We start from the raw sequence: 144,179 nt of genomic DNA, 5'->3' as shown, positions 1-144,179 counted from the left end.
CGGCTTCATCGTGGAAGCCTCTTTCCCGCTGGGCTGGCGGGCGGTCTGAAGGCGACCGCCCGCCAGCCCAGCGGGAAAGTCAGAATTACCGCCGCGGTCTTTCGACCGCGGAACGGTAACCTGACGGCGGGACTTTGGCGGGCGGCCTCCGCCGCCCGCCAAGGTCAGAATGAGGGCCTATATGTCCTACCTTAACCATACAGTGCACCCTGCCCTTTGGGCTACCTAGGACCTACCTTACGGGTGCCTTACATATAAGAAAAGGGAAGGTTTAGGCCCGGCAAGTGGGTACACTTGCCAAGTCGAATATACAGTTAACAACTGCACACACAGACACTGCAGTGGCAAGTCTGAGACATGATTACAGAGCTACTAATGTGGGTGGCACAACCAGTGCTGCAGGCCCACTGGTAGCATTTGATTTACAGGCCATGGGCACCTCTAGTGCACTGTACTAGGGACTTACTAATCAATCAAATATACCAATCAGTGATAAGTCAATTGCATACACATTTTGTAAAGGAGTACTTGCACTTTTGTGCTGGTTAGCAGTGGTAAAGTCCCCAGAGTAACAAAAAACAGCAAAATCAGAGTCCAGCACACATCAGCAACCTGGGAAACAGAGGCAAAAAGTTAAGGGAGACCACGCCAAGGATGAGAAGTCTAAAATTGCCGATTATTGATATTCTGTATTGATTATTGATCTTCATGTACTGGATCTATGGTAAGAACATCTTAAATGCGAGTCAAAAGGGTCATCAACCTATTTGAGTCCCTTGTAAGTTTACTTATTAAGGTCAAATGCGCTAACAGTACCCTAATGATCAGCCCAATTAATTCAATGGCAATCCTCCACTTCAGCTGCTAAACTGGGGCTTTACTCCACCATTAGGAAGATTGACTAACAAAACAAAGTAAGATAGAGAAAGTTATGTCCCAAGTACAAGGAGACAGGGAACACAAACTCAATGTAGAATGTTTTCATTGGAAACTATATCAGGGACTGGAAACTCCAGATGTAAGGCTGAAGGTCCTCAGGCATTAGTATAATGATGCTCAGATGCTCAAGAACACAAAAGGCTTGTGCATTTGGAAGGACCCAAGGCACATTGGCCCTATGCAACAACACTCCCGTGGTTGACATAAATTTACTCCAAGGGTTCAAGATCCAAATGAGCATTAAAGTAGGATATGGAAGCATCCCACTACACACTCGAAATGGTTAGATTGAAACATTAAAATACCCACACCCAACAAAGACCTCACCCACACAAATGTGGTTGTGAACAAAACCCCAGAGTGGAGAATCTTTATGAGATGAAGCCTAACAGCTGGCAGCTATTTTCACAAAGCACCCAGAGACATACATACTCTACTTTACAAATACCCATAACATAACGTTTTGTGAAATGCTGGGTGGAGGGATGTGGGGGGAGGGGAATGTTGTAGGAAGTAGCTACTTAAAAGAAATAACACTAAGGAGGTTTAAATTCCAATAATCTCACCTTTCAAAAACCTGAAATTTAAGTTTGATTTTTCATTTAAAATGTTTACTTCTGATGTATTTATACGCTTTTCGGTTCTCTGTTTTGACACAGAGCAGACCAAAATTATTGAAATAGGTTTGTTTCACAGTACCTTCAACCCCCTTCTACTATTTGAAAGCGGTATAAAACAGAATCAATCTGTGTTATTATAGTAAGTATTTTGTGCAATGGACTATCTTCCTACATTCAGTGTCATTGACTACAGCTCGGATATTCTTAAAAGATATTCTGAATGATAATGTAATTAATTTTGTAGCGTTAAAAGCATAGGTTCTGTTCATTGGGCTTCTTTTTCTTTTTTTTTGTGTGAAAACCCATAAACATTGGACTTGTGAAATGATGGAGACTTTATGATGAAGAGTTAGCTCTCAAATTCTAAAAGTTGATTGTTATCTCTCATATCCTATAAAATGTATTTCCAGTAGTCCAAGGCAAAGCATTTCCAGTCAGAAAAGAATGAAACTCCTAATTTGATGATTGGATGTCTGCTTACTGAAGGCCATGGACTACTTAGCAGAATGGCTTTTGACGAACAAATGTAACCACTATGCAATTGCTGCAAGGGACCCACGTGTTTTTTTTTGTTTAATAATTATTTCCAATAGTCACCCATTCTCTGCCATCTGAAGCCTTTACAGGCAGACGGCAAAATATCGAAAATTACACCAGCATTAATCAATTTACATTACGAGGAACCATCTGAGCTTGGAACCTTCTGTTTGGCGCTAAGAGGAGTACGGGCAGCCGGGGCAGCTTTCAGCAGGACAGGAGAAATAGAAGCTAAGAGCTGTGTCACCACCTGCACAAATATCAGGAAAGACAAACAAAGTTCAAATGGTAAACTATGGCTTAGGCCCACAACGCATATCCACGTAAAAATCTGATGTTTGCTGGAAACATTATACCATATGCATACTTATCTAATGGTTGATTCATAAAGAGCAAAATATGTGATCGGGGGTCCATACCCTACACATTCAGGTGACAATTTTACACGCTTAGGTTTCAGTAATTCATACCAGGGTCAGAGGCGTGGTCAGATAAATGCAGTCCAAGATTGGTGAACTAAGCAAGTGGGTATTCACAAACAGTTTGCAATGAATCTCTCCAATTTAACTTCAAAGCTAACTTGCACATGAATGGTCAAGACATAAGTGCTATAGTAAATGTGGAACTGTGCACAAAATTGTGTGCAAAATGCAGCTTTTAGAAGGGTAGACAATTAAGGGGAAATGTTTTAAGGGAAAAAGGCAAAAAAAAGGAAAGTTGCACAAGCTCCTCATCCTTAGACATGCATACCTAATTCACACACAGTTTTAGAAAACCTAGTGAAGATTATTATTCTTCGAGATTCCCTCAATATTATACAGATAATTTGCAATTTGTGTAAAAAAAAGGCGCATTTAATTAGGACTTTTTTGAGTTAGTTAAACATTTCTACATTTTGACTAAGCACGTGTGAATAATAAGTTGTTCTGTGCACGTGTGTGCGCATCAGGGCCTGTGCTTTGTGTAGAAAGTGTAGTGGCTGCTTGCAAATAAAGGAAACAGAAGGCAAGAGCATTGATTTACTGTCATATATTCATATTTACTATCAGTGATGATAAGGATGCACTCACAAAAATATTTTAAGATTATCCTGTTAGCCTTTATTGTTGATTTCTCTAGAGAAGGCTTAAAAAGGTAGGAGGGAGTATTTTCTCTTTCAATGGCACTGAGTTGGGACAAACAGAGTGCTGCTGGTGTCAGCTGTGGTGTGGCTCGTATTGATTTTAAGATTAGCCCTGATGTATTGCACGTTGTCATGCTCCTGATCTTACCATCTTACTTCCACCTCGGGTATAGCGCACCTTTCCATCACCTTCACCGTGGGGTCAGGGTCTAGGAGAGTAGAAAGTCATCACAGGAAACTCTGCTGATTTCGATGGGTTGCGCTAAGCATGCGTCTCTATCCGCTTTTGCTATGATAGACTTTTAGAGGCCAAGTCTTGATGGGAATGGCATTGAATTCACATCAATGAGATGCTCATTTGTGTAGAGGGCCTCCAGTCCTACTTTAGTGAGAAAGGATGATGTGATGCTCCATAAAAAGCATCTAGTGGATGACATTATGCAATCACTTGAACTATAAGGAGTCTCACTGATTGGCCTTGATCCCTCCAATTGGCATTCTTACCCCATAATGCACCTTAAGGGGCATATTTATGATGCTCCAAGCACCACCTTCCACCACATTTGCGTATTTTTTTTCTCGCAAATGTGGCGTTAAGTTGGCATTTCCCACGTGCCATATTTGCAAAGTAGTGCAATGCTTGGATTGCATCACTTTATAACCCTTGAGCCAAATTATACATGTGTCAGGCATAATGTTTGTAAGGGGGTGGCGTTCCCACATAGGGAAGCCCAGAAAATGGTGCAGTGAAATTTACTAGGTTTCACTGCACTACTTCTAGTATCATTAATAGCGCCTGCCTAAGGCAGGCGTTAAGATTATGCTCCCATTGAAAACAATGAGCCTCCCTGTGCTTGCTGCATTCTAATCCAGCAAAGCGCTACATTAGCGCCACAAATTATGATGCTAATGTGGACACAAGGCCATGGTGCACCATATTGTAAATATGGTGTGCACATGGATCTGCTAGGGGGACACAATGGGGCTATAGAAAAGTGGTGCATCATGAATGATGAACCACTTTTCCAAAAATATGCCCTTAAGTGTGGAATTTTTCGTTATGGCCTCCTTAGTTAGTTTGTTAAATTAAGTGACATGTATACTCAATTTTCCCATCTGAAATGTAGGGTCTTTAAATTTTAACCTAGGATATAAGCAGATGAAAATCATGTGGATCTCACATGGTGCCAGGTCACAAATAATGAGACTACCATGTTGATGCTTTGCATGTTGGGACAGGTGCTTAAGCAAAAAACTGTTTTAATAGGTAAATGCAACTTCTAGATAGTGGGCTCAGTGTGTTTTCTCCATTAAATTTAAAACATTTTGTAAATGACATTCAGAACATTTGACTTTAAATGGTCTGAAGGTTCCCAGATTATTTCAAACAAGCTTTCACAAAAGGAATAGGCAGAAGAGTGAGCATTATCCTTAATGACTTGTCCTTCAGAGTTTTAAAACAGAGGAAGGTAAGAAGGAAGCTGTATAGAAGAATATTTAGGTAAGTCTGTGGAACATGTCGTGACAATTTTCGCTCAATTTCAGTGAACTTGGGAGATAAAAGTATAGCTTTTGCCCCAGATGGAGGGGCACTTTAACTTTTAATATGGTCCCAATGGCTCAGCCAGAGTAGGCAGGAACATAAGGATCAAGGCAAGTCTATTTTAAAATAGTAGGTTTTCCCACAAAGATATTGAAATCACCTCACAGTTTTGTTGCTTGACTGAGGGGCATAAATCCTATGTTTCTAAAGCTCCCCCTGTGAAAACATTCTGGCATTGAGCATTGGAGGATGAGCAATAAAACAACACACAAACTGCATAACATGTGCATGCAGAGCCAGGTGGTCATGACATAATTGAGGTTCTAGGTCATTACAGGCATCTGTGTTTGTCCTCATGGTGACAGCGGTGAATCTTTGTGCCTCAACTCAGCCTTTCACCCTCCTGAGGGTTTAATAAATGAGTACAATCGCTTGTATAGCACCACACAAATCTAGGGTGAACATGTGTTTTATAAACAGATGATATGATGTGCAGGCTGCCGTGAATTACCAGCATTCTTCTGCTTCTGAACAGTAATGATGTGAATGTTATTTCCTAATGATGTTTCACAAGAGAGTGCCACAATTAAACGTGCTGCAAATGAGGCAGCTACATTGCTGAATCCTTTGGAAGGCTTATATAAATGTGACAGCTGGGTCAGTGAGTTGATCCGAGTCACAAAAACGTAATAGAACGGCCACTCAAAGTTTGGCTTTTCTTGTGGGATCGCCAAAGTGTAAAAAATAATGGAGTTGAATTAGCAATAGTTTTTGCAACCTAAACGTTCAGTCAATTTGATTTTCAAGTGAGAGAACATCGTTTTCTCTGTGTGTATAACATATTGGCTGTCCTAGTGACAGGTCAAGTAGATGGTGTTCCTCCCTAGAGGTGTGGCATTCCATTCCAGAGTAGAATCTCACACAAAAGTGCTCATGTGCGGCCAGGTAAAATATAGAAAATATTAATGATCAATCGTGATGGACCTGTATCCCACCAGTTTCTTCAAATTATTGTTAGAACACAAGTCACCTCTGAAGGAGTGCTAGGTTTACCCTATATACTATATATTCCTCATATTGATAAAGGCACGCTTGTCCAGGTCTGAAAGAAGTCTGCCCAAGTACAAATGCAAGTTTTCATTAATATCCAAGTACGAATGTCTGTATAACCATCGTACTAGAAATTTCCCCTTGTAAATGTGCCAGTTTCTACAGGGAATGAGTACACTTTTGCCTAGTACAAAAGTCATTTGTCAAAAGTATAATTTCAAGTTTTCCTACATTTGTGTGCTAACTGAACTAGGAACAGGTATCACGTTTTCCAATCGTGACTACCAGTTTACTCAGGTATGGCAGGTGTGAGAAGGCCATTCTCCATGCTGATTTTCTACGTGTTTTAATGAACGTTTTCAAAAGAAAGTGTTTTAATATTCAAAGGTGTGAGTGCCAATATTCCAAGGTCCGAGAGTCAGTTTTCACATGTGTGATTGGTGGTTGTATCAGATCATACTTGACTGCCACTTTGCATATGTATAGGTGTTAGACTTGGCATCCTTGGCGTGGTCTCTGCTAACTTTTTGCTGCTGCTTCCAAGGTTGTTGATGTGTGCTAGACTCTGTTTTGTAGTTTTTGTGATACTCTGGGCACTTAACCACTGCTAACCGGTGCAAAAGGGCAAGTGCTCCTATGTAAAATGTATGTGTAATTGGCTTATCCATGATTGGCATATTTGATTTCCTAGTAAGCCCCTAATGAAGTGCAGTAGGGGTGCCCAGGGCCTCTAAAATAAATTCTACTAGTGGGCCTTCAGCACTGGTTGTGCCATCCACCTTAGTAGCCCTGTAAACATGGCTCAGGTCTGTGTCTGCAGTGTCTGTGTGTGCGGTTTTAAACTGCCAATTCGACTTGGCAAGTGTACCTGTTTCCCAGGCCTAAACCTTCCCTTTTTATACATATAAGGCACCCATATGGTAGGACCTAGGTATCCCCATAGGCAGGGTGCAGTGTATGTTAAAAGTGGGACATGTACTGATGTGTGTTACATGTCCTAACAGTTAAATACTGCTAAATTCAGTCTTCACTCTTGCAAGGCCTATCTCTCTCATAGATTAACATGAGGGCTGCCTTTAAATATTATGAAAGTACAAATTCCCTTTGAGAGCAGATAAAAAAATATGGAGTTTGAGGTATCTAAACTCACAATTTAACAATACATATTTTAGGTGAAGTTGGGTTTTAGATTGTTAGTTTGAAAACGTCACTTTTAGAAAGTAGGCATTTTCTTGCTTAAACCATTCTGTGACTCTTCCTGTGTGTGGATTGCCTGTATGGGTCCGTTTGACCGTTGGGCTATTTGTGAATCCCCCCTAGATAGTGAGACAAAGGGAGCTGGGCTGTAGCCTGCATATCCCGATGAGCCATCTGTGCTAGAGTGGAGGTAGGAGTGGTCACTTACACATGAATGGGTTGTGCCTTTCCTCTCACAATGCAGTCTCCAACCCCTTGGTGTGTGTCTTGGGCCTGGCCTGGGCAAGGCAGGATCCTGTGAACAACAGAGACTTTCCTGTAAAGTATGCCTACTTCAAAAGCAGAAAAGGGTATACATATTGGACCCAAAACCCCTGAAAATTAGATCACCTCTGGAACCAAGAGGAACTTCTGCCAAGGAGAAGAGCTGAAGAGGTGAGGGGAAGTGCTGCCCCTGCCTATGACTGTGCTTTGTTGGGCTATCCTGCAATTGCTGCTTCTGCCTGTGAAAGGAGACAAAGGGGGTCATTCCGACCCCGGCGGTCAAGGCCCGCCGGGGCCGGGGTTGGCGGGAGCACCGCCAACAGGCTGGCGGTGCCCCGCAGGGCATTCTGACCGCGGCGGTTTGGCCGCGGTCAGCACAGGAAAACCGGCGGTGTCCCGCCGGTTTTCCGCCATGGCGGCGCAGCTTGCTGCGCCGCCATGGGGGATTCCGACCCCCTCACCGCCGTCACAGGATGGCGGTGAGGGGTGTCGTGGGTCCCCTGATGGCCCCTGCAGTGCCCATGCCAATGGCATGGGCACTGCAGGGGCCCCCGTAAGAGGGCCCCACTTTGTATTTCAGTGTCTGCTTTGCAGACACTGAAATACGTGACGCGTGCCACTGCACCCGTCGCACATCCTCCACTCCGCCGGCTCCATTTGGAGCCGGCATCCTCATGGAGGGGTGTTTCCCACTGGGCTGGCGGGCGGCCTTCTGGCGGTCGCCCGCCAGCCCAGTGGGAAACCCAGAATACCCGCGGCGGTCTTTTGACCGCGCAGCGGTATTCTGGCGGTTCCCTCCAGGCGGGCGGCTCCCGCCGCCCGCCGGGGTCAGAATGACCCCAAAAGTCTGGACCTTGTTCTGCATTCCTGCTTGAGAAGACTCTTCAAGGGCTTGAACTCAGCTCGCCTCCTGTTTCGAAGTCTCAGGGATATCAAAGACGTCCTCTGCGAACATCTGGACACTCAGCTGAGACTCCTGCCATGCCAGGTGGTGTCCTATCCAGTCCCTCAACCCTTGAAAGGTGAAGTTGGCAGAAAAGAGCTGAAAATCCATGCACAGAACGCCGTGCTGGGGAATTTTTTGATGCATCATCTGTGATAAATGTGGCTGCTGATAAATGACGCGCCATCTGTTTTGCGGCTAAAAACTACGCTCCAAGTGCATCGCGCTGGGAGTTTGATGCAATGCAGCTGGAGAAATAGTGCACAACACCCACTTGCGGCTGCTGATAACAACGCAAACCCCATGCAGTTCAGTTTTCTAACACCGTACAACATGATTTTCCATGTATCGTCCGTGGGCGTCAAAGTCAGCCCAATCCGAGGTGACCCATCCAGAAATCTATGCATCCCTCTCTTGCAAGGGAGAAAAATGACTCATCGCCAACCTGACCGGTTGAAGAAACTACGCACGGCCTCTCTTGGGAGGAAGGAATTAACACGTGGCTGCCTTTTCTGACACACGCTCACCTGTGCGGCTTTATTTTTTATGCTAACCATGTACTTTGGGCAAAATCAACGTTTCAATTGTTTTCTATGGAGTAAGACTCTTAGGGCCTGATTACAACTTTGGAGGACGGTGTTAAACCGTCCCAAAAGTGGAGGATATACCACCTACCGTATTACGAGTCCATTATATCCTATGGAACTCGTAATACGGTAGGTGGTATATCCGCCACTTTTGGGACGGTTTAACACCGTCCTCCAAAGTTGTAATCAGGCCCTTATTCTTTTGAAAATTCACATTTTAACGTTTGTATGTTGGATTTTTGTAATTTTGGTCTTGTTTGATTTAAATAAATATTACCTATTTTTCTAAACTGGTGTGGTATCCATTTTGTAGTGTTTTCACTGTATTACTCTGTATGTTGGTACAAATACTTTACACATTGCTTCTGAGATGAGCCTGACTGATTGTGCCAAGCTGGTAATCAGGGGTTATCGAAGTGTGTTTCTCCATTACCCTGACTAGAGTGAGGGTCCTCGCTTGGACAGAGCGGTAACCTGACTTCCAACCAAAGACCCCATTTCTAACAATAGGGTTGTACTATCCATGCACTATCTAAGCATGAAGGTTATGTGAAAATATAGGAGGGTGTATGGGTAGAACTGAGTGGCAGGTTTCTTTGTTTAAGCCACATTTTGCTTTGTATGTATTCTTACACATCGAGATATATGCATGTTTTTGAGGTGAGGGTGCCAGCTGCAGAGATATTAAAGTCTGCAGGTCACCAGTTAGGAATAGAGGGGGAGTTTTTCCATGAATGATTGCTCATTTGACACCAAAGATTTCCATTTGTAAATGCTTTACTGACAATTTACACACAGAAGAGTGCCATCTTTCCATACATGCAAACTTTTTTTTTTTTTTTCTCCCCTGGCAGCAACACAGATGGGAGGAGAGCAGTCATTAACCCATATGGAGTTTTAAGTCTGGCTTGCTGGGCAACTTTCACCTGACCTTTTAACCTATACTAACATTATTTTACAGCTTTTTGCTTCTAAACAAATGCATATTCATTTCCATGCTATTCACTTGTGATGCTTCACATTACTATGCAACATTCTTTTAAATGCCTATTTATTTAATGGCACCACTTTGTTGGTTCCCGGTTCTGGAACAAGCATTCAGACTTCAAATTAGGGCTCTACAGGTTCACACATTTGGGCTACACTGCGGTAGGAGGACATCTAAGTTTTTTGAATACCCAGTAGTGGTGGTACTTTATTTATAGTTTGAGGGTGGATAGATGCACCCGGGGAAGTTGCACACAGATCTCCACATGAGGTCTGGGGGCATGGGAGAGATGATGGCCTTTGCATATTTAGTATTTGGATAAATGCAATAATTGCAAATATTATGGACAACGCAGATGTTGTGCCATTCATGGACATTATCATGCTTGTGTACCATAAAGACCAGAAAACGTTACTGTTAATGTGAAATTAGGGCCACCCATCATTATCACGTGTGCAATGCAGGGAGCATGGCAACAAAAGGGTAGGAGATCTCTGATAAACATCCAGAATCAGTCCAGGCGGTTGGGGTTGAGAGGACTGGGATTGGATAGAGGAGGTTGGAGGGGGAGGCTTGAAACAGGGACAATGGCTGTCATCCGGGAGGAGGCCAGAGCCTGGATTGATCTCTGTTGGGCCGCCATGCCAGAGTGAATGCCCTCCAGGAATACATTTGTTTGTTGCAAATGGGCTGCCAGCCCCTGGATGGCATTCACAATGGTTGACTCCCCAACAGAGATGGATCGCAGGAGGTCAATAGCCTCCTCACTCAGGGCAGCAGGGCTAACTGGGGTAGGGCCTGAGGTGCCTGGTGCAAAGGAGATGCCCACCGTCCTGGGTGAGCGGGCATGAGAGACCTGGGTGAGCGGGCATGAGAAACATGCTGGGGGCTGCTGGCAGGGTAGTGCTGGTACAGGGGTGGCGGCTGCACCTGTAGTTAAGGTGGGCACAGAGGTGTCCGCCACCACCAGGGAGCTTCCATCTGAGTAGGTATTACTGTCAGAACTGTCCCCTCCAGTGTCAGCTGTGGTGCTCCCCTCACCCTCCGTCCCACTGGTGCCCTCACCGTCGGTGGATTCTCCCTCCTGGGCACTGTGGGATGCAGCTCTCCCTGTCACCGGTGCATCTGCTTCTCCGCCAGGTGATGCTAATGCATATAAGGACAGGGTGACAAAACAAAAAGGGGGGGATGAGACAAAGGAAACCCTTGGTTAATGGCGGCAAAAACACCACCGTTGGCGTACACAACACACTCACACACAGGGAACAGCCCTACGCACTAGGCAATGCACTACCAGTCACAATGCTAGTCACCAGCCCATGGACAGGGATACCTAACGCCAGTTGCAGCATACCTGAGACCCACTGACCCCTGCCCAGTAGTGGAGGCCATCTAGCTTGTTTGGATGCGGTTGACATCAGACCCTGCCCAACATGGGCCTTACCCTGCACTGGCTGGCATGGCCTAGGGGCACCCACAGGCCCACATCCCCCACCCGGATGCCACCCCACCACGCGCAAGTAGCATATTGGGCCACTGTACTCAACCCCTTGTGGCTGCTGTGATGCCCCCAAGTGCCCATCCAGCTCCGGATAGGCCACCGCCAGTATGCGGGCCACCAGGGGGGTCAGGGTTCGGCAGGCACCCCTTCCTCGTTGGGAGGCCATCCCCAGCTGGGCCTCCACCGTCTTCCATTCCCAGCGTCTCAGGTCCTCCCACCCTTTGTGACAGTTGGTGCTTTGCCTGTCGTAGACCCCCAGGGTCCGCATGTCCTTGGTGATGGCACGTATACCCTTTTTTTGATGGGTGCTGACCTGCAGAGAAATACACATAGGAAAAGGTATCAGTCAGACCACCTTGCCTGTTACACTCATGGTCCACCATAGCCCTCACATCCCCTTATGCACAGATATTGCTCACCATACATGCAGCACACTTCCCAGGGCTCTTACCCCAACCCCACCTACAAGATGCCCTCACACACAGCACTCCATGCATTCATGCCCCATTCATCGTGCTGACAGTTTACTCACCCGTTGGTCTGGTGGCCCATACATTATTCGGTACTGGGGTAGGACCCCATCCACCAGTCTCTCCAACTCCGCAGCCGGGAAGGCAGGGGCCCTTTCCCCAGTGACACGAGCCATGGTCGGTTCCAGACACAGGTCACAGCAGCACCTGCAGTGTAGGTCCTCTCCTGTTGAAGGTGAGGCAGCAAGTAGGTGAACAGATAGAAAATGGCGGTCACGTCCACAGCGGTGCGTACCATCACTGCCGGCATAAGTCACCATTGGCCACTGTAACCCATAGGGCCTAAGGGGATCCAATAAGGATTTGCACAGCGGTTTTCGACCGCCTCCCACAACGGCGCACAATGTCAGAGGAATTATCTCATTTCCACCTGTCCCTCCATAGAGGACAGGCGGACGCCATTTCAGGGGGTGGGGCAGAACATGGCACCTAACTGCGTCACAGTACACATAGGCATCATTTGGGCCTATACAACAATATTGTGTTACAGTCACAACATGCAATGCAGTGTGGTGTTTGGAAATATTGAATACTTACCAGATACTCACCGTTTGCCCCCTAGATTGCAACCGCTGCAGATGAATTGGAGATGGAGACATTTTCCCCATGTACAGGCCCCTGGTGGACTTGGCAACAATGGAGGACAGGCACATTATCCTGGACTGGACAGGGCCACAATCACAGACCTGTGTGCCCAATTGGAACCTGACATGATATCTGCTATCCGTCAGCCCACCGGGATCCCCCCTCTTGTGGAAGTCCTATCTGTGCTCCATTTCCTGGCAAGCGGCTCCTTCCAAGTGACAGTGGGCTTGGCAGCAGGAATGTCTCAGCCAATGTTCTCAATAGTGCTGACCACAGTAGCGTCTGCCCTGATTAAACACATGCACAGCTACATCATTTTCCCCCAGATGAAGCAACGATGTAGCATCAGTGGAACACAGTAATAATTTTGCCACATTCTTCTTACAGAAGATTGAGGAAATCTATAAGAACTTCCCAGGGGAAGAGGTGACAATGTCTGATCAGATCAGTGAGAGTAAGGAGTGCTCTGCCAGTTTACAGTGTTTCTCTCCTATTTCGGAAGAAAGCACTGCTTTGCTTCTTAGTAAACTGAAATCGGATTCTCCTCTAGATCCTGCGCCTCCTCACATACTTACTCTGGGAGGATCTGCCACAATATCTGTTATAACGGGGCTTTTGAATAGCTCCTTACAAAGTGGCATTGTCCCTAAATCATGGAAGCATGAAGTGGTTAAACCTCTGCTAAAAAAACCTAACCTAAATGGAGCCGAATTTAAGAACTATAGGCCGATTTCACTTCTTCCAACTATGGCAAAACTAATTGACCAACATGTCAATACGCACATTTCTAGCTTTCTTGAGGATCATAACATCCTGCATCCCACGCAAATGGGCTTTAGACCAGCCCACAGCACTGAATCAGCTATGATAGCTGTTACAGAAGAAGCTAGAAAACGGAGGGATCAGGGTCTGGTAACAGCCGTCATAATGCTTGACTTAAGTGCTGCATTTGATATGGTTAATCATGGTCTATTGATCCAAAGAATGGAAAAAGCTGGAATTAAAGGCCAGGCTCTTAAATGGATGAGATCTTTTCTCCTAAATAGATCCTTTCAGGTTTTAGATCGTTCTTTTTTATCGGAACAGTTTAGATTTCATTGTGGGGTACCCCAGGGCTCGTCATTGAGTCTGCCTCTTTTTAATATTTATATGGCCTCCCTAGCAGACTCAGTGGAACCTTTTGGTTTGTCCCTGATATCCTATGCCGACGACACGCAGTTGGTTGTCTCTTTTTCTTCGGTCAAGGCCGTAGATAATTCGGCGTTGCCAGCTTGCCTGCAAGCTGTTTCGAGTTGGATGACTGATAGCAGGCTCCAACTCAACGAAGAAACGACAGACATAGCGGCGGTCATTCTGAGTTTCCCGCTGGGCTGGCGGGCGACCGCCAGAAGGCCGCCCACCCGCCCAGCAGGAAACCCCCTTCCACGAGGATGCCGGCTCCGAATGGAGCCGGCGGAGTGGAAAGGGTGCGACGGGTGCAGTTGCACCCGTCGCGATTTTCAGTGTCTGCTATGCAGACACTGAAAATCTTTGTGGGGCACTGTTAGGGGGCCCCTGCAGTGCCCATGCCATTGGCATGGGCACTGCAGGGGCCCCCAGGGGCCCCACGACACCCGTTCCCGCCAGCAAGGTTCTGGCGGTCAAAACCGCCAGAACCAGGCTGGCGGGAAGGGGGTCGGAATCCCCATGGCGGCGCTGCCTGCAGCACCACCATGGAGGATTCCTCAGGCCAGGGGAAAACCGGCGGGAAACCGCCGGTTTCCCTTTTCTGACCGCGGCTTTACCGCCGCGGTCAGAATTGGCCTGGATGCACCGCCAGCCTGTTGGCGGTGCATCCGCGGTCCCCGGCCCTGGCGGTCTATGACCGCCAGGGTCGGAATGACCCCCAATGTTCCTTGCAAAGCTTATCAGCCCGGCGAAGAATATTCTGCTGGCTATACAGCTGGAACATTTACCCCCTCCGAAGGATCCCATTAAAGCCCTAGGAATTTGGCTAGATTCTAAACTTACTCTAGAGCACCAAGCCAGGATACTCTCCTCCTCCTGTTTTGGATTATTGAGGTTGCTTCGAAAGGTTATTAGTTTGCTTCCTCCCCTGGCCAAAAGACTTATGGTACAGGCCCTTATTCTATCTAGGCTGGACTATGGTAATAGTCTTTTTTGGGGTTCACCGAAGTATGTGATCAAGAAATTACAAACAGTACAAAATGTGGCTGCTCGGTTACTGTTTAACATGCCTAAGTATACATCGGCCAAGCAAGCTTTGACCACTTTGCACTGGCTTCCAGTAGGGAAAAGAATCAAGTTTAAGTCTTTATGTGTTTTTCATAGAGCTCTATATATATTTGAGGTCCACATCAACTGAAAACCTTAGTCTCATTTTATGCCCCTACGAGAGATCTAAGATCATCTTCCAAAGCCTTAGTCATGCTCCCCAAAGTAAAAAAAGCAAGTTGGGGTGGCAGATCGTTGAAATATCAGGGAGACAAACTGTGGAACTCGCTTCCCCTCAACATCCGTGTGATTACACAGGAGTTGGAATTTCGGAAGGCCATTATAACGTGTCTTTTGTAATTCTAATTTAGTATTTATTTCCATCTATTATTTTGACGTTCCATTATTTCCCCAGCTTGTTATAGTGCCAGGGTCCTTCTTAGTGCTACGAAGCCTCCGGGTAGTATGGCGCTATATAAAACACATTAACATAACATAACATAACATGGAGGATTTGCCACAGTGAACGCTAATTTCTATGCTATGGGACATATCCCCAACATTATTGGGGCTATTGATGATACACATACTGCATTTGTCCCCTCCACACCCAGGAGAAATGAACAGGTGTTCAGAAATCGAAAGAGCTTTCACTCCATGAATGTGCAGATAGTGTGCCTGGTGGACCAGTACATCTCCCATGTCAATGCAAAGTATCCTGGGTCTGTGCATGATGCCTTTATCCTGAGGAATAGCAGCATCCCGTATGTGATGGCTCAACTCCAGAGGCAACGGGTGTGGCTAATAGGTGAGCCCTGGTTCCCACCCAGGGGTTGTTGGTGTATGGGTATGGTGTGGGCCCTAAAGGTTAGTGTGTGTCTAACAGTTGCCCCTTGATATTTTCTGGTGAATTTGGTTACCCCAACCTCTCATAGCTACTGACCCCTGTGAGGAATGCCAGGACAAGGGCAGAGAAACATTACAATGAGACACATGGGCAAACAAGAAGAATAATAGGAAGGACATTTGGCTTCCTGAAGGCCAGGTTTCGTTGCCTCCATCTAACAAGTGGATCCCTGTACTACTCATTCAAGAAGGTGTGGCAGATCATCATGGCATGCTGTACGTTGCACAACCTTGCCTTACATCGCCAGGTGCCTTTTCTGCAGGAGGATGAGGCTGGAGATGGGCGTGTGGCACCAGTGGACCCGGTGGACAGTAAAGATGAAGAGGCAGAAGATGAGGACAACAGAAGTGATATAATACTACAGTACTTTCAATGACACACAGGTAAGACACTGTAATTACACTTTACATGAACAGTTTTGTATGTGACATTGTCACTGGCAGGCTAATTTTCCCACTTCTAGGGCCCCCTACTGTACCCTTTGGCAGCTCTATTTTCAGATATTTGTGCCCCACTATCGCTCCTGGAGTGTAGACTACAGCCAACTACAGGTCATTCCTCTTTATACATTACTGTGCAATTATATTGCAGTGCTTGTTGAACGAATACATGGTTAAATGATTTGACAGACTCCATACTTGTATTTAATAAAATGCTGTTTTTGTAAGTGCTAATGATGAGAGGGGTGCAATGGGCTGGGGTGATGATGGAGGAATATCCAGGATAGAGTCCAGTATATTTGTATCACAGGTGCATTGTCCAAGGGGGCATAGGAAGGGGAACAATAGCAGTTCAAGGTGGACATGGTGACACAGTGGGGCACAAGGGTGACATTCAGGAGAGTCTTATTTCCTGGAGGGGGTCTTGGCAATGTTCTCTGGCTTCTGCCTAGATTGCAGGGACCATTTTCAGGGTGGTTCTCCTTCTGCGGGGGTTGGGGTGCTGGTGGCCTGTTGTTTCTGTGGCAGGGCCTCCTGTCCACTAGTGGCAGCGGATGTGGAAGGCTGTTCATCGGTTTGGCTAGTATCAGGAGCCCGCTGGTGTGCCACTGCCTCCCTCATGGTGTTGGACATGTCTGCCAGCACCCTTGCAATGGAAACCAGGGTGGTGTTGATGTCCTTCAACTCCTCCCTGATCCCCAGGTACTGCCCCTCCTGCAGCCGCTGGGTCTCCTGCAACTTGTCCAGTATCTGGCCCATCATCTCCTGGGAATGGTGGTATGCTCACAGGATGTTGGTGAGTGCCTCGTGGAGAGTCAGTTCTCTGGTCCTGTCCTCCCCCTGTCTCACAGCAGTCCTCCCAGCTTCCCTGTTGTCCTGTGCCTCTGTCCCCTGAACTGTGTGCCCACTGCCATTGGCCCCAGGTCCCTGATCATCCTGTGTTTGTGGGGTGGCCTGGGGTCCATGTAGTGGTGGACACACTGCTGATTGACGTGCCCTGGGGACAGAGGATTGGGCCTACTGGGTGGGTACTGTGCTGGTGTTTCCTGACAGGAGAGGACTGTGGTAGTATGGGACTGTGCCCGGGTGGCCGACTGTCGGGAGATCCCTGAAGGGCCAGGTTGGTCATCCAGATCAAGGCGTCCAGAGCTGCTGTCACCACTGTGGGCCTCTTCTAGGGGTGGACTGGAAGTTGCTGGCACCTCCTATCCGGTGACGTTGGGTGGGGGACCTGTGGGGATTTAAATGCAGTGCTATTGTTTCTGTGTATGTCATCTTGTGCATGGGTGTGTTGCCCTGTATAGTCGTTATTGCCCTGCCAGCTTTGCCTTGTGTGAGTAGTGATTTTGTGGGCTAGGTGATTCTCTCTAATGTGCATGCTTTAGTGATGGGTGTCCCTGCAGGTCTGTGAGGGGTGTCCATGCAGTGGTGTTGCATGCAGGGCTTGGTATTGGGATGAGTGGGTTGTGATGGTGGGGTATATGAGAGGTGGTGAAGTGATGGAACTGAGGGTAAGGCTGGGGGTTTGTGATGGCATGCAGGTAGGGGGGTGATAGTAATAGACATTTGACTTGCCGGAGTCCAGTCCTCCTCCTACTCCTGCCAGGCCCTCAGGATGCATGATTGCCAAGACTTGCTCCTCCCATGTTGTTAGTTGTGGGAGAGGAGGTGGGGGTCCACCGCCAGTCCTCTGTACAGCTAGTTGGTGTCTTGCTGCTGTGGAATGTACCTTCCCCTGTAGGTCGTTCCACCTCTTCCTGATGTCATCCCTTGTTCTGGGGTGCTGTCCCATGGCGTTGACCTTGTCCACGATTCTCCGGCATAGCTCCGTCTTCCTAGCAATGGACGTCTGCTGCACCTGTGATCCGAATAGCTGTGGCTGTACCTGGATGATTTCCTCCACCATGACCCTTAGCTTCTCCGCAGAGAACTTGGGGTGTTGCTGCGGTGCCATGGGTGTATTGTGTGTGGTGTGGGTAAGAGTGTGTGGGGTGCTGTGTTGGGGTGTGTGATGTAGGGTGCATGGATGGTGTATAGGTGATGGTGGTGTGTGTCTGTGGTCTTGTCTGTGGTCTTGCTATCTCTCTTGTGGCACTTGTTTGTAATGGTAAAGGGTTGTGGATAATGTGGGTGTGTGTTTTATAGTGGTGTGGGTGTCGGTGTGGTGTGTGTAAGTGTGTCAGGTATGTGTAGTTTGAATTGTCCAATGTGGTGTATTTTTGTTTGGGTATTTTGAGCGCGGCGGTATGTACCGCCAATGGTTTAGTGCCATTGAATGTCCGCTGTGGTGATTCGTGGGTCATAATGCTGTGGGAGTAGTTCTGTTGACATAACAGTGTTGGTTTTGCTACCGCCAGTTTATCACTGACCTTTGTGCTGGCGGACTTGTGTGTGTGGCTGTATAGTGATGGATTGCTATGTGTGTGTGGGTCATTATATGGGTGGCAGTAATCTGCTTTGGCGGTGGTATGTTGGCAGCATGGAGGTAAGTGAGGTTTACCACCAATGTCATAATGAGGGCCATAGTAATGTGTTTTAAATATCCTAACAGTGAAATATTGCTAAATTCATTTTTTACTGTTGCAAGGCCTGTCCCTCTCATAGGTTAACATGGGGGTTACCTTTAAATATGATTAAAGTGTAGATTCCCTTTGGGAGCGGATAGACATGTGGAGTTTGGGGTCTCTGAGCTCACAATTTAAAAATACATCTTTTAATAAACTTGATTTTAAGATTGTGTGTTTAAAAATGCCACGTTTAGAAAGTGAGCATTTTCTTGCTTAAACCATTTCTGTGACTCTGCCTGTTTGTGAATTCCCTGTCTGGGTCAGTTTGACAGTTGGGCTGGTTGCACCTCTCATTAGACAGTGACAAAAAGGGAGCTGGGGTGTAGTCTGCATTTCCTGATGAGCAATCTGTGCTAGGAGGGAGGGGAGGAGTGGTCATTCACACCTGAAAGGGCTGTGCCTACCCTCACACAGTGCAGTCTCCAACCCCCTGGTGTGTGTCTGGGGCCTTGCCTAGGCAAAGCAAGATTTCACAAACAAGAGAGACTTTGCTTTGAAGTAGGCCTACTTCAAAGGGCAAAATGGGTATAAGAAGGGTACCCAAATCCACAAACTTTAGAACACTTATGGAAACCAAAAGGAACCTCTGCCTGGAGAAGAGCTGAAGAGCTGAGGAAGATGAGCTGCCCTGCCTGTGATTGTACTTTGTGGAGCTATCCTGCAGTTGCTGCTTCTGCCTGTGCTAGAGGACAAAGACTGGACATTGTGTTGCCTTTCTTCTTGTGAAGATCTCCAAGGGCTTGATTTAGAGCTTGCCTCCTGTTGTTTGAAGTCTCAGGGACAGCAAAGACTTCCCTCTGCCAGCACCTGGAGTATCTGGAGAGACTCCTACTCTGCCAAGTGGTGCCCATCCAGTTCCTGGGATCCTGAAAGGAGAAGCTGGCAGTCCAAGAGTAAGAAATCCACTCACAGAATGCCATGCGGGGAAAAGATCGATGTGACTCCGTTCTGCGGATGAAAAATCGACGCACCGCCTGCAACGCCACCCGAAGATCGATGCCCCGGGCTGGAGAAACGATGCACAGCATTGGTGACAGAGGCTGGTGAGATCGCATCCCGTGCTGAGTGGTTTTCGGATCATCGTGCGGCTGGATTTTCTACGCAAACACCGCTGGGTATGAAAAAACAACGCAAGCCTGCCCGGACCCCAGAGTGCTGACCGGATCAACACATCGCTCTCCTGCGGAGAGAAGAAACGATGCACACCAACCCAACTAAAGGAGAAATGACGCAATGTCTCGCTCGTGAGTGAAATCAACGCATCACAAGCCCTTTTTGATGCACACTTACCCGTGCAGGGTTATTTTTGATGCATTCAAGGTACATTTTCACGCTAACAGTGTTATTGTGTGTTTAAAATTACATGAAGCTCTTTGCATTTTTTGTGATTACTTGACTCGTGTATTGTGGATTTTTGTCGTTTTGGTCTTATTTTGTTTAGATGAATATTTTCTACTTTTCTAGACCTGTGTTGTGTCATTTTGTAGTGTTTTCATTGAGTTACTGTGTGTGTTGGTACAAATACTTTACACCTAGCACTCTGAAGTTAAGCCTATTGCTCATGCCAAGCTACCAAGCAGGGGTTAGCTGAGGGTGATTCTCTTTTACCCTGACTAGAGTGAGGGTCCTTGCTTGGACGGGGGTAACCTGATTGCCAACCAAAGTCCCCATTTCTAACATTGGTGATCAGCAGATGGGATTGGACTTGTATTTATACTTGACATAAAGTAATTAAGTGTACACTACTGTTTGAGTTCAGACCACTACGTGACCATATATTACTTGGCTTGTGGTTTTTGCTTTTCTCTGTGGGACTTCTTTTTGTTCTTGCTGATCCCTTGATTGACTTTTTTTAAAACTTGATTTGGGAACTTGTTTTTTCTTTTTTTCTTCCTTTGGAACTTTGCACTTGTTTCAAATCTTCATCATGCTCAATCTGGAGATGCATCAGCTGGAGTTGCCTTTGACATAGAGAAAGTGGAGAGCTACACAGTAGCTCAGTAGAAGCAATTCTGCAAGGATTTTCCCTGTCCCATTAAGAGCTCAACCAAGAAGGAGGAGCTGCTAAAGGGGATGAGGGCCTGAGTGCCAGCCAAGCAAGCTGAGGGGCACACAGAAGTTGAGCAGGAAGGAGAGGAAAAGGTGCAAGTCACTCACAATGATGTAGTGGGTGGGCCTGGTCTGTCTAGGGAGAGAGTCTCTAATGCAGGTAGCAGTGTGTCCTCCAAGGGTCTGACACCTAAAGAGTTGCAGGACAGACAGGCAGAAAGAGAGAACCAATTGGAGCTGAAGAAGCTCAATCTAGAGATGGAAGAGAGAAGGATGGCCATTGAGGAAAGGAAGATACTGCTGGTTGATGAGCTTAGCTTGAAGGAGTTAGATCATAGCAGCCAGTCCAGTAGAGATGGTGGCAGCAACAGTATAGTGCAGCCTGAAAGAATGGTACACATCCCAAAAGAGCTAGTGACGGATTACAAGAGGGAGGATGACATATACTTGTGGTTCAAGGGTTATGAGTTGGATCTCCACATAAATCCTATCCCTGAAGCTTGTTGGGGGGCGGGTCTGTGGAAGCACTTTGAGGTAGAGGGGAGGGATACACTGACCGCCTTAGGGGATGCTCAGAATCTCACCTACACTGTCATGAAGGATGCCCTACTCACAAGATATGGTCTCACCCCTGAGCAGTATAAGGATACGTTTAGGTCATATAAGAAGAAGGAACCCCAAACATGGTTAGAATGTGTTGATTCTTATTGCAGGTCACTGGATGGTTGGGTGAAGGGCAGTAAGGTAACTATGTATGAGGGGCTTTACAATCTGACTGCTTGGGAGCACTTGTACAGTTTGTTTTCCAGAGCTGCGCCAGCACCTGATTGACAGCAAGCTGACTGATCCCAGGAAGCTTGCGCAGGAAGCGGACCGCTGGGAGAGCACCAGAGTCCAAAAGAGGTATGGGGGAGACCGCGCCAAGGGTGGGCAGGGTCCCTCTCAGAAGAAGGGGGGGAAACGGTAAACAGGGGGAGTTCTCTTAAGGGCCCCAAACTGATTCCTAGGGCAAGGATTCCCAAACCCCCAGTGAGATGAAGCCATGGCTCTCCAAAGGCAAGCCAGTGGCAGGTGATCTCCCACATAAGTGTAATGCATGTGCCCAGCTGGATCATGTGAGGGAGGACCACAAATGCCCCAAAAGTACACCGGCACCCACTGGTGCACCATCCCAGGGTTTAGCCAGTGTAGCGATTGGGGAGGAGTTGGTTCCAGGTGGGTAGGAGCCAGCTGAGATGACCTTTGTCTCACTAGGGGACAATGAGATGGTCCAGAGAAACCTTCATGCCTGAGAATACTAAGAAGTAAAGGCAGTGGGTGACCGTCAATGGGCAGAGGGTGGATGCTCTGAGAGACACAGGAGCCAGTGTGACTACAGTGAGGAGTCAGCTGGTGTCTGAAGAGCAGATTGATCCCCGGGTACTTCACCAAGTAGTTGCAGTGGACAACTCAGAGTACCTGTACAGAGTGGTGCAGCTTCCCTTTGAAAGGTGGGGGGGGTCTTAGGTTCCTTGAAGGTAGCTGTGAGTCCAACCATGCCTGTAGATTGTTTGCTAGGCAATGACCTGGAGGATTCCCCTTAGAAGGAGGTGGAACACAGGTCCCACTTGGAGATGTTGGGTCTGCCTAGGTGGGTATGCGTATCCACCTGGTCAATGGCAGCCCGTCAGGGTGGTCAAGAGCCACTGGAGCCTGAAACAGTGGCCCAGGGGACCACCAAGAAAAGGAAGGGCAGGGTGCACGAGAAAACGGCCCCAGAAGTTCCCATGGTCCAGGAGGAGGTGGAGCCTGAGGCTGATGCCCCGGAACCTACAGGGGAACAGGTGGCTGAACTCGGGGAGGTCCCTGATCTGTTGCAGTGGCAGAAGGAAGGGGGACCCACCAGGGAGACATTCTGTGAAGCACAGAAAACTTCTCCTCCTCTAGAGGGACTGCGGCAGCAGGCTGCAGCCCAGGCGGCTGGCGAGGAGCCCAGTACTCACCTGATCTTTTGGGAGGATGGCCTCCTGCACATTGAGCCTAAGGTTCATGAGCCTGGGTCAGCTCGTATGCTGATGGTACCCCAGTGCTTCAGGGCCTTCATACTGGGGTTGTCTCATGATGTGCCTTTGGCAGGACATCTGGGGCAGGCGAAGACCTATAAGAGGCTTGTCTCCCACTTCTATTGGCCCCAGATGCACAAGCATTCTGCTGCACACTGTAGGCCTTGCCCAACTTGCCAGGCAAGTGGCAAGAGTCAGAGGAAATGTAAGGCTCACCTCCAACCTACTTGTTAGTACTCCCTTGGAAAGGGTAGGTATTGACATTGTGGGGCCTCTGGATCCCAAGACAGCCATGGGCAACAGGTTCATCCTGGTCTTGGTGTACCATGCCACCCAGTACCCAGAAGCCATTCCTCTGAGGTCAGTCACTTCCCCTGTGGTGGGTCGTGCACTGATGTTTTTTTTTACCCACATGGGGTTCCCCAAGGAAGTGGTATCTGATAGGGGTACCAACTTCATATCAACATATATGAAGTCTCTGTGGAAGGTGTGTGGGGTAACCTACAAGTTCCCCACCCCTTACCACCCCCAAAGTAATGGTCTGGCTGAGAGATTCAACCAAACCTTGAAAGGCATGATCATGGGCCTGTCAGAGCCCTTGAGGCGGAAGTGGGACATCCTCTTGCCATGCACTCTGTTCGCCGACAGGGAGGAGCTTCAAAAGGAACTTGGGTTTAGTCCCTTTGAGCTCTATCTATGGCCCCCCTGTGAGGGGACCTTTAAGTCTGGTCAAGAAGGCTTTGGAGAAAGCTCCTAGTAAACCCCCCCCCCCCAGGATGTATTTAGCTACATGCTGGCTTTGAGAAACCAGACTGCCCGCTTCAGGAGTCTCGCACAGGAGAACCTGGAAGCAAGCCAGGAGGACATGAAACACTGGTATGACCAGAATGCCACTGTGGTCAAGTTTCAACTTGGACAAAAAGTGTAGGTGATAGCACCAGTGGAGCCTAGGGCACTCCAGGATAAGCGGACTGGGCCATTTGAGGTGGTGGAGCACAAGAGTGAAATCACCCTCCTGGTGGACTTGCAGTCTCCAAGGAACCCTTTAAGGGTCCTGCATGTCAACCGCCTCAAGCCGCACTTTGAGCGGACTGAACTGTCCACACTCCTTGCGACAGATGATGGGGTGGAGGAGGAGAGTGAGCCTCTTCCTGACCTCTTTTCTGCAGGAGAAAAAGATGGGTCTGTGGAGGGAGTGATCCTCTCCCTCTCACTGACTGAAGAGCAGTAGGGTGACTGTTGCCACGTGTTCGGACAGTTTGCCTCACTGTTTTCCCTGATCCCAGAAGTCACACACTTGTGCACACATGATGTGCAGTACACTCATTAAACAGAAGGTTTTCAGGGTGACTGACAGGGTCAGGGCTCGCATTAAGGATGAAGGGCCAGATGTAGAAAGCTGTTTGCATAGTGCAAACTGTGAAAATCGCAGTTTGCGCCATGCAAAAAGCCTTTTGCGATGCACATTCACAATTTGCGAGTCGGTACCGACTCGCAAATTGTGAATGCGACTCGCCAATAGGAAGGGGTGTTCCCTTCCTATTTGCAACTCGCATCGCAATGCATAATTGCTTTGTGACCGTGAATGCGGTCGCAAAGCAATTCGCAGTTACCACCAGTGTCACACTGGTGATAATCCATTCACAAAGGGGAAGGGATCCCAATGGGACCCCTTCCCCTTTGTGAATGTTGCCAAAAAGGGTTTTTCAGAGCAGGCAGTGGTCAAATGGACCACTGCCTACTCTGAAAAACCGAAACCAAATGGTTTCGTTATTTTTTTAATTTTGCAACTCGTTTTAGTTTAAGAAAAACGGGCTGCAAAATAAATTTTAAAAAACTGCTTTATTTAAAGAGAAGTCATAGACATGGAGGTCTGCTGACTTCAGCAGGCCACCATCCCTGTGAGTGCCTTGACTCGCTATGGGGTCGCAAAATGCGACCCACCTCATTACTATTAACGAGGTGGGTCTTTGCGACCCCATAGCGAGTCGCAGACGGTGTCTGAGACACCGTTCTGCATCAGGATTTGCGATTCTGAAATTGCGAGTTGCATGACTCGCAATTTCAGAATCGCAAATTCTGACATTGCTACATCTGGCCCGAAGTACCCAAAATGTTAACTCTAGGGGTTATTGAGCACTACAGCAGTCCTTGAGCCAGCCCAGTGGTATTGGTCCCAAAGGCTGCTGCACCTGGTGCCACTCCAGAACTCAGGTTCTGTGTGGACTACCGGGGACTCAATACAGTCAGCAAGACTGACGCACACCCCATTCCCCGAGCTGATGAGCTCATTGACCGGTTGGGAGCTGCTAAGTACCTCTGTACATTTGACTTAACATCTGGGTACTGGCAGATTGCCTTAACTGAGGGGGACAAGGAGAGGTCAGCATTCTCTACCCTAAATGGACACTTTCAATTTAAAGTCATGCCATTTGGGATTCTAGAATGCCCTTGCCATCTTTCAGAGGTTGGTCAACAAGGTGTTGGCTGTATGAGTTCCGTGCCGCCTACCTGGATGACATTGCTGTGTTCAGTTCCACATGGGAGGAACACCTGCAACACCTCTGGAGAGTGTTGGAGGCCCTGCAGAAGCCAGGCCTCACTATTAAGGCAAGCAAGTGCCAAATAGGGCAGCGGTCTGTGGTGTACTTGGGACACAAGGTAGGGAGTGGCCAGGTGGCACCCCTACAGCCACAAATTGACACCATTCTGTCTTGGGAGCCTCCCAAGACACAGACTGAAGTGAGAGCCTTCTTAGGTCTCACAGGATACCACAGGAGGTTTGTCAAGGGGTATGGTACCATTGTTACCCCCTTGACTGAGTTGACTTCTAAAAAGCAACCCAGGAAGGTGATCTGGACAGAGGCTTGCCAGAACGCTTTTGATGCCCTGAAGGTTGCCATGTGCACAGAACCTGTGCTGAAGGCACCTGACTACTCTTAAGGGTTTGTTGTGCAAACAGATGCATGAGAGCATGGTATTGGAGCAGTACTCTCACAACTTAATGAAGATGGCATAGATCAACCTGTAGCCTTCATTAGCAGGAGGTTACTTCCCTGGGAACGTAGGTGGAGTGCCATGGAACATGAAGCATTTGCTGTGGTGTGGGTGCTGAAAAAGCTAAGGCCCTACTTGTTTGGGGCTCACTTCCGGGTTCAGACCAACCGCAGGCCCCTCAGATGGTTAATGCAGATGAGGGGTGAGAATCCAAAACTGTTGAGGTGGTCCATTTCCCAACAGGGGATGGACGTTAGGGTGTAACACCATCCTGGTACAGAACACGCCAATGGTGATGGTCTGTCCAGGTTCTTCCGCCTTAGTGATGAGAACTCCCATGAGGTTGGGTAGTTGCTCCCCACTTTCAGCTGGGCGGGACACGTGTTAGACTTTTCATCTTTGCCATGGTCTCCCTTAACTTTTTGCCTCTGTTTCCCAGGTTGTTGATGTGTGCTGGACTCTGTTTTTGCTGTTTTTGTTACTCTGGGCACTTTACCACTGCTAACCAGTGCTAAAGTTAAGTGCTCCTTTACAAAATGTGTATGTAATTGGCTTAAACATGATTGGCATATTTGATTTACTAGTAAGTCCCTAGTAAAGTGCACTAGAGGTACCCAGGGCCTATAAATCAAATGCTACTAGTGGGCCTGCAGCACTGGTTGTGCCATCCACATAATTAGCTCTGTAATCATGTCTCAGACCTGCCACTGCAGTGTCTGTGTGTGCAGTTTTAACTGTCAATCAATCAAAAAAATTTAGAGAGCGCGCTACTCACCCGTGAGGGTCTCAAGGCGCTTGTGGGGGCGGGAGAGGGGGGTTACTGTTCGAACAGCCATGTCTTGAGGTTTTTTCTGAAGAGTAGGAGGTCTTTGGTTTTGCGGAGGTTGTTGGGGAGGGAGTTCCAGGTTCTGGGGGCGAGGTAAGAGAAGGCCCTGCCTCCTGTGCTGGTCCATTCAATGCTGGGGACTGTAGCTAGTGCGAGGTCGGCTGATCGGAGGTTGTGGGTGGGAGTGTGGAAGTTCACTCTTTTGTTGAGGCAGGTCGGGCCAGTGTTGTGGAGGGATTTGTGTGCGTGGATGAGGATCTTGAAAGTGATTCTCTTGTCTATGGGGAGCCAGTGAAGGGATTTGAGGTGTGGTGAGATTCGTTCGTAGCGGGGGAGGCCAAGGACGAGGCACGCGGCTGTGCTCGACTGTAAATTCGACTTGGCAAGTGTACCCACTTGCCAGGCCTAAAGATTCCATTTTCTTACATGTAAGACACCCCTAAAGTAGGCCCTAGGTATCTCCAAGTGTGGGGTGCAGTGTATGGTTAAGGTAGGACATATAGGCCCTCATTCTGACCCTGGCGGTTTGAAACCGCCAGGGCAGAGGGCAGAGGAAGCACCGCCAACAGGCTGGCGGTGCTTCTTGGGCCATTCTGGCCGCGGCGGTAAAGCCGCGGTCAGAAAAGGGGAACCGGCGGTTTCCCGCCGGTTTACCCCTGGCCCAGGGAATACTCCATGGCGGCGCTGCTTGCAGCGCCGCCATGGGGATTCCGACCCCCTTCCCGCCATCCTGTCAGGAAAAGGATGGTGGGAACGGGTGTCGTGGGGCCCCTGGGGGCCTCTGCACTGCCCATGCCACTGGCATGGGCAGTGCAGGGGCCCCCTAACAGGGCCCGATAATGATTTTCAGTGTCTGCTTTGCAGACACTGAAAATCGCGATGGGTGCCACTGCACCCGTCGCACCCCTACAACTCCGCCGGCTCCATTCGGAGCCGGCTTCATTGTTGAGGGGGGTTTCCTGCTGGGCCGGCTGGCAGCCTTCTGGCGGTCGCCCGCCGGCCCAGCGGGAAAGCCAGAATGGCCGCCGCGGTCTTTTGACCGCGGTGCGGTCATTCGGCGGTTCCCTCCAGGCGGGCGGCTCCCGCCGCCCGCCGGGGTCAGAATGACCCCCATAGTAATGTGTTTTATATGTCCTGGCAGTGAAATATTACTAAATTCATTTTTTACTGTTGCAAGGCCTGTCCCTCTCATAGGTTAACATGGGGGCTACCTTTAAATATGATCAAAGTGTAGATTCCATTTGGGAGCGGATAGACATGTGGAGTTTGGGGTCTCTGAGCTCACAATTTAAAACTACGTCTTTTAATAAACTTGATTTTAAGATTGTGTGTTTGAAAATGCCACGTTTAGAAAGTGAGCATTTTCTTGCTTAAACCATTTCTGTGACTCTGCCTGTTTGTGGATTCCCTGCCTGGGTCAGTTTGACAGTTGGGCTGGTTGCACCTCTCATTAGACAGTGACAAAAAGGGAGCTGGGGTGTAGTCTGCATTTCCTGATGAGCAATCTGTGCTAGGAGTGACGGGAGGAGTGGTCACTTACACCTGAAGGGGCTGTGCCTACCTTCACACAATGCAGTCTCCAACCCCCTGGTGTGTGTCTGCGGCCTGGCCTGGGCAAAGCAAGATTTCACAAACAAGAGAGACTTTGCTTTGAAGTAGGCCTACTTCAAATGGCAAAATGGGTATAAGAAGGGCACCCAAAACCACAGACTTTAAAACACTTCTAGAAACCAAGAGGAACCTCTGCCTGGAGAAGAGCTTAAGAGCTGAGGAAGATGAGCTGCCTTGCCTATGACTGTGCTTTGTGGAGCTATCCTGCAGTTGCCGTTTCTGCCTGTGCTAGAGGACAAAGACTGGACTTTGTGTTGCCTTCCTTCTTGTGAGGATCTCCAAGGGCTTGATTTAGAGCTTGCCTCCTGTTGTTTGAAGTGTCAGAGATAGCAAAGGCTTTCCTCTGCCAGCACCTGGAGTCTCTGGAGAGACTCCTACTCTGCCAAGCTTTGCCCATCCAGTTCCTGGGACCCTGAAAGGAGAAGCTGGCAGCCTAAGAGTAAGAAATCCACATACAGAACGCCGTGCGGGGAAAAGATTGACGGTGTTCCGATCTGCAGCTGAAAAATCGACACACGCCGGCTTCACTGCTGAAAATCGATGCTCGCCTGCAACGCAACCCGAAGATCGATGCCCGGGACTGGAGAAACGATGCACAGCATCGCTGACCGAGGCTGGTGAGATTGCAACCCGTGCTGCGTGGTTTTCGGATCATTGTGTGGCTGGATTTCCGATGCAAATACCACTGGGTGTGTAATAACAATGCAAGGCCTGCCCAGACCACAGAGTGCTGACCGGATGGACGCATTGCTCTCCTGCGGAGAGAAGAAACGATGCACGCTGACCCGACTAAAGGAGAAACAACGCAAGGTCTCACTCGTGAGTGAAATTGATGTATCACAAACCCTTTTTGATGCACATTCGCCCGTGCAGGTTTATTTTTGAAACACCCAAGGTACATTTTCACTCTAACAGCTTTAGTGTGTGTTTAAAATTAGATGAAGACTCTTTTTTAATTTTTTAGTGATAACTTCACTTGTGTATTGTGGATTTTTGTCATTTTGGTCTTGTTTTGTTTGGATAAATATTTTCTATTTTTCTAAACCTGTGTTGTGTCATTTTGTAGTGTTTTCATTGAGTTACTGTGTGTGTTGTTACAAATACTTGACACCTAGCACTCTGAAGTTAAGCCTTCTGTTCGTGCCAAGCTACCAAGTGGGGTAAGCAGGGGTTAGATGAGGGTGATTCTCTTTTACCATGACTAGAGTGAGAGTCCTTGCTTGGACAGGGGTAAACTGACTGCCAACCAAAGACCCCATTTCTAACACAGTCCCACACACTGCCTAGCCTACAGAGCTTCTTAGCTCGTTTCTCCATGTGCCTGCCAGCAACCAGTTGCAGCCTAACCCCAGTGCCAGTCGAGTGGCCACAGAGGAGTCCCATGTAAGGCTCATTCTACAGGTACCTGCCCCAGCTTTTACTAAGTGGCAAGACATTTTTTTCTTTGCTCTGGGGTTAAGTCATCCTGACAGTGGTGCGCTGCGCTACTCCTCACACGTCTGCTTGGCACACTCACTACCAGTACCATGGCAGGCATTCCAGCCTAGACCCATTCACCATCACCGGCGCCCCGCCCACCCAGGCTGCAAGATGGAAAGCATGGCTGGAATGCATCGAAACCTACTTCGAGGCCCTCGAAGTAAAAGAGGAATGAAAGAGGCCCCTACTTCTCCAGTTGGGCAGGGCAGACATCCACAAGATTTCCACGAGGCGAAACCACACACATACATCACGCTAAAGGAGGCAATCACTGTGCACTTTGAACCATATGCCAACCCGGACTATGAATGTTTCTTGCTACGCCAGGTGTGCCAAACCGCCGACGAATCAGTAGACGTGTTCTATGCGCACCGAAGAGAGCTAGCCAGCAAGTGCACATTGCCTGATGACGAAGACGAAATAAGAACTCAATTCATCCAGGGCTGTTCATCGTCGAAAGTTCGGGAGTGCATCCCACAGGAACCGAACATGCGGATGAGAGACATCCTCACACTAGGCCTCTCACAGGAGTTATCCAAAACAAGAGTGGTGCACATGGAGCAGATGCCAGGTGTCCAGGTGAAGACGGAACCTGTCAATGCAGTAACTGCAGACACATCAAATAGCAAGAGTGACACCCCAAGAGGAAAACCCAGAGGCAAGGTCTGCAGATGGTGCAGGATCCTACTACCACATCCGGCAGGCTTCCCAGTCTGAGGAAAAACTTGCAGCGTGTGTGGCAAGCTCAATCACTTCGCAAAAGTCTGCCGCTCCACACCAAAGACACCTACTACCAAAAAGGCCGTCCGAGCTGTAACTGCCTCTCCCACCACTGCATCCGACAGTGACATGGATGATGACCAATAGGTAGTTCATGTCATACACACCGTCGGCAACCGACGACTGCCCACGTCTCAAGTGGTGCTGCACCACCAGCGCATTTCAGCTCTAGTCGACACCGGAGCGTCGATTAACCTCATGGCCGAAGACGTACACTAAAAACTCACAGACCCACCACCGCTAAGACCCACCTTAGCACAAGTCCATGCTTTCGGAGGCAGATGCCCGCTTGACGTAGCCGGCATCTTTATAATCGATGATGCCCACAAAGACTCGGAGATCACAACCAAGATCCATGTATCACGGCAAGGAACTGGGTTCCTGCTTGCCTGCTGCGCCACTCAGAGCCTCAACCTGCTACAGTTCGCATTCAGCACTCACGCCAATGGTCTAGAAAACCCAATAAGAGACTTTAGCCCACTGTTCAAGGGCATCGGATGCCTAAAGTGCCCACACCTCAAACTCCATATAGATGAGTCAATAGCCCCTGTTGCCCTTAGGCACAGGCAGGTAGCATTCCATCTATGGCCCAAAGTCGAAAATGAATTCCTCGTACTGGAACAAGCGGCATAACCAAAAAGGTGTCAGGGCCCACTCCGTAGGTATCTCCCATCGTTGTTGTAAAATAACCTAAGCAACTGAATGGTGTCAGGTTCTGTGTGGACATACACCTCCCCAAACAAGCCATCAGAGGGAGAGGCATCTAACCCCAACCATCGACGACATCATGGGAGAACTCTCAGGATCCGAGTGGTTCTCCAAACTGGACCTTTGGTCGGGGTACCACCAGATTGCCCTGCACCCCGCCTCACGCCCGATCACCACCTTCTCCACCCATACAGGCCTCTGGAGGTACACCCGCCTACATTTCGGCATCTTCAGCGCTGCCGTGGTGTTCCAGCACACGATCAAGGAGGTCCTGAGAGGACTCGTTGGGGTTCTCAATGTAAACGATGATATCCTAGTTCATGCCCCCACTCTGGAGGACCACCTGGCAAGGGTCCGAGCATTATTTGTAAGACTGCAAGAGCGAGGCCTAATGCTCTACAAAGAAAAGTGCAAGTTCCTCAAGAAGGACATAAGCTTCTTTGGCTATCGCTTCTCTGAACATGGCATCTGTCCAGACAACCTCAAAGTCAAAGACATCCAGGAAAACTCAGCGCCCTCATCTGCCTCCGGAGTCCAGAGCTTCCTTGGGATGGTCACATACTGTAGCCGGTTCATAAAGAATCTGTCAGACCTAACTGGCCGGCTATGAGTGCTGACCCGAGCCGACCACCCATTGGTCTGGAATGCCGAGCAGGAGAAGGCTTTTGAGGACACTAAGAAAGCTCTGTCCACAGAAACCACACTCCCATTCTTTGACCCGAGGCGAGAGTCACAGCTGGTTGTAGATGCCAGCCCCACCGGACTAGGCCCAATCCTGATGCAGAAACAGGACTGCGGAGACTGGGCACCCATCTCGGTCACCAGCCAGACTCCAACAGAACAACAGTACTCTCAGATAGAGCGGGAGGCCATTGCCATCCACTGGGGGTGTCACCACTTCCACCTCTATCTCTGCGGCAAAGCCTTCACTGTAATCATGGAAAGCAGGCCGCTACTACCACTTTTCAAAGGGTCATCCTCGAAGCCTCCGCCATGTATTGAGAAGTGGTTACTTCCGCTGCAGGAGTATGGCTTCAGCGTAGCGTATCGACCAGGCACCCGAAACTCAGCTGATTTCCTATCTCATCATGCTCTCCCAGCAACCCCGCAGGAAGTAGAAGAAGCACAGGAAACAGAGGAGTACGACCGGCTGGTAGTTGACCATGCCCACCCACTGCCCATACCTCTCAAGGAAGTGGTGAAAGCTACCAACCAGGATGGCTGTCTGCAAATAGCCATACAAGCTGCCAAATCAGGAGACTGTAGCCCGCTGCAACACCTGGCGGCCTCTTTCACTGCAGACGCCCAAGCCAAGCTCCAGGCACTCTTCAATGTCAGGCACGAACTGTCAGTGAGTGAAGAAGGGTGCCTGTTATGAGGGTTCTGCCTCGTACTGCATACCTGCCTGACATCTAGAGCCGTGTTCCTAGTGCATGGGGCCACCAGAGCATTGTCAAGTCAAAAAACAGACTCAGGAGTAAAGTCTGGTTCCCTGGCCTAGATCAGCAAGTGGAGGAAGTAGTCAAGGGGTGTGCAGTCTGCTAGGCCAGTGGGCCACCTGATCCCCCAGCACTAGTCATCACAGAAGAAGGCCGTACAGCCCCTTGGGAGAGAGTCAGTGCAGATTTTGGGAGCCTACCTGACAGATCCCACATGCTGGTGGTGGTGGATGATTACTCGTGCTACCCCAAAGTGGAGTTTGTGCAGTCCACTTTGGCTACGGCAGTTATCCCGAAGATGGAGAAACTGATGGCCATGCACGGCCTATTCGGCAAAGTCCGCACTGACAATGGGCCCCCCTTCAACAGCCGGGAGTGGGCTGAATTCCTAAGGTTACGGAACACCAGACACCTCCGCGCCACACCCAGGTGGCCACAGGCAAACAGTGAAGTGGAGTGGTTTGAGAAAACCTTAACCAAGGTGATCCAGATTGCAGTAGCCGAGTCGCAGAAGGTCGAAAGCTCCATCTACACGTTCCTCTGAGAATACCGGGTCACACCCCATGCCACCACCCTGGTTGCCCCAAGCCAACTCTGTTTTGGCCGTATTGTGAGTGATGTCATATGACACCATCCAGCGTGGACAAAGCAACCAAAACCCCAGAGCCACTCAGCCCAGCGGAGATCACGCACCAACGAGTATGCCTCGCGAAGGCCTGGTATCGGTCCAAATCGGGGACACCACCCTAGTCAAAGACCATCACCCAGGAGGGGAGTTCCGGTTCGAAGCCGACCCGTGGGTGGTGACAGCAGTTTAGGGGACCATGGTAACTGCGACAAAGGGACCAGAGACTGTGACCCGAAAAGTATTTCATTTCAAACGCTTCTCGACAGCCACCCAGTTGGGGTGAAACAGTGAAGGCACCACTGCACTTGAGGAGCCCAATGATCCATATGCTACTTAAACTCACCCTGGCACGCCCTATTCGGCAGAGCACCCGGCGGCGGTGACAGCGGCTATCGACCCACATGGAGCACCATGTTCCCCGCAGCCAGAGCCACTGAGCACCAGCGGGGAACCCCAACAGCCAGCTGGGAGGCACGGTCATGGTCGATATCACCTGAGGCAAAAACCCAACCCCTCTAGACGCTATGCTGATTTTGTATCAAACTGATGCCACCGGCCCCCGTATATTCAGAACTAGTGCGCATAGGGTGCACATGGGGTGTGTGTGTCCCGGCTCCTACAGCTGTGTCCTTTTTCTTTCCTCCACCATGTATGTTTATGTGTTATTCTGGGTTTTGTTTGTTCCTCTCCAGTTGGGGAGGAGTGTACCATCAGCCCTTTTTGTTGGGCCAGCCCACCCAGCACTGTTATGCAGGGATGTCACCCTAAGACATCCCTCATGCATGGGCCTAATGCTAGCGCCCAGGCATGACATATCCAAGGTGATATAAGTTGAGTGCGGAGGTACAAAAGGTAATTTTTCAGAGATACTGTGATTGCGATTAATAAAGAGCGTTCTCAAACAGTCTGCGGCCCAGCTTCTTCTTTACCGCTGTTCCAGCCGACCCTACAGCTTTCAGAATCATTTTCTTTACTTTTAATATAAAGTCTTCATTATTTTTTGCGACATTCACAAACAAATTTGTCACAATGATGGTCAGTATCCAAAGTTGTCACAGAGCCCATTATGACACATTACGACACATGTTCTTGTTTCTGTTGTTTCATCGATATAATGGTCCAGTATCAAAGGTACCTACAGATTTTTTTTTAAATGAAGGGAACAAAAGAACAGAAGTAATGAAACAAATAGAAAAGATTCCTCTCTTTTCTAAACAGGAACCTACTAGAATTAGATAGTTTTATATACACAGGGGCAGATATTCTAATGGCTTGTGTTGCCTTTGTGTCATGCAAGGCGACGCAGGGCAATGGAAGCCTTAACTCAGATTTACTAAGCTTTAGTAAAATCCAAGCTAACGCAAAGCAGCAAATTTCACTGTGTTGTCTTACCTTGCGGCAGGGATGTGTTCCATGGGTGAAATGTGTGAGTTTCCATGCATCCACCCATGGATTTTGGCACATTCTCAGATTCACAAAGAGTTGTAAACCTGGAAATGCACCAAAGTGGTATGATTCCCAGACCCAGGTGCAACACAGAGAAATATCTTCATTTCTCCTTGTTACTTCCTTTTTCTGTGCACGATGCAATCTACATCACACATGGAAAAAGGAGGACTATGTTTGTGCAGGAAGGAGTACCTTTCTGCACAAAAACAAACATGTTCATAACACAGACAACCTTGCACCATGGTGCAAGGGTGCCTCAATTGGCTCTAGAAAGCATAAGGTGTGTCAATGCAAGAAGCAGCAGAAATCTACCATATCTTTGTAAATATGGTGCATTTTTGATGACTCAACTCCAGGGGCGGCTCCTTCACTATGACGAAGGACCGTCACCCCACTGGCTGTGCCAGAAGCAGAAAAATAAAAAGATAGTTTACTATTGTTTTATTTTTATACTTCTACAACAGGAAGCAGTGCAGGGTGGGGCTGGGCCAAAAGAGGCGGGAGGGGGCAGGAGCGGAGAGTGCACCTAAGTGCTCATGTGTGTTTGGCTGACTGTCTGAGGCCAGCCAAACACACATGGCTGTGTTTAACAGCCGGGCTGGAGAAACTGCACTGACCCCAGGGCTGTGTCTGAGCAGCCAATCCTGGCACTGCTTACATGCAAGGTTTGCTGGGGAGCCTGTGCTGGTGTCCCAGCGATGAATGCTGGGACACCTGAAGAAGAGGAGCAGGAGGCAGCAGGACGAGGCAGGGATGGAGGCAAGGTAAGTGTTTTTTAAAAATTAGCTTTACCTTGTCTCCGTCCCCTCCCACCCCTTGAGTTATGCAGCAGCCGTCGCTTCCCAAATCCAGGCAACGGAGAGCAGCAAGTTGTTTGCTGTTCTGCATTGCATAAAATGGTAATAAATATGCCCCTGAGAGTTTTGACCAGCCGAGGCGGTTCATATTCATTTTTTTGCATGATAGGGCATGTACAGTTATTCTTGTGATGCAACTGCGGGTGTAAATTCTAAGAAAGTATTGAACATGTTACTGATTTTCACAATGGCATCTTACTTTGTCCTTTGCCGGGTCTACAGTGGAGTATTGTTATTCTGTCTACTACTCTTTATATGTGGAGTTATTTAATCTTTTCCAGTGTCGCCATATACAGATTTCGTTTAGCATAAGCGAGTTGAGCATCCATCAGTGCCAGGAATAAGGCTTGTCTTTGTTTTCTCATAAATCTTATTAAATAGGCAGTTTCATGGATGGTGTAAAGTGTATTAGACTATTACCTCTCAGTGTGCCCCATATCTCCGTCTAGTAAGGTAAAATTATTTGACATACCCAGAGTTTATGACACAAAGTCCCCTTGTCTTGACTGCATCAGCAATGATCACACATCTAATTCCAGATTTAATCAGTCATTATGCTGTCCCATACCACTCATGGAGTATTCTGAAGTATCTGAACTTCAGCCATGACTCTCACATTCCCTTATCATGTCGCTCCATCAATGCAGACCCGTAATTATCTGTATATGTCATTGAGAGGTTGGTTTGCCATTTAGTGGATGTAGAATATAGCTCAGGGATAATGGTGTGATAAAGGCCTGTTGCAGCTCTGCACCATGTATTAATGTTTGTATGTATAGGTAATGAACTTAGAGGATGTGGCTGGGTTCTTAGTAATTGTGTGAAGAAGTGTTACAGTTGCTGTATCTCCATTTCTGTCTCTCACCAGGTCCTATTTTTATGAAAACACCTCCAATGTGAGACTTGAGAAGTCTTTAAGTGTATAATTGAACTTTAGGACCCCCTCTGTCCTCTAATTCCTTCTACTGATTTGCTGAGCCACTTTTTTACACAGGTGTTGTTCCAAAGTGTTGCCTCTAAATGCAAATAGGGATCTATCTATATTACCTCTTGTGTTTAGGCAATCAGCCACATTAGTAGCAAAGGACGTGTTATTGGTCAAGTCCCTTCAGCGAGGTAAAGCCATAGTATGTAGATCAGTTGTCTCATGGCATTCTTTTATCATGGAAAACTCTAGTCAGAGTCATTTGTGTTGATGTAAAAGATTTTGATATGTAGCCCACAATAAGCACTGAGGGGGTCATTCTGACCCTGGCGGTAAAAACTGCCAGGGCCAACGACCGCGGGAGCACCGCCAACAGGCTGGCGGTGCTCCCATGGGCATTCTGACCGCGGAGAAGAGATAGAGAGAAAGATGATCGTCACGTCTACCTCAGTCCGCTGTCTCTGAAAATCAGTCCACTCCTTGTTGTCTTGAATGCTAGAACATAAACAACTGTCTAAGGTTTATACAACACAATGATTTTCAACATCATTGAATTTAGGATACAGTTTTTGGATACAATATTGTTTTGTATAACGCATTAATTATTCACATTACTGTATTTCCCCATACTGCTTTGCTTACTATCATCTGGCAACAATATTGCTACATTGTTCCTGATACACGAAACGCATTAGTAGTCTACATTTCAATATTCAGGCATACGGACATTGCCAGTTAAGGTATTCAACAAATATGCAATATTGTTATTGTACTTGGAGAGTCTCGTTGACTGATACAAATATTTCTGGTTCAATGGGCCAAAGGTTAACTTTAATGAGCAAATACTGAAGGCTCCTTCACAGCACGATAACCATAACAATGCCAAATGTAGCCGTTTAATCTGCGAATTACCGCCTTGTCTGTAGCAGAGGCTTCCAATACCAAATGCAGACTTTTTGTCTTCGTGCACTGCACGTTACCACCTTGTCCGTAGTCAGGGCCTCTGATATCCCTCAGAATGAGAATCTGTCAGCTGTGTGCCGCGCCGAACAGCAAGCAGAGATTCAGTGCAGGACGCGGTTTAAATACCAAGAGAAGGCACACCCCTTGGACCTCGAAATTGGAATCTCGCGTTGATCCAGGTGTCTTGCTTGAGTAACTCCTACATGCCCAAAATAATTATGTTCAGTGTCAATACAATTCACGTTTTTTTCACAAATATAGCTTATTTTAAATGCGACAAGATAAATGTTATTCCATTCATTTGGCAAAAGATGTTTGCATGTTTTCAACATTCCTTTAGTCTAATTTAGTGATAGATATGGGAACGGACAGCCCGCAGGCCCAACAAATATGTTTCTGTGTGTAGGAGACTTCGTGTGTGCATGTAGTTTTACAAGTTTAACCCTAGGCCTGTCTCCATTACAAATGAAAAGCTTAATGTCATGATCAATTTGTTACACTGTTTCCAAGTGAATCGTAATAGGAAGTATACTCAGACATAATTGACGTGTGGGGCAGTCATCAATTTGATTATATATACTTGACCCCAGAACAATATGTTTAGTGCCTTCTATCTTTGAAAGTGAAATTTCCTTTGATGGTCTAAGGGGGACAGATTATTGATTTCCATATCCTTATGACCGTTGTTCGAAAGGATCCCCAAGTATATAAGGTTATGTGTAACTTATCTACAGTTGTTTAATGTAACTGCCTCTTTTGTGGTGGGACATAGGGATAGATTCTCACTTATTCCAGTTGACTTTATAGCCAGAAAAGAAGAAGAATGTCTCTATTAGAGACATAAGAGAAGGCCATGAGGTCTCAGGGTTGGTCAATCTCAGCATAACATCATCTGCATAAAGCAGAGCTTTAACCTCACTTTTTGGCGTTCTGAATTCCTGCTATACTAGATGTCTATCTTAGAGCAATCAACTAATGGATCTAGTGCAGTAAGGAACAGCAAGGGTCATAGGTGGCAGCCTTGTCCAGTGCCTCTCTTTATCAGGAATTAGTCTGATAAGAACCTACCACAGGTCACTTTTGCTTTAGGGGTGTTGTAAAGCCATTTAAATTTTGATAATGTCAGGTCCTATATAAAACCATTTAAGTATTCTAAATAGATATTGTTAAAGATGGGGTCTCTAGTTGGTAGAGGTATGCACTCTGCCTAGTAGGGATCACAATCCTATTAATGGTAAATCACAATACAATCTAAATTATCCTATGCTCACCCTTCAGTAGCCTGGCACAAAGCAGGCAGACTTAACTCAGAAGGCAACGTGTAAAGTTTTTGTGCAATAACCCATATAGTAATACATTGAAAACACAACAAAAGTACTCCACACCATTTTAGAAAAATAGATAATATTTATCTGAATAAAACCAGACCAAAGGTCCAAAATACACAGGTCAAAATATCAATTTTTAGAGGTTTAAGTAAGTCTCAAACCATAGGAATCAATGGATGTATCTTTCTAGGGTGAAGTACCTGGGGTGCGTCAAAACCAAAGATGATGAGGGAAGCAGAGGAGGTGAGGCGCCGGAAAGCAAAGCAATGCATCGATTCCTTACTGCGCAAAGGATGTGATGAGTCGATTGTTTACTCACAGGAAATGTGATGACTTGATTTTCAGACACGCAGTCTTGGTTCCTTTCCTCAATGTGGGGTTGATGACAAATTGATGCCCAGGGATGATATGTGGAAAATCTAGATGTGCTGTGATGATGGAACCATGGTGAAACAAGCGCTGTATCGATTCTGCAGGCACTGCATTGATTTTTCAGCAACGAGACAGGCAATGAATAGATTCTGCAAGTGCTGCATTGCTTTTTCTAGCCACAACGCATTGAGGTGTTGTTTTTCTCTTTTAGGTGAAGTCTTTGATAGCCCTGAGACTTCTTAATAGGAGGCAAGCTGACCAGCCCTTGGAGATCACTTGTGGTGCAAAGGCAAAATCCTTCCAGCAAAGTCAGGTAGCCACAGGCAGCTGCGCAAAAAGCAGAAGAGCAGTCCTTCCAGAAAGCAGTCCAGTTGAGTGCAAGAGGCTGACTTGACTTATAGTGGGTACCTTGTGGTACTTACACCTTGTGCCAAGTCCAGTTATCCCTTATTAGTAGAATAGAGGTGTTTGTAGCAGCTTAGGCTGATAGAGGTAGCTATGGCAAAGCAGCTTAGGCTGAACTAGGAGACATGCAAAGCTCCTACTATACCACTTTTATCATATAGTACAATATCATAAGGAAACACAATACCCAGAGTTACTAAAAATAAAGGTACTTTATTTTAGTGACCATATGCCAAAAGTATCTCAGAGGATACCCTCACTTAGGAGGTAAGTAATATACACAAATTATATGTACACAAACCCAAAACAGGTAAGTAACAGTAAGAAAAGTAGTGTAAACAATGTAGAATCACAATAGGATGCAATAGGTAGACATAGGTCTAGGGGCAACACAAACCATATACTCCAAAAGTGGAATGCGAATCACAAATGGACCCCAGACCTATGGGAGGTTGTAGAGGGTCGCTGGGACTGTGAAAAAACAGTAAGGGTGTCCAAGATACCCCACCCCAAGACCCTGAAAAGTAGGAGTAAAGTTACCCTACTACCCAAGAAAGACAGTATAGTCGAGATAGGGGATTCTGCAAGAAACACAAACACCAGTAAAACACTGAAGATGGATTCCTGGGCCTAAGGACCAGTAAAGGAAGGGGACCAAGTCCAAGAGTCACGCAAGTGTCCGGGGGGGCAGGAGCCCACTAAACCCCGTCTGAAGGTGCAAAAGGGCTGCCTCTGGGTGGAAGAAGCCAAAGATTCTGCAACAGAAGATGCCAGGACCTTCCCATTTGGTGAGAAGATATCCCACAGTATGCTGGAGGTTGCAGAAGTATTTCCATGCAGAAAGACCACAAACAAGCCTTGCTAACTGCAAGAGTCATGGTTGAGAAATTTGGGTGCTGCTGGGGACCAGGAAGGACCAGGGTGTCACCCCTTGGAGGAGGAGACAGAGGGGGCGCTCTGCAACTCAGAGAGCCCCCGCAGAAGCAGCCAGCAACCACAGAAGTACCAGAACAGGCACTTAGAAGATCTGAGGACAGCGGTCAACTCAGTGTCACAAAGGAGGGTCCCACGACGTCGGAGTCCAACTCAGTGAGTTGGACAATGCAGGACAGAGTGTTGGGGACCCAGGCTAGGCTGTGCACAAAGGAATCCTTGGAAAAGTGCACCAAAGCCAGAGCACCTGCAGATCATGCAGTACACAGGATTACTGTCTGGCGTGGGGATGCAAGGACTTACCTCCACCAAATTTGGACAGAAGGGCCACTGGACTGTGGGAGACACTTGAACCCAGCTCCTGTGTCCCAGGGACCACGCTCGTCAGGATGAGAGGGGACCCAGAGGACCAGTGATGCAGAAGTTTGGTGCCTGCGTTGGCAGGTGGAAGATTCTGTCGACCCACAGGGGAGTTCTTCTTGGCTTCCAGTGCAGGGTGAAGGCAGACAGCCCTCAGAGCATGCACCACCAGGAAACAGTCGAGAAAGCCGGCAGGATGAGGTGCTACACTGTTGCTGGTAGTTGTCTTGCTACTTTGTTGCGGTTTTGCAGGCGTACTGGAGCAGTCAGCGGTCGATCCTTGGCAGAAGTTGAAGAGGGAAGTGCAGAGGAACTCTGATGAGCTCTTGCATTCGTTATCTGAGGAATAGCCCAGAGGAGAGACCCTAAATAGCCAGAAAAGGAGGTTTGGCTACTGAGAAAGGAGGCTTGGCTACTGAAAGAGGTAAGCACCTATCAGGAGGGGTCTCTGACGTCACCTGCTGGCACAGGCAACTCAGAGCAGTCCATTGTGCCCCAACACCTCTGAATGGCAGAGGTCTGAGACACAGTGGAGGAGCTCTGGGCACTCCCCTTTCCTTTGTCCAGTTTCGCGCCAGAGCAGGGCTGGGGGATCCCTGAACCGGTGTAGACTGGCTTACGCAGAGATGGGCACCATCTGTGCCCATCAAAACATTTCCAGAGGCTGGGGGAGGCTACTCCTCCCAGCCCTTCACACCTATTTCCAAAGGGAGATGGTGTTACACCCTCTCTCAGAGGAAGTGCTTTGTTATGCCTTCCTGGGACTGGGCTGCCCAGACCCCAAGGGGGAAGAAACCTGTCTGAGGGGTTGGCAGCAGCTGCAGTGGAGACCCCGGAAAGGCAGTTTGGCAGTACCCGGGTTCTGCGCTAGAGACCCGGGGATGCATGGAATTGTCCCCCCAATTCCAGAATGGTATTGGGCTGACAATTCCATGATCCTAGACATGTTACATGGCCATGTTCAGAGTTACCATTGTGACGCTACATATAGGTAGTGATCTGTATGTAGTGGAAGCATGTAATGGTGTCCCTGCACTCACAAATTCCGGGGAATTTGCCCTGAACAATGCCAGTGCCAGGGAGCCCACACACTAAGTAACTTGGCACCTAACCTTCACCAAATGAGGGTTAAACATATAGGTGACTTATAAGTTACTTATGTGCAGTGAAAATGGTTGTGAAATAACGTAGACGTTATTTCACTCAGGCTGCAGTGGCAGTCCTGTGTAAGAATTGTCTGAGCTCCGTATGGGTGGCAAAATAAATGCTGCAGCCCATAGGGATCTCCTGGAACCCCAATACCCTGGGTAACTAGATACCATATACTGTACAAGGGAATTTTAAGGGGGTTCCAGTGGGCCAATGAGAATTGGTAAAATTAGTCACTAGCCAGCAGTGACAATTTTAAAAGCAGAGAGAGCATAAACACTGAGGTTCTGGTTAGCAGAGCCTCAGTGATACAGTTAGGCACCACACAGGGAACACATACAGGGCATACATTATGAGCACTGGGGTCCTGCCTGGCAGAATCCCAGTGACACATGGGCAAAAACAAACATACATACAGTGAAAATGGGGGTAACATGCCAGGCAAGATGGTACTTTCCTACATTGAGTCATTTGGGCATCATTGCAGTCTTTCTGACAGAGTCCAGTTGTAGGCCCAGAAGTGTCTGATTTTAGGGGGTGGCAGGCCCAGTGTAGATACACCCAAATGTGTCTTTGAAGTGGAGGAGACTTCAAAGAGTGGTTTTGAAGTGCACCAGTTCAGCTTTCAACTGAGTTCTGTCTGCCAGGAAATCTGTGGAGGGTTATCAGTCCTTTGTGTGAGATCAAGCCACTACCCTTTGAAATGTAAGTGAGAGCCCCTCCTGCCCAGGAAGACCCATCAGTCTACAGATGAATGCAGATGCAGCTGAGTGTCCTGTGTTTCTGGATGTCTGGGTGAAATGCACAAGGGGAGCTGTCAACGAGCACATAACAGGTGGATTGGAGACAGGCTGTAAGGCACAGAAAGCAGTAACAAAGTAGAAAAGGCTACTTTCTAAAGATGGCATTTCTAAAATAGTAGTGTTAAATTCAACTTCATCAGTAAGCAGGATTTCACACTCCCACTCCAGCCATACAAAACGTGACAATGTCACTCTTTTCAGATCAAAGATTACCATTTAAAAGAACATAACGAAAATACAATGCTGGCCTATGAGAGGAGCAGGCTTCACAATAGTAAAAGAGGACTTTGGGAGTTTGTCACTACCAGGACATGTAAAGCTTACAAGTACAGGTCCTGAATTTTACTTACATAGTAGACTGCCCTATGGGCTACCTATGGCCTAACTTAGGGGTTACTTACATATAATAAAAAGCGGGGGCATTGCTTGGAAAGTAGTTTTAAATGCCAAGTTGAAGTGGCAGTGAAGCCCCTTAACCATGTCTCAGGCCTTGCAATGACAGGCCTGAGATATGGTTAAGGGGCTACTTATGTGGGTGGCACAATCAGTGCTGCAGACCCACTAGCAGCATTTAATTTACAGGCCCTGGGCACATACAGTGCACTTTACTAGGGACTTACAGATAAATTAAATATTCCAGTTGTGTAGGAGCCAAAGTTACCATGTTTAGAAGAGAGAGCAAAAGCACTTTAGCACTGGTCAGCAGTGGTAAAGTGCACAGAGTCCTAAAACCAGCCAAAACAAGATCAGAAAAATGGAGGAAAGCAGGCAAAAAGTTGGGGGAAGACCACTCTAAGGCTGTCAGGTCTAAACGATATCCCCACTTCCCTCTATCAAAGGCTTTCCCTGCTTTAAGGGAGAATGCTATTCTTGGATGTAAAGAATTGTTTATCTTTCCTAACAAATGACTGAGCGTTCTGAGTTGGTGTCTCGAATGTTTACCTGGGGCAAAGCCTACATGGGAATCATGAATCAGTGTGGGAATGGCTTAATGTAATCGATTTGCCAAAATATTGGCCACTATCTTTATGTCAACCTTGATTTGCGAATATAGGACAATAGTTAGTGGGTTGCACTAGTGAGCCAGACTGCACCTTTTTGATACTTGAATCAAGATGTGATACTTTGGAAACATTCCAATTTCAAGATTGACTGGCAATTTGAGCTATATTGTGTCTTCAATCCAAGTTTGTTTGATGTTCATGTGGTTATACAAAATGGAGATTTATTTGGAATGAGATATTTTGTTTAAGTTAATAATGACATGCTTGATCTAGAATAGTTGTCTAAGCCCTGTGCAGAAATAAGGTCTAATTGCTGAAAAAAGGGTGATGTTGTGAATAAGTACTCTCGCCAAACGAGATATTAATGCTGTTATACGGAATAACATTGCTTCACCGAATTGAAACTGGAAAGCTAATTAAAATCTTATGAACTTTTTAGGCTGTGTTCCTGAGTTTGTTGTGAATTTGGAAAACCGAATGTTGTTGTGAATGTTATCAAGTAAGCAGAAGTGTAATTTCCAAATAAAAATGTTCACACTTTTTCAAATTAATGTACAAGAAATGCTTAAGATTTAAACTGATGGATACAATATTTGCTAATCAGATTCTGAAATTGGTCAAAGTATGATATAATCATATACTCTATGTTGGTTTGAATCATGTATGTATTTCTGATTAGCTCAAAATAAATAATTGCAAATAGGAGAGAGAAGAATATATTGTTAAAATAATTTAATTTATGTCTTTGACAGCAACCTTCAGTAAAATATACAACAACCATTGTGTAGCCCTGATAGTGATCCTAAATTATTTGTAAAATGGACCAAAACTTCAACCATTCTACACATCCGAGGGGTTCAATAGTTTGGGGAATATTATTCCCTATTTTTCCCCTTTGAACATTCTATGGAAAACCTTACAACTGGGTCCTCTCGATGGGACTATCTCTTCCCTGCTTTATGTTTTGTATGTGCATTTGATATATGTTTGATTAATGTAGTGTTTGGTAGAGCTGAAGGGTGGGGTCAAGAATAAGGTTGCAGAATTTATATGGAATATCGATGGCTCATTTTTGTAATATATTTTCAAACTTTCCTTTCCATATATACTCTCTATGCAAGATTGATTTTCAATATATACCTGATTTATACATTGAAATGCTCATGTACATAACCAAGCTTCCCTGCTCAAGGGGAGAGTTCATTGTTTAACTTTATACTGTTACCGCAGCCCCTTCTGTATATCAGAGGATAGACCCCTCGTTGTTACTGCAATTTAGTGAGGAGGCAGTCAAAGAGCTCTCTAAAAGTCAGGTGCATGTACTATCCAGTGAACAACACATTATTTTCTAACTTGATCTTGGCAAATGTGTATTGTCCATGTAGGTCATCACACATTTGAATAATTTAAGGTCTAATCATTTGGGGGAAAGGATTGCAATGCCACCGAATGTTTATGTGTTAGATGTGCTTGATTTGGGTACCATTTCATGGTCAGGCTAGCTGCTTTCAATTACCAGATCCCCTTCAATTACCAGGTTCCTCTTTAGTGTATCTGTTTCCAGTGGTGATTTCTTGTATGGACACAATAACAGTATGCTATGTAGCCAAATACTTTATTATTTTTTGTTGCTTTATCCAATGCAAAACTAGGCCTGAGCAAACTTTTAAGTTACATAAAATTACACCATTATGCCCCTTTTTGTAATTAGGCAAAAGCAAATTACCCACATTTCTCACACCCACTATGCTAAACGCGGGTCACATTAAATGATACGATCTTTAAGGGCTTAGTTTGTTGTGCCATGGGTATTATGAAGAAAACCAGTGGTTGTACTAATTGTAGTGTATGTTATGATCATACTTGAGTTATGGTGTAGTGCTTGTTGTGGTTTTGAGGATGCTATCTGTCTGGCCTAGGTAGAACATGGTTCCAGGTAGGGCTGAAGAGTTTGTCAGTCTCCAAAATCTTCAAGGGCCACTAACCCTCCAGTCCTTGGCACACTCATGTGGGAACAAGGGATATCTCAGTTAACTATATGGAGGTAGAGCATGTAAAGGATAAGGAGGTGGGGAAGTGGGTGTTTGTAGGTGACCACAGTGGGGTGACACAAGATCTGGGGAGAAAATGATTATGGTCAGTGGTTGCATAAGTACTTGAGAAGCAATGAGCATGTAAGCATTTCCGCCTTCAGCCCCCAGTTCTCCTCTAGGGTTCTACTGGCACTAAAAAATCGAAGTATAAAACTTTGTAATTTATTGTGCATGACAGATGGGGGTGGGAGTGATCAACGACAAAGTGGTAAATATGGTCATGATTAGAACCTGCGATGGTGCAGCAGGTATTGGAAAGTCGTATTTATCTGGGTTCATTAATGGCTTTAGAGGCGACCTTGACTTATCTCTCCCTCTTTTTTCCGTACGTCCACAAGACATTGGAGGACCTCTTTGTCTGATATTATGCTGGTGTGTCAGTGGTGTCTTCCCAGTTCCTACTGTCTAGTAGGTGGCCCATTTCCATCTATTAACCAATTAAAGTCTTCGGAGGTCTGTTGTCAAAGTCATTTGTTGCTGATGACTCCAGACATTGTTCCAGGTCATCTGGTTCTGTGAACTCTATTGTTGTTCCTTCTGCTGTGACGATCCTTAGGGCCAGGTCTAGTGAGCCATATTTCATCTCTATTTTACACAAACGAATCTTAAAGAAAGAAACCTTTTCCTTTTTAGATTGGTGTTCACTGAGAAATCTGCAAATATGTAGGTTTTGTGGCCTCAGAGGCATAGAATCCATTATTTTTCGTCACCTGCAGAACTTACTGTGCCTGTTGATGGTACAGGAAGCACGCTATAAAGGGTCATGGACGATTAAAAGGTAATTGAAATTACAGTATATGTGAAAGGTCTATCTGTAACACATGGGGCAGAAATGTCTCTGGACTGTTTCCAATTAGTGTTCCAATGTGATGACTGTCTCCTGACAGCAGTTATTCCCTTGAAGATGTTTTCTAGTTTTATTTCCTGTTTCTTTGTCTGTTCTAATGTGATTGTGAGGGTTTTTACCCTTGCTACCTGTTCTGCAAAAAACAATTGTCTAGAAATCTTGTGATTTACTATTTGAGTTGTTATTGTGGTGTAATCACTACAAAGTGGCACTTGTGTTCAGGGAAACTTTTATGGGTCACGCTATTGCAGTACATCACTATGAAGGCACAGTGTTCTGTGCTCAAAGTCTTTGTAATTGGTATTTCCACTTGTTTTGTTGGTTCTCCTTTTGTACACATTTGTGGATGAATTATTGCTACAAGCCATCACCCAACCACAGTACAATGTCTTGTGCATGATTTTTGTTGCCCATAACTGTTCGGCAATATCTTAATGCTGTTTCTTCATTTCTGTTCTTCATGAATTTTCATGGCAGGAACATTCACCCTCAAAAGAATCCGGCTCCACATGAGCATAGGAAATGAGTAAAAATGAGTATGACAGTTTGTTGTTCAATGTTCTGCCATAAGCTTCCATTGTCATATCTGCTCTCCTGTGTGTCGTAAGTGCCCGTCCGTTCGGTTTGCACATATTCCACCAATGGGAGACTTTCCCTCATAGCAGTTCCCCTTGACAACTCTTGCCCAGTGCAGGCTCGCCTTACTCACTATGGGCTCTGATGAAGCTTGGGGCTCATATTCTTGCTTCTCCTCTTCTGATAGCCCTATTAAGGAGTCTCAAGGGTAAATGGTAGTTAAAATCAACACTTTAAATCAACTAACAGTGTAACCTATTTGGTCATATATTAAATCCCAGAGACGGAAAATAAAGTTGAAAAGTTTATTACAAGTTAAGGAGCAAAATTATGTAAATGAATCTCAAAAGCATGCTGTATAAGTACAGGATCACCAGAGGTGAAGTAAAGCTTTGAATGAGGTTAAATTGTAAAAACATAAGGCATGCAAGAATTTCAGTTGCAGCGATACAAAAGATCAAGATTAAGAGCTGGTGATCAAAATATAAACTGAGGTCCTCTTGTCTAATCATTGGAGAACCTAAATTAATCAAAGTACGCTAAACTAAGCAAAGAAAATCCTAAATAAGTCTCAGGAAGATATTGGAAAGTGTCAGCATAACAGAAACCTTAATAGATGTTCTAATATAGAGAGGTGCTGTGTAGCATAAAGCCACACAAAGGGTTAAAGAGTAGAGAGGTCTGTACTCTCTTGAGTTTAGTCCCTAATGCCTATGCCCAGAACTTGGAAGATCCGCACAGCAGATTTTTGGAGGTCTTCAGCTGAGAAGTTAGTATCAATAGGGTTGTGAATTGTAGTGGTTCATGCTTAGCTTGAGGTGCTTTGTGGAGTTTGGATGGTGTTTAGGTGAGAAATTTTTTTATGTTGTGTGAGTGTGGTATTTAATTAATTAAGTTGAAGTTGTTATTGGGTCTGATGTGGCCTAAGATCCCGGCATAGTGTTAAAACATTTAGAAGACACTATATTGTAATTGTCTGCTAAGTTTGGCGGTGCTTGTCGTGTGATGTCAACAACGGTACAACTGAGGTAGAGACATTCTTTGTGTGAATGTGAGGTGGTTGGTATATTGGATTCTAATGTGCAGGGTGAATTTTATTGATCTAAATGATACCCTGCGGGTTGAGGTTTCGTTCAAAGTGTTTGTTGATTCTTGGGTGACTGAATCCGATCAATTCTTTTGTATTGTATTTTGTTACATGTGTTTGATGCGGAGGAAAGTGAGTATGTGCAGATTGTAAAGGAGGGTGAGCCACTGCAAGGAGCGAGATTGACGTCACGGTGTGCCATGCTTTTATTGGCCACTTGGTGTAGTGCTACGCCGGTATTAATTGTCTACGTCACAAAGGGTTGTGCTATGATTGATCGTTGTTGCTGTTAAACAAGAATTGTGACCATAGAGTTATTTCCTATATTGGAACAAATTCTTTCTGTGATTATTTATATTTGATTGAACAATTAATTGTTTTGAGATCATACAAGATTTGTTTAGAGGAGACGTGCCTATGCCTAGTAGAAAGGGAGTAGAGACACCTCCTGAAGATTCCCCAAGTCATTATATGGCAATAAATGTAGAGCTCCGTACATGTATTTTGCCTAGCCAATGGCATAAGTTCACGGAAAAGGAAGACGCTTTGAGGTTTTCACGTTATGTCACATTTAATTTAAGACTTATTAAAACATTGAGAAGGGTACTATACAAGATGAAACCACCTCCTAGACCTGCGCAATAAGAGGCACTTAACGCTTGTGTACGTGCTGCTCATGCTAGAGGGAAACAAAAGTGTCAGGGAAGAGCTCAAAAAGCAGAGCACACATATGCTGATGCTAGATGGGATGCTGAACAAAAAAGAAGGAGAACTGACATGATAGAGGGAGTTAGATTATATCCAGCCTAAACAAGCAAAGCATTTAAGAGAGAGATAGAAAAGAAAAAGGACAAGAACGCAAAGGATGGAAAGCAAAAAGAGGCAGTTGATATTAGTGAGATCAGGGAAAGTGATTTTGGCAATAGCTTTTTGATATATTACAGTCAGAATGTCCAGCTTCATATAATGAGACTCGAGTAGAGGGAGGAGATATTACACATGGTGGTGAAAATATTGGATCATCTGCTGCCCCAATTAATGTGAATCCTGGTTTGGTGAGGGTTGATTAGGGGAATGTGCATCATAAAGCGATGGAAGAAGGTTCAGGAATTTGGATTCCTGCTAACCCCATTATTCCAAATGCTGCTGATGCTCTTACTGTCCCAGCTACTATTGGTCCTGTGGTCCCATGTACAAGCCTGATTTCCAAGAAAAACAACGTATAATTTGTCTGTTTCCAGTGCCATACTTCAGGTAATGTTACCGTGAGTCCAGATAAAAGAGAACAAATTCTCCTAGTCCCAACTAACACAAGCTCTCCGTCTATAGCGAGTGCTGACTTAACTTTGATTAGTGCAGTTCCATGAGTACACCTCAGCGAATGTACACTTGTATGGGAGCTGCTTTTAATTTCCAGTGGCAGTGCCCATGGAGGTGAGAATATGTGCAAGGTCCCTGAATTGTCATGGAGTCTTAATGTTCTGCAAATAGATGAGTGGTTAAAGACTTTCAATACTAATACTCTTTCAAGTGATAGTGGAAGTTCTGAGCTGAGTCAGGAAGGGATTAAGTTACCGCTGAGAGAGAACCTGGTGGATATGGCTAAACTGAAGTTAGAAATGGATGAAATGATTAGCGGGAACCTTGCAATGGCTTGTTTAAACTCTTATCAAAGAAAATGAGCTTGTATTTATGTGTAAGGATGTTACCAGATGTGCGGAACAAGTTTATGACAAACTGACTGAGTGGGCTCAAAAAATGAGATAGAGGTGAATAAGACCAAAACATTGCAAAAGTGTATTCGGGTATGTTCTAATGAGGAAGGCATAGCTTCCATGAGAAGCTCAGGGTTGAAGATACAAATTAGAGAGCTAATACAAAATATTCAAAAATGAAATGAGCTAGATAACTGTGAAATTCAATGGGTGAGAAAGAAAAAACTGAACAAACAAACAGGAGAACAACCCTTCTTGGTGGATGCATCAAAGGCCGGTGCATTAAATGTCCCATTAAGAAAAGAGCCTGGTGGTGGTTACATCATATACCTTGGAATAGGAGTGATCTTGAATCATTCACTAATGACTTTCCAAAGCTGAGGGAGAAGCCAGTGGGCTGGTACAAGCAAGTAGAGAGATTTGTGAAGATTTCACAAGTGTTGTGGGCCGATTTGAATACTATGTTCGATATTGTAGTTCTGAGTGACTTGTAGGCTGATGAACCGCCAAGGAGCCTAGTGGCGAAAGGCCCTTTGCCATTGGTGATGAAAAGGTATCAACAGATGATGACATTCTTAAAGTCAAAGGTGTTGCCTAAAGATATTGATTGGATTAAATTTGACAGAATAACCCAGCAACCCAAAGAGTTGATTCATGCTTATAATGAGAGACTGTTGCTGGTGTTCTACAGTGTAGTGGAATTGAGACACTTGAACCAAAGGTTATGGGTCAGAGCTTGCGACAGGACTGAGACCTGAGTTTAGCGTAATGATCCAGCATCATTTGATTTGTTTGCAGAATACATGAGCTGATGAGATTTTGAATTATTCAAAGTACGGTAGTGATGAAATAGAGATGAAACAGAAGAAGCTGAAGCAGAAGATAATGGTTGCCCAGATGGAGGCTGCTCAGAGAACTAGTCAGGTCCAGCCATTTGCAGGGATTTCTGGTCCTGTGCAAAGTGTGTATCAACAAGGGACCAATATGATGGAGGGTAGAGGGTGAGGTGTCCCGATTGATCCCAATACAGGGATGGATGTGAGTAGTCTGAAGGAGATGACCCCTTGTAATTTTTACAAGTTGGGGTATTGGAAGTGGGAATGTCATCTTAATCCAGCTACTCAACTTCCGAATTCAGGATTTGTATAGTCCCAGAATAGCAACACTATGCAGATGCAAAAAGTGCAGAGGCAGAGGGGACAGAATTTGAATGTACCTCAAGCTCCTGTGATGCAGGTTCCACAACCCCAATGCTACAGCAAAATGTGATTGGCACACAGATCAAATCTTAACCAAGAACCACATATGAATTCAAATGCATTTTAAGACAATAATCCCTTCCATCAGTTTCCTATGTTTGAGACATTCAATAAGTATGCTCCGGTCAGTCAACCTGACTGTGCCTGGGGAGGGAGGGGGGATTGCATACTTGGCGCAATCTAGGAGGTAGACCAGAGTGGTCCATTCATGGATGGTGAAGTGAACGGCCATCCTGTGTCACTTATATTTGACACTGGTGCTATTCATTCTACTCTGTGAACACAATAATCAGGTGACAGCGCAAGAAACAACAGAGGTCCCTGTGAAAATAGGGTTGTTTGAGGAGAATCACTGATTTGTAGTGTATGATTCTAGTCCAGTGAGCCCCTTTGGAAGAGATCTCCTTTGCAAACTTAACTGTGTCATCTATTGTACCATGAAAGGCATAGAGATGTAGACCCATGATGAGGATGTCACCTTCCAGATAGCGAGTGATGGTTCTTAAACTGCACTTTTTACCATGTTGACCACTGATGACTTGCCATCCAACCTTAAAGACGCAGTCAAGTCTGAGGTTTGGCATTTTTCAGGAAAGGATATCTTGTTGGTCAAAGGTGTTAAACCTGTGCGAATCATGGTGAAACTAAATGCTGAATACCCTAGAACACCCCAATCAAAACTATTGCTGGGATTACTCCAGTAATTGAGTCTATGATCCAACCAGGGATCCTGAAGAAGATTATGGGGAGTCAATGCAATTCACCCATTGTGGGCTTACAGAAGCCAAATGGGAAATATTGCATAGCCCAGGACTTGCGAAAAATTTACAATATTGTTGTCCCCTGTTGTCCTGTGGTATCGAATCCAGCTGTGGCTTTGTTTCAGATTCTATGTGATGTTGAGTGGTTCATGGTTATCGATTTGTGTCAGGCTTCTCTATACCATTGCATCAGGACATTCCTTTCCTCTTTGCATTTTGGTTCGCAATCATGTTTTGACATGGTGCGAGTCCCACAGGGGTATACCTAGAGTCCTTCTATTTTTAATCAGATTCTCAAGAAGAATCTGCAGTCCTTGGTTCTGCCTTGTAACCCAGTCCTGGTCCAATACAGCGACAACCTGCAGGTGGCAATGAACACTCCAGAAGCTTGTAAGCAAGATAGTATTGCATTGTTGAACCACCTGGCTGAGAATGGACATAAAGGGCCAGGTTTGCAAGGCCCTAGCTCCACCGAAGTGTCACTTTTAGTGATGCTCCAGTGGCACTTTGCAGTGCACCACATTTACCAGGTGGTGCTTAGCATGGCACAACAAGGAGGAATAATTTTACTCCTCCTCGTTTTTTTGCTTTTTTTCATTTTGCAATCTACTGCACACATAAAAAGAGCAAAAGGCCATGAATTGTTGTTTATGTGCAGGAAGTTGTCTCTTCCTGCACATAAACAGTCATTCAATAATGACGATTTAAAAACTGCAAACTTCGCACTTGTATAGCGCACTACTCACCTACTGTTAGGGTCTCAAGGCACTGTACACATACCGCTGTGGAACCCCTCCTGGCTTTTCCTTGTGAGGCACCCACTCCTGGACAATCCCCAGGGTGAAGCCAGGCATCCAATCACTGTCAGGGCCATTGTGGAGATTAACCAAGCTATTGCCCCGAGTTACAGAGTGGGAACCATTAATTAGATTAGGCACTGAGGTGAGAATTATCTGGTCCAAGGGGATTGAGCCCAAGACCTGCCAAGGCAGGAATTGAACCCTGGTCCCGGGACAGATATCTGCATCAGGGTCTGCCGCTCTTACCATTGTTCCACACTTCTCCACCCTTGCATTCTGCAGCACACATAGAAGTGCCAAATCACCATTGTAGATTGTTTATGTGTAGCAAGGGACACCTTCCTACACATAAACAATCTCTCCTCTCAACGCAGACACCTAATTTAGCACTGATGCAGGGTGGAACGCAGGGGTGCACCGTATTCTTGTAAAAATGGCGCAACCCTGCATTTCAAAACTGGCACAGCACTGCTATTTTTGGAGCAGCACCACGCTGTACCAGTTTCTGGTAGATCTTGCCCAAAGTGTCCACAGGCAGGATGCAATATTGTCAGAAAGATGTTCAGTATCTTCGATATCAGATTGAGAAAGGTAGGTGTCATAAGAGAGGATTTCCTCAATTGTGAAAATGAATCTCCCAACTACCCAGAGAGAAGTCAGGATGCTTTTGGGAATGGTGGGCTGCTGTTGCCAGCGGATACCCAATTTTTTCCTAGTGGCCAAGTCTTTGCAGAGGACAACACACAAGGATGTGTCTGATCCTGTACTCTGGGATAACGGTTGCTTGATTGCCTTCCTAGAGCTGAGAGAAAGTGTCTGTCATTTCCACAGCACTGGGAATGCCTGATTACAATAAGTAATTCTTACTTTTCTGCAGTGAGATGGAGTGTTGCGCTCTCTCAGTGCTTACACAATTGCCTGGAAATGCTAGAAGGCCTGTGGCCTAGTTCTCTGCTACTCTTGATTCAGTAGCTTCTGTGCTGCCAGGTTACCTTAAAACAGTGGCGGTCGTGAGTGTCAGCATTGAGAGGTGTGAAAACATAGTAATGGGTCATCAATTAACTGTTTTTGTTCCGCATTTGGTTGAGCTTTTGTTGACAAGGACTTGAACCAAGCATTTAATAAGGAGCTGCCTTACTAAGTGTGAGCAAATCACACTTGCAGCAGAAACTGTGACTGTCAAGTTCTGTGCTGTTCTGAATCCTGCTACACTGTTGCCTGTACCAGATGATGAAAATGATGAATATGAAATGGAGCATGACTGTCTCTATGTCACTGAACTATGCACCAAGTCGAGACCAGATACACGAGATAAGCCACTTCCTGAGCCTGATTTTGAGTTATATATGGATGGCTCATGTTTACAAGGCAATGGAGGAAGGTTGAGAGCTGCCTTTCCAGGCTGCACAAATGCAGGAGTTATTGAAGCTTCCTGGCTTCTAGGAATATTTCGTGCAAGTGGCTTAATTACTCTAACTAGAGTATGCTGTGTTTCAGACCAGCTGAAAGTGACAATTTTTACCGATAGTCAGTATGACTTTGGTGTTGTGAATGACTGCAGACAGTTATGGTCCTAGAGGGGGTTTATGACTTCATCCAAATCCCCAATCCGGAATGGTGAACAAGTGAAATATCTCCTTAATACGTTACAGTTGCCTGTACAGGTTGCAGTGGTCAAGTGCCCTGCACACCGTAGTGGAAATGATCATGTAACATTGGGAAAAAATATGCTGATGAGATTGCAAAGTACTGTGCTCACAATGTATGTGCCTCTAATTGAGAGCATACCATTGAGGGAATAGATTAGACCAATTACAACCTTTTGTTAACAACTGCAGACACATGGGAAAAGGTAAAAAGCCTTCAGGGAGAAATATCAGAGGAAGAACAGGAGAGTCGGGTCAGAGCAGGTTGTGTCAAGAGAGGAGATGATGATATTTGGGTTACAATGGATGGAACACTTGTGCTGGCAAATAGTCTGTTGCCTCCAATGGAATGTTGGTAGAGATGCAATGGTGTCATTGTTTCAGCAAGTGTGGTTTAACCCCAAGTTCAGGTTGATGGCTTAAGCATTGTGTCATAGATGTGTTGTGTGCCAGCAGAATAATGTTGGAAAGAGATTGACAGTAAAGTCTAAGGGCCAGATGTAGCAACTTCCGCATTTGCGATTCGGAAATTGCGAGCCTGTGCGACTCGCAATTTCCGAATCGCAACTGCGGATGCAGAACGGTGTCTCAGACACCATCTGCGACTCGCTATGGGATCGCAAAGACCCACCTCATAAATATTAATGAGGTGGGAGCATTTTGCGACCCCATAGCAAGTCCCTGCACTCACAGGGATGGTGGCCTGCTGAAGTCAGCAGACCTCCATGCCTGTGACTGCTTTTTAAATAAAGCAGTTTTTATTTTTTATTTTGCAGCCCGTTTTCCTTAAAGGAAAACGAGTTGCAAAATAAAAAAATTAACAAAACCATTTGGTTTCGTTTTTTCAGAGTAGGCAGTGGTCCATTGGACCACTGCCTGCTCTGAAAATACCTTTTGGGCAACATTGACAAAGGGGAAGGGGGTCCCATTGCGTTGAGTTGAAGATTAACCGACCAGAGAAATGACAGTCATATGGTTGCAAAACTGTTCCTATGAGAACTGATGCCAAAGTTTGGCTTTCCAACTTCTCTGGAATCAGATTGAGGGACTCATTTAATAATGAGGATCTGCCCTTGTCTAACTGGGTGAATACTAAGAAAACCTACAGAACCTTCAAGACGCCTACATCATCAACACCAATATTTTTCCATCTTCCTTGCACTGTTGAAGTTAGTAACTCCTATGAAGTCCTCTTCCCACAAGTCAAACATCAGGACGACCTTGATTGCATCTAGGAGCAGGGTACACAAACAAGGGTCTTTTCTTGTTAGTGCTCCTTCGCCCTTACCAAAGTAGCCTCCCATATCTCACTATCTCAAATACACAAAATTTATTTTATTACCTGCAGGAGCAGAGGAATGCACCTGTAAATAAAGAATATTGCAATGTGAGCAAAACTCAGCATTAAAGGTTAGATACATGAAGTCAACATTTTAGGCCTTTTGGTTTTGCTAACTTAATATGACATTTCAATACACATTTGAAATACATGATAATAAATTAATCTCACAATTATAAACAAAACAAGAATTATAAATGAGATGTGATTACATGCAGTTACAACATAATACCATACTCAGAATGCACAAGTATAAATGTGCACACGTATTAAAATTCAATATGTTAAATGCAAGCATTAGAACACATGTGTATGAATTAATACTGTTCTACATGGATACACCTTCAGTAATATGATTTAAATGGTGCACTTTACATTAGTAATGTTAAGGCACACAATATAAGTACTGTTGGCTATATGATGATATCACTTCCGTTAACACATGATGGTGCAACCAAAATTATGTGTTCCCAGCTCTAATTTTAGTCTCTGACACAGCTGCTGCCAGGAAGGTGGTCTAGTCCCAAGAGCTGCCCAGCCTCAAAACATTTGGGGCTACAGAAATGAGTTTTGGTTGCTCTACCCTACATCTGCTACTGAGTCTCGCTTCTTAGCAGTCTTATGAGTGGTGTTTCCATTTGTCTCTGTGTTTCACCTTGTGCCCTTCGTATTCAGGGGACATTATTGTTGTGGACTGTTTCGGAATCCCAGTGCGATACTTTGGTACTTCATGTGTGAGACGCGTTACCTTTATCCAGTAAAGTATTGCACTAGTCTTGTCTCGAGTACTGTTTTTCCACGTGTCCCTCAAAATTTTTCTACCTACATATCTTCTCAAGGATCACTTTGCATGTGGACGGGAAACATGAAGAAGAATGTCTGGAGCAGCTATTCTCGCTTCATTCACTAGGACTCAATATACTCAGCTCTACAGCCTTTCACAAGCTCCCAATGATGTAACTGCCTACCTCCAAGTTTTCAGTTTCTTTAAGTAGTCTTGCAGGTATGCTGCCAATGCAAGCCTATATTTTTGCTCATGGAAGTCACTGACAACAGCTCATGGTCTATGCAGGCTCATCTTGCTCGCTCTGGGTTCCAACCGCTGGCTCAAACTGAGCTGCTGCTGCTTAGGTGGTGCTGTCCTGAGAGAATGAACAACACCAATGAAGTTGGGACCACAAAGGTGGGTGGTTGCTGCTCTACACCATCTGTGCTACAGAAACTATCTTCGTAGCAGTCATATTTGATGCCCTGATTTCCTGTAATGAGTCACAGAGTAGCGGCTTGCCATCTTGCCAATTGGTCATGTTCCACCTTCAAAATCATTTTCATTGTAGTCTATCACACCTACAGATTCCTTCATAGCGCTGGCCAGGCCCTAATATTTAAAAACCAACAGTTTTTTAGCTCCCCTAGGGTATTATCATCCTCGACCACAGTCTCAAAGCACAGAACAAGGAAGTCTATCAGATGGACTAATTATATTTATTTTTACAAAAATTTCCCATGATTGTACCAGTGTAGTGCTGCCAGTGGCCTCCGGTCTGGAGAATGCAATTGAGGTTTTTAGTGTGATAAATATTGTCTGTAAAAGTTTAATTGTTACCACTACTACTGTGCTTTGTAGATAGACGTACTTTAGTCTTAGCACTAACTGTTACTGCTAACTTAATCCTGCACTATGTTGTCTCCATCTATTAATGTGAAGGATCTAGTGCTGATCTTCTACTGCACTTGTTTGTTATATCTTCACTTAATCTGCCAATTGTCCTAACCCAAATCCTAACTATCATAATATGTTAAACCCGCTCCTTAACCAAACTACGACAGTTACCCATTTTTACCACCAACCCTTACACCAACCCAATCCATAACACCTTTAGACATATCTTGACTCAGTCTACCCCTAATTTAAAACCCTGCAAGTAAAATAACCCACATCCAATCCCTTACCTTATTCTTAACTATTACACTAATCCTAAACCTAACGCAACTCTAATCCTGACCCGTACACCTTGCCTTGCTACATCTCTCTCACCACACTTTAACCCTTTTCATCTACATAAACTAAACTCACTCTTATTTTTTCCTTAACTTCCTCCCAAATCCATGCCTTCTTCACTATCTTTTTTTTAACCTTTTCTGTTGTCTGCTTTCTGCAGTCCGTCTTTTCTTTTCTACCTTTTTTGTACCAAGTTTCTACTCTACTTTTTTTCTCTACACTATTACTGAAAACTGTTACATATGAGTTGATGCTCATGTATTTACTTGGATGTGCCCAACAATGTGAACAAATATTCGTATTTATAATTGCCACTTTGGTCAAGGCATGAGTGCCTGCTTTCCCTTATATGAGTGCTGATTGTCAATATATACGTGCTAATGTGCCAGGATTTAAGTTCACGTTTGCTAAGAAATGGAAACTCGTTGCTTGAGCTGAAATGTTAGTGTGCCCAAATGTGATTGGTACTTTTTTCACGTAGGAGACCTATTTCCCAGACATGAGTACCAGTTTGCCCAGGAATGATTGGCATTCTGGAGAGATATGATTGCGAGTTTGCCAGTCTATGAGTGTCAGTTCTTCACTAGATGTGTAGGTTACCTAGATATGATTCAGGTTTTGCTAGACCATACTTTCCAGTGTGTCCAGATATGAGTGCCTGCCTGACCAGATGTAAATGCCAGTATGTAAAGGTATGAATGTAAGTGAACCCATTTAAAACTGTGGCTGGGATATGAAAGCCAGTTGCTAGGTTATGAGTGACTGGTTGCATGTATAAGATTGCTAGCTTCCCTGAGAGTGAATGCAAGCATGTCCTTGCATAGTTCCTTTCTCGAGAATGAATGGCACTAAGTGCACGTAGTAGTGCATTTTACTCAGATCTGAAAGTATATGTGTTCGACAGGTATATAAATGAAAGCATAAAACAGAATATTCGTGAATATTTACTGCATAGAATCTAGGGCTTCTCATCCATTGCGGGAAGATAACTTAGCCGATCAGATTCTTAATTTTGTGAATGTTGGTGGATACCAGAGAGAAAGAAAAATCTGTGTGTTTAAACACATAAAAAAACAACTCAAATTGTAGAACGCGTAATACATTTGTCCACGCGCCGTAGAAAGAAATCTATTAAAAATATACAACGTTTGGGAAAAACTCCTGAGGTGGTTGTTATGCCTGAGAATGTCTGCAGAGGTGAAAGGCTGGGGAGGGAAGCTGCAGTCAGTGGCCTCCCCGAGGACAATGTTGAACACAGGCGATGATGCGGTTTCCCACAGATGCGTAATCGCTAACAAGATTAGAACAAATTGAGATTCTAAAGATGCAGCTATGTGGCGGAGTATTCACTTGCGGTGTATGTTTCCACAATTCACGTCTGTGAAAACTGATAGCAGCGGCAATGTTAACGCTCTGTCTTCTGGACAAAACTGGACCTACAATTTGGCAGGAAATACCAAATAACCAAGTGCAGTCGACAGAACGAAGCATGTTAGAAACGTGGATGGAATAAAGACAGAAGGAAGAAAGCTAGAAATGTGGATGAAATAAAATAATAGCAAATAATTGGTTAAATCAATTGTATTTACTCTTGTCACCCTAGACGCCTGCCTCCTGCAGTTACTTGACTGAGTGCATGCTGAATACCTTGCTCAGTGAATTTGAGTGATTGGTTCAGCAGTTCTAGCCTGATTCAAGCGTCTTCATTGGGTATTTCCTTGTAGTACATGATGTGTTTGAAAGTTAAAGTGTATGCAACTCGACAGGGGGATTTCGTTTTTATTTACTAAAATAATTGTGGGTGGATTCCAATGCTACTGCTTCACTCAAGCTGTTTCATTGGATAATTCTATTCTGATTGCATGACTGAAGCAGCATGATAGGTTGATACCATGCCTTCTCCTTTAGTCAAATAATTGTATTCACTGAGCATATGCTTGCTTCCGACTCAAGCAGGTATATTTCGCAGGTGTTGTTGACAATAGTTTTTCAGTACTGAAGAGCCAAAGACATCACAGCTGAAATAATTGAAATGTTAGTAAATTGAACAACAAATTTACAATTGAATAAGGCTTATTCATTTCAACAAAGCATTCCCATTGGTTTGCCAATGTTCACTGTTCCTTATTTCTGCTGCACACAATCAAAGTAATGTTTGTTTATTTCAGAATTATGTTCTTGAAGATTTTTTTTTTATTGAGCACAGTAATGTTTCAACTGCTCAAGGTCTTCTGCTAGCTCGCTGCACTGCATTCATTCACAATAGCTCACCGTTTTTTGTATCTGGTTTGTCCTGCCATCCTCGCATGACATTGGAACAGAGTGGGCTCAATCAATATTCATGTAGTGGGATAGAACTCTAATGGTAAGCAAATATGACATTTAGTAATTCTGTGCTCTGATTTGGCAAAATTGTCTTTCTTTTGTTCATACCATGATGAATGTCTAGTTTTAGTACAGCCTTGGGGGGGGGGGGGGGCACATGTGGTCCTCTTGACCTTTACATTCAGCACTAGGCAGTTGTTTACTTTACAAAGCACTGACATTTGTAAAGACATTCGGGGCCATATTTATACTCTGTTTGCGCCGGATTTGCGTCGTTTTTTTAACGCAAATTCGACGCAAAACAAACTCCATATTTATACTTTGCCGTTAGACGCATCTAGCGCCAAAGTTCATGGAGTTTGCGTAATTTTTTAGCGTGGACACCTTCCTTGCGTTAATGATATGCAAGGTAGGCGTTCCCATCTAAAAAATGACTCCGAGGCATGTGCCCCGTATTTATACTCCCGGGCAAAACTGACGCCCGGAAGTGGGCAGGTCAAAACAAATGACGTCCAGCCACTTTTGCGTCATTTATTAGCGCCTGGTCAGGGCAGGGGTTAAGGGACCTGTGGGCTCGGAAGGAGCCCAGAGGTGCCCTCCAATGCCCCCAGGGACACCCCCTGCCACCCTTGCCCACCCCAGGAGGACGCCCAAGGATGGAGGGACCCACCCCTGGGACATTAAGGTAAGTGCTGGTAAGTAATTCTTTTTTTTTATTTTTTTGGCATAGGGGGGCCTGATTTGTGCCCCCCTACATGCCACAATGCCCAATGGCCATGCCCAGGGGACATAAGTCCTCTGGGCATGGCCATTGGGCAAGGGGGCATGACTCCTGTCTTTGCTAAAACAGGAGTCATTTCAATGGGGGTTGGGAGTCTAAAGAAATGGCGCAAATCGTGTTGAGGCCAAAATTTTGCCTCAGCCTGACTTGCCCCATTTTTTAACGCCCAAGCTCCATTTTCCCCTACGCCGGCGCTGCCTGGTGTAATTCTTTTTTTTTCACGCACACCAGGCAGCTCCGCCGGCTAACGCCGGCTAACGTCATTGAATAAATACGCCGCCCGCATGGCGCTTCAGAATGGCGTTAGTCGGCGTTAACTTTTTTGACGCACAACTGCGTTGGTGCAGTTGTGCGTCGAAAAGTATAAATATGGCCCTCAGTACATGGCAAGCACTCATTTACAGGTGAAATGAAGTGGAAAAAATGTATGCACATAAGGTGTCCTCTACTACCTAACTTTAAGAACACCTTCCTTTTTTAAAGTCATCTTGTTCAAGAGTTCAGCTAAGTGCATTTTATCAGCACAATAACATGCAAAAATGTTTCACCTTATTACATCAGATGGAAATCAGTGCATTGAGGAGTGTTTTTTTCTGAAAAGTACAATTTCCAGACATGAAGTTAGAAAGATTCATGCCTTCCCCACCCTGACACAATGCCAGTAATGAACTAAGAGGAAAGGCAATCGTTCTGTGCACCCTCTGGCTGGCCTGGGTTGCTATTACCTATGGAGAACATTACAATTTATTAAATCAAACACAAGAGATGGTTTTGTACAGGGCACTTCCTCATATTTTGAGGTCCTCTTGTGATAATGAAGAGTAAAGAAAAAATAATACAATTGCCTAGGATCACACAATTTAGTAATGTGGGGAATGTGCAATTTAACCACTAGATGTACATTTGTCGCTTTCCTATGCCCACCTCACACCTCCCCCCACCATGACCACCACACTGCTGGCATCAATGCAGCCCTCGGTCAACCACAGACTGAAGATTTTGGCCTATCAAAAAAAATTTGCGAGTACCCATCATCTATGAAGACATTTCCTACATAAACTCTTGATTTTGGGAGTGAGCCAGAACTCCCTTGAGTCCTTTCCGATGCTTCTATGGATGCTGTCCATTTTTTTTTATTGGTAATGCTGCTCTTTGGGACTTAGAGTAGTTTTTTTATTTTTTATGTTTCTTATCAATCTATATTGTCATATTATTGAGAGCATTCATGGCAAAGACCTATGTACCTACGCTTCAAATGTCTTTGAATTTTTGTAATAAATATCTTTAAAGTTTCTAATTCTGCACTAGAACTTACTTAATGAGTTTGTTCTTAATTGTATTTTTGATATGTCTTGTTGTATCTTTTCTCGGGGTACATTGCCTCATGAAACTGAGGTTTAACTCCGTCCCCAACCTATCCACCCATGTGCATATAGTTGAAGAGCCTTTTTGGGTGTGAGAATTTAGGGATTTCCCACATCCACAGCTGTATCATTCGCACTAGACAAAAAGTACTGAACATCTAATAACCTCTGTGGCAAATTCGCCCATAACATGTAATGCCTTGCATCTGAAATCCCCTTTTGTTCAAATATAATAGTTCCGAATTGGCCCCTGCACTATAGAACTGGCAACTAGAAATAGAGCTTGGAAGGAGAATGCCAAAATCTAAAAAAGAATTCAGGAAATGTAAATGATCACGTATCAATAATGATCAGTGGTTGTCCTTACTTCATGCTGACATCACACCACATGTGACATTAGTGGAATAGACACAAACATGTATAGCTCTATGGTTTGGCACAGGGCAGCACAGTCAATAAGCAATATCTTGGAAATGGAATAAATACTGCTAGCTGAGATCAGGGGTTGTTATTCAGTATTTAAATGAAATGAGCAGTTAGTCGCATAATCATCAGAGTAGGTAAGTGTCGATGTATCAAAAATCATCCAGAGAATTAGTAGACATAGCCTTTATTTACTCTCGGTATAGAGGCCAAAGCATAAATCTGCGCAGAGTTTGCAAGAGAGGCACATTGGTTTGCTTGGCTGGGGGAATTCCCCATCCAATGTCGGATTGCAATCTCCAGTGCACTCATACCTTCACTTTTTGCTAGATTTAATTTAACATCTTTGGAAATGAACAACAGGCTACACAGATAAACACGTATACACACAATTCTCTTTGTAAACTGCACAGTACAAAAAACACCAAAGAGATGCTGATAAAATTAACCACTAGGAAACGCTGATATTTAAAAAAAATAGTATATGCATATTAATCACATAATCCATAATTGTCTCAGAAAATGCAAACTACATACAGAATCCACCAGATGTGTTTGGAATTCATTAGTTGTCAAGCTACACGAAAATCTGAAAAATGCAGCCAACTCTAAGGATTTAGGCCCTCATTTTGAGACTGTTGGAAGGTGTGAAAATCAAGTAGATGTACAGAGGTGGATACCTCGACAACTTTGAATGCACCAAATATATTCGGAAACATAATTTCCGTACTTTAAATTCACAGTGATACCCATATTACAAATTGCTGCAACTCAATCACTAGAATTGTGACAAATGGCTCAACAACTGTAAGTAAGGGTGTAACGTTTCATACTCTTTTTAGGGGATCTATTAATTTTGTGAGCAAGGGCATTTTTCAGGCGAGCAGAAAACTAGAAACTGGTCTCAGTGAAATTAATGTGTCAGAGAAGGCATAATAAAGTGTAGTGATTTTGTCAAAAGGGTATCGAGAGCAATGGCTAGACGAAAAATGTATGGGATGTACACCCATGAAGCACTGACCACCTCCACTATAGGAGCCCCTGTAAAATATTTAAAAGCAATGTGATTATTGAGCATGTGGCACAGTGAGTTGGAGGATCTCATGATAGTCAGGAGGTGGAGGTTAGGCATAACAATGGTGAAAGGATGGTGGAAATTAATGCATCCTCTTGGTGTGGCATGATGGAGCAGGCCAGAAGTGGGACGGGGCCCACTGGAGACAAGGATGCACTTAAAGGGGGCCCTGCTCTAACAGGAAAGAGAGATCAGAGACACCACCAACAGTCTAACAATGTCTGAGAGCATTTCCCTTTGGAAAAGGGGGAAAATTAAGTAGCTTTCCTCTGGACACACACTCAATGGGTTGGCAGCTGAAAAGAATGGTGTTTCACTGAGCAGGGCAACCCCCACCCCTGCAATGAGCACAAGAGAAGGCATGCAGATCCTTTCTGCACTGCTGAAGTATGGGCTGCAATAACAGCCTGGTCTAGCAGGATCGAAATGGAAGACTGAAGTGACCAGAATATTCTGTGGAACCTCGGGAGGGAGATACAGAGTGGGGACTCCTGTTCAGTGTAAACTAAACCATGCCCTCTTAGAGCCATCTTGGACTGGACCACGAGACTGTGCTGAGAAATGAAGAAAGGTAAAACATTAAGGGCCTGATTACGACTTCAGCGGAGGGGAGTACTCCGTCCCAAATGTGACGGGTCTCCCGCCCACCGTATTACGAGTTCCATAGGATATAATAGACTCGTAATTCGGGTGTGATATCCCTCACATTTGGGACCGAGTAATCCCCTCCCCTGAAGTCGTAATCAGGCCCTAAATGACAATTTCTGGAGTTGTTGGACTGCCATCCTGAGAGAATTGAATGCCAGTTTGAACGCTGCAAAGTGGTACTCAATTGTCACACTGATAAGGGCTCCTCGATGACAATGTGCATTGAGTCTGACTGTCATAAAAAGAAGGGCTGAAGGACTAGAAAGAGATATTCACAAATTACAGATTTAGAGAATTGAAAAGGTCTGAAGATCTTAGGGCAGTAGAAACCCCGCCTGTGATGGCATCAAAGAAGGAGAAAACCCACATTTCTAACGAATCTCTGTGCGATACTGCAAAGCCTCTGGACAAAGGGATGATTTACTGCAGGAATTGGATGAGATGTGAAAACTTTGAAAACGTCAGTTCACCTACCTCTGTTAAGATGTTGTTGGACTTTGCCAAAGAAAAGTGGGCTTGAAGAAAACATAATACTAAGAGCGCCCTAGAAGGTACAAAAACTGAGGTGGGTAAACTAAAGGAGATGAGCAGGCAAATGAGGACATTGCGAGGAAAATGCAAAGAGCTGGAAAATGGCGCGCAGTGTCAGAATTAACAATGTACTTGAGGCTGCACTAGCATTATGGCATATATGAAACTTCTTTTTCTCCAAATTCTAGATATGAAAGAAGGGCAGAAGTAAATATTGAGAGAGTGCACAGAGTGGGCCCTATATAGCAAAAAGCAAAAACCTGGTGGTAGACCTAGAGATGTTGTGGCTAAACTAACACACAGGTTCCAACAGAAAGACTTCCTTACCAAGGAGGCCTGATGGAAGGGGTAACTTGACTTCCATGGGGACAAATTAATACTTGTTCAAGATTTGGCACAAACCGTGCTAGATAAAAGGAAGCAACTCTGACCAATTGTGAAAGAAATCATGAAGAGACAACTCTGTAGCGCATGAAGGGTCCCTTGTGGCATCCAGTATCTAGTAAACTGAGAGAACCAGCAAGTAGGAAAAGTGATGGAAGGCAAATGGCTCGCTGGTATGGATATAGAATAGGTCAAGTATGCACTGCCAGGGGAAGAGAGGGCTGATCGAGAAAAGGCAACTCAAGGTATAGCAACAACCCATAAATAGCCAAACAAGGAGAGGCTCATCTATGGACAAAAAACAGAGCTATGATCTTCCAGCTGAGGTGAACAGCAGGAAAAACAAGAAAAGATGCAGAGCAATAGATAATGTGAGACCAACAGTGGGTACTTTAAGTCTGGCACATCACTTCCGAGAGGAGATGACTGGTTTTAAAGAGAGAAGGGTGACGGACTTGAACAGAGAGACGGTGCAAGGTGGAAGGTGAATGCTAACTCCGACAGAATACCTAGTATATTGTCTCTTACTAAACAGTGGTGATTACCAGTGCAGTTTAGTTTTGAGAGCGGGGCTGGGTGAAAAACAATGGCGAAAGGAGGTGGTTGGGAAACGGGCGGGACAAAGGAGAGTTACTTTGGACGTGCACTCAATAAGAGTGGATGTCCAAAAGTACTAAAAGAGCACCTACAGGAGCCTGCTGTCAGTAGAATGCCACTGGCCACAGAAAGTTGTACTTGGTCCATACTCCACGGCGTGAACACATAGAAAAGCCCCGGGAAGGAGCTGAGGCAAGGAGGAGATGATGACTAATGGTAGGTAAAGAATCGCTAGTGATGTGGGAGTCAGCTAATGCTAACTAGAGTAAATAATTGCCGGGCTCCAAGCCCCTTTTAAGATTTCAAAAAAATAAATAAACAATGGCTTTCACCAACAGTGCTAACGCACTGTAGGCTAAACCTAAAAAGAGTGTCAGCAGGAGCAGCGGGGGAAAGAGCACAATATCACTACACCTCCCCGTGAAGCCCCTCTTTCTTCAGTGGCGAAGCCTCGAGCGTGTATACATAATCTTTTAAGTTCTCTATTGCATTGTCACACCTGGGCCTGTTTCTCGCAAGTACTTTTGGCCTCCATTGCATGCCTCATCATACCAAGCCGCATTAAAAATGGTGCAAATTATAACAATGCTGCCCACGGAGGAGCACACAATTTGCTATAACAAAGTAACTGAAAACAGTCCTCGTCCGTGCCTCCATTTTAGATATGCGGGCGCATGACGGCACAGATTGGTACACCAGCCAGTCAGTGACCCACGTGCCAACTGTGATAAAAGTCTGCGACCCCTGATTGAGAAGGTTTGTCAGATCACATGTCGCAGTGGGCCGCAATTAACTTTTCCCACAGCATCCAAGGGACCCACATGCTCTCCGCCGCTCCAAGCTGTGATTCCCACGTGAAAGATATCAGCCTATTTCCGCTCCCTGTCAATCATCTCTGCCATCCGAGGCCCTGGTATTTTAGGTCATGGCCTTCCACTCTGGGTACAAGCGTCAAACCCCAGTGAAGCCCTCGCCATAACTAACCAGTCTGTTTCCAATAAATATAAAATATGCTTTTAACAAACTCCACTCCAGAAGTGCCGTGTTTTTTTTTCCAGTAATCGTCCCCACGCCCGGGCCCGAGTAGGTACTGGTGGATATCATTCATGCCAACATTTGCGAATCCCCAAGAGGCCTCTCTGCAGCCCCCTTGGTCGAGGCTGAAGAAAAACAGCATTTTTTAATACAACAGAACTATTGTAAAATATATGTTACTAATATAAATAACATTTCTGATTAAAAAGAGAGTGTCCTTCCTCAATAGGAGTGAGAAGATGTTTGGACCATGGGGTACTCTGTCCAGTCAGGGCACTGTAGCAGTGCTTGAAAATGGTGACAGTAATACATCAGATCCTTCATTTAAACAAAGGAATTTCTGAGCAGCTCTCCTACAGAAGCCTCTGGGGCCCTAGTCTCAAAGCTTTTGATGTGAGTAAATGTGTCTTACTCTCATTCATATGTGACTTAGGGACTTTCAGGGAGTAACCCACAATTACTCATTGAGCAAACCCTTTTTGATAGAGCTCCCTGTGACCACGTAACAATGCACACACAGGTGCAATTACCAATATTTACTAACAAACTGGCCAATCTTTTTTTTTGTTTTTGTTTTTGTTTTGCATTTATGAAAACATAACCAATGCAACACATCTGAGAGGTCAATTACAAAATAGGCCTTCTAATTGATTGTTTCGTGTAATCTCTAATTTGAATTTTATATATTCACTTAATACTCACTCTCTTTATATGTTGGATGACAACAGAAGCAGAGTCACCTGTCTTGAAAATTTGCAACATTGCCACATTAGTGCCCTTTAAAATTTAGAAAGGTTGGGAAAGTGTCAAGCACATGATTACACTGAAGGCCAGTGCACCGGAATGGTCACTGATAAGGCTGGGACAAATGCACTGTATAGGCAAACACCTTCTTACTTCCACTCAGAATAGCACTACATTGCTCAAAAAGTTTAGCATTGAGTAAAGTAACTATGTACCTCTTGGTAATGTAACTTCTCCGGTAAACGTTAAGCACATTATGCACCACTAGCTGGGGGGTGAGGACATTACACTGCCTCTGTTTATCTGTTGAGGTGTTTAGTGAGTGCCAACATATTACCAGGAGACAGATTTACAGCAATAATGCATTGGGACACAAAAAGCTGAAACTATAAAATTTTCAGTCTTCAGCATTGATTGCAATCGACGAGGACTATTCATATTGGCCGTGTTCTATGAGTCTGAAACTTTCAACCCTTTATTGAACCACGCGTATTTACGGATCAAATGTTGCCCTATACTGGAGAAGCTGCAAACTTCACTTAGACGTGGAGAGACACAACTCTTGCAGTAGCCCTGTCTCCCAGCCTTCATTTGGAGGCCAGTCCTGTTCAGAGGTGACCCAAAGTAATTATCATTTGTTGGCCTTTAGTGCTAAGGAGTGCAGCACAATCATCGTAATATACGAATAACAACACTACAATTTGACATCAATGGGGACAAATTTCTTGGCAGTTCCAGCCAAGAGGCAAAGCACTTAATAAGTGTGAAATCTGAATAATCTAGGGCCCCAGGACAATATGCCGTAGTAGCCCCTGCCATTGCCCATGACATACTAAAAAGATGGATTCGCCCATGTATGTTTACTTGTAGGTCATGCTTTGCTAATAAATGAGAAGGGGGAATTGTGTGCCAATGCAAACCACTCTCATTAGCATACATGCCCTTGCCCAAAAAATCAAACTATACATGTACAATAACATAGAAAAACTGTACAAATTAGTGTAACTTTGATAGCTGCTCCAAATCACACGAAAACCAGAATTACATCAGGATGTCATTTAGCTGATGACAAGAGATGTGCTTGTAGAAGCTATTGAGTAAATTAGAGTTATCTCAAACTCCACCCGCACTTCAAAGTAAAAGCACATTGTGGACATTCAATTTATGAAATAAAACATCAGATCAACATACTGAATATGTTCGAATTATAGCAAAGCAAGTTAGATTGGCATTTCTGCAGAATGGCGCATGCCGTTTATTCATCAATATTTAAAAGGTGAAATTTGTGTGTTCAAAATAATACCTGCTACAGCCTCTGCAGTGATATGCATTTGGTACAAACATGATCAAAACTACAATTTGTCCGCTGGTGTGAATTAGCCCAGAGATGAAAATCCTCCCATTTAATATTAGGATTTCTATATACGGAACCTAGCTACAAGGAGCAGAACACCGTAGAGAAGATGGTTATTACAGAGGCATCTTCACAAACACAAGGGAATGTAAATGAGCAGTATTGTGTGTGAGGTTCAGCTCAGAATGTATCTCAGGAACCAAGATATGATGGGGAGGGATTTGACTTGTACTTTGGCAAAAACAGAGCAGACCGTACGCGTTTCCACATGTATTTATAATAACACATTTACAATTCTGGGAACACAAAATGTACATATTTGCTAAAAATCAGGAGTTGTCAAGTTCTTATGCTGGGAGGGAAAACCAGACCTCCATGTTCTGTAACTTAAATCTTTTACTACATTTCATTTTATTAAAACGAGTTGTGTTATAACTAGAAATAAAATTCCTCTTTGTTGAAAAACACAGGCTCTCATTTTAAATATCTGACATTAAAAAGATCATTGACTCAAAAAAAAAAAAACTTCTCACAATTAGTTTACACCTGTAGTGCTAAAGTTCTGAACTTGGATCTATGTAGTTAGCGCTAACATAACTGACCTTGTAAATGACTGCTTTCTTTATGTGATACAAACACTCCTTCATCACTCCGACTCTCAAAAACTTAAACCAAATGCTAACCCGAAGTTGTATCCAACAAAAAGACCCATACCTGGCATTCACTGTATTGCAAAGGTCCTTCACACCTGTCAACCAATGACTTCCTGAATGGCGTCCATTCGGTTTTTCATCCCCAGTGTGGTATAGAACCCATTGTCTTAAACAGAGACGAGCTGCTCACTGCAGGAGAAAAATGAAAGACATGCACACTAATAGTCTTAGATATCTCAGGTGCATTCAACACTATTATCAAAAACTTCTCTTTAACCAATGTGTGTAACATGCTAGCGCTGGAGGCACAGTCCTCACATTGCTCAATTCCTTTCTGGCTAATTGCAACCACCATGTGAATATGAATTCTTTTTTTCACTGTGATCACTTTGCAGTATCCAAATGAGTCCTTACTCACTCCAATTATTTTATATTATAAGTTTATTGGATGCCAACAATGCCAATTAGCCCTAGGTACGTGAGGGATACCCAGATTTACATCAGCAGTAATGATTGAACTGGGGCACAACATCGAATAAAACAGTATTTAACACATTGGTAGTTGATTGAGTAGAGCAACTTGTCATCTTCTAATGTAATATTTTATGAAAATGAATTGTACTGAGGAAGGCCATGGTTGCAGATCACGCCCAAGGCTGAAACATACAAGGGTATATTTATGAAAAGTGGTGCTGCACCTAGTGCAGCGTCACTTCTCTTGCGCCCCTTAGCAAAAACCCATAACACCACCATTTGTGCGCCGTATTTAATACTGTGCACCATGGCGTTATTCAGGGGTACTAGCGTCATCATTTTTTATGCAAGTCTGGCGCATTGCAGGATTAAAATAAAAAATGTTGACACTAATCCTGCAAAGCACCCAGAGGCCCATTGAAAACAACTGTTGCCTCCCTTTAACACCTGCTCTTCGCAGGCGTAACAAATGATGAAAAAAATGACACAAAGAAATCTCTTAGATTTCTTTGCACCATTTGTTTGCCCCCCCCCCTAGTGCCGGAACACCCCTTGCATACATTATGCCTGACGCAGGCATAATGTGTTGCAAGGGGTTACAAAGTGGCGCTATGCATGCATTGCACCACTTTGTAAATATGGCACAGCGTTTTTGGCCTTCCACTGCCACATTTGCATCACAATTACGCTAATGTGGTGTTGGAATGGAGGTAGGCCCTCTTAAATCTGGGCCATGATGTTCAACCATATATGTTTACCGGTTCACGCACTGACTGCAACAATGACCCCAGCAAGCAATAGAAACTTTGCTTTTCCTCTCAACATGAATCAAGCTGTCTAAGACCATATAATATCTCCATGTGAATTGGACCTAAATGTTACAGGATGGTTTATCAAATGTCTCAGTGAGTCAATTCAACAATGCAGCTGGAAGAATCAAATAATTATTGAAGGAACCCTCATTAGCTTGTTTAACTTTCCTTACTGATAACACCTGCTAAACAGTTTGCACGCCAATATTATCTCTTGACCAACTGCTGTACAATAAAGGTGATAGTATGTCATTCTTTCAAAAAAATTGTCATCTAATAATGATTTCAGCTTCACCTTAAATTCTTAGGACCTTACAGTATGGACCTGAACAGTTTTAGGTAATATCTCATTAAAACAATATAGCAGTCTCCACATCGGGCCCCATGTATTATTGTCCTGTTTTTTTTTAAAGAACATTTCCAGTCACCCCTCTAAGAAAATATCATGTGGTAAGCCTGTCACACACTAACATCAATAATGTTGGGGAAATAGGTTAAAATGGAGGACAGGAAGAAGTACTGGAACATAACCTATACACATAGGAGCAATAGCACAATCAGTATACGAAGAGATGAGAAGTAGAACTTCGTCTAAATGGGAAATGCCAATGTAAGGACCAGAAGGTGCAGATCTCATGGACCTGGGGGATGAGGATAGAGAAATTCTGAATAAAGGAATTTGTCGAGTAGAAGTGGAAGAAGTGATCAGTTCTGGTAAATTGGGGAAGGCGCCGGGGCCAGATGGTTTACCGCTGGAAGTTTATAAGATTCTGGGCGATAGCATAGGTAAGGTTTTCGCAAGGCTATGTGATGGTATCTTTATGGAGGGGGCAGCTTTGACTCCCTCTTGGAGGGAGGCAACGATTACTTTAATATTAAAGCCTGGGAAAGACCCAACAAGGTGTGACTTACACAGGGCAATTTCATTATTGAATAGTGATTATAAAATTTTTGCAAACATTTTTGTGAAGAGATTAGGTAGGGTCTTAGAGAAACTGATTCATGTAGATCAGAAGGGGTTCATAAAGGATAGATACCTTCATGAGTTAACTCAAAGTCTGATAGGGGCAATAGATCTAGCAAGCTCATGTAAAGTCCCTTTAGCAGTGGTGATGATCGATGCTGCAAAGGCATTTGATACAGTGAATTGGACCTATTTGATCACTCTTTGTGAGTTTCTCAATCTGGGGAGAAGGTTCACAAGGATATTAAGATTGATATATCGGAATCCATTGGCGAGAATTTTGGTTAATGGCTTCTTAACCCGCCCTTTTATGATGGAAAGGGGTACTAGACAAGGATGCTATTTCCCCCTTGTTATTTGATTTATATATAGAACCTTTGGCTTGTAAGATTATAAGTGAGTTAATGATACCCCTTTTTCAGTGTGGGAATTGGTTTAGGAAAGTAGCGCTATATGCAGATGATTTCATGGTTTATATAAGTAATCTTAAGCAATCTTTGCCGGTTTTCGATGATTTGATTATGGAATTTGGGAGGATAGCAGGGTACATGGTAAATAAGGATAAAACTGAAGTTATGTCTTGGAATATGGCTGACTATATGCCCGAGGGGAATGCTAATGTTAGCAGAGAGTTGAAATACCTGGGCATTATGAAAACAAATGAGGTGGGGAGGATCGCAGGAAGAAAATTTGATAGAATTCAGACCGAGTCATGTAAACAAATGAAGGGTTGGGCCAGTTTACCTCTGACTATTTTAGGAAGGGACAGTTTGGTTAAAATGATGATCCTACCGAAATTGCTTTTAATTTTTAATGCACTCCCTTTGAGATTTGATTAAGAGAGGTCGAAACGTTTCAAAGTAAAATTAGTAGTGTTATATGGGGCAGTAGGGGAGTAGGTATAGCATGGAAAAAGTTGAGGTGGAGGAGCGAGAAGGGAGGACTTGGACTACCAGACTTACAACTCTATGCATGGACAACCTTTATCAAAAATATGAAGAGTGCTTTTGGTGGGTCCACAATTTTGGAATTAAGGCAGATTCTGGAAGCAATGATGAAATCTGAGAGGGTTGTGGAGGGGACCTTCTTGTACAAATTTGGAGATTCAAAATGTTTTACGAAAGTGAGGCTCAGAGTATTGTTAGATGGGGCAAAAGTTTGGTATGAGATAAGGAAGCCCACAAACTTACCATATTACAGCACATATGCCCCTATTTGGAACTCACTGGGTTCGCCAGAATGGTCCAAGGATGTTTTAGCTGTTTCCTTGGGAGATGCTGGGTTTTTGCAATGGGGCCAACTGTGTACAGAGGAGGGTTTGGTCCCCTATGAAGATTTTGAAGAGATACAGGAAGAAGGTTTTCCAAATTTAACTATCTGCATATAGAGGGTTGGGTCAAAGAGAGTCACAGGGGAATGGGTAGCTCAAACGCAGATGAAAGTTTACTCCAGAAAGGTGTTATGAATAAAATAGAACTATCAAGTTGGTATTGGACACTTTTGGACACAATTGATGGAGAATTTCTTATGCCGGAGTTCATTTGGAAAAATCATCTTCCAGGAGTTCAGATAACAGAACTATGGGCAGTATCCATTGCAGCATTGTATTCCACAGTTAAACCAGCATGTCTAAGAAGGAATCACTTGTTTACAATTCATAGGGTTTTCTGGACTCCTGGAAAGTTAACAAGAGTGAAGTCCGGCAGCAAAGTCAGCTGCTGGAAATGTGCTTTGGATTCTGCAGATGATTTGCATATGTTCGTGGAATGTCCCCTTCTAAGTTGGTTTTGGAGAGAGATTGGTGATTCTATAAATACGATATTATCTTCTAATTATAAGATAACTCCCTCTTTAATTATCTTTGGCTGTATACAGGGTGAGATGATTAAAAAGGATAATGCCAAGTTGCTGTTCTATATGATACTGCTGGCCAGAAGAGAGATATGTAGGGAATGGACCAGTGAAACGCCCCCAATGTTTGTGGAATGGAAAGATTCTTTAATGTATAATTTAATGTGTGACACCAAGGGGAAAGGTTGTACTGGGAAAAGGTTGGAGTTTTGGGGCCCTTTAATAGATTGGTCTGCACGGAATTAGTGTCTGTCTGATGATTATTTCTGATTGAGTCCGAAGGAGCTTGGTGTCGGAGTGTTCAGAAGGTTAACCCAGCTCTATGATACAGACTGCCCCGATCTGATCTGATAGTCCTGAATGGTGAATTAATTGGAAGGAATTCAATCATGGAGGTTCTTTGTTTGGACGTTCAGACTATGGGGTTTATTAATGAGGACAAAAAGAATAAAAAATGTAAAGACCAGAAGGGAGCTACAACTGGACCAACACCCATGGCTTGAATGGAACAGAAGGAGAATGAAAATCTTCAAGTAAAACAGTAGCAGAACAGAAAAGGAAGTGAACAATATCAGCCTTGGGAACAGCACCAGCATTGAGGCAAAAATAAATAGAACTCAGCAGTCCCCGAAGAGTATAAAAAGGCAATTAGGCATAAAACAGACAAAAATCTGTAGCTGAACAAGAGTAACAGCAATAAGACAAAGGAGTGCCAAAGCCTGGATCTAGACAGAAAAATGACAACATTGGAATAGGACTATGAATAATAGGCATAGACCAGTGAGTACTAGAACCAATAGGGAACATCTATTGTCAGAAAACAACAGAACAGTGTGAGAAAGAAATGTAAGTTAACAAACAATGGGCCTGAAAAAATGGCTCTTGATAAAAGCTGGGACAGTGTTGTTAAAGTTTACTTTTTTAGGCCTGGCTCAACAGTGCAGTTGCCAGCGGACTTTATGTGATCACCAGAAAAATAATTTATCTTTATATGCAGTACTGAAAGATGGGTGTAGACTTTGCCCATGTTGATCTACAAATCCATAAGCTTTAGATGGGACATAAGGTGTGTGCCTTTTGTACTGAAAGTTTATTCTCATGGGATTGTTTATGCTCTCTATATCAAGTTATGTTATGTTTTGTTTTTCAGTGTCTTTAGAGCGTGCTAATATCCCATGAGTGTATCCGGCACTCTGTAGCAGGTGTGTTAAGCCAGCCCTGCAGATTTACTAAAAAAGCCAGGTCTTTAGCTTCTTGTGAAATTCAAGAAGAGAGGAGGAGGCTCTGCTGTGTTGTGGAGGATTTTCCAGAGCCCTGATCTGCTCTTGTGTATGCTTGGTGTGTGTGTGCTAGTGAGAGACAGGCAGAACGGAGGTGACTGTAAGACTGGTGGAAGTGAATCCGGTTGTTCAGGTAGGCAGAGCCAGTATTGTGAAGAGCTTTGTAGGTGTTAAAGTGTGTGTACTTGTGTATCAGAAGCCAGTGGAGTTCCTAAGGTGTAGTGTGATGTGGGATCAGCATGGGAGGTTGAAGACTTGTCAGGCTGCTGGATTTTGGACAGTCTGCAGTCTTCTTGTGATCTGGTTGGTGATCCCTGTATACAGGTTTTTTCCATAGGCTAGTCTGCTGGTGATGAGGGCTTGAGTGATTGTTTTTCTGGTGCTGTCTGGTAAACGTTTGAACATTTTCTTCAGCTTTCTTAGTGTGTTAAAGCTGTCTGAGACCACAGCATTGACTTGAGTGGTCATGTCAGTTTGCTGTCTATGATGATTCCAAGATTTCTTACTTGCCAGCACGGCATGGGTCTGTGGGCAACCAGGTGAAACCCCATGGTGAATCATTCCTCAGGAAGACTACCACCTTAGTCTTATCTTAGTTCAATTTGAGGCTGTTAAATCCAGGTGGCTATTTCTGTCATGCATGTGATGAACCTGGTTCTAGGTGCTTTGTTCTAAAGGTATAGTATTCGTATGGATATTGTGGGCATAATTGGGATGTATATTTTTTTATCCCTTATTATGTCGGTCAGCGAGTAGTATATAGATGCTGAACAGCAATGGTATGAGCGAGGAGGCATGGGGGCATGTTGACAGTTTGGGTTCTTCTGGATAGAGCAGATGTCTTGAGGGTGAATGCCTGAAAGCCTGCTTCATAGAGTTGTTGGATTAAGATGGGGTGAGAGATAGTTTTGAAGGCTGATGATAGGTCTAGAAGGATGAGGGCTGCGGTTCCCCTCTTCGAGGATCATCCAGATGTCTTCCATTGCTGCTATGCATGTGGTGTACATGCTAGGGTTGGGTCTAACTCCTGTTGAAATGCTGGTGTCTGGCGAGATGGTTGGAGATGCCCTTGTTAATGGCTTTCATCAGGACTTTGACTGGGTAGGGAAGGAGGGATATTGGTCAGTAATTGCCAAGTTTGGTCAGGTCAGCCAAGGGTATCTTTAAGAAGGCATTGAGGACTGCATGTCTCCTTGGTTTAGGGAAGGTGACTGTACTGATGGAGATGTTGAGGATGGTGAGGGCTTTGTTGATAAGGATTGCTCCTTCGTCGAAGGCATAGTGGGTATAGGGATACCGGAGGGAATGCTCTTCATGATTGTTGTGATTTTCTGTGTGCAAATGGTGTCCAATGAGATGATAGTGTTGACTTCCTTCTTCACTGGGATACTTCTGGAGTGGGTCAGGCGGTCAGGAGGGCTGGAGGTCTGGTTGCAAGGGAAAGCTGCTGTATAGTGTTGCAATTTTGCTGCAGAAGAAATTCAAGAGGTCATTGCACAGATCTTGTGATGGGTTGGCATTTCCAGTGACAGCTGTGAGTGTGGTGAAATCTTTGATGACTGGGAAGATGTATGTGCTGCTGTTGGAGCTTGCGTTTATTCATTTGACTAGGGCCTTCCTCTTGGTTTCTCAGATGAGCTGGAAGTATCTCCCCTAGGAGGCTTTGAAGGTGTCTTTTTCCACTTCCCTTTTGCTGGTTACCTATTTGTCACATAGTTGTTTTCAGGGTTGCTTGGTCAATTTAAGGTCTTCTTTGTACCAGCTGGCTTGTGTCCTGGTTCTTGCTGTGTTGCTTCATTTCATGGGGACCAGAGTGTTAGGGTAGTTGGTGATTCACTTGTTTAAGTTCTCATAGCAGCGTGTCAGGATGCCTGTGGGTTCTGGTTTGTTCTCTTATAGGGTGATCTTCCAGTCTGCCTCTGTTAGGTTGTTCCATTGTTGGCATGCTGGGCCCACTGTGTGGGCTCGTCTGGGTTCATAGATGTCAGTTGTTAAACTGTCTGTGGCGTGGTCTTGAGAGGTGATGGGTCTTGGGGTGTTTGAACGCAATGTTGTTGAAAGCTGTGAAGATGGGTTCTAGGATATTTCCAGCAGTGTGGGTGGGCTCCAGGATGTATTGGGTTATTCCCAGTTTCCTGAGGTTGTCAAGAAGGGCAGCTGAGTTGGAGTTAGTCTGGAGTTCAAGATGGAAAGTGCTGGCATTGAGGACTAGAAAGAAGATGGCATCCATTCCATTCCTTGCAAAGTTGTCTCGGGTGCCGGGGGAAGTAGGCTACGGCCCCACCAGGGTGAAGTTTGATGTGATTTGTAATTTGAAGTTGTAGTGCTCTATGTAGTTTGTTCCAGCTTTGGCGGTGCAGATGAAGGTGTCTTTGTAAATTCCAAATCCAGGACTGATTTGGCAGTCTTGGATGGAGATCTTGAATCTGGCAGGGATGACGGTGGGGCTGTCTGGCGTTGAAGCTGTGATCAGCGATGTTTTTGTGAGAAAGAAGAGATCTGGGGCAGAGTCTTCCAGCAGGTCCCAGATCTCTGTGGTGTACTTGCTAATTGAGAGGGAGTTGAGAAGGCAGCAGGCGTAAATTATTTATTGTGAATAACTTATGAAAAAGCAATAGGACTTTAAAGGTGGATTTTATTACACTGTCATATATCATGCAGAGAGGTATTTAATTACCTGAAATCCGATACATTACCAGTTTAAGGAAGGATTTTTGTAGACATGGGTGGGAAATTTCATTTCACTGTCAGAATTGGGAGAATTTGGTCACTCGCGTTACTCTTGTAACACAGACTTTGGGCCAAATTCCATCAATTGCCATGTGGTGAAATTTTGCTCCCATTTGAGTATCAGGATGACAATGGGAACAATGCAAGGCTCCAGCAAGTGAGATGGCAAGTGCTAGTGAGATTTGTTATCCCCTATTTTGATTTCAGGATGCTAGGAAGCCTTCCGGTGCTTTTTTTCACACAGGTGGTCACGAGAGGTGGTGTTTAAAGGGTTGCTTCTCTAGGAGATTTGCAAGTCAAGAAGCAGGAAAATCAACTCAAAATTGGTCTTTTGAATAACTATTCTTCCCAAATAGACTGTTCAGGTAGTGTTTTAGCACGAAACACATTTTTATTCTATTTTGCTTTTTTCTTCAACAGGAAGGAAGTGCCACAGAGACTGCAACTTCCTCTTTCTGAACCGAAAGCTTAAACCAGTGCTTTGTCCATCCCTTGGTCACTTTTCATTCATATTTTGAGGGTAGAGGATCACTCTCTTCTTTGGCTGCAGTCCAATCAATCAATCAATCCAACTTTACAACGCAAAACTACTCACCTGTGAGGGTCTCAAGGCACTGTCGGGGTTGGGTTCTCTGTGATTCAATCGAAGAGCCAAGTCTAATGGTCCTTCCTGAATTGAGGTAACAATGGTGACTGCCTGAGGTGAAGAGGCAAGGTGTTCCAGATCTTCGCCGTGAGGTAGGCAAAGGATCTTCCTCGAGCTGAGGTCTACCGTATGCTGGGTATGGTGGCCAGTGCCTGTTGAGCAAAGAAGAGAGGTCTGGCCTGGGAGTAGAAGGTGATGCGATCATTGAGGTAGGTAGGTCCTATGTTGTGGAGAGACTTGTATGCATGGATGAGGAGTTTGAAGTTGATCCTTTTCTCAACTGGGAGCCAGTGTAGGTCTTTCATGTGTTTGGTGATGTGTTTGCAGTGAGGGATGCTCAGGATGAGTCGGACAGAGGCGTTCTGGATGTGCTGTAGTTTCTGCATATTCTTCTGGTTGGTGCCGGCATGGAGTTCATTGTTATAGTCGAGCCTGCTGGTGACCAGGGCATGGGATACAGTCTTGTAGCAGTCGTTTAGGATCCATTTCAACATTTTATGGAGAAGTCGGAGTGTGTATAAACAGGAGGATGCGACAGAGTTGATGTGGCGGGTCATTGCGAGAGATGAGCCCAGGATGAAGCTGAGTTTGCGTGCGTGGTTCGTTGGGTGGGGTGCTGAGTGATATAGCATTGGATTTTAAGGATTTTGTTATGAGAAACAAAGTTATAGAACTTCTAGATACTTTTGTTGCCTGAAAAAGGCACGCACCAGTATTTTTTTAACCTTTTTTTCTCCAATTTATAAATTTGATTGTGGGTGACCAGGAGTTGCAGTAGGGGTCTATTTTGCATTTTTTTTTTTTTTTTTATGGGAAAAAATTAACACAGTTTTGGGAGTGGTGGGGCTGGTTTTAAAACTTTTAAAGTCGTTTTTCTCAATTTTCTTGTGTGTTGTTTATGAATCTTGCACTATTTTTTTAATTTAAACTGTGGAGCCTAGTCTGCCCATATGCCACAGACAGCCACCCATAACTAGGCATTGGATATATATTGAGTAATTGATTCTGTGGTATAGGATTATTTAGAACATCTATTAATTTAGGGTTGGCCTTGGATTAAATGCAAAATGTGTTTTTTTTTGTATTTCACTTTATTCTAAAAAGTGCTAAGGTGTATTTTGGTGGTGTACATTTTGATGCCTTGGAATGTTTGTGGTTGGTGAATTGTAAAGGTGACATAATTTTTGTTTTTGGCATTGCTGAATTATTTGTTAATAGTTTTCTTTCTTTGCTGGGGAAGTGCCCATTTCTTGTGTGTCCAATGTGTGTGTGTGTGTGTTTGCCATAGGCAACATTGTTTCTTTGTTTTCTATGCCATGTGGTAGGGTGGCTATTTTGTGTAGTCTAGTCGGTGTGCTTTTTACCATAGACCTGTATCTGTTTTCTCTGTTGTCCATGCCTTCTTGCTTGAGATTTTAACATTTGGCCGGGAAGCATTTTGTGCAGTCAGTGTGCTTTTGCCATAGGCCTGCATGTGTTCTTTGTTATCCATTCCTTTGCCTTTGGAGGTCACTGGCTGTGTGGCCTGGCATCCATTTTGTGGAGGTAGTGGGCTTTGCTTTTGCCATAGGCCATCATGTGTTCTTTGTTGTCCATGCCTTCACCCTTGGTGGCCACGTGCCAGGGCAGCCATTTTGTGTAGCTAGTGTGCTTTGTTTTTTTCCATAGGCCTGCATGTGCTCTTTATTGTCCATGCCTTCCCCCTGGGGGGGCATGTCCCAGGATATTCATTTTGTATACCAAGTTTGCTTTGCTTTTGCCATAGGCCTGCGTGTGTTCCAATGCATTGCCCTTGGTGACCACTGGCCATGTGACAGGGCATCAATTTTGTGTAACCAGTGTGCTTTGCTTTTGCCATAGGCCTGCATGCTTTCTTTGCTGTCCATACATTCACCTTCGGTAGCCATGTGCTAGGGCAGCCTTTTTATTTAGCCAGTGTGCTCCACTTTTGCCATAGGCCTACATGTGTTCTTTGCTGTTAGTGCCTTCACCCGTGGTGGTCATGTGCCAGAGCATCCATTTTTTTTGGCTGGTATGCTCTGCTTTTGCTATAGGCCTGCATGTGTTCTTTGTTGTGCTGCACGCTTTCACCCTTGGTGGCCATGTGCCAGGGTCGCCATTTTGTGTAGACCGTGTTTTTCTGTTTTTCCACTTTTCAAAGTCATGTTTTTGGGACATTGATAGAAAAGGCTTAAGCCTTTTTGTTTTTTTTATTTTTATTTTTTCCCTGAAAAGAGTTAAACATGCTTGAGGATGATTGTAGTATATATACACAATATTTATTTATACATTTTTTTAATTCTCTTCTGTGCCTCCTTGCCTCCCATACGATTTGTCATCCCGAGGATTTTTCATAGTCTCTAGGGAGACACCAACAATAATTGTTTGCTACTTCCCTGCACCCCTGTCTGCCACAGGCACACACCAGCAATATTTTTTTAAGGATTATTCCTTTTACCCCTGCACCATCTGCATGCTTAGACCATATGGACACATCAGCAATAACTTTTTAAGGATTCTTCCATTTTCCCCTGTAACCCCTGCCTGCCATAGATATCTCACAGGCGCACACCAACAATAATCTTTTTAATGATTATTCAATTTTCCCCTGAAGCCCCTGCTTGTCACAGGCATCTCATAGGCCCTAGAGACACCTAAAGTAAACTTTTCAATCTGTACTATATTGAAATATTATGTTATGGTTTGGGATGGATACACTATTGTGAATTATTTGTAATGTAACCTCACTAAATTACATTGTCTGTAGATTCAAACTGCAAATGTCACATTTCACTGATTTTGTCTTATTAGTTTGCTTTTAGGTGCACATCAAGATACATTACACACAGTACTGTCAAACAGAATGCCAGCAGTGAAACCACCTGAGCGCTCCTTTGCTTCCGCTTGTGCAGCTAAGTGGCAACTGCCAGAGCTAAGAATAAACTTGATGATGTACTAAAAGAAGGATGTTGCTGCCAAGAAAGTGGTGCGTGAGGAGAAGAAGAAGGATTTTTCCACCACTGGTGTGCCACCCTCTACCATTTTTAGGTAGAGGGTGGCTTTTTTTAGGAAAGGTAGTATGTCTGCTGCACAGTCCACTGGGCAGCAGAAGGATGGTAGCAGCACTATGGCATCATCAACAGTACAACTCCAACCTAAAGCTAAGCCCATGTCTCTCAGCTATGCAGCACCTGCAGTCATGGCAAGGAGCAGTGAGTCTGAACTGGATTTGTCTCAGCCACAGAGTACACAGTTGTTGCAGGAAAGTTGATAAAAGGAGCTACAGCCAGCAACAGTTCATCCTGTAGTAGGAGCAGAACAGGAGGATGAGCTTCCTGCTGAGAAAGATGGTGCTCTTCAAACATTAAGTCACCAATTTCCTACAAGAAAAAGAAAAGGTACTCCACCATCTTCTCCAAGCTCTGCTTCTATTGAACTAGACATGGATTGGACCCCCGAGCGAACTGCTCAGAGAGACAAGGGAAAAGGAAAGTTCCTGAAAGACTCTGAATTATGGAAAGCGACAAGAGTGAGGACAAGCCAGGGATTGTCAGTATAGAGGCTGCTCAACGGACACCAAGATGACCCCTCCTATTCAACCTGCTCAAATGGATGTGTTTCCACCACTGCCATCTTCCATATTTGTAAGACCCCCATCGAGACCTACATCCACCACTACCACAATCAAACTACACCCTATACTAGGTGAACACCACAGCCCCCACCTTTAGTTCTTCATGCATTGGCATTGGCACACTAAAAAAGTTATCCTCCCCGGTTTGGGACTTCTTTACGATTAGCAAGCAGGAGGATAACATTGGTGGTGGTGATGAGAGAGGGGAAGCAGCTCAGTTCACAAGGATAGAAGAAGGTGGTGACGATGAGGAAGAAGTGTATAATGATATTACACAAAGGAGCTCTGTTCCCTGTAAGGGGCATCAGCAACCTCCAAATAGCACAAGACTTAGATGCGGACAGCTCTGCCACATACAGTCATTCCCCTAAGATGCACACTAAATCTGTCACCTCCTGGTTTTCACCTGTCACCTGTGTCAATAGTACCACCACAAAAGTAAAAAAATTCAAGCTACTATCACGTGCATTTTTTGGCAGGAGGGGCCCTACAAATGCAACCAGCCAATGGCAGGTTTGTACAATGGGGAGCTGGCTAAAATGTTAGCACCCATCCTTTTTCTTTTGCTGTTCTTTTGATGTGCTGCAAGCGAATAGCTAAGCTATCAAGCAGAGTACTGTTCACACTGATGAGTGAGATGTCAAGCAACTGATTACATGTATATGACTGCACAATGGATCTCTTTTGTGGGGGCTAGGCAACAGCTATCTGCAGATCTTTGAAGAAAGTTATAATGGTGTTTGGCAGGCATGCAACAATAGCAATGTTCACCATTGAGAAATCCCATGCAGCTGTAAGTAACTTGAAAGAGTTTAACTGGAAGATGTTTGCTTGGCATCAACCCAAAGGTCTCAGAAATGGATTTGTTGCCACAGACAATAGCAGTAATACAGTCAGGACCTTGGCAAATGGTGGATATTTCAAGGTCCTGTGTATGGTGCATTGTACCAACTGGATTGTGCGGGGTTTTCTAAACAAAGAAGACATAGTCAGCGACATATTGGACCCCTGCTGAAGAATTTGCACTCATTTCAGTCATTCTTTTAAAGACCAGAAGCAGTAGAGGATCATTCAGCATGCTAAGAGAGTACTGGTTGAAGCCCTCATACAGGAGGTGCCAGCACACTGTAACTCAACGTACTACATGTTGCAATGTCTGTCTAAGCAGTGTAGACTGATCACCGACTATATTTTTCATAGAGAAGGGGATACAACTGGAAAAAGAAGTATAATGGAGATGAATAAATGGGTGGTAGTCAAATGCCTGACACAAATGCTACTTCCTTTTGAGGTTTTCCCATAAGCAGTCAGCAAGGAGAGAACATTGCGATGAGTCAAACAATCCCATTGTTGCATCTGTTACAAGACCAGTAAAAAACGAAGGTAACCCTTCTCTTGGGTGTTAATCCAAGACTGCAAACAGAGATTGTGTCCTCCAAAGAGTACATGTGTACCACAATACTGGCCATTTCAATTGCTTTTTTAAAAGGGGATGTTTCACTTTACAAGACTGGCTGGAATTTGGAGGCCTAAGCAGATTTTCTAGTGTGTAGCTTTAAACCTCCAGAGAGGGCATGGCTGTTGGCTCACAGCCATAACCATCATCACCAGCAACACCAGCAACTTTATCAACTCCAGCAACAGAAGAATCAGACCCAATCTCTGCAATGGCTTGGTTTCAAGTGGTAGAGTTTAAGTTAAGTGCACAACCAGAGGCAACAGAGGTCAAGGAAATGGAATTACCAATGACCATTCAGAGGATGGTCCAAGACTATCTGGATGGCCCAAATGAGGTCTATCTGGATCAAACGCCCATTGGTTTGTTGGTATGGGAAAATGCAACAATAGCCAGAACTCAGCAGGCTGGCAATAAAGTATCTGGCGTGTCTGGTAGCCAGTCTGCATTCTGAGCATGTGTTCAGTACAACTGGTGCAGTCATAAGGACCAATCTCTCTCCTCAAAATGTGGGGAGATTGACCATGATTAAAATGAACAAAAACTTCATTCCACAAGATGAACTGATCGGGAAACAGCACGTGAGGAGGATGAGGGTTGACCAGCCAGACTCAAGCGTGTTAGCTGGTTAGATTCTGGCTGAAATGCCTGAAATTGAGGTCAAACTCTGCTTCCTTGATTAAGTACTCCACAACAGAATTTTCATATATTATCATTGAACTATTTTTTGCTTTAAAAAAAAGAGATATTGAAGAGCATCTATATGTTTGGTGCATTACTTATGCAGCCCCAGGAGTTCACAAGTATGGAGTGGACCTGTTTACAGAGAAGAATCATCTCCATTCACTTAAAGGACAAGAAGACAATGCCTCGTATCCCTATCCTTCTTTTTCTCATTCCTTACAGAAGACTGTAATTTGTTATTGTTTCCATGGGAAAACAGATGATACAGTAGACAAATGTGCACCAATCTTAGAACAAGTAACTATTGCACGAATTAGTGATATATTGAGTGACTGATGATTTGTGTGGTGGGTAGGAGATGTTGTAGCTAATATGTAAACTTGATTTTTAATGTTTGAGGCCTAATGGATGGTTCTGCTAGAATGATCGCTTTGTTTTCACATTTCACTAAAATTACTTACATGGTCCACTCCTTTCCTGTGTTTCTTTTATCAGGTTCACCAGAGACCATTCAGTTTAATTAGCAAAACTACCCAAAATGCTCAAATACTTTTTCTCTTCTTGTTAATCAGCACAATAAGTCTATCTTATTTGGTTTGTGACTACGAGTCGGGCAGGACTATATCAACAGCCAGATCTTGGATAGTATGAATTATGCCTATCTACTTCAATGGGAAACAAACAACATGACTCAAAGAAGCCTACTCCTATGGACTGAAGAGAAGTGTGTTGATCTGGAAAATGCAGAGTAGTGTGCTGGATCAAATGTAAAACTCTAATTAAGTGGTTGTGGTCTGGGGGCTGGTCACTGTACCCATGTCACATGATAGATGCACACAGTTAAATGTTATTGACATTTGTGAGATTGATGAGCCAGATGCATGCAGCTACTTATCTGGGATTGGTGCTAAAAGATTGTTCTCACTTCTCAATTAACCACACAGCACTGCATCAGCCTATGCTTTTCCCTCTTGATCCTCTTCCACCATGAAGCTTACCTTCTCCTTAACTCTACAATATTGAGATTTACTTTTCTGCATTCCACAGACCTTCTCTTCTTGTGCCCAAAAGCTCCAATGCACTCCCTCTTGCCGAACCAATTCAGTCTTGCACCTAAAATAGGCATCCTGAGAAGAAGAATACAGATGAACCATTGTTTTTAGCACTTATATACAGTATCATTTTTCTTTTATTGACAATACAAAATTGTAGAATTGTGTGGGTTCTCTCTATTTTGTATTTTTCAAAGCTAGGTAACAGAAGAATTAGATAACTCAGGACTCTGGGGATGAAGGATTGTTTGTTTTTAGTAATGAACTGTGCCATTCCTTCCACAACAGATGTGATGATGGTGTGCTTCTCATTGACTTGATGAATGTAGTGTTTGTCTTTGTCTCACCTTTCCCCACCTCCCCGTTCCCATCCATTTATCAGACCATTACCCCTCTTCATCCAGTTTGTGTGATCTCTTAAGGTGTGACTTAATAATTTACACCATAAATGGGTGACACACTTAGTGGGGTAGAAGTGGTGAAAGTGACACCAACCCCCTGTTACGAGATCTTCATAACTACACAATAGCCCATGCCAGCCCTACTACCCACCCATGCATGAAAGGGACATCATAGTGCAGAGTCTTAGAACAATGTCTGTCTCGGGATAGGTAGTACTACTGTGCACTATGGCCTGATTCAGATAGTTAAAGTTACACTTTTTGTGGTGTAAGTTTATTCTTGCAGTGTAACTGTACTACCAGTAACTTTATGAGTAGTAACTTTATGAGCAGTAAATAACTAGTAATAATAGTAACTCCTTTCAAGAACTTAGTACTAACAAAGTTAGTACTCGTAAATTAAAGTTACTGATGGAAAAGTTACTAGTCATAAACTTTCACTGAAAGAGTAAAGTTGCGCCAAAAGTCAAACTTGCTTTACCTTTGTGAATCAGGCCTTGTGTTGCTTCCAAAGTCTGTGCAACTTGGAGTGACCTTCTCCTGAGTCCTGATTCCTGATTCCAGGTTTTTGTAAGGTTATTTTTTAATTTGTTTCATATATGAAATAGTCATTAGCTCCCCAGATTGTTTAGAATTTACAACTGTTAGTTGTTGTTTATAATATGACTTTTTGTGTCATGGTGAGCTTAGTCTTGGATTACTCACTAACTCTGTGCTTTCTTTCAGTCTATTTGCCTGTGATGGATAATCCTTTTGAATAATCCTACAGTAGGAGTTGACCTCACAAGAATAATTCAAAATGGGGGGGGGGATTTGGACCTCGCTTTGTTATGTCTTCCCTGTTAGTGGTATCCCACTGCTACCACCAGCATTAAGAAGGCCCTCTGGAAAACACTGCAATAAGGTTCGGGAAGATTGAGAGAGGTAGCAGACATCTCTTAGTCTATTCAGGTAAGAACTAGTTAAGAACCAAAGGGCCTATTTATGAAAATGTCATGCAGTGCAGCAAAACAAGTCATCTTTCTGACCTGCACAGCCTGACAGAGAAAGTGCAGGAATGCACCATATTTAGGCAATATGTCACATTCCTGCCTTTTCCTCTGCTTTGGCATCCTTTTGGTGGCCTAGCATCAATGTAGGCACTCTTGCACCATGGTGCATGGGTGCCTACGTTCCATGCAGGATTGTTTTTGTGCAGGAAGGGGCACCTTCTTCCACAAAAACAATTCTGAGAGCCATATTACTCTAGGTATGTGTGCTGCAGAATGCAGCACCTATAGAAAGAGGAACTGACAAGGAGAAATAAAGATATTTCTCCTTGTTACAACTTTCTAGGAAGACGTATCTGTTTGATGTATTTCCAAAGTTACCAGTTGTTGTAAATCTGGGAATATGTCAAAAACCAAGTGATTTGCAAGGGAACAAGTATGCAATGCCCATGGAATGTCTTCCCAGTGGAGAGAAAGACAACATAGCGATTTGCGTTACGTTGCGTTACTCCAGATTTATTGAGCCACTCAAGGCCGCGCAAAGTGGTGTTTGTGGTTCAAAAAATCTGACTTAAGGTTTGCGTCTCTCTTGCACCACATTGCTTGGTCCAAGAACAGTGCAAACTAGCTCGTAAATAGGCACCTAATTATTGGCATTGATCTCAGAATGGAGAGATAGATAAGAGTGACATTTTTGTGTATGATGTTGGCAGACCCCTTTAGTGGTCAATTGTTACAGAGGGTAGGACAAGGTCAGAAGCTAATTAATATGAAATATCATGGGTGGGGTGCTGTAAAACATAATCAAGTAATAAAGTCAAAATAAATAATTGTCAAGAAAATTCAAGTATGGAGTGTCTAGGGGAAAAAGTCAACGTACAGCACAATGTGTGATAATTGCAGAGGGCAGCATCTCTCATCGCTCTCATCAATAAAACACAATGCTATACTAACAAGCAATGCAAAGACAAATAGTGACAAAGAAAAGCCCATTTGTTTTACATACAAAATCCACCCTCTCCACCCACAACATGTCCTTCCACCAAAATATTATTCAATAAAAAGGGCTTTCACTGCTCTCCCTCTGCTGCCTTTGTGACCACATTCCACAGCCCATGCCTGAACAACTCCAAGTTGCATACGATGCAGTAGTGGAGGCAGTCAGACGATGATAAGGAGCTGGGGCTAGTGTTGTTCTTTGCAGCAGTGGACTTCCCCTGCAGGTGCTGCTGCCATTGGTGTGGCCAGGTAGGAGGTGGTCCTGGCTGGCACTCCAAAGAACTGGAGGCCTGTGCCTCCTCTTCCTCCTCCAAGGCCACCAGCTGGTGATATTCTGCTGCCACAGCCTCCAACCTTTGGAACTGCAGCCGGGCAGCTATTTCCAACCAGGATGGTTGGGTTTCTGGCCAGCTCCAGCAGCAGGAATAGCTATATCAAGAAAGTGAAAAAAAAAAAGAAACACAAATTGTGATGCTCAGTGCAAACATGTGTTAATGCTGGATATAGTGGCACAGTAGCAGAACATTGATGGTCCCCTAGGGTTGAATTTAATTTCGATATGATGATTGCTCACAAGCCCAAGTTGTTCCCGCACATATATCACATAATACTGACACTGCCTGCAAGGAATTAAGTCAGATCACCAACATAATCAAAAAGTGATTTTAGTTTAAAGGATTTCATAGTAAAACTAAACAACCACTTTATGTGTGTTAATAAATGAATTAGCTGTCACTAATGAGTAAGGCGTATATATGCTGCATTATATATGCAATATTATTGGAGCCATGCTGGCGGGTCTGTTACACTCTACAATGTTTTTTGAGCAGCTGTAATGGCATGTTATGTTATTAACTTATTATAATTAATTCCAATGGCCCTGCTCTTCGCCAACTTCCTCTTCAGTTGTAACCTGAATCCAAACTTAGGGTCTGATTGAGTCTGGCAGATGGGATACTCTATCACACATGTGGTGGATAACGGATATCCTATCCACTGTGTTACAGTAGACAGTGCATAGAATACTATGCACTGAAGTACCATGCAGTGGTGTAATAAAACTGGAGGAGGCCCTACTGCAAAGAACATGGACTCATGGTGCTGTGCTGAGGGGAGGGTCCTTGGAGCTCAGGCCCCTTCCACACCGCAGGGGCTGTGGGGGCCTTTGTTACACCACTGGTACAGTGAACAAAATATATATTTGATTTGTCTCTTTTGTCATAGAGTATCCCATCTGCCAAACTCTAAATTCAACATATAGTCCCACGCTACAGCGTGGACTCCACCAGAAATTATTTTCAAAACATACCTTCAATTGGAAGTAGTGAAAGTTAGTCTACAGGGAGGTAAGTTATAGGGTTTGGGCTAGGAAGTGGTTTAGCTATGGAATGGTTAGGTGACACTGATCATGTACAACACTTTTGCTTGGTCACATTGGTTGATGGAATGAAAGAATTGAAACTGTAAATCCATAATGAAAGCCATGAAATATAAGTCACTTGTGCAAAAACATGTGTCACATGCTGAGATAGAATTTACACTTTTGTGTAGGCTAGAACACAAGCAAAGAATGATGAAGTGATGTGCTAGTAGGTGACTGAGTAGGCACCGGGACACACACTGTCTTCAGTTTGTATGTATTGCAGACATAGTTGTAACATGCTGTTAACTGAACCAGGCACCCATTTCACCATCTACACTGCAGCACCAAATAAAACTGAGCTGCAGTTTTAGGTGGTGAAATGCAGTGGGCCGAAAGGTGATAGGCAGGATTTCTGTCTCGCTCAACAAATATATTATTGTCAATAGGAAAGTAAGGTGACAGACTCCTTGTCCTGCCACCACTAGAACCAACATTGAGGGTCCAGGACCATGACCACTCTATCTCTGTACTTTTTAACTGTTTTACCTTCTCAACAAACATGTTTGGTTAATACTTATGCCTGCAGTTCTCTTTACGTTATCAACAATCTGTCTCTCAATAGTATTCCACAAGACATGTAAAGGGTAGGGATGGCTTACTAAAAAGGAGCAGAAGAAATCTGGACACAGGAGAAAGTCAGAAGCAGAAACAGGAAATATAGAAAACACAGGGGAATACTGAGATAGCAAACAATAGATATGAGAGTTGGAAAAAAGTTAATAGTATAAATACATAAGGGCATACATTTATCACTAGGAATAGTTAAAAGTAAGAAATAATAATAAACATGACCTACTGGGGCCTGCAAAACCATCTGTCATGGCGCTGGTGGTGGTGATGGTTGTCCCACTTGTAGCAGCACAGATGGTAGACGGAGCTTATCTGGATGCCCTCTGGCCCTTAGGTGCTCATGAGCAGAATGTGGAAAATAAAAAGGTCAATGATTGGTAGTGCTCTATACAAAATAACTTTTTGCATGCATAACATTGTGCTTGTTAAATCGGATAGCCTATTCTTAGTTTCCAAACCTGAAATTACATTTTGAACTATTCATGCATTTCAACGAATGATCTTTGCTTCTCCACCCCTTTTTGATGGATCAAGTAGTCTCCCTTTGCATACCGCACACCAGGTAGACTGGAACTGTAATGAGCTACAAAAAGCAGGGAAAAATGCTAACACCCTTGATATACTTCTATTGTAATAGTGACATGGGTTGACATCTCTTAAATCAGGCCCAAGCGAGCACATAGCTCTTTCACACTGGAACAGAATCCTGGCAGTATCATTCACTTGACGTCAACTCCACTCCTACAGTCCTACACCCTTTCTGTCAGGCTGGCACCATAGATCACTACTCTGTATACCAGACCCCAGATTTATCAAGGGTTTGTTTTGCCTTTGCCTCTAAGTATTGTTTTTGTGCAGGGAGGTGTTCCTTCCTACACAAAAACAATCCAGGGTGCTGTGTAACATGGCACTCTTGCACCATGGCAAAAGGGTGACTGCATTAGGGATAGACAGCACTCGGTGCCCCTGCGCAGGGAGAGAGCAGGAATTCAACATATCTTGACAAATGAATATGCTGGATTCCTGCTTTCTCCCTTTGATGGAGTACAGCAAGTTATCTTGCAGCCCTATGCTGCTTGAAAGTTTGAAAACTCTGGGCCCTGATGCACACAGCAAATATAGATAAACTCTGGTGTATCACATCACATGGCCACTACTATGGCACAAAGACAGTGGACGCAGCTGCAAGCACTCTTAGATGCAAAAGTGCATTCCTGTATGTGAGTGCCACACACTAAAATTAAAAAATGTCGTGCATGAACATGGTACCACACTCATAAATAAAATGCCCTTTTTCACAAGAAGGCATATATATCTATATAGCAAATTATCTATATCAATCTCTATATCTTTATCTATAGATCTCTATAGCTCTCTGTCTCTCTCTCTCTCTATAAGTATATATATATATAACATATATATATATGCATATTATTTCTATACATATCTCTCTCTCTATATATATAAACCTATATATACATACATAAACACAATTAGTACACACACATAATTTACATTTTATAATAATTGAACACATTCACATTACTGTCGTTGTGAATAATGAATATACACACTCATTAGCCTGTGTAAAATATATTTCTTTTTATTAATACATAAAAGAATATTCATAATAATAATACTATATATATATATATATATATATATATATATATATATCCTCACACACACATGGTCTAAAGTTGTTGGGCAGCGCACTCCACTGCCGGTGCCAGTGACGGAGAGGACCAGTCTCGAAAAATACAAATCACAAAAAGTATTCACTGCACTCCACGAGGTATCAATAGTGCAAATTTAATCCAAATAACAACCACCAACGCGTTTCAACTCCCTCAGGAGTCTTGTTCACAGTAAGTGAGTCCCTTTTCCCTTTTGCTATTTATACCCCCAAGTGATACAAACTAAACAGTGCATTATGGTCCATGTAGTTACCAATTAAAAATACAAATACATTTTTTCTTACATTTTATATTCTCCTCAAAAATAAAAAAAATATACTAAAAATATACATTTATAATAAATGATGCTCTTTCTGTATACTCTCTTCTATGATACTTCTTCTTCCACATTCATATTTGAATTGGCTAGTGATTACTTCCCCATTGATTTCTCCACTATAATTATCTAAGCTAGACAAGTATATTAATGTCAACCTTTCAACATCTCCCATATGTATATATTTAAGTGTTTGATATTACACTGCTGTTATTGTGTTATCTTAATCGCGACATTCTTATAGATCTACAGTGATCTGTTTACTATGTTCATAATTATATTCAAAGCAAAATACTCTTTTTGAGTAATTCCATTATCCATATATACTAGTGAATGTCAGTCCTCTCTCACTTTATGTCTATCATTTGTTTGCAATACATATGGTAGTTCAATAATTCTTAATGATTGGGAGTCAGTAGCCATATTACATCATTATTACCATATATTTCTCCTCATTACTTAATCATAGATGTACATGCAGTTCCTCGTCCATGTTCAACCCATAAGGCACCTTTGTGCGGAGCTGAATAATAAACTTGCTCTCCATTTGTCTCAACTTTTTCACTCTATCTCCTCCTCTCTCACTCCTTTTCATTTGCGCTATCCCATGAATCGTAGTGATCTCCAATCGTTGGTATGTGATTTTGAGAAATATTTTGCCATTGCATAACTCATATCTTGATTAGTAGTGGCTCTGGTATGTTCCAAGATCCTTTTCTTCAAAGGACAGATTGTACTCCCAATGTATCACAAAACACATTCACATTCAAGCATGTAAACTACATATTGGCTCTCACAAGTGATTCTTTGTAGAATATATGAGGTTTTACCACTATGATCCGTGTACGTTTTGCTGTTTCTTGCAATTTGACATACTTTGCATTTATTACACTTATAAAAACCAGTTGTCTCATTCTTAAACCAATTCCTCATAATTGGTGCTTCATAGTGACTTTTTACCAATATATCTTTCAATGAGCGTGACTTCCTATATGATATTTGTGGTTTTCCACCTATCTTTGTTGCCAAATCACAGTCACTTCTCAGTATCTTCCAATGTTTTGTAAATACTGATTCTATATCTTTACTTTCTTTGCTATAAGTGAGAATAAGACGTGGGCACATGTCTTCCTTGTCATTTCCTCTTTTTGCCCCCTTGTCTGTCAGTGTATCCTGTCGAGAAATTCTCTTAGCCCTCTTCTCACTTGACTCAATATTTGTTCTTAGATATCCACGACGCATAAAACGTTTCCGTACCATGCTAAATTGAGTCTCCATTTCTTCATCATTGGAGCAGTTCCGTCTCATTCTTAAGAATGGAATGCTTTTTATCAATGGTTTTGGATGGAAACTGCTCCCACTTTTCTGAATACAGTGGTATTAATTTGCTCATTGTCTACATATACCCTAATGTCCAAAAAGTCAATTTGTTTGTCACTGATATTGTAAGTGAAGCTCAAGCCACATTCATTCTCATTCAAAATTGCAAAGTATGATGCAAATTCCTCCTTAGTACCATTCCAAATCAAGAATAAATCATCTATATAGCGAAGCCATAGTACTACCTTGTCCCAATGTTCAGAGTAACCATCTTGCCATGCTATTTCCCTCTCCCACCAGCCCAGGGTTAAGTTGGCATAGCTTGGAGAGAGAGATATTCCCATGGCAGTTCCTCTCACTTGCTTATAGATGTTTTTATCAAATAGAAAAAATGTATTGTTTAAACACAGTTCCACCATCTCCACTAACATTTCAGAGTGGCTTTTTTCCTCAATTTTTCTTTGTCGTAAAAAAAACTTTAGTGCATTCAGTCCTACTTCATGTCTAATAGATGTATACAGTGACACTGCGTCCACTGTCACTAGCTTATAATTCGATTGCCATTGAATATCATCTATTATTCGCAAGAAGTCCCAAGTGTCTTTGATATAAGAGCTAAGAGAGGAAACCAGTGGGGCAATATAATAGTCCACATATCTCGATATGTTTTCAAATAGTGATCCACAACCAGAAATGATAGGTCTTGCAGGAGCATTTTTTAATGTTTTGTGAATCTTTGGAAGGAAGTAGATAGTGGATAATGTTGGATGACTTGGATTCAAGAATTTGAATTCTTCCTCATTAATCAAACATTCAGCACGCCATTTTTCCAATTTCTTTGTAATTCGCTCCTGTATATGCCTAGTGGGATCACTTCTCAATTTTTCATAACTCTCTTTCTCATTTATTTGTCTCATTGCTTCTATGAGATAGTCATTACGATTAAGAATCACAATATTTCCTCCCTTGTATGCAGGTTTTATGATAATATTTTGATTATCTGCCAATTGTTGTAAGGCTATCCGTTCATTGACAGTTAGATTCTCACCGTTTTTGGAAGGTTTGACATATTCTAGTTTCTCTAAATCATTGATGACCATTTCATAAAATAAATCCACTTTATTTCCTGGAGTTAAAACTGGACAAAACTTAGAAACTGGTTTGAAATGGCTGTATTCATGAGTATTTGTTGAAATTCCCATAGTTTCCAATATTTGACTTGAGGTCATTTCCTCATTTTCCAAATTATTCATTAGCTCATAGCAGACTTTTATATCTTCTATTTGATGAATTATTAGACCTTCCTCATTCTGGACATTTTCTGTATCTCTTGACCTTTTTTGGTATTTGCAAAAGTGCTTGGCTAGTTTGATTTTCCTAACAAATTTATAAGTGTCTATTTTAGTTTCAACCTTGTCCATATGGTGTTCAGGGCAGAATGACAGTCCTTTGTTTAGTACACTTTCCTCTTCCTTCGTTAGTATGAGACTAGAAAGATTAATCACTAGATTTTCCTCTTCAATTTTTTCCACATCCTCTATTGTTTAATTTGTCTGTTGCGAAGAGGATAGTTCTTTCTTTCTTTTGCCTCTTCTGATCTTCCTGTATCTGATTGCATGTTTCTTGTTTGGCCTCTGCCCATATTGCGTCCTCGGCCCCTGCCTTTTGATGTTTGTTGGTCCTTGCATATAATTTGCCTTTCCTCTATCAATGTTGTTCTGGTGTTTATATTTCCAGATTCTTCTCCTTCACTTATTTCGATATCTGATTCACTAATCGTTTCCGATAACATTGAGGTTTTTGGTTTATTGTCCTTTGAATGCTGTTCCTTGATACGTTCAAACCTCTTGGCAAAAGTAAGTACTTTTCAATTTTTATAATCAAGCTCATCCCGTTGGAAGTTTCTTTGTTTTCGAGATTCTACTTCAGATTCATATTTATTCAATCTGTCCTCCATTTTTTTCCTACATTTAATTGATTCCTCCTGATGATTCATGTCTTTAACTTTCTCTTCTAATGTTTGTGCTTCCTTTATTGCTTCTGCCGCATCCATTTTAGCATACTTGATCAGAATCAACATCATGTTACATGAACAAGTCATGTTGTTTTCACCCCATTCTGATAGTAATTCGGGTCTCATGTCTGAGTTATTGGGAAGTGTAAAGATTCGTAGTCCTCTTGGTACTCTACCAACCTCTATATATTGCTCTAAAGCAATTATTTCCCAGCTTTTATTTATCTCCTTCCGATATAGCTTCTCCAATTTGTAAAATGTATCTTGTATGGTCATACTATTATCTGTAGATTTTGTGGCTTCCTCCAATCTCTCACTTCCATGTGTCGTTGAAAATAAAGTGGCTGCTTTGAGAGCGCGTTTAGCTGCTCTCTCTTCCATTTTTGTTCCTAAATCACTTTCTATTCACGATAGGAATGAAAAGAGAAAAAGAGATGGAGGGCAGCGACAAAAAAAAGGGAGAAGGTTGAAAAAGAGAAATGCAGGAAAAAGCACACAAAGGAAAGAAAAGAAAAGAAAAGAAAACAAGCAAGGGGAGAAAGAGGGAGAAAGAAAAGGGGAAAGAGAAGAGAAAAGAAGAAAAAAAGGAGGAAAAAGACACAAAGAGCACACAGAAAGAGCACCTTGAACTACTAATAGGATTTCTTTTATCTTAAGACTCATCAAGTTGTTATAACTTATTATTGTTTCATTTTCAGCACATTACCTCGTGGCCTGTCTTCTTAGGCTACATCGATATTCTTATACATATATTACGTGTGTTGTCTGCGTGTGTATACTGACTTTTATGGCCATACAACTGCACTCATTAACATTAGGGAATATAGATTGGAGAGACTCACCGTATGTACTGGCGTCCTCCGACTCCACACAGCCGGTGGTCAACTGCCAATCGTTTGCCCTTAGTTAATTAGAATGTGGATGAATGTGTGAATGTGGAAGAAGAAGTATCATAGAGGAGAGTATACAGAAAGAGCATAATTTATTATAAATGTATATTTTTAGTATATTTTTTTATTTTTGAGGAGATTATAAAATTTAAGAAAAAAATTATTTTTATTTTTAAATGGGAACTACATGGACCATAATGCACTGTTTAGTTTGTATCACTTGGGGGTATAAATAGCAAAAGGGAAAAGGGACTCACTTACTGTGAACAAGACTCCTGAGGGAGTTGAAACGCGTTGGTGGTTGTTATTTGGATTACATTTGCACTATTGATACCTCGTGGAGTGCAGTGCATACTTTTTGTGATTTACATATATGTATATATATATACATGTATATATGTATGGCTCAGATGGACTATTGCAGTCAGACATTTGAAATATCCGCTGGAAATCCAAACTTGTTATTTTCAGTTTGTGTGAGTTTTTTGTAGATAATGATTGACAAACTACGTTGGCTCCTTAAATTATATTTACACACGCTGTCCCGTGGTTTATAGTCTGGTCGGTCTGAAAAGGACTTTATTATATTTTTCGAAGTATACACCCTTGGAATTTTATCTGTTTTTTCTTCCGTTTTTTTGCTTCTCCCTTCTTTCCTTTTTCCTTTTGGAGTCTTTGCATTGTAAGACTTTTAATGCACATATCTGCATATTGAGGACTCTGTTCCATGGTTGTTGTTTTTCTTCCTCTTTTTCTCTTTCTTTACGTGGTTCCACATTACCACTTTTTGAATAATCGAGCTCAATATGGCAAATCGAAGAGCATTATGGGAACAAGCAGCTGTCACCCTATTTGACAATGCTCCAGGGACATCAACTGTCACAAATCCTCAAACTCGTACTGCATCTAACATCATTTTTTAATTGGAAAAGGTACGGATTTTGGAATTGAGAAAATGGTGGGAGATGACATTGTTGCCCAAATACATAGAAAATGGTTGAGTACCACGAGATCTAAGGATCATAATTTTGCCAACCCTTGGTGATATTGATCGCGATTTACTTGAGCAATGGAGATCGCATACATCTGATTGCTTCGTTAAATTGATGGACACTCTGATTATTCAATCTAAACGACGTATGGAGGAACAGACACTCAAGATTGAGCAGCTAATGAAAGAATTGGAAAGAATGGGCAGTTCACAAGAAATACAACAACTATTGGCGAAAATGGAAGAACGCATTACAAAAAAAGAAGACGAAATTAAAACTCGTAAAGCTTTAAAATTTAATAGAGACAAAAAAGATTATGAATTAGGAAGAATTTACACGTTTGCTCGAAAATACAACACTTTCAGAGCGCAAGATAAGATTCCAACAACAGACAGTTCAAATGTGCAACTAAATTCTGTAGACGTGAGTTCCGATTTGAGTTCATCGGCTGATGAGGCCTCTTCTAACAAATTGGATTTTCACGGGGAAATGCGATTATTACAATTGGTCACGCCACAAGCAAACAGGAACAGAGGACGAGGTCGAGGAGGCACAAGACGCGGAGGGAGAAGAGGAAGAAATTACAAACATCAAGATTAGAGGGGGATTCTTAATTTGACAATTCCAATATTATTGTGAATATTTCTAAGGTTGATTTGACTCAGAATCAAGAACGTATTCTCAACTTAGGGTTGAGTTTCTGCCCGGATGTGCATTGGGATTATGTTGATACAAGAATAGAATTATATAAATTCATACGCAAATTGTGTCTAATGAAGCATTTTTCCAACAAAGCACAGGCAAATTTGTCAGTGTCAAATATGAATGTGGGTGATTTCTCTGGGTTCCATATTAATATTAATGATGTTCCTGACTTAGTAGAGATTGATGATTTGATCAGTACAGAAGATACTATGGGTGACAACAGAGGTACTTATAATGAAATCTTGAAAACTATGGGATTCACAGTAGATCACACCATTTCCAGTGCATTAAAACCTTCCAGCAGATTTAATCCACAGTTACCTACTGGTAATTTAATTGACACTTTTTATGAATTGGTGGTTGATGACATTGATCATTTTCGCAAGGATTGGAATTGTAACAAATTGAAAAGATCGAAGAGAATACATTTTTCAGTTATGGACTGGAAAGATTTGAACAATCTGAAATCCAACAGTACGATTGTCATCAAGCCCTCTGATAAAGGAGGCAATATTGTAATCATGGATGTAGAGAGTTACGTTAGGGAGGCCCATCGCCAATTATCCAACAGGGATCACTATGAGAAATTAGGTGTTAATCCCACTACTGAATATCAAGTCATTTATTGGGAGATGCTGGATACATGGTGAACTAATGGCCTCATTGATTATAACGAGTATCTCTACTTGAAGGTTGAATTTCCTAAAATTCCCTGCATTTATTTCTTACCAAAGATCCATAAAAATAAGAAATACCCCCCTGGTCGACCAATTGTGAGTTTGAATTCCTCCCTTCTAGAAAATACTTCCAGTTACTTGGATCTCTTTTTATGTCCTTATGTAACTGAACTGCCCTCATATTGGCGAGATACAAATTACTTTTTAGCCAAAATACATAATATTCCATGGCAATCTAGTTTTTTATTGGTCACCATGTATGTAACCGCTCTCTATACCTCCATCATGCATGAATATGGTATTCAGGCCTGCAGACATTTTCTGGGTACCCGCAAAATTGAATTTTTCCAACATACTAACATGCTTCTGACCATGTTGAGATTTTGCCTTACCCATAATATTTTCTTATTTGATAATGAATACTATCTTCAGAACCAGGGGACAGCAATGGGAGCTTCATTTGCTCCCACGTATGCGAACCTGTATATGGGTTGGTGGGAAAAGGAGATAGCTTGGTCTGATTCTAACAATGATTATATGGAACGAGTGGTTTTGTGGGTCAGATATATTGATGACCTTTTTCTAATTTGGGATGGTGATGAACATTCTCTGGTACAATATGTTAACATACTTAACAACAATGAGTTTAACATCCATTTGGATTAGAAATATAGTGTCTGTACCATTGAGTTTTTGGGTGTTCAGATAACTGTCCACAATGAGACTCTGCAGACGACCATATTTCGCAAACCAACTGCATGCAATTCCATTCTCCATGAGAATAGAGGTCATCCCAAAGCCCTAAAATGGAGCATTCCTTATAGTCAATTTTCACGGGCTCGTAGAATTTGTTCCGGTGACGAATGCTTCAACATTGAAATTGCTACCATGACACAGAGATTTCTAGAAAGAGGTTACCCTCTGAAGATCTTAAATGATGCCCATTTGAGAGTATTGAATATGTCCAGAGAAAAATTGCTCTTTAAATCAGGAGGCACAGATGATAATTCTCAAGGTAATAGATCCCCTCCAAGGCTGTTTTTCGAATTCAATTCACAACATTCTGAATTGAATAACATCATACAAAAAAATTGGCATGTTTTGCGACATGATTCCTACATTAAAGAGAGTGTAGGTTTACATCCCCAGATTACATATCGCAAAACCCGGTCATTAGGTGATCATCTTACAAGGAGTCTATTTTGTTCTAAAGCAAATCGATCTTGGTTATCTAAGAAAAGTCTGGGCTTCTGGAAATGTGCCAACTGTAAATCTTGTAAATATGCGCATAATACCCATTCATATACCACATTTGAGGGCAGAGTCTGTGAAATAACTGATCGTATTACCTGCGATACTGAGTATGTTGTATATGTGATTGAATGTGGCTGCCATAAAAAATATGTAGGCAGCACTATTCACAAATTAAAAGTGAGGTTTTTGCAACATCTCAGAGCAATCAAAAATCAGAATCGAACATATCCCTTAGCTAAACACTTCTGGGATGTTCATGAAGGCAATTACAGCTCTTTGACATTCTATGGGATAAAAACCATTGTTGTTAACCCCTGGGGTGGGAATAGAACTGCACTGTTAAGACAAACTGAATTGAAAATGATTCTATCATTAGGTTCTGAAAATCCGTGGGGACATAATTTGGATGCGGAACTTTATGTACATCTGTGAGAATCTGAACCTCTGGCAGTTTCGATTTATAAGCAATGAAATCCTTGCACATATTAAGTGGCAATAGACATTACAAATGAGATTTTCTATTTGTGACTGTGAATACTAGTACCGGACTATGAAACAGGTTGTTTTTAATTTGCTTTTTTTCACACCTAGATTAACATTTTGTAAAATAATAGAAACAAACTTTAATTAGCACTTTGGGGTTATTGTTAGGCTGTCTGTTTTCTGTCCAAGTCTTTATATTGAATTGGTCCTTTTCTCTATACATAGGGACCTTCTGTTTGATCTATATGACCTATAGTACAATATGATTCTCTCTATTGGCGCATGATCAACATTGAGTAAGGTTACAGTTCCTTTTGGGAATTATTTGATTTATAGCCTATATATGAATTTGATATCACTGTTGAGATGAATTGGGATATTTAATTTTTGGCACCAATTATGAGGATATTTATATTTATTGATGTATATTTTTATATATATGTTGGAACTATTTATTCTATTTGTAGAACATATATATTTATTTCATTGATGAATTGATTGATGTTCATATCATATTCTATACACCTATTTATATATAAATGATCCTTAAAAGTGATGCTGAAAATTATTTATAATATTTATTTTTATATTTATATCATTCCCATGTATTGGAAGAATAGATGCTTAAAAGTGATTGTTTTTATAATGGGATGATATATGGGGTCATAGGAGATATATAACAGTGTGACATTTATGATCTTGATTCAAGTATATGGATGTTATCTGGTATCTTGGACTGGAGACTACTAAGTTACAACATGGCCACCTTGTTTCACAACTCTTCAGCTATGCTGCTGAAATTAAAGAAGGACTAGAAGATTTAAATAGATAGGTGCAAAAATGTCTGCTAATGTCCAGTTGAAGGCTTTTGCCAAAACGCATCGACATTTGGCCGGGACAGCGTGTGTTTGTTGTTCTTTTTGGGCACTAATTTGATTATTATTCTATGTATTTTTGAAGTGACCTTTCTGAAGTTTATTTTTGTTTGCCTGTATGAACTTTTCTAATAAATGGAGCTGATGATTTTTTACATGAATTATTTTTGAATTGTGCTCATTTTCTACCTTCCACGATCTCATGGATATTGTGCAGCCTTTTGGTGCTAAAATATGTTGCACCGTTCTTCGAAAAACATGTATATATGTATGTATTTATATATATATAGACATATATATATATATATATATATATATGTCTATATATATATATAAATCACATAAACATAACTTGCCTGTGATCAGGCTGTTTGAAAAAAAAATATTAGAATGTTTAAAAGTAAAAATATTACTCACTGAGCCCCGCAGCCTACCAAGTTCAGCAGGTCCTGTTCCCTGTCCAGATGTCCATCCACCTATGCTTCGGCTGCTGCTGCTGGGTGTGCTGGATGCCAGTGTTGTGGTGCAGACATCACCACACTTGCCCCCAAAGAACCCAACACTCCTGCAGAGTGTAACCCTTACTGAGTCTGTTATCAACAAGCAGGGGAGGTAGTGTTGCTTACAATAAATGAGTGTGGCCACCTCTGCCTCACCGAAGACAGGGTGGGGCGGCACCCACTCACAGGGGTTGTGGGTGGCACTGCCTGCCACTGCCCTTATGATTCAGGAAGGGAGAGAGTCGTACTGGGATAGGAAGAAACAGGAGGACAGAGAGGACAGGTCAGGAAACCAAAACGAAAAACAAAGTACAAAAAAGTCACAAAAACACACACATGGAAACATAAATAAACTCAGGCAAAGTCAGAAAGTAATAAAAATAAGTAAGGAAAAGGTGTGATTGGGAAGTGGCTGATCACATTGGGTGGATTGAAAAGCTGGGAAACAAAAGCAAAGAAGCAGGAAGGAAGCTAGGCAGGAGCAGGCAAAACAAAATGGCTGCACACTTTTTCAATGCATCCTGCTTATTGTACTGATTATTTAGCACGGAATGTGCTACTGTTGCTACATCATGGCACGAGCAGCTCAGCATGCATTTTCCACCTGTTCATGGAACTCTGCAGAATCTCGCAGAGTTTTTAAGTAACTCCATAGAATTCCATGGAGTGAAATCCCACAAGTGCCTCCCAGGTCTAGATTTTTGCTTAGGTAAGTCCATCTGACAAACCCTGAAGGTAGAGGATTTGCAATATGATAATCCTTGCTTATGCTTTATGCGTTTAGTGAAATGGAATTTACCACGTTTGCGATTTAATTACTATATGCCTGGGACATCTTGGGGGAAGGATTATGCTTCATGCAGTATAGTTGGGTATGGAGGTAAGCAATTTTTAAACATTATAAGATTTGCTTGTACTTTGGGAAAAGTTACATGAAATGCAATTGGTCTGAGCTGTGTATGAAGAAGGCAGCAGGGCAAATATATTGTTATACATGCCATCCTTGGGCCCAAATTTAAGAGGGCCTAGCACCTCCCTGAGCCACATTAGCGTCATTTTTTATGACGCTAATGTGTCTCTGCCAGGCCAAATTCGCCACGCCAGATTTACATAGTGGCACAGTGCATATGTTGCAGAACTTTGTAACCCCTTGTGCCACATTATGCCTGCACCAGGCATAATGTATGCAAGGGAGGGTCCCCATCGGAATCTATGAGATTCCACTGTGCCATTTTTTGCAGCATTTTTTAACTTCTGCACAGAGTAGGTGTTAAAAAGAGGCAAACCATTATTTCTAATGGGCCTCCATGTACTTTGCAGGATTAGTGGCAATATTTTTGGTGCTAATCCTGCAAAGTACAACAATAAGGTAAAAATTGTTGATGATGTTGTCCCTAACCTGCGCCATGGTGCGCGGGATGTTTAATACGGCGCACACATGGTGGCGTTAGGGGGGCACTAAGGGGCGCAAGAAAAGTGGCGCTACATATAATGCAGCACCACTTTTCTTAAATTAGGGCCTTGGTGCAGTAGTCTCCCAAACATTTTGCCTTTACTCCCTGATTTTTGGCTGAACTAATTTTTGTTAGCATTAGTACTCTGTGCTCTTTAATCCTGCTAACCAGTGGAAAGTGCTTGTGCTCACTACCTGAAAATTGGTAACAATGGTCTACACCTAATAAGCATACTTAATTTACTTGTCAGTCTCTAGTAAATGGCACTTCATGTACCCCGGGCCTGTAAATTAAGTACTACAATAAAGCAGCAGCAGCACTCATTGTGTCACCCAGTGAACTAGTACTGCATAAAAATGCCTCAGGCCTGCCACTACAGCCTGTACTGCAGTGCTAAACTGTAATTTCAACCTGGCAAAAGAAACCTCTTGCCAGGCCTAAACCTTCTCTTTTTTAATTATAGGTCACCCTTAATGTAGGCCTTAACCACCACTAGGGCAGATTGCACAGATTTTTTGACAGTAGAAACAACTTCTAAAGTTGTTTTTCACTATTAAAAGGCCTATCTATCCCACTACTTAACACTGAGTTACCTTATTATATATACTAAGTGCCAACTTCAGATTGAGAGCAGTTAAGAGACAGCTTTATACTCAAATGAATTATGATTTAAAATCCTCTTCAATGGTGAAGCTGGTGTTTAAGTTACAGTTTGGAAAATGACACATTTAGAAAGCTGGCAATTTCTTGTCCCAACCAACTGTGCCTTTCTGCCAGGGTCACATGACTGGCTCTGCTCTGTGGTTTCTGTATTGCTTCCAAACATTTAGACAAAAGAAACCAAGGTATGGGAGGAAAGGATCTTCCTGACAGGATATCTGGGGAGGTGTTTTTCCCTGCCTGATTAAATTTCAAAGGGGTCTGCCTTCAACACACACAACAGAATTTTACACCAGGCCTGCACTTCCTTTTGTCACCCTAGATGGTTTGAAACCAGGAACAGACCAGACCCAGCTTTGAGGGGGAGGTCAAGTAATTTAACGCCTGCTCTGAGCAGGCGTTAAAAGTGCAGAAAAAAAATGGCACAAGGAAATCTTTTAAGGGGGCATCTCTAATATGCCATCTGGGTGAATTTTACAATAAATCCAACACTCACTGGCATCAGTGTGGGTTCATTGAGCTGAGAAGTTTGATACCAAACTTTCCAGCATTCAGTGAAGCCATCATTGATCTGTGGAGCTTGTAATGACAAACTCCCAACCCAAGTACTCAATATGGCTACACTGCATTTACAGGGTTTTAAGAATGGACTTAGACACGGTAGAGGCATATTGCTCATGCAGCTATGCCCTCACCTGTGGTATAGTGCACCCTGCCTTAGGGCTGTGAGGCCTGCTAGAGGTGTGACTCACCTATGCCACAGGCAGTGGTTTGTGGGCATAGCACCCAGAGAGGGATGCCATGTTGATTTTACCTTTTTCTTCCCACCAACACACACAATCTGCAAAGACAGTGTGCACGTGTTTGGCGAGGGGTCCCTTAGGGTGGCACAATAAATGCTGCTGCCCTTATAGACCCTCCCTGGCCACAGGGCCCTTGGAATCACTGTTACCTTTTACAAGGGACTTAGCTGTGTTCCAGAGGTGTCCAAATTGAGTAAGCAATGGTACAGTCTAGGGAAAGAACATGTGCTGGGGCCTGGTCAGCAGGATCCTAGAATGCACTCAGTCAAGTAAGCATCTAATATTAGGCAAAAAGTGCGAGGTTAACCACGCTAAAGGGGGCACTTTCATACATAGTTGAATCTAAGAATGAGTCAGTGGATGTACATATAAATACAAGGAAGCATAACAGAGTGCATGTATGATGAGCTTTATGTCCTTAATCTCACCAGTGACTGAAGAGGCACTTTAACTACATGGCAGACTAATTGGCATTGCCAACTGTTGTTTGCTTTCTGGCTTGCCCCAGCCTTTTACAGATTTCATTACAGCCGTAGCTTTGTCTTCGTTGGGCTCCTCACTTTTCACAACCCTAAATGTTCTTTAATGATAAAATGATTGCTCACAAGGCCCCGGGTGACCCTGCTGCTAATATTCATGAATTTCATCATGGTTAGAAGTGTGAACATTTCTGTTTCTTGAATTTTAGGTGACGGGTCCAGAGTGCAAAGTGTTGGTATCCGTGATGGTACACACGTTGACCTGAACTTCAAACGCACATCGGCAAAATCAATAGGTTTTTGCCTATGTGACATCTATTGACTTTGTCCATTTTTTTTTTACATGTTGCACAGCAGTGCAGGCTGGTGACTAACATGGCTTAAAGTTAAAAAAAAAAAAAAAAATCTTTAAGTCATGTTGCAAAGCAGCCGAAATTGCTTTGCAATATGTAAAAAATATTAAACAAAGCCAAAAAGCACTCGCACTCATGCAAGCTATTTGCCTTTGCTTAATGCTGGGGAACTAGAGTATTGGGGGGCAGGGGGACCCTTAGAGAAGGAGGGGTTCAGCAACACAAATGGAGGGTAGGGGACTGTGGAAGATGTTGAAGCAACACAAGGGAGGTGTGGGAAGGAGAAAGGGAGCAGTAACACAACGGAGGGTGGAGAAATTGCTGGGGGCAAGAGCACAGATGGTGGAAAGAGGGAGGGACTGGAAACACATGCACTCTTGCAGAGTCCATGTAAAACAAAAAACGAGGGGCCTGCCAGACCTGGCGGCCAGTAGAGGGAAAAGCACTGGCTGGAGAGGGGAAGCTATACGTGATTCATGCCCCACAGCAGGGACAATTACTTGAAGACCCAGCAGGAAGTAAGAGGCGAGCAGGATGCAGTGACCAATAAGAAACAAGGAAACAAGAGTCACATCGAAAACAACCAATGCGAAGTAATGGCAAATAATGGGCATGCTCTAAACTTGTTTTCTAAGTTTTTTTTTAACTGACAGAGCATGCACGCTGCTTAGGCAAAACCTAAAACATTGGAATCCACTGCTGAGTGCAGAGAACAAGTCTAATATACATATATTAGCACAATGTAGCTGACCATCAGTAACTTTCTGCATTAGCTAAAGTTCCACTAAAACTATGTTTTTTAGCTAGTCACCTATTTCTTTGATCCACTGAACATGTTAGGGCATACAAAAACACTTTGAGAAAAGATGTGCATTTTAAGTTGTGTTATGCCGCCGCAGGCATTGATGACGTCTGCCCCCCCGAGCATGGCCATTTCAGAAAGAATGGCAAGGGGGCCATGGCTTGCTCTCATGATCGCTTTCTTCCTTTGATTTTGCACAGATGTCTGACAGGACGTCACTTTTAAGGCGCTTTCCATTCAATAATTCAATAAACTTGGACATCACTGTCAGCTGTGATGTCCTAAACAGCTGTGTGATAACAAAAGACAGTAGTAGGCTGTGGTCCCTAAAGGTCCCTGTTAGATGTCCGCTTCACCAAGGAGGTGTCAGAAGGCATAGGTGAATCCCAGAATGGGGCGGCTGCCAGGGTTCTGACGTTCCTTTGGTAGCTATGGGTTGAACACTCTTTGAAAGAGTGTTAACTGGAGACATCGACTGTCTGAATTTCTGATTAGTTGGTGCATGAAAGACGTATTAATGTGCAAAGATGAAAATGAGAATTTTATCATTCAGCACTAGCGGGAAATACATTTTTTACTTCGTGTCTGTATAGAATCTGATATTGTTGAACCTGTATGCTTCGAATTTGTTTTAGTGTTACCATTGCCGTGACGGGATGCTTTCGCAGAACAAGTAATCTTTCAACCACTCCTCCACGTGTGGGTGCCCAAAAATGTCATAGTATGCACATTGGACTCAGAGAGGACAGTGGCGATTCAAAGGCTAAAATATGAGGAGCTATGGGGGCGTTCCCACGATTTTGAAACTCAATATAAAGATACAAACCAGTCTGCATACGGAAGCCGCCGCAACAAGGATTAAATAATACAAATCCTGCATCTCTATGTAGGTGCCACCACTCAAGAAAAGATGTTGACAAGAAGTTGGTTTCTTTGTACAGACGTGGATCTGTAGTTTATTTTGGTAAACCCTCTAAACTTGCTCTCGCTGCAGTAGCGCCAGTCTGAAATATCCAGTGATACCGGACAACCGCGTGAACAGTCTGGCATGTTCCAAATTCTACAATATGAATACTCAATGAACAAAAAGAATGAACAAATGCAGTAGTTGATGCGCGGTAATGCAATGTCAACATTCCAAAAAAAAAAAAAAAAAAAGGAAGAAAACCAACAGAAAGGAAGAAAAGCCAAGTGAAAAGCAATACTATGTCGTACCACCGAAAAGATTAAACATGTCCATCTAGTAAAGGACAAAATAAACGTGGAGATGAAGAAAATATTGCAATTCATAAACAACTTAATGATGTAATCTTTAATGCAATCTCATTGTTCATTGTGAAGCCTATTGCACAGAGACTTATGAGTTCACAATGTCAGCTTGAGAAAGGTCAGTAACACCACAACTCTCAAATGTACAACAAAGAGAAACACTAGGGCCAAGATTTATGGTGGCCTAGCGCCATTCCACAACCACATAAGCGTAATGTGGCGTTAGAGGGCCAAAAATGCCGCACCATATTTTCAAAGTGGCACAATGCTTGCATTGCACCACTTTATAACCCCTTTCACTAAATAATGTATGCGCCAGGCATAATGTATGGAAGAGGGGCATTCCGGCACTAGGGGGGCTGGGTAACTCTCATAGATTTCTCATAGATCTCATAAATTTCTTTGCGCCATTTTCTCGGCCCCCCTTAGTCATTTTCATCTGCATTTTTTAACGCCTGCTAAAAGCAGGCATTACAAAGAGGCTTCCCCCATTGGCCTTTGCGGGTTTAGTGTCATAATTGTTTATGCTAATCCTGCAAAGCACTGAACTAGTGCAAAAATTATGATGCTAGTCCCCCTGACTACCACCATAGTGCACCATATTTTAAATACGGCAGACACACAGTGGCATTAGGGGGGGGCGCTAAAGGTTCAGCGCCACTTTTCATAAATATGCCCCTAGATGTAATATCACAGTTTAGATTTTTATGGGGTTGAAAACCACCCCAAGACACTCCTCCACTCATGCTCTTTCAATAATAAAGCAGTACGAGTTGCACACTGAACCATAGCATGATCAGAGAAAGAATAGTTTGTTTTGAACCTTGGAAGGTTTTTGAAGAAACACCCAATCTCCATCATGCAGATCATTCTCCTTACCCACATGGCAAGATCCAAATCCTGCTTGCTAACCCATGTTTCCTAGCTCAGTGATCAAGCATTTCCTGATAAGAAAAATAATTATCAATAACACTATCACACTCAGGAGTCTCACACTCACACTTACTCACTCACACTCACACTCAGGAGTCTAGTATTAACTTCCCTACGCCATAGTTGAAAGAATAGGAAAGTACCATTTAAAGACTGTGGAGTGGATAGGTGACACCACACTTTCTCTCTTAAACAGCATTTTGTATCCACATTAGAGACGAAAGCTGTTTGGATGTCCCCTTTCAAAACTTTTTTGTAGTGTTCCACCAAACCAGTGGCAGAGGGGCAGTACAAAGGAGTTTTTTTGTCTTGTTTGATTACATTAAATCTCAAGAAATAAAGCATTTTCTAAGACACAAACAGAACATTATTGTCTGAAACAGGATTTTCGGTACATCTTTTGTACCAAAAATATCATGGAGGAATTCAATTACATTATCAGTAGTTGGGGTATCTACAAAGTTGTTTGAAACACATTCAGACTAGTGGCCAATAAGGAAAATGAGCTATCTGAAATCTGGTGGCAAAACATTGTAGAGTCCTGCAAAATCAATAGCCAGCCTCTGCCAAGCTTTCCCAGAAAGTGAATGAGGGTTAACAGGGTCTTTAGAAACCTTCCATTGCGTGCCCAATAAAAACCATTGTTAGCACTTTTGCACAAACTCCTGAACTTCTACATATATGACTGGCCACCAGCAATGACAACTTCCTAGTGGTGGTCCTATCAGGATGTCCATTTTGGGCGATACTTATAGGCCTATTCCTTAAATTTCCATGTGGCAAAAAATGGTCATGACTAGTAACCATACTATTCTCTATAAAAAGCTCAGACATCACCTGCTGTAACACAGCCATACTTTTGTCAACACACAAAAATGAAAGCCTCAACATTCACCAATATGCAGATAATAAACAACTCTACTTGATAGACTCCTCTGCTTCGGTCAGTCAGCACCTCAAACACTGCCTGCACATCAGCCAGGCCCTGGGTGTGTAGTGCCTACTTGAGGTTCAACCAAACTAAGACATAATTCCTGTTATTTATCAAGAATAACAAACAAGAACCAGTACAAAGTTGTCTCAATGACATGAATGTTGATGGCTTCTAACCCTATCTTTCAATGAATACCCAAGTCACTTGGTTTCACCTTCAACACCAACCTCATCCTTGAAGAACACATTGCCAAAAAACAAATAAAGTCTGGTACAAGATCTCTCTTCTAAAGACAGTTAAACAGTTTCTTCTAGAAAAAGACCCCAGACCTGTTGTTTATGTGCTCATACTCTTACTTATGGATGGTGGTAATGCCATTCTCCACGGCCCCCCCAAACTCCATGCTGGCACCCCTTATGGAAATCCTACACACCGGAGCATGTGTCATTCAGGGCCTGCAGAAATACAATCACATCACCCCATCCTGACTATATTGACTCCCCTTGGTGGCCTACAATTTCTACAAAACCAGCTGTAACATTTAAATCCATCATGGCCAGCACTTGCTGAAAACTCATCTTCTTTGGTGGTTCATGGCACACACAAAGCCAGGACACTATCAATGTGCACACTAAGAAGAGTAAAAAGAAAGAGACAAGGCAGCAGGGCTTTTTCAGCTGTGCTCCCATCTTGCATTAAATGCAATGCTTAGCCAAAGCTTGGAATAAGACGCATTTTCCAAACAGCCTCTCAAGTCATATATCTATAATATGCAAATCCTTTTTCTGAACTCCTTTGCTATTTTTATCTCTATCCACAATGGCACAAACATTAGACGGAACTCCACAGTCATCAGTAACAAGGCTTTGGATGAAATACCTTTTTCAATATCTAGAATTAGTTCTAAGGAAGGATTTTTGCACAGCAGGAAGCACTCTGTATCCTCTTCCAAGGATAATTAAAAACAAGTTATCGCTAAGATAAGTGTTAACATTATCACCAAACTTTCTTTTTTTAAATTTATCTTTTTATTACATTTTTTATCAGGATCCACCAGGATAACAGAAGAGAAAAAAAAAAAAACTTTGCAATTCCAAACTTGTCTTAAAATAACTTCCCCAAAGGTTCCCAGAAAGAAAGCTCTAGACAGATACAATGAGACTGAGTAGCTACGCAAATTCATTCAATAGGTGATTTAACCTAGAGCAGATTTACCCATGATTGTCTAAAAAAAATTCGCCCCAAATGAGGGAATTTTTTTACCACTTCCTATTCTGCTAGCATATCTCATTTCCTGATTTCTGACTTGCATCATATTGCCCAGCCATTCTTGAGGGGAGGGAGATAACTCAGATCACCAGTTTCTTAACAGGAGAGATCTGGCAACCACAGTGGTGATAAAAACGAGTTTCTCCCACCTAGAAGGGAGCCTTGCCTCAGGGTCGAGGCCCAAGCACATCAACCGAATACTGGGAGTTATAATAACCTGAGCCATAGTTGTTAGCATCTTGAATTTTCCATCCCAGTATTCCTGTATACATCAACATGTCCCAATCACATGTATCCAACCCACCACCCCTACTGCCTTACATCGAAAACAGAGATCAGGACAGCTGGGCACCACACGGTATAAGGCTTGCGGGGTTCGATATAATAGCCATTTACTAAAAAGTATCATTCAATGCCAGTTCGCACCTCTGAGTACTGAAAAATGTAAATGATTAATTCTCTCCCAGCACTCTCTTGAAAGGTCGAGGTCCTCCTGGCGACCCCATTTTCTTAGCGCCTTTGCCCCGTGATCGAACTTATCCCTCTCTAGAAGTTGCCTTCTTCACGCACCAGCCCGCCTTATCCCAGGAGGGTCCACCAATTCGGCAACTAACGCCTGAGCATTAATGATTAAATTGATATCCAAATCCCTTAGACTGTGAAGCATAGTATTACAGGATCCCACCAAAAGGAAATCATTTTTGACAACTTGGCTCTGTATGCACTATTTCAAAGTAAGGAATAGTATGCACAGAGTCCAAGGGTCCCCCTTAGAGGTAGGATAGTGGCAACAAGAGATAATACTAATGCTCTATTTTGTGATAGTGTGGTCGAGCAGTAGGCTTATCAAAGGAGATGTGTTAAGCATTTGTTGTACACACACAGGCAATAAATGAGGAACACACACTCAGAGACAATTCCAGGCCAATAGGTTTCTTTATAGAAAAATATCTTTTCTTAGTTTATTTTAAGAACCATAGGTTCAAGATTTACATGTAATACTTTAAATGAAAGGTATTGCAGGTAGGTACTTTAGGAACTTTGAATAATCAAAATAGCATATACAGTTTTCACATATATCACATATAGCTATTTTAAAACTAGACACAGTGCAATTTTCATCAGTTCCTGGGGGGAGAACGAGTTTGTCAGTTTTTACAGGTAAGTAAACCACCTGCGGGGTTCAAGTTTGGGTCCAAGGTAGCCCACTGTTGGGGGTTCAGAACAAACCCAAAGTTACCACACCAGCAGCTCAGGACTGGTCAGGTGCAGAGGTCAAAATGGTGCCCAAAACGCATAGGCTTCAATGGAGAAGGGGGTGCCCAGGTTCCAGTCTGCCAGCAGGTAAGTACCCACGTCTTCGGAGGGCAGACCAGGGGGGTTTTGTAGGGCACCGGGGAGGACACAAGTCCACACAGAAAGTACACCCTCAGCAGCACGGGGGCGGCCGGGTGCAGTGTGCAAACACGCGTCGGGTTTTCAATAGGTTTCAATGGGAGACCAAGGGGTCTCTTCAGCGATGCAGGCAGGCAAGGGGGGGCTCCTCAGGGTAGCCTCCACCTGGGCAAGGGAGAGGGCCTCCTGGGGGTCACTCCTGCACTGGAGTTCGGATCCTTCAGGTCCTGGGGGCTGCGGGTGCAGAGTCTTTACCAGGCGTCGGGATCTGAGGAGCAGGCAGTCGCGGTCAGGGTGAGCCTCGGGATTCCCTCTGCAGGCGCTGTGGGGTTTCAGGGGGGGCAACTCTGGCTACTCACAGTTTTGCAGTCACCGGGGAGTCCTCCCTGAAGTGTTTGTTCTCCACAAGTCGAGCCGGGGGCGTCGGGTGCAGAGTAGCAAGTCTCACTCTTCCGGTGGGAAACGCAGGTTGTTTTAAAGTTGCTCCTTTGTAACAAAGTTGCAGTCTTGGGTGAACAGAGCAGCTGTCCTCGAGAGTTCTTGGTCCTTCTAGAGCAGGGCAGTCCTCTGAGGATTCAGAGGTCGCTGGTCCCTGGGGAAAGCGTCGCTGGAGTAGCGTCTTTAGAAGGGGGGAGACAGGATGGTAGGGCTGGGGCCAAAGCAGTTGGTGTCTCCGTCTTCTCTGCAGGGTTTTTCAGCTTAGCAGTCCTCTTCTTCTTAGGTTGCAGGAATCTGAGTTCCTTGGTTCTGGGGAGCCCCTAAATACTGACTTTAGGGTTGTGTTTAGGTCTGGGAGTGCAGTAGCCAATGGCTACTGTCCTTGAGGGTGGCTACACCCTCTTTGTGCCTCCTCCCTGAGGGGGGGGGAGGCACATCCCTAATCCTATTGGGGGAATCCTCCATCTGCAAGATGGAGGATTTCTAAAAGTCAGAGTCACCTCAGCTCAGGACACCTTAGGGGCTGTCCTGACTGGCCAGTGACTCCTCCTTGTTTTTCTCATTATCTCTCCTGGACTTGCCGCCAAAAGTGGGGTCTGTGTCCAGGGGGCGGGCATCTCCACTAGCTGGAGTGCCCTGGGGCATTGAACACGAAGCCTGAGCCGTTGAGGCTCACTGCTAGGTGTTACAGTTCCTGTAGGGGGGAGGTGTGAAGCACCTCCACCCAGAGCAGGCTTTTGTTTCTGTCCTCAGAGAGCACAAAGGCCCTCACCACATGGGGTCAGACACTTGTCTCTCAGCAGCAGGCTGGCACAGACCAGTCAGTCCTGCACTGAACAATTGGGTAAAATACAGGGGGCATCTCTAGGATGCCCTCTGTGTGCATTTTTTAATAAATCCAACACTGGCATCAGTGTGGGTTTATTATTCTGAGAAGTTTGTACCAAACTTCCCAGTATTCAGTGTAGCCATTAGGGAGCTGTGGAGTTCGTTTTTGACAGACTCCCAGACCATATATTCTTATGGCTAACCTGCACTTACAATGTCTAAGGTTTTGCTTAGACACTGTAGGGGCATAGTGCTCATGCACCTATGCCCTCACCTGTGGTATAGTGCACCCTGCCTTAGGGCTGACAGGCCTGCTAGAGGGGTGACTTACCTATGCCACAGGCAGTGTGAGGTTGGCATGGCACCCTGAGGGGAGTGCCATGTCGACTTAGTCATTTTCTCCCCACCAGCACACACAAGCTGGCAAGCAGTGTGTCTGTGCTGAGTGAGGGGTCCCTAGGGTGGCATAAGACATGCTGCAGCCCTTAGAGACCTTCCCTGGCATCAGGGCCCTTGGTACCAGGGGTACCAGTTACAAGGGACTTACCTGGGTGCCAGGGTTGTGCCAATTGTGGAGACAATGGTACATTTTAGGTGAAAGAACACTGGTGCTGGGGCCTGGTTAGCAGGGTCCCAGCACACTTCTCAGTCAAGTCAGTATCAGTATCAGGCAAAAAGTGGGGGGTAACTGCAACAGGGAGCCATTTCTTTACACAAGCCCCCCACAGGCCAGGAGACTCAGCCAAAGCTGGGAGAGTCTTCCTAGTCTGTCAGGCGAGGGTTAGAGGTATCCACCTCTGCTAATCTTATCTTAGCCAGGGTCACCCATAGCTTACCCAAAGAGGTTACCCAGAGCTGGAGTAACCCCACCATGACCAACAGGGTCAGGGGGCCTAACTTGCTATTTGGCATGGGGTCAGACCACCATGCCAAGGATAGTGCAGCCATAAAGTCTAACACCCAGCAGAAGCCACTGACAGCTCAGTGCCCAGAACCACACCTTTAGTTCTTCACCTGCAAGGGAAGGAGCTAAGTTACAGGCTTCTTTGGGTTCAGGGTGCCTGTCTGCTGTGTAAGAGTGGGGGGTTACTACATCTTGTAGTAAACACCCTTCTTCCACTCTTTCTTCTGTTAACTGAGGAGCCACCCACTCAGGTTTAACAGTTGCCTGACTAGCCAGGACTTCTTGTGGGTCAGGTTGGACTTTACCAGTGCCATTTTTGGAGTTCTCCCCTACTGGAGTAGAATCTCCTTGGCTTGCTGGAACCTTGGCTAAAGGTTGTCCACCTTTCCTACTCTGTTTTCCTTTCTTTTTCTTCTGGGGCCTACTTGCAGTTACTGCAGGGGTAGCACCTCCAGAGTCCTTGGGAGAGGACTGGCCCTGGACCAGTTCCTCTTTTGGGCTCTGACTAACCTCTGGATAGTCATTTCCAAGGAGACAATCAAGGGGGAGGTCTGTACTGACTACCACCCTTCTCCAGCTAAAAGTCCCACCCACTTCTATGGGCACAAAAGCCACAGGCCTATCAATGACCCTGTCTGGGCTAACTCTTACTCTGGCAGTCTCACATGGTATGTACTGGTTGGAGAACACCAGCCGGTCATGCACAATAGTGTGACTGGCACAGGTGTCTCTCAGGGCAGTGGCTGGGATTCCATTCACCAGTAGGTGGTGGAAGTGTCTACTTCCCTCTGGAATCTCCAACTCACCTGTGGGGCCCTCTTTCCAGTTGAAGGCTATGATGACCTCCTCATCTGAGGAGTCATCCCCAATGGCTACACTGGTCACCCCTGGGATTTTGTTAGGGGGTTTGTTTTTGGGACAAGAAGTGTCCTTGGTGTGGTGCCCTGTCTGTCTACAGTTTTGGCACCATGCCTTAGTGGCATCCCAGTTCTTACCCTGGTACACACCTTTGTTTTGGGTTGTGTCTCTGGGCCCACCCACCTGGTCTGGTTTTTGGGGGCCTACAGAGGATTCTTTTTCTTTGTTTCTAGTGTCACCCACTTTCTCCTGGGGAGGCTTTGTAACCCCTTTCTTTTGGTCACCCCCAGTGGAAGTTTTGGTTACCCTAGTCTTGACTCAGTGGTTTGCCTTCTTTCCCAATTCTTGGGGAGAAATTGGACCTAGGTCTACCAGATACTGATGCAACTTTTCATTGAAGCAGTTACTTAAAATGTGTTCTTTCATAAACAAATTATAAAGCCCAACATAGTCATGCACTTCATTTCCAGTTACCCAACCATCCAGTGTTTTCACTGAGTAGTCAACAAAATCAACCCAGGTCTGGCTCGAGGTTTTTTGAGCCCCCCTGAACCTAATTCTATACTCCTTAGTGGAGAATCCAAAGCCCTCAATCAGGGTACCCTTCATGAGGTCATAGGATTCTGCATCTTTTCCAGAGAGTGTGAGGAGTCTATCCCTACACTTTCCAGTGAACATTTCCCAAAGGAGAGCACCCCAGTGAGATCTGTTTACTTTTCTGGTTGCACAAGCCCTCTCAAAAGCTGTGAACCATTTGGTGATGTCATCACCATCTTCATATTTAGTTACAATCCCTTTAGAGATTTTCAACATGTCAGGAGAATCTCTGACCCTATTTATGTTGCTGCCACCATGGATGGGACCAAAACCCATCTCTTGTCTTTCCCTTTCTATGGCTAGGAGCTGTCTCTCTGTAGGCGGGTGTCCTACACCGCACTTCCAGAACTGCAGCCTTGGCGACGGAGGAGTCTTTCTTCCATCTCCCTGACGCGTTGTCATGGAGACGCATCGGAACCGCGCCTTGGGACGAGGCCGGACTTCCGGGTTGTCGGCTCGGAAACCGCCGAAAGCCGGATAAAGGGGGATGCCGCGGCAGAGACGAGGAAGGAGGACGAGAGGAGTCAAGGAGAGGAGAACGTGATCTCACCGGCAGCCGAACCCAGACGGAAGGAGCAGTACCCCCGCAGTTACATGGGAGAGGGAGAAACCTCCCAAAAAGACGAAGAATCCTGCCACGACCCAGGAGGATCGTGGCTCAACAAGGTAGGGGGTTTATTCAGGGACAGTTACTCTAAAGGGGCAGGAGGGAGGAAAAATGAGGGAAAAGGAACCGGGGAGGGTAGAAGGGGAATAGGGCAGTTTTGGTTGGGGAACTGGGGAAGTCACAAAGCACGTCCACTGCCTAGCACTACCCTGACACAGACCCAATAGTCGTCCACCAAACCCCCCCCTAACTACACCAACCCCTATCGGTTTTTTCCCTCACACCCCTCCCTTCTATTAATAAGATATAAATATAATACTTACCGTCCCACTTACCGTGTCTTGTCCTCTGGTTCTGTCGAGAGTCCATGTGCTCCCAAGGAGAAGCCGTCAGTGGAACGACCCTAAAAAGAAAGAAGGAACCATTGAGGACCTGCATACACCACCGCACCTATAAACAGAGACTCCTCGAGGAAAAGACACAAAGAGAAGACCAGTTTCAAGAGTTTTATCTTGTTGTTGTTTTTTTTTGGATAATTTTTTCCTACTAACTAATAAAACCCTGGCTTCTGCCTTATAAACCCCTTTAAAACTGGGTCTCAGCCTCTGTACTAGCAAGCCCAACATCCACGCCCCACCACAGTGGTGTCAGAAGTGGGATTTTTGGAGAACTGAGGAGATTATATTTTTTCCCTCCTCTCGGGCTGTACAGAGGTATTGCAAGCATGGAAGTGAAACCCACCCTCGAGGACATGATAAAGCAATTGGCAGAGGGTCAACGCCATCTCCAACTAGTCTGGGAGGCACAACAAAGGGAGGCCAAAGAAGACAGAGAGGCTCTTCAAGCCGCATTGAAAAGTCAGGTCACGATAATGGCCAATAATCAGTTAGTTCATGAGACCGCTATGCAAAAACTAACCGATACGATTGCTGCCAGTAAGGTACATCCTAATGTACCAAGTTCGGTGTTACAGAAGTATCAGGAGGGAGATGATCCCGACTCCTTTTTCACGAACTTTGAAAGGGTCGCCTCATCTGCTCAATGGCCTGAAAATCGATGGGGTCAATATATAGCTCCTCTCTTAACCGGTACACTCCAGTCAGCTTATCAGGCCGCCAATCCGGGAGGCACCACTCCCTACTCCGAAATTAAGAAGAGTATATTGGAGCGAGTGGGACACGATACTGAGTATTATCGATCAAAGTTCCGTAAAGTAAAATGGGGACCGCATGAGGATCCGCGTACATATTACTACCGCGTGAAAGACCTAGGACTGAAGTGGCTGGGACCCTTAGGGACCGACCATGAAGATGTCATCAAGGTCATTATTTTAGAACAGTATCTAGACTCCCTACCCATGAGCACCCGGAACTGGATCAGACAACATCCTAAGATCGACACCGAACTAGCGGTCGATTTGGCGTGCGCCTATCATCGGTCCGTAGATGTAAAAGGCCAACCTTCCCGACCCCTAGGCAAGCCACCTACGACCCCTCCTCAGTATACACCTAGACGGAACCCTGAGGAGCCAGGTTCCTCCTCTCGGGGAACAGAGAGAAACCCCATGCAACAACCTCAATGTTTCAGTTGTGGGAAGTGGGGCCACATAGTCAGAGTCTGTCCCAAGAAGCGTGAGGGTGTAGAACCTATGGAGATAGGGGTTACTAGAGGGAGAGTCTTGTGCATAGGGGCAGGCGATATATCCTTTAAACATCCTCTACAAATTAATGGACAAATGGTCATGACATTGATTGACTCCGGATGTAGTCAGTCGGTGATACGTCGGGATATAGTCAAGTCAGTGAAATCTAAGGCGGAACACTGGGTGACAATCTGTTGCATTCATGGGGATCGAGCTCAGTATTCCCTTGAAGTAGTAGAAATAGAGTGGAACGATAATCATGATTTTCTCGCCATGGGAATCATGGATAACCTGATCGAAGAATGTATTCTTGGAACTGACTATCAGAGATTTAATGACATTCTAGACCAAACTCAAAAACCCGACCCTATTGCTGATTGGTGGGGAGTAGCCCCATTTCGGGATACCCCTATTGACAGCGTCCCCGAACGGAAAAGACTAACTAGGAGGGAGAAAAGGGTTGAAAAACAGAAGCATGTTTCTTATCAAGGACAGATGGAAGGGGAAAAGACAGTGGCCAATATAACCAACGCCCCAACATCGTTTAGAGTAAGCCAACGCGAAGATCCCACCATCACGCACGCATGGAGAAATGCCAAAAGCGACTCTAACGGAGAGGTAGGCCCTCACTTTATTGTACATAAGGACTTACTATATAGAGTATCTAGGACCGTAAATGGGGAGAAACGACAACTAGTGGTCCCTGAACCCTACCGGACTCAGGTATTATTCCTCGCTCGTAACCAGCCGGGAGGAGGTCATTGTGGCCGGGAAAAGACAGAGGAGTACTTGTTGAGACGTTTTTACTGGCCAGGAGTCTATGCCCAGATTTGAAGATACTGTACACAATGTCCTAAATGCCAACTGGTAGATCCAGGAATCACCAGAAGAGCTCCGTTATATCCGCTGCCAATTATAGACACCCCCTTCAAAAGAATAGGTATGGACTTAGTCGGACCTCTTTTACCGTCTTCCAAGGGCCATACCCATATCCTCATGATAGTTGATTATGCTAGCAGATATCCGGAGGTCATTCCCCTTACCAGTACCACCACCAAGACAGTTGCACAAGCCATGATATCCTTTTTCTCGAGGGTTGGTTTTCCTGAAGAAATCCTTACCGACCAGGGGACCCCATTCGTTTCTGGGCTCATGAAACAGATATGTAAGGCCCTAGGGATTACCCAGATAAAGACATTGGTATATCATCCACAAACTGATGGCTTAGTGGAACGATATAACCGCACCATTAAGACCCTTTTGCGTAAAATAGTAAACGACTCAGGCAAAGATTGGGATCAGAAACTACCCCTGGTCCTGTATGCAATTAGAACACATGAACAATCATCTACTGGGCATAGTCCGTTCGAAGTGGTATCTGGAAGACAACCTCGCAACTTGCTAGATATGGCGGCAGAGCTATGGGAGGAAGAGAATGATGAGGAGAGACCCCTTCTAGACTATATTCATAACTTAAAGGCCCATCTCCAGACGGTCTGGGAAGACGTGAGACACCACTTAGAATTAGCTCAACAAAACCAAAAAGCTTCTTATGATCAGGGTACTAAACTGCAGGTTCTTCACCCCAATGATCAAGTACTGGTCATGCGACCCACCTCTGAACATAAGTTGCTGGCAAAATGGCAGGGGCCATATCGCGTAATAAAAGCAGTCACCCCTGTTACTTATCTGATCGAAATAAATAATAACCCTAAATGGACTCAGATCTACCATATCAATTTGCTAAAGAAATGGGAGAACCCGGGGGACGAGAATGACCGTCCTGCTACGGGATGCATGATAACCACAACCAACTCACTAGGGTTAGAACTCTGTCCCACTCTACAGCCGGACAACCGAAAACACCCTCATGTCAATGATTCCTTAGCTAATACCGAGAAAAATCAACTATTTACATTACTTCAAAAACATTCCGACTTCTTTTCAGAACTACCTGGGCGCACTTCTTTAGTACAACACCATATTAGAACCCCTGAAGGACGTACGGTACGCCTACGACCCTACCGAATTCCGGAAGCAAGAAAGATTCTGATAGAGGAAGAGATAGCAAAGATGCTGTCCCTAAAAGTCATTGAACCGTCCACCCGTCCATGGTGTTCCCCTGTTGTTTTAGTCCCAAAACCAGATGGCTCGGTCCGGTTTTGTATAGATTTTAGGAAACTAAATGAGATATCCCTTTTCGATACTTATCCTATTCCCTGAGTAGATGAAGTACTGGAGAAGATCGGGCATGCACGTTACATGTCCACTATTGATCTCACGAAGGGATATTGGCAGATTCCCTTAGCCCCACAAGACAGAGAAAAGACAGCGTTTACCACCCCATCAGGTTTATAGCAATTTACAGTCCTTCCCTTTGGTCTTCACGGTGCTCTGGCTACATTCCAACGATTAATGGACCGGCTTTTACGTCCCTTCCAAAAATATACTGCCGCTTATCTTGATGACATTGTTATCTTTAGCGCAACCTGGACAGAACATCTCCAACATTTAGACAACGTGTTCTCCGCCTTAGCAGAAGCCGGACTCACCGCCAATCCCTCGAAGTGCACCCTAGGTCAAACCCAAATCGCCTATTTAGGCTATGTCATTGGTATGGGAGTTCTACGTCCTCAGAAAGATAAAGTAGAGACCACTAGACAGATACCACCCCCCAGAACAAAAAAAGAACTCCGGTCCTCTCTGGGGTTGGTGGGGTATTATCGTAGATTCATCCCACAATACTCAACCATGACAGCCTCCCTCACAGACCTACTAAAGAAGCAATATCCTACGACCCTGCCTTCTTTTTCTCCCACCCAACTCAAGAGTTTCTCATTACTTAAAGAAGCCCTTTCAACCGAACCCGTACTGCAATGTCCTGATTTTTCTAGACCTTTTCATCTGTTTACTGACGCTTCCAACGTCGGACTAGGTACCGTCCTAGCCCAACCTGACGACCTGGGGTATGATCACCCCATTGTTTATGTCAGTCGCAAACTACTGCCTCGGGAAACCCACTATCCCACTATCGAAAAGGAATGCCTTGCCATAAAATGGGCAGTTGAGTGTCTCCGGTATTATCTCTTGGGTCGTCCTTTCATACTCTATACTGATAATGCCCCTCTAACCTGGTTGGCCTCCCATAAAGATACCAATTCCTGGGTGTTGCGCTGGTTCCTTGAACTCCAGCCCTTTACCTTTCAGGTTCGTCACATCCCTGGGTCCAGCCTGTGTCCCGCGGACTTCCTCTCCCATTGTCCGGATTCTACGGGCCTCTACCAGTCCCGTTCATGGGATGGGGTGTGTAGGCGGGTGTCCTACACCGCGCCTCCAGAACTGCAGCCTTGGCGACGGAGGAGTCTTTCTTCCGTCTCCCTGATGCGTTGTCATGGAGACGCATCAGAACCGTGCCTCGGGACGAGGCCGGACTTCCGGGTTGTCGGCTCGGAAACCGCCGAAAGACGGATAAAGGGGGACGCCGCGGCAGAGACGAGGAAGGAGGACGAGAGGAGTCAAGGAGAGGAGAACGTGATCTCACCGGCAGCCGAACCCAGACGGAAGGAGCAGTACCCCCGCAGTTACATGGGAGAGGGAGAAACCTCCCAAGAAGACGAAGAATCCTGCCACGACCCAGGAGGATCGTGGCTCAACAAGGTACGGGGTTTATTCAGGGACAGTTACTCTAAAGGGGCAGGAGGGAGGAAAGAGGATGGAAAAGGAACCGGGGAGGGTAGAAGGGGAACAGGGCACTTTTGGTTGGGGAACTGGGGAAGTCACAAAGCACGTCCACTGCCTAGCACTACCCTGACACAGACCCAATAGTCGTCCACCAAACCCCCCCCCTAACTACACCAACCCCTATCGTTTTTTTTCCCTCACACCCCTCCCTTCTATTAATAAGATATAAATATAATACTTACCGTCCCACTTACCGTGTCTTGTCCTCTGGTTCTGTCGAGAGTCCACGTGCACCCAAGGAGAAGCCGTCAGTGGAACGACCCTAAAAAGAAAGAAGGAACCATTGAGGACCTGCATACACCACCGCACCTATGAACAGAGACTCCTCGAGGAAAAGACACAAAGAGAAGACCAGTTTCAAGAGTTTTATTTTGTTGGTTTTTTTTTTTTTATAATATTTTCCTACTAACTAATAAAACCCTGGCTTCGGCCTTATAAACCCCTTTAAAACTGGGTCTGAGCCTCTGTACTAGCAAGCCCAACATCCACGCCCCACCACGCTCTCCAAAGCCAATCTTTTGGCCATCCTGGCTAACAGGAGGTCATCTTCACTGAGGCTATCCTCAGTGATTACAGAGGTGCTGGACCCTCCTGTGAGGGGAGCAGCATCTCTGACTATTACATTTAGAGACAGGGCTTGAGGGGCCCTGATCTCCCTAATTAGGACTGGAAGGGGAGAATTCTCCTCCAAGTCACTAACTTCATCCTCTGGGAGGTCATCCTCAGAGGGGTTGGCTTTCTCAAACGCTGCCAGCAGCTCCTGGAGCTGTACTTTGGAAGGTCTTAGGCCAACTGGTATTTTCTTTATTTTTCAGAGAGACCTTAGCTTCCTCATCTTAAGATGGAGGTAAGGGGTGATGTCGAGTTCCATCACATTCTCTTCTGCATTAGACATTATGGGGGTCATTACAACATTGGCAGTAAAAGCCACTTACCGCCGTGCAGAAGACCGCCAATACACCGCGGCGGCGGCGGTATTCCGCCACAGCTATTATGACACACATCTTGGAATTCGCCGAAATTCAGACACCCACACAAGACCGCCACACCAAAGGTCAGTGATAAACTGGCGGAAACAAATCCTCCACCTCCACGCCAACAGAAACACGCCCATGATATTACGACACACGAATCCACGCGGCGGTCTTTCAACCGCGGTATTCCATTGGCAGTACACACCGCCGCGCTCAAAATACACACACATCTCCAAAACACCGCCACATTGGACAATTCAAAATACACACACCTGATACAAATACACACACCACTCCCACACACCCAATACAATATAAAACACACCCCCACATCACCCACAAACCCCTATGACCCAAAAAACACGAACGAAGGACAGACAGAGAGCACAGAATAGACAACCCCACTACACAGAGGCACACAACACCATCACCCACACAACATCCACGCACAAAACACCACATACCACTACACTCACCACAACCATCACCACATACACCACCCCACACATCACCCACACCACCCCATGTCACGCCAAAGACACCCCCGCTTCTCAGAGGAGGAGCTCAGGGTCATGGTGGAGGAAATCGTCCGGGTAGAGCCACAGCTATTTGGCTCACAAGTACAGCACACATCAATAGCCAGGAAGATGGAGTTATGGCGCAGAATAGTGGACAGGGTGAACGCCGTGGGACAGCACCCAAGAAATAGGGAGGACATCAGGAAGAGGTGGAACGACCTACGGGGTAAGGTGCGTTCAACGGTCTCTAGACACAACATCGTGGTACAGCGGACTGGCGGCGGACCCCCACTTCCTCCCCCACAACTAACAACATGGGAGGAGCAAGTCTTGACCATCTTGCATCCTGAGGGCCTCGCAGGAGTTGGTGGAGGATGGGACACTGGTAAGTCAAATCTTAACTATCATATCCCCCACCCTGCCTGCATGCTATCACACACCCCCACCCTCACCCCCTCCCCTATCACTACAACTCCTCACTAATGTACCCATGACACAAACCACCCATCCCAACACCAAGCCCTGCATGACACAGCTAAGCATGGTCACCCCTCACTAAAGCAAGCCCACTGCACATACCCAGAACACCCCCCCAACCATCACCACACAAACCCACACACAGGAATGCTTGCACTGGGGTACACAAACACCCACCCATTGCACACCATTACACACACACATGCAATAATCTAGCTCTTATGCCCCTGCAGGAACCCGAAGGACCGTCACCACACCAGAGGGTCCAGACAACACCACTCCACCCCCAGAAGAGGCCCACACTGACGAGAGCAGCTCTGCCCTACTGGATCCTGATGACCATTGTGGGCCTCGGGACAGTCGGTTCCCCTTGCACAGGCACAGCCCAACACCGACCTTCCACCCTCTGGTAACACCAGCACAGCACCCACCCAGCGGGCCCAAACCTCCCTACCCAGGACAGGTCAATCAGCGGTGTGTCCACCACTACAGGGCACCCAGGTTAACCCACCACCCCAACAACAATAGGGACCTGGGGGCAGTGGTAGTGGGCACACGGTCCAGGGGACGGAGGCACAGGAACACAGGGGAACTGGGAGGGCTGCTGTGCGACAGGGGGCGGACAGGCCAAGGGAACCCACTCTCCACGAGGACCTCTCCTCCATCATGGGAGCATACCACCACTCCCAGGAGACGATGGCCACGGTCCTGGACAAGTTGCTGGAGACCCTGCGCCTGCAGGACGAACTGTATTTGGGGTTCAAGGAGGAGCTCAGGACCATCAGCTCCGCCCTGGGCACCATCGTAGGGGTGCTGAAGGACATACAGCAGACCTTGAGGGACACTGTGGCACTCCAAGGGGCCCCTGACACTAGCATGGATGATGAACTGCCCACCACCTCCGCCGGCGCTAGTGGACAGGACGCCCTGCCACAGGACCAACACACCAGCACCCCACCACCTGCAGACGGACAACCACCACGCAAGCAGTCCCTGAGATCCAGGAACAGGACAGAGCAAGATGGCAAGACCCCCGCCAGGAAATGAGACCACCCTGATTGTCCTCCCACTGTCCCACTTTGTTACCCTGTCCATACTTAAACTGCACCAGTTCCACTTCGTATGCCCAGATGGGCAGTGCACCTGTGAGACTAATAGACTGGACTCTGCCATGGACATTCCTCCGCCATCACCCATCCTCATTTTACAAACCCCTCACATTTCAGAGCACTTCAATAAACACCCTTGAAACACAAAACATTCTGGAGTCAGTCTGTGATTTAGTAAATATGTATTATCAATGACAGTGTCATAATGGGTTTACCATTGTAAGGCTAACATACCTATGTCACACATCACAAGTACTTGAAGGATGCAAGCAGTTGACACGTAGTTAACCACACCTGTGAAACCGTAATGGAAGGGTACAACTCAGTTACCAAATAGTGATTTAAATCGAGAAACAGGATAGAGGTAGACGTGTGAAAGTAAATGTAATGCTAAAAATGAAAATGTTCTCACCTGTGTCTCACTGGAAATATTGATGTATGACTGACTCACTGTTGTCGTTGTCTTCTTCCTCAGCTTCATCCTCATCACTGTCCACAGGCTCCACAGACTCCACAGCTGCTACAACACCGTCATCTGGATCATCCTCCTGCAGAAAAGGCACCTGGCGTCGCAGAGCCAAATTATGGAGCATGGAGCAGGCGATGATGATGTCGCACACCTTCTTCGGTGAGTAGAATAGGGATATACCTGTCATATGGAGGCACCTGAACCTGGCCTTCAGGAGGCCGAAGGTGCTTCGATCACCCTCCTAGTCCGCACATGGGCCTCATTGTACCGTTCCTCTGCCCTGGGATTCCTCACTGGGGTCAATAGCCAGGAAAGGTTGGGGTAAGCAGAGTCCCCCAATAGCCATACACGGTGCCTCTGGAGTTGACCCATCATATCAGGGATGCTGCTATTCCGCAGGATGTAGGCGTCATGCACTGAGCCAGGGAACATAGCATTTACCTGCGAGATGTACTGGTCTGCCAAACAGACCATCTGGACATTCATGGAATGATAACTCTTCCGGTTCCTGTACACCTGTTCACTCCTGTGGGGGGGGACCAGAGCTACATGGGTCCCATCAATGGCACCTATGATGTTGGGGATATGTCCAAGGGCTTAGAAGTCACCTTTCACTGTAGGCAAATCCTCCACCTGAGGGAAAATGATGTATCTCCTTACGTGTTTCAGCAGGGCAGGCAACACTCTGGACAACACGTTGGAAAACATAGGCTGGGACATCTCTGATGCCATGGCCACAGTTGTCTGAAAAGACCCACTTGCAAGGAAATGGAGCACTGACAGCACCTGCACGTCAGGGGGGATTCCAGTCGGATGGCGGATTGTTGGCATCAGGTCTGGCTCCAACTGGATACATAGTTCCTGGATTGTGGCACGGTCAAACCAGTAGGTTACAATGACATGTCTCTCTTCCATTGTCAACAGGTCCACCAGCGGTCGGTACACCGGAGGATTCCGCCATCTTCTCATATGTCCCAGCTGACGGTGCCTAGGAAGGACAACAGCGAAGAACCAGTCATTATTCCTCCAGGTATGTACCCACAGTTACACACAAGACTACACCACTCACAAAACCCTTCCTGTATGTGTGTGGAGTGTAGGCCCAGCTATGTGTGACGCAGTAGTAAATGAAGCCATGTAGGCCCCTGAAATGGCGGCTGCCTGACCTCTAAACTGGGACAATGGGATTGTGGGGTAACTGCGCGGGCGTTGCACACCGTCGCGGTAGGCGGTCGTAGACCGCGTCGCAATGCTGCATTGGTTAACATTGGACCCTATGGGTCCCAGGAGCCAATGAACAGGTGCGCCGGCGGTGATGATGCGCACCGCCGCGGACGTCACCGCCGCGGACGTCACCGCCATTTTCTATCTGTTCAATCACTAGATACCTGACCTTAGACAGGAGAGGACCTACACTGCAAGTGCTGCTGTGACCTCGGTCTGGAAGCGACGATGGCTGCTGCGTCTGGGGAAAGGGCCCCTGCCTTCACTGCACAGGAGTTGGAGAAACTGGTAGATGGGGTCCTCCCCCAGTACACGCTACTCTACGGTCCTCCAGACCAACAGGTTAGTACACAGGGAGCACGTTGTATGGGCTATGCCTGGGTGGAGAGGGCTGGATGTAAGAGGGAAGGGTGCAGAGTTCATAGAACATTAATGCATGTGAATGAATGGGCCAAATGGCCAGAGTAGGGAGGGGGACACTCACAACGACGGTGCAGTTGGTAATGACTGTTCCTCTTCCCTTGTGCATGTCATGTAGGTCAGCGCCCACCAGAAGAGGGATATTTGGCGTGTCATCGCCAAGGAGGTCTGGACCCTGGGGGCCCACCAGAGACGGGGCACCCACTTCCGTAAGAGATGGGAGGATATTCGCCGCTGCAGCAAGAAGACGGCGGAGGCTCAGCTGGGGATGGCCTCCCAACGTGGGAGGGGTGACCGTCGCACCATGACCCCCCTGATGTTCCTGATCCTGGCGGTGGCCTACCCGGAGTTGGATGGGCGCTTGAGGGCATCACTGCAGACTCAAGGGGGTGAGTACAACCTCATTCTGTGGACTTTGCGTGCAGTGGAGGTGTCTGGGTGGGGGAGGTGGGCTGTGGGTGTCCCTAGGCCAGGGCAAGTTAGGTAGGCAAGGCCCCTTCGTAATGTAGGCCATGTGGCACTCTACCCCACCTCAGCAGAGTGCCAAGTCGAGGTATAGTTGCCCCTGTGGTATCCATGTGCGCAGATGTCCACCAATGCCACATAGGCCATATCTGAGAAATTGCATGTTCAGAGGGCAGGAGCACGGCGTAATGCAGGGGGCTGCTGCGTTTGTCTTGTCCGCCAACGGTAGCGGTATGCCATGCACTAAAACTCTCTTTCTTCTGTCTCCCCCCCTTTTTCTGCTCTCCCTGTCCTTTTGTACATCAGCATCAACAGGTGGAGGTACAGTGGCACCGAAGCACGAGGGAGCTGCATCCCACATGGCCATGGAGGGCCACACCACGGACTCTGAATGCACCAGTGGGACGGAGGGCGAGGGGAGCTTCACGTCGGCCACCGGATCACCAAGCAGCGACACAGATTCGTTCGCCGATGGGGGCTCCCTGGTGGTGGCAGCACCATCTGTGCCCCCCACCTCTACAGGTACAGCCGCCACCTCCCCTACCAGCCCCGCCCTCCCAGCAGCCCCTCAGCGTTCGCCCCGTGCCCGCTCACCCAGGAGGGTGGGCATCACCTTCGCCCCAGGCACCTCAGGCCCTGCCCCAGTCAGCCCTGCTGCCCTCAGTGAGGATGCCATTCACCTCCTCAGGTCACTCACTGATGGGCAGTCTACCATTGTGAATGCCATTCAGGGTGTAGAACGAGAGTTGCAACACGGTAATGCATTCCTGGAGGGCATTCATTCTGGTCAGGCTGCCCTTCAGCGAACCCTGCAATCTCTGGCCTCAGCACTGATGGCAGCCATTGTCCCTGTGTCTAGCCTCCCACATCCAACTTCCTCAACCCAGACCCAATCCCCTGTACCCCAGCCCATCCGAAGCACACCTACAGACCAGCATGCACACAAGTAAACACACACACGTAGCTCAAGCAAACATAGGCACCACACACACCACAGGCACTCACGCAAGCCTCACCCACATACAGACACAGCAACATCCACTGCCTCCACTGTGTCCCCCTCCTCCTCTTCTCCCTCCCAGTCTCGTCTACACACACACCTGCATGCACCACATCTACAGGCACCATGAATCGCACCAGGACACCCAGCACCACAAGCCGCTCACCTGCACTCACCACCTCCACTGCCATTTACACATCCCCTGTGTCCTCTCCCAGTGTGTCTGTGACGCCCCCTCCCAAAGTACACAAACGCCGTCAGTCACTCACCCAACATCCATCCACCTCACGACAGCCTCCAGTACCTGCACCCAAAACACCTAAAGTGACACCTCCTACAACCACCTCTTCTTCCTCCACTCCCAGACCCCCTCCAGCTACCCATCCCAGTGTCCGTCAGAAACTGTCCCTCTGTAAAGTTGACCTTTTTGCCCCCACCCCTCCCTCCAATTCATCAGTCCCGTCGTAGCGCCTCAGCCAAAAAGCCTCCAATACCAGTGGTGCCTGTTCAAGGTTTGTGGAGTGCACCGGCCACCAGTGCAGGCAGTAGGACCCGGAGCCAAGGCACTGGCAGCCCACCCCCTGTAAAGGCTCTAAAATTGGAGAGTGGACGACGGGACCGTGTTAAGACTCCTGGTGGGAAAACAACTGACATGGGTTCCAATGGGATTGGAGAGTCAGCTGTGACTCCACCAAAGGTGGTGAAGGGCCAGAGGAAGTCTGCCCAGCCTGTTGTAAGTGTCATGGCGGAGAAGTGCGCCATCATTTCCGGCGGTTGAGACACAACCTCCAGCACCGTCGTCACTGGTCCAGAGACCACCGCCAGAGTCACAGCCCAGGAGGGCCCAAGTATCGTCACTGGTCAGGAGACCACCGCCAGAGTCACAGCCCAGGAGGGCACAAGTATCGTCACTGGTGAGGAGACCACCGCCGGAGTCATTGCCCAGGAGGGCCCAAGTATCTTCACTGGTCAGGAGACCACCGCCGGAGTCATTGCCCAGGAGGGCACAAGTATCGTCACTGGTCAGGAGACCACCGCCAGAGTCACAGCCCAGGAGGGCACAAGTATTTTCACTGGTCCAGAGACCACCGCCAGAGTCACAGCCCAGGAGGGCCCAAGTATCGTCACTGGTCCGGAGACCACCGCCAGAGTCACAGCCCAGGAGGGCCCAAGTATCCTCACTGGTCAGGAGACCACCGCGACCACCGGAGTCAGTGCCGAGGAGGGCACAAGTATCGTCACTGGTCCACAGACCACCGCCACCGCCAGAGTCACAGCACAGGAGGGCCCAAGTATCGTCACTGGTCTGGAGACCACCGCCACCGCCGGAGTCAGTGCCCAGGAGGGCACAAGTATCGTCACTGGTCCAGAGACCACCGCCACCACCAGAGTCACAGCCCAGGAGGGCCCAAGTATCATCACTGGTCCGGAGACCACCGCCAGAGTCACAGCCCAGGAGGGCCCAAGTATCGTCACTGGTCCAGAGACCACCGCCAGAGATACAAGCCCAGGAGGGCCCAAGTATCGTCACTGGTCAGGAGACCACCGCCACCGCCGGAGTCAGTGCCCAGGAGGGCCCCGGCTGCCACAGCCCCGCTGGGCAATGATGGAACGTCATGCCACACACCAATGTCCAGTGTAGAGAACGTCATGCCACACACCAATGTCCGTATCAGAACCGCCATGTTAAAGCACTGCTGAACAGTCCTGAACCGCCATGGCAAAGCACCGCTGAACAGGGCAAGCACCGGGTAGGAATGAATGGACCGCCACATCAGGCATCCTTATCCCATGTGCAGCTGGGACAGTGACAGGACACAACCTTTCACGGGGACACTCCTCCAGTCTGGGCACCAGTCCCCCCCAGTACCAGTAGAGACCTGCATCAACTTGAGAGACTGTGGCTTTGCACTTCCCAGGATGGCACAGTGGGCAAACCCACCCACTGTAGAGACTTGAGAGACTGTGGCTTTGCACTCTCCAGGATGGCACAGTGGGCAACCCACCCACTGTAGAGACTTGATAGACTGTGGCTTTGCACTCCCCAGGATGGCACAGTGGGAAACCCACCCACTGTAGAGACTTGAGAGACTGTGGCTTTGCACTCCCCAGGATGGCAAAGTGGGCAAACCCACCCACTGTACAGACTTGAGAGACTGTGGCTTTGCACTCCCCAGGATGGCACAGTGGGAAACCCACCCACTGTAGAGACTTGAGAGACTGTGGCTTTGCACTCCCCAGGATGGCACAGTGGGAAACCCACCCACTGTAGAGACTTGAGAGACTGTGGCTTTGCACTCCCCAGGATGGCACAGTGGGAAACCCACCCACTGTAGAGACTTGAGAGACTGTGGCTTTGCACTCCCCAGGATGGCACAGTGGGCAAACCCTCCCACTGTAGAGACTTGAGAGACTGTGGCTTTGCACTCCCCAGAACGCCACAGTGGGCAACCCACCCACTGTAGAGACTTGAGAGACTGTGGCTTTGCACTCCCCAGGATACATCAATGGGCATGGAGCCCCGTCGTGGATCTGGCTTTGCAGTCATCCGGCTGAGGTGCCCCCCCTTCCCTTCCCCCTGAGGTGCCTGTAGTATTTCTATCTGATGCCCCGGCAGTGTTCTCTCTGATTGTGGTCAGGTATCGTTTGTGGGCCTTGCCCATGCATTTTTGGGCTGATGGTGCACGGACATTGTTATGTACATATCTGCACTACTTCTCGTATTGCATATAATTATGACTGATTTTCAAATATATATCTGTATATTTTTGTATGACATGTATATTGGCACATTACAATGTTTGACCAAATTTCGCTTTGTGTTTTCATTCTTCCGGGGGGATTGTGGGTTGTTACTGTGATTTTTTGTGAATGCATTGGTGTGTATGTTGTAATATGCGAGGGTGGGGGTGGGGGTGTTTGGTGGGTGTCCCCCTAACTTTTGCCTCCCGCCTCCCCCGTGTCGTAGGTGCAGTACTCACCGTTGTCTTCGGTGGTAGTGTGGTTGCCCTATTTTGTGGTAGTGTGGTAGTGTGGTCGAGCGGTAGGCTTATCAAAGGAGTAGTGTTAAGCATTTGTTGTACACACACAGGCAATAAATGAGGAACACACACTCAGAGACAATTCCAGGCCAATAGGTTTTTGTATAGAAAAATATATTCTCTTAGTTTATTTTAAGAACCATAGGTTCAAGATTTACATGTAATACTTTAAATGAAAGGTATTGCAGGTAGGTACATTAGGAACTTTGAATAATCAAAATAGCATATACAGTTTTCACATAAATCACATATAGCTATTTTAAAACTATATGACTGTGCAATTTTCAACAGTTCCTAGGGGGAGTAAGAGTTTGTTAGTTTTTGCAGGTAAGTAAACCACCTACGGGGTGCAAGTTTGGGTCCAAGGTAGCCTTCTGTTGGAGGTTCAGAGCAACCCCAAAGTTACCACACCAGCAACTCAGGGCCGGTCAGGTGCAGAGGTCAAAGTGGTGCCCAAAACGCATAGGCTTCAATGGAGAAGGGGGTGCCCTGGTTCCAGTCTGCCAGCAGGTAAGTACCCGCGTCTTCGTATGGCAGACCAGGGGGGTTTTGTAGGGCACCGGGGGGGACACAAATCCACACAGAAAGTACACCCTCAGCAGCACGGGGCGGCCGGGTGCAGTGTGCAAACACGCGTCGGGTTTTCAATAGGTTTCAATGGGAGACCAAGGGGTCTCTTCAGCGATGCAGGCAGGCAAGGGGGGGGCTCCTCGGGGTAGCCTCCACCTGGGCAAGGGAGAGGGCCTCCAGGGGGTCACTCCTGCACTGGAGTTTGGATCCTTCAGGTCCTGGGGGCTGCGGGTGCAGAGTCTTTACCGGGCGTCGGGATCTGAGGAGCAGGCAGTCGCGGTCAGGGGGAGCCTCGGGATTCCCTCTGCAGGCGTCGCTGTGGGGGCTCAGGGGGGGCAACTCTGGCTACTCACGGTCTCGCAGTCGCCGGGGAGTCCTCCCTGAAGTGTTTGTTCTCCACAAGTCGAGCCGGGGGCGTCGGGTGCAGAGTAGCAAGTCTCACGCTTCTGTCGGGAAACGCAGGTTGTTTTAAAGTTGCTCCTTTGTAACAAAGTTGCAGTCTTGGGTGAACAGAGCCGCTGTCCTCTGGAGCTTTTGGTCCTTCTAGAGCAGGGCAGTCCTCTGAGTATTCAGAGGTCGCTGGTCCCTGGGGAAAGCGTCGCTGGAGCACTGTCCTTAGAAGGGGGGAGACAGGCCGGTAGAGCTGGGGCCAAAGCAGTTGGTGTCTCCGTCTTCTCTGCAGGGTTTTTCAGCTTAGCAGTCCTCTTCTTCTTAGGTTGCAGGAATCTGAGTTCCTTGGTTGTGGGGAGCCCCTAAATACTGAATTTAGGGGGGTGTTTAGGTCTGGGAGTGCAGTAGCCAATGGCTACTGTCCTTGAGGGTGGCTACACCCTCTTTGTGCCTCCTCCCTGAGGGGAGGGGGGCACATCCCTAATCCTATTGGGGGAATCCTCCATCTGCAAGATGGAGGATTTCTAAACGTCAGAGTCACCTCAGCTCAGGACACCTTAGGGGCTGTCCTGACTGGCCAGTGACTCCTCCTTGTTTTTCTCATTATCTCTCCTGGACTTGCCGCCAAAAGTGGGGGCTGTGTCCAGGGGGTGGGCATCTCCACTAGCTGGAGTGCCCTGGGGCATTGTAACACGAAGCCTGAGCCTTTGAGGCTCACTGCTAGGTGTTACAGTTCCTACAGGGGGGAGGTGTGAAGCACCTCCACCCAGAGCAGGCTTTTGTTTCTGTCCTCAGAGAGCACAAAGGCCCTCACCACATGGGGTCAGAAACTCGTCTCTCAGCGGCAGGCTGGCACAGACCAGTCAGTCCTGCACTGAACAATTGGGTAAAATACAGGGGGCATCTCTAAGATGCCCTCTGTGTGCATTTTTTAATAAATCCAACACTGGCATCAGTGTGGGTTTATTATTCTGAGAAGTTTGATACCAAACTTCCCAGTATTCAGTGTAGCCATTATGGAGCTGTGGAGTTCGTTTTTGACAGACTCCCAGACCATATATTCTTATGGCTACCCTGCACTAACAATGTCTAAGGTTTTGCTTAGACACTGTAGGGGCATAGTGCTCATGCACCTATGCCCTCACCTGTGGTATAGTGCACCCTGCCTTAGGGCTGTAAGGCCTGCAAGAGGGGTGACTTACCTATGCCACAGGCAGTGTGAGGTTGGCATGGCACCCTGAGGGGAGTGCCATGTCGACTTAGTCATTTTCTCCCCACCAGCACACACAAGCTGGCAAGCAGTGTGTCTGTACTGAGTGAGGGGTACCTAGGGTGGCATAAGACATGCTGCAGCCCTTAGAGACCTTCCCTGGCATCAGGGCCCTTGGCACCAGGGGTACCAGTTACAAGGGACTTACCTGGGTGCCAGGGTTGTGCCAATTGTGGAGACAATGGTACATTTTAGGTGAAAGAACACTGGTGCTGGGGCCTGGTTAGCAGGGTCCCAGCACACTTCTCAGTCAAGTCAGCATCAGTATCAGGCAAAAGGTGGGGGGTAACTGCAACAGGGAGCCATTTCTTTACAACAACCATCTGGATGTTTAAGGGAGTTTCCCAGTTGTCATTGATGCAAAGATCCCCAATTTTACTAAATCCCGCATGCTCCCATCTCCTTACTAAGTCTGAATTGAGATGAGCGCCAGAGCGTAGCATAAGCTGTGTGAGAGGAGTGTAGAAATGCAAATATGGGATTGAATATCTTCTAAAAAAATCTGATTTTCTCATAAAGAGCCATTTAGAATCTTATAGCAAACTTTTTGGGGAGATTTCACCAAAAGTGCTGGATTCAGAATATCGTGCTCCCTGCATATTAATTCACAAAAGACATTAGAGAATAGACAGCCTACAGACTGATCTGCTTTAAAATTAGTGAGATAATGCACAAAAAGGCAAAGTAATAATCTCTTTAAAATTGGGCAATCTCTCTATCCGCATATAATGTGCTTAATGCAGCCCATGCCTTCTGATTTTGCCAAATAAATGGACGAAACATAGACTCCAATTTTTTTTTAAAAATTGTGTTAAAACACACAGGATGGCAGAGAACAGAAAGTTAAATAATGGTAATACTGACATTTTGATCAATGCAATTCAACCTAATATAGAAAGGGAGAGAGACCCCCATCGAGCAAGCAAAGCCTGAGTTTTCGAGAGCAACGAGGCGTAATAAAAGGTCATACAGGTCTCCTATGATGGCTGAAAAATGAATTCCAAGGTATCTCTTTGGCCTAGCATTCACATAATGTCTTAATTCGGGGAGCAGTTTAATAGAAGAAGTGCCACACAGAATAATATTGGTCTTACTCAAATTAATCTTGTAGCCACCAATTTGCTCAAATTCGGCAAACACATTAAAAGCCGCTTCCTGGGATGTGCGCTCTTCATCTAAAAACATAATGATATCATCAGCATATAGAATAATCTTCCCCATTGACTTGAAAGGGGATTGAATCTGATTATTTGTCTGATTTTAATGGCTAAAAGCTCAATGAAGAGAGCAAAAAGTATGGGGGATAAAGGGAAACCTTGCTGAGTTCCACATTGTACTTGAAGTTGACCAACACACGCAGAATTAATAATAATATTGGCTTCAGAGTTTGAATACAACCTTTGAATTAATGCAGAGACATAAGAGGGCACCTTATAGCTAGACAGTACTGCAAAGAGTGTATCCCATACAACCAAATCAAATGCTTTTTCCGCATCTGATAAAAGGACGATGGCAGAAACTTTATTGGAAGCAAAATAATTAAGAGCCTCGGCCAAGAAGTGCGTATTAGTTGCAAGTTGCCGACCAGCAATAAACCTGTTTTGATCGAGATGCACCAGTTGATTGACGACCCCATTGAGCCTATTTGCCAAAAGTTTCGTAATAATATTATAATCTGTATTTAGCAAAGAGATTGGACGATATGCATTAGGATCTTCCCTGTCCTTATTCTTTTTGGTAAAACTAACCACATTCCCTACATGCCAAGAATTGGGAATCTGTTCGCCCTTAAACAGGCCATTACTTAAAGACAAAAAATCATCAATGAATACTTTAATGAAACCTTTATAAAATTCAGCCGGAAAGCCATCAGGTCCACAAGCCTTCCCCGTGGGGAGGTTCTTGACAAGCTCAAGGAGTTCTAACTTCGTAAATGGCTGTATTAGAGCATCGCTGTCTTCTTCTGTAAGACTAGGAATATCCAGTTTCCCCAAGAATTCCTTCATGGTCCTAGGGTCAATATCCAGAGCATGGCTGTAAATTTGCCTATAATGCTCTAGCATAATTTCATCCACAGCTCTGGGGTCAGTATGTCTAACCCCAGTGACAGGGCATCTCAATGCATGTATCATATTGCCAGCAATTTGATCCCGAGCTTGCCATGCTAAGAATTTGCCAGTGAAGTTACTCTCTTCATATACCTTTTGTCTATAAGTCTGATATCCTATATCAACCTTCTTGAGAAAATTGTTGGCCAGTGCCTTTTTAGCTAATTCAAAAGACTGTCTATTGTTTTCCGTTGTCTCTGAGAAGCTTTGTCTGCTGCTTCCCTGGCGATTACCAAGCCCCTGAAAAAGGCCTTAAACGAATCCCAGATTATAGCCAGAGTTGAAGATCCCTGATTACATTTGAAAAATTCACTTATTTCATCCTTAGAGATCTGTACCCATCCCTCATCTTGAAGAAGCTGTTGGTTAAAGACCCACCTTCTAGTCTGAGGCTTGGAGACTTCTGAAAAAAGAGACACTTCCAGCACCAGGGAGGCATGGTCAGATAAGCCAGAGTGCCGCACCGACTGAGTCTTAACCCCTTCGCTGCCAGGCCTTTTCCCCCTCCTGTGCGAGCCTTTTTTTGGCTATTTGGAGCAGTTCGCGCTTAGGCCCTCATAACTTTTTGTTCACGTAAGCTACCCACGCCAAATTTGCGTCCTTTTTTTCCAACATCCTAGGGATTCTAGAGGTACCCAGACTTTGTGGGTTCCCCAGAAGGAGGCCAAGAAATTAGCCAAAAAACAGTGAAAATTTCATTTTTTTAAAAAAAATTTGAAAAATGGGCTGCAGAAGAAGGCTTGTGGTTTTTTCCCTGAAAAGGGCATCAACAAAGGGTTTGCGGTGATAAAATCACCAGCTTCCCAGCTTTCAGGAACAGGCAGACTTGAATCAGAAAACCCAATTTTTCAACCCAATTTTGGCATTTTACTGGGACATACCCCATTTTTACGATTTTTTGTGCTTTCAGCCTCCTTCCAGTCAGTGACAGAAATGGGCATGAAACCAATGCTGGATCCCATAAACCGCAACATTTCTGAAAAGTAGACAAAATTCTGAATTCAGCAAGGGGTAATTTGTGTAGATCCTACAAGGGTTTCCTACAGAAAATAACAACTGAAAAAGAAAAATATTGAAACTGAGGTGAAAAAAACCTCAATTTTTCTCTAAGTTTTACTCTGTAACTTTTTCCTGCAATGTCAGATTTTCGAAAGCAATATACCGTTACGTCTGCTGGACTCTTCTGGTTGCGGGGATATATAGGACTTGTAGGTTCATCAAGAACTCTAGGTACCCAGAGCCAATAAATGACCTGCACCCTGCAGTGGGTTTTCATTCTATGCCGGGTATACAGCAATTCATTTGCTGAAATATAAAGAGTAAAAAATAGCTATCAAGAAAACCTTTGTATTTCCAAAATGGGCACAAGATAAGGTGTTGAGAAGCAGTGGTTATTTGCACATCTCTGAATTCCGGGCTGCCCATACTAGCATGTGAATTACAGGGCATTTCTCAAATAGACGTCTTTTTTACACACTGTCTTACATTTGGAAGGGAAAAATGTAGAGAAAGACAAGGTGCAATAACACTTGTTTTGCTATTCTATGTTCCCCCAAGTCTCGCGATAAAAATGATACCTCACTTGTGTGGGTAGCCCTAGCGCCCGCGACAGGAAACGCCCCAAAGCGCAACGTGGACACATCACAGAAAACAGACCTGTTTTTAGCAAAGTGCCTACCTGTAGATTTTGGCCTCTAGCTCAGCCGCCACCTAGGGAAACCTACCAAACCTGTGCATTTCTGAAAACTAGAGACCTAGGGGAATCCAAGATGGGGTGATTTGTGTGGCTCGGACCAGGTTCTGTTACCCAGAATCCTTTGCAAACCTCAAAATTTGGCTAAAAAAACACATGTTCCTCACATTTCTGTGGCAGAAAGTTCTGGAATCTGAGAGGAGCTACGAATTTCCTTCCACCCAGCGTTCCCCCATGTCTCCCGATAAAAATGATACCTCACTTGTGTGGGTAGGCCTAGCGCCCGCGACAGGAAACGCCCCAAAGCGCAATGTGGACACATCACAGAAAACAGACCTGTTTTTAGCAAAGTGCCTACCTGTAGATTTTGGCCTCTAGCTCAGCCGCCACCTAGGGAAACCTACCAAACCTGTGCATTTCTGAAAACTAGAGACCTAGGGGAATCCAAGATGGGGTGATTTGTGTGGCTCGGACCAGGTTCTGTTACCCAGAATCCTTTGCAAACCTCAAAATTTGGCTAAAAAAACACATGTTCCTCACATTTCTGTGGCAGAAAGTTCTGGAATCTGAGAGGAGCCACAAATTTCCTTCCACCCAGCGTTCCCCCACGTCTCCCGATAAAAATGATACCTCACTTGTGTGGGTAGGCCTAGCGCCCGCGACAGGAAACGCCCCAAAGCGCAACGTGGACACATCACAGAAAACAGACCAGTTTTTAGCAAAGTGCCTACCTGTAGATTTTGGCCTCTAGCTCAGCCGCCACCTAGGGAAACCTACCAAACCTGTGCATTTCTGAAAACTAGAGACCTAGGGGAATCCAAGATGGGGTGATTTGTGTGGCTCGGACCAGGTTCTGTTACCCAGAATCCTTTGCAAACCTCAAAATTTGGCTAACAAAACACATGTTCCTCACATTTCTGTGGCAGAAAGTTCTGGAATCTGAGAGGAGCCACAAATTTCCTTCCACCCAGCGTTCCCCCATGTCTCCCGATAAAAATGATACCTCACTTGTGTGGGTAGGCCTAGCGCCCGCGACAGGAAACGCCCCAAAGCGCAATGTGGACACATCACAGAAAACAGACCTGTTTTTAGCAAAGTGCCTACCTGTAGATTTTGGCCTCTAGCTCAGCCGCCACCGAGGGAAACCTACCAAACCTGTGCATTTCTGAAAACTAGAGACCTAGGGGAATCCAAGATGGGGTGATTTGTGTGGCTCGGACCAGGTTCTGTTACCCAGAATCCTTTGCAAACCTCAAAATTTGGCTAAAAAAACACATGTTCCTCACATTTCTGTGGCAGAAAGTTCTGGAATCTGACAGGAGCCACAAATTTCCTTCCACCCAGCGTTCCCCCACGTCTCCCGATAAAAATGATACCTCACTTGTGTGGGTAGGCCTAGCGCCCGTGACAGGAAACGCTCCAAAGCGCAACGTGGACACATCACAGAAAACAGACCTGTTTTTAGCAAAGTGCCTACCTGTAGATTTTGGCCTCTAGCTCAGCCGCCACCTAGGGAAACCTACCAAACCTGTGCATTTCTGAAAACTAGAGACCTAGGGGAATCCAAGATGGGGTGATTTGTGTGGCTCGGACCAGGTTCTGTTACCCAGAATCCTTTGCAAACCTCAAAATTTGGCTAAAAAAACACATGTTCCTCATATTTCTGTGGCAGAAAGTTCTGGAATCTGAGAGGAGCCACAAATTTCCTTCCACCCAGCGTTCCCCCACGTCTCCCGATAAAAATGATACCTCACTTGTGTGGGTAGGCCTAGGGCGCGCGACAGGAAACGCCCCAAAGCGCAACGTGGACACATCACAGAAAACAGACCTGTTTTTAGCAAAGTGCCTACCTGTAGATTTTGGCCTCTAGCTCAGCCGCCACCTAGGGAAACCTACCAAACCTGTGCATTTCTGAAAACTAGAGACCTAGGGGAATCCAAGGAGGGGTGACTGGCGGGGCTCGGACCAGGTTCTGTTACCCAGAATCCTTTGTAAAGCTCAAAAATTGGCTAAATAAAACACATGTTCCTCACATTTCTGTGGCAGAAAGTGCTGGAATCTGGGAGGAGCCTCAAATTTCCTTGCACCCAGCGTTCCCCCAAGTCTCCCGATAAAAATGATACCTCACTTGCGTGGGTAGGCCTAGCGCCCGCGACAGGAAACGCCCCAAAGCGCAACGTGGACACCACCAAAATTTTGGAAGAAAACAGAGGTGTTTTTTGCGAAGTGACTACCTGTAGATTTTGGCCTCTAGCTCAGCCGGCACCTAGGGAAACCTACCAAACCTGTACATTTCTGAAAACTAGAGACCTAGGGTAATCCAAGATGGGGTGATTTGTGTGGCTCGGACCAGGTTCTGTTACCCAGAATCCTTTGCAAACCTCAAAATTTGGCTAACAAAACACATGTTCCTCACATTTCTGTGGCAGAAAGTTCTGGAATCTGAGAGGAGCCACAAATTTCCTTCCACCCAGCGTTCCCCCACGTCTCCCGATAAAAATGATACCTCACTTGTGTGGGTAGGCCTAGCGCCCGCGACAGGAAACGCCCCAAAGCGCAATGTGGACACATCACAGAAAACAGACCTGTTTTTAGCAAAGTGCCTACCTGTTGATTTTGGCCTCTAGCTCAGCCGCCACTGAGGGAAACCTACCAAACCTGTGCATTTCTGAAAACTAGAGACCTAGGGGAATCCAAGATGGGGTGATTTGTGTGGCTCGGACCAGGTTCTGTTACCCAGAATCCTTTGCAAACCTCAAAATTTGGCTAAAAAAACACATGTTCCTCACATTTCTGTGGCAGAAAGTTCTGGAATCTGAGAGGAGCCACAAATTTCCTTCCACCCAGCGTTCCCCCACGTCTCCCGATAAAAATGATACCTCACTTGTGTGGGTAGGCCTAGCGCCCGCGACAGGAAACGCTCCAAAGCGCAACGTGGACACATCACAGAAAACAGACCTGTTTTTAGCAAAGTGCCTACCTGTAGATTTTGGCCTCTAGCTCAGCCGCCACCTAGGGAAACCTACCAAACCTGTGCATTTCTGAAAACTAGAGACCTAGGGGAATCCAAGATGGGGTGATTTGTGTGGCTCGGACCAGGTTCTGTTACCCAGAATCCTTTGCAAACCTCAAAATTTGGCTAAAAAAACACATGTTCCTCACATTTCTGTGGCAGAAAGTTCTGGAATCTGAGAGGAGCCACAAATTTCCTTCCACCCAGCGTTCCCCCACGTCTCCCGATAAAAATGATACCTCACTTGTGTGGGTAGGCCTAGGGCCCGCGACAGGAAACGCCCCAAAGCGCAACGTGGACACATCACAGAAAACAGACCTGTTTTTAGCAAAGTGCCTACCTGTAGATTTTGGCCTCTAGCTCAGCCGCCACCTATGAAAACCTACCAAACCTGTGCATTTCTGAAAACTAGAGACCTAGGGGAATCCAAGGAGGGGTGACTGGCGGGGCTCGGACCAGGTTCTGTTACCCAGAATCCTTTGTAAAGCTCAAAAATTGGCTAAATAAAACACATGTTCCTCACATTTCTGTGGCAGAAAGTGCTGGAATCTGGGAGGAGCCACAAATTTCCTTGCACCCAGCGTTCCCCCAAGTCTCCCGATAAAAATGATACCTCACTTGCGTGGGTAGGCCTAGCGCCCGCGACAGGAAACGCCCCAAAGCGCAACGTGGACACCACCAAAATTTTGGAAGAAAACAGAGGTGTTTTTTGCGAAGTGACTACCTGTAGATTTTGGCCTCTAGCTCAGCCGGCACCTAGGGAAACCTACCAAACCTGTACATTTCTGAAAACTAGAGACCTAGGGGAATCCAAGATGGGGTGATTTGTGTGGCTCGGACCAGGTTCTGTTACCCAGAATCCTTTGCAAACCTCAAAATTTGGCTAACAAAACACATGTTCCTCACATTTCTGTGGCAGAAAGTTCTGGAATCTGAGAGGAGCCGCAAATTTCCTTCCACCCAGCGTTCCCCCACGTCTCCCGATAAAAATGATACCTCACTTGTGTGGGTAGGCCTAGCGCCCGCGACAGGAAACGCCCCAAAGCGCAATGTGGACACATCACAGAAAACAGACCTGTTTTTAGCAAAGTGCCTACCTGTAGATTTTGGCCTCTAGCTCAGCCGCCACCGAGGGAAACCTACCAAACCTGTGCATTTCTGAAAACTAGAGACCTAGGGGAATCCAAGATGGGGTGATTTGTGTGGCTCGGACCAGGTTCTGTTACCCAGAATCCTTTGCAAACCTCAAAATTTGGCTAAAAAAACACATGTTCCTCACATTTCTGTGGCAGAAAGTTCTGGAATCTGAGAGGAGCCACAAATTTCCTTCGACCCAGCGTTCCCCCACGTCTCCCGATAAAAATGATACCTCACTTGTGTGGGTAGGCCTAGCGCCCGCGACAGGAAACGCCCCAAAGCGCAACGTGGACACATCACAGAAAACAGACCTGTTTTTAGCAAAGTGCCTACCTGTAGATTTTGGCCTCTAGCTCAGCCGCCACCTAGGGAAACCTACCAAACCTGTGCATTTCTGAAAACTAGAGACCTAGGGGAATCCAAGGAGGGGTGACTGGCGGGGCTCGGACCAGGTTCTGTTACCCAGAATCCTTTGTAAAGCTCAAAAATTGGCTAAATAAAACACATGTTCCTCACCTTTCTGTGGCAGAAAGTGCTGGAATCTGGGAGGAGCCACAAATTTCCTTGCACCCAGCGTTCCCCCAAGTCTCCCGATAAAAATGATACCTCACTTGCATGGGTAGGCCTAGCGCCCGCGACAGAAAACGCCCCAAAGCGCAACGTGGACACCACCAAAATTTTGGAAGAAAACAGAGGTGTTTTTTGCGAAGTGACTACCTGTAGATTTTGGCCTCTAGCTCAGCCGGCACCTAGGGAAACCTACCAAACCTGTACATTTCTGAAAACTAGAGACCTAGGGGAATCCAAGGAGGGGTGACTGGCGGGGCTCGGACCAGGTTCTGTTACCCAGAATCCTTTGTAAAGCTCAAAAATTGGCTAAATAAAACACATGTTCCTCACATTTCTGTGGCAGAAAGTGCTGGAATCTGGGAGGAGCCACAAATTTCCTTGCACCCAGCGTTCCCCCAAGTCTCCCGATAAAAATGATACCTCACTTGCGTGGGTAGGCCTAGCGCCCGCGACAGGAAACGCCCCAAAGCGCAACGTGGACACCACCAAAATTTTGGAAGAAAACAGAGGTGTTTTTTGCGAAGTGACTACCTGTAGATTTTGGCCTCTAGCTCAGCCGGCACCTAGGGAAACCTACCAAACCTGTACATTTCTGAAAACTAGAGACCTAGGGTAATCCAAGATGGGGTGATTTGTGTGGCTCGGACCAGGTTCTGTTACCCAGAATCCTTTGCAAACCTCAAAATTTGGCTAACAAAACACATGTTCCTCACATTTCTGTGGCAGAAAGTTCTGGAATCTGAGAGGAGCCACAAATTTCCTTCCACCCAGAGTTCCCCCACGTCTCCCGATAAAAATGATACCTCACTTGTGTGGGTAGGCCTAGCGCCCGCGACAGGAAACGCCCCAAAGCGCAATGTGGACACATCACAGAAAACAGACCTGTTTTTAGCAAAGTGCCTACCTGTAGATTTTGGCCTCTAGCTCAGCCGCCACTGAGGGAAACCTACCAAACCTGTGCATTTCTGAAAACTAGAGACCTAGGGGAATCCAAGATGGGGTGATTTGTGTGGCTCGGACCAGGTTCTGTTACCCAGAATCCTTTGCAAACCTCAAAATTTGGCTAAAAAAACACATGTTCCTCACATTTCTGTGGCAGAAAGTTCTGGAATCTGAGAGGAGCCACAAATTTCCTTCCACCCAGCGTTCCCCCACGTCTCCCGATAAAAATGATACCTCACTTGTGTGGGTAGGCCTAGCGCCCGCGACAGGAAACGCTCCAAAGCGCAACGTGGACACATCACAGAAAACAGACCTGTTTTTAGCAAAGTGCCTACCTGTAGATTTTGGCCTCTAGCTCAGCCGCCACCTAGGGAAACCTACCAAACCTGTGCATTTCTGAAAACTAGAGACCTAGGGGAATCCAAGATGGGGTGATTTGTGTGGCTCGGACCAGGTTCTGTTACCCAGAATCCTTTGCAAACCTCAAAATTTGGCTAAAAAAACACATGTTCCTCACATTTCTGTGGCAGAAAGTTCTGGAATCTGAGAGGAGCCACAAATTTCCTTCCACCCAGCGTTCCCCCACGTCTCCCGATAAAAATGATACCTCACTTGTGTGGGTAGGCCTAGGGCCCGCGACAGGAAACGCCCCAAAGCGCAACGTGGACACATCACAGAAAACAGACCTGTTTTTAGCAAAGTGCCTACCTGTAGATTTTGGCCTCTAGCTCAGCCGCCACCTATGAAAACCTACCAAACCTGTGCATTTCTGAAAACTAGAGACCTAGGGGAATCCAAGGAGGGGTGACTGGCGGGGCTCGGACCAGGTTCTGTTACCCAGAATCCTTTGTAAAGCTCAAAAATTGGCTAAATAAAACACATGTTCCTCACATTTCTGTGGCAGAAAGTGCTGAAATCTGGGAGGAGCCACAAATTTCCTTGCACCCAGCGTTCCCCCAAGTCTCCCGATAAAAATGATACCTCACTTGCGTGGGTAGGCCTAGCGCCCGCGACAGGAAACGCCCCAAAGCGCAACGTGGACACCACCAAAATTTTGGAAGAAAACAGAGGTGTTTTTTGCGAAGTGACTACCTGTAGATTTTGGCCTCTAGCTCAGCCGGCACCTAGGGAAACCTACCAAACCTGTACATTTCTGAAAACTAGAGACCTAGGGGAATCCAAGATGGGGTGATTTGTGTGGCTCGGACCAGGTTCTGTTACCCAGAATCCTTTGCAAACCTCAAAATTTGGCTAACAAAACACATGTTCCTCACATTTCTGTGGCAGAAAGTTCTGGAATCTGAGAGGAGCCACAAATTTCCTTCCACCCAGCGTTCCCCCACGTCTCCCGATAAAAATGATACCTCACTTGTGTGGGTAGGCCTAGCGCCCGCGACAGGAAACGCCCCAAAGCGCAACGTGGACACATCACAGAAAACAGACCAGTTTTTAGC

This window comes from Pleurodeles waltl, chromosome 3_1, assembly GCF_031143425.1.
Source record: "Pleurodeles waltl isolate 20211129_DDA chromosome 3_1, aPleWal1.hap1.20221129, whole genome shotgun sequence".
Classification (NCBI taxonomy): domain Eukaryota; kingdom Metazoa; phylum Chordata; class Amphibia; order Caudata; family Salamandridae; genus Pleurodeles; species Pleurodeles waltl.
Note: the sequence above shows the minus strand (reverse complement) of the source record.